The following is a 101,540-nucleotide window of genomic DNA, read 5'->3' on the forward strand; positions in this document are numbered from 1 at the left end:
CCCGCCCTCCGCAACCGCGTCCCACAGGTGCCAAGGCTTGGCAAGTCACAGACCCAGGCCCAGCTGTCCACACACACACACATACACACTCGTGCACACATACGCATGCGCACACACACACACACACACACACACACACACACACACACACACACACACGCGCGCGCACCAGTCGCTCACTCATACACACACACACACACACGCACCAGTCACACACTCATGCGCACACACACGTAACATATAAGGACACCTAGTGTGGGAGAGCGGGTACCAGCACAGAGCCAGCGACAACCCAGGGAAGCAGCCAACCCAGCCCCGAACAACAAGCCAGTCCCCACCCCAGGCAGGGTGCATGAAACTGGGGAGTGAGAAGACCCGCCCACCCTCTCCTCCCACTCAACGTGTTTGGGGTGATGTGAATGTATGTAATGAGAAGAATGCGTATGGCTGTGTGAAAGCTACAGTGCTATTAAAATTGGAGGGACAGATATAATATGAGCACTGAATAACAGCGCCCATCCACACTGCCCCCCCCCAAGGCCCTCAATGTCTAAAATGTAAATAAAATTGAGGAGCAGGCAGCAGTGAACAAACAAGCAGTGCCACCCACTAACCACCTTTAATATTGCCTCCATTTGGGTTTTCATAAAGAGCTGATAATCCATTAACAATTTAATGTAATTTTTTTTTACTGTGATTAATACATTTTACTCTCTCTCAGCATTTCATTTTAAAGTGGTTTCAAACTGCACCAGTATGTCCAGTGTTAAGTGCATCTGTGAGACTGATTGTAGATGCACCAGTTGGACCCAACATAGAAAAACCTGCATGTATTGTCAGAAGATCCTGGACAACCAAAACACAAACGCATCAGTGAAATGACTGAATAATGGCTTTGATGTTATATGAATAAAGGAAATATAGCTTGTGTTTAAAAACAGCTAAATGTAGACTGTCCTCTGTCACACACTGTGGAAAAAAAATAATAAAATATAGTTTGGCTCACCTCAACGCATTGCCTGGGCTCTGGAACCAGTCTCCTGGAGAGGGACTGGGCTCTGTTCCAGTCTGGAGTTGTCCTCCATGAGAGGTGGCAAGCTGGGGTGGGTATTCTTGTATCCCCTTGGCTTGCTGCCTGTACGTTGGAGTTTTCACCGGTGGACGAGAAGGTTTTTTCCTGTGCCTTCGGGCTGGAGACTGTTGTTTGTACTTATGCGCCAAATGACAGCTGAGAGAACCCACCCTTCTTGGAGCCCCTGGGCGGGGTGCTTGAGGGTGCTCCAACTGGTGATTTCATTGTCTTACTGGGAGACTTCACGGCTCACATGGGCATCTGCATACGGCACATGGTAAACACAGACAGCGATTACAAGCAAGATGACAAGTAAGCACTTTGCGTCCATTTATCTGTGATATGAACTGAAAGCAGCAAGTTGAGCCTTGGGGCCCAACCTAATTCACAGCTGTGAAAATCGCATCACTTTTCTTGTGTAATACACACCATGCACTGAAATAGCGGTAGAAAACTTTACATTGAGATGGCAGAGTCACACTCTTCTGCTGCTTGCGTCAAATGTTCTTGTTTCCAGACCAGCTAGCTTGCAGTGCTGGAGTTGAACCCATTTTTCGGCCGAGCACTGAATGTGTTTGGGGTGGAAAAAAAAACACTGAACGGTTCGAATACTGGCCCCAGTACCTGGTCGGTGGAAAAAGGGCCTGAGTTTGAATAGCCCATGTTCCACTTGTTGAGGCTGCTACTTAGAGCTGCGGCTGCACGGTGGATGGTGACTGTTGTGGTGGTAATCCTCAAACCAGATGGTGGTCACTGGAGGTGACAGGAGTCATCAAGCTGAAGAAGGAGTCAGATCGGGCTTGGTTGGCCTGTGGGACTCCGGAGGCAGCTGACGGATACTGTCAGGCCAAGTGGAACGTGGCTCATGCAGTGGCCAAAGCAAAAACTTGGGTGTGGTCGGAGTTCGATGAGGCCCTGGAAAAAGACTTTCGGATGACCTTGAAGTGATTCTGGCAAACCATCGGGCAACTCAGGAGAGGAAAGAGATGCTCTACTCACATGGTTTATAGTGCTGGTGGCACACTGCTGACTTCAACTGAGGCTATAGTCAGGCGGTGGAAGGAATACTTCAAAGATCTCCTTAATCCCACTGACACGCCTTCTGTAGTGGAAGCAGAGTCTGAGGATGAGGGGGACGATTCGCCCATCATTGCGGGTGAGGTCACTGAGGTGGTTAAACAACTTCTTTGGCTGGGCCCCTGGGGTGGATGAGATTCCTGAAGGCTCTGGATGTTGTAGGGCTGTCTTGGTTGACACGCCTCTGCAAAATCCCGTGGAGATCTGGGGCAGTGTTCATGGACCAGTGTGGTGGTCCCCATCTTTAAGAAGGGGGACCGGAGGGTGTGCTACAACTGGGGGATCACAATTCTCAGCCTCCCTTGTAAGGTCTATGACAGGGTGCTGGAAAAGAGTGTCTGGGCGAACATCAAATTCAAGAGGAACAACGCAGTTTTCGTCTTGATCCTCTCAAGGATATTCGATGTGCGTGGGAGTTTTCCCAACCAGTCTACGTGTGTTTTGGAGTAGGCATTTGGGTAGTGACCAAAAGAACAAGATCGCGAATACAACCAGCAGAAATGAGCTTCCACTGAAAGGTGGCTGGCCTCTCCCTTAGAGATAGGGTGAGGAGCGCAGCCATTTGGGAGGGGTTAGTATAGAGCCCTTGAAAGGAGCCAGTTGAGGTGGTTCAAGCATATGACTCCGATGCCTCCTGGGTGCCTCTCAGTTGAGGTGTTCCGGGGATGTCCTACTGGGAGGAGGCCCCAAGGCAGTCCCAGGACACGCAGAGAGATTAAATCTCTTGGCTGGCCTGAGAATGCCTTGGGGTCCCCTTGGATGAGCTGGAGGAGGCAGCTGGGGAGAGGCTTTTCTGCTTAGGCTGCTGCACCCGTGATCTGGCCCCGGATAAGCGGAAGAAAATGACTGGATGGATGGATGGATGGATTATGCCATATAATCTGATGATAATTGTGAGCATTGATCTACAACTCCAAATATGTATCTTTGCACCTTTAAACTTCAAGAAAAAGTAATTTTGGCTAAAAAATGTCTCTCCAGAGCTCCTCTATGTAATGTGTTGAGAGAGACTGAATGAATAAAAGTTGCAACTGAGCAAGGACATTGTGTAGTTATTCTTTGCAAAACACATTTCTTTCTTTTAAATTCAACTGAGTACATTGAATCAACTGAATACATTGAATCAACTGAATACATTGCAAACACCAAAAATAGTCATCTGAAGGCACTTTATATCAAGATAAAAACCCAACAATATTATAGATAGAAAGCCAAATACACAATGATCCCTTCTGATGATTTTAATGATACTGAGGAGAAAACCACCCTTTAAATAGGAAAAAATCTCCAGCAGAGCCAGGCTTCGAGAGGGCGAACATCTGCGGTGGCCGTTTGAGGTGAGGGACAGTGACAGAAAAAAGAAAGACAGCATAGAGCAGTCATACTCATCTCACGGCCCGCGGGCCAAATCCGGCCCGTGATTGGCTGGTGACCGGCCCGCGGCCATTTCTTGTAATTGCTCAAAATTAAAATAATTTTCCCTTTTATTGTGAAACAAATGCTGAATAATTCCCCCTTGTGTTCACAAAGTGAACTGTCTGTAAGACAGAATCATTAGTTTGTACACGGCCCTTTAGGTCCTAATGATTTGGGCCTTTAAGGTAGTGAACAGTTTGCGCAGGTCAAGAATCACTGCTGATCTGCGAGGAAAAGACGTGTCCTTAAATGAATATCTTGGCGAAAACAGACAGTTTAATAACAAATGGACAGATGATTTTGCATTCATTTTGCCACCTCATGCCAACGCAAAACCGTTGTGTTTAATTTGCCAAAAGACAGTTGCTGTATGCAAAGTTGCTAACATTAAGCGGCATTACGAGTCAAAACATGCTAGCTTCAGTGCAGCTTTCCCGGTTGGTAGCATTGCACGAAAAGACAAGACTGAGGCCTTAAAGTTGTCTTATGCTACCACATCAACAATCTTGACGACTTCCACTACTGCTGCTGAAAAAGCCACCGCTGCTTCACTGCGTGTAACCTGGGAGCTGGCTAAAAAGGGCAAGCCATTTGTGGACGCTGAGCTTGTGAAAGTGTGCACTTTGGGAATCGTGGAGGAGTTGTTTGCCGGTGACAAACACAAAGATGACATCGTTAACCGCGTGAAGCAGGTTCAGCTTTCGGATTCAACGGCGGCACGGAGACTAGAAACGTTGTATGAGGACAGTTTTTCTACTTTACTTGCTGAACTGAAGTGTGTGGATTACATGTCAATAGCTATGGACGAGTCTACAGATGCAACAGACACTGCACAGCTGTCCGTGTTTGTGAGATATTTTAACGGGGAGCTTTTCAAAGAGGAGCTGCTGTGCCTTTTGCCCATCAAGAGCAATGCAACAGGTGAGGCCATGTACAATTCTATGAAAAGTTTCTTTGATAAGAATTCTCTGGAGCTGGATAAAATCAACCTCCTTGTAACTGACGGTGGGCCATCTATGATAGGACGAGAGAGGGGCTTAGCATCACGTCTCATAGCGGACCACCCCACAGTTAGTTCACTACACTGCATCATTCACCAGACGGTGTTGTGTGCCAAACTGTCTGGTGAAATGAAAGGAGTGATGGACACAGTGATCAAAATTGTAAATCACATTCGCTCAACTTCAAGTTTACAGCACCGGCTTTTCAAAATGCTACTACAGGAGCAAGAAGCTCAATATTCAGACCTACTACAGCACAATGATGTCAGATGGCTGAGCAGGGGGCGAGTCCTACAGCGCTTCTTTGCACTGCGCAAAGAAATCACAGAATTTCTTTCCGGTCAAAAAACAAAGAAAGCAGATGAGTTCTCTCAGTTTATGCAAGATCAGGAATCTGTGGCTCTGGTTGCATTTCTGTGTGATATCACTAATCACTTGAACCATCTTAACCTGCAGCTCCAAGGTGGGGATTCGGATGTGGGAGAGCTCTTTGAAAAAGTGAGCGCTTTTCAGACAACCTTGGGCGTATTCGTGACGGACATAGAGGGGAAAAAACTTCACTTCCCTACACTGCGTGATGTTCCTACAAATGGGATTGTGCTGTCACGAATGGTAGCACTGTTAAAAAATCTGTCAGAGAACTTCAGATCGCGGTTTCACAACTTCAAAATCCCACAGCAACTGCTACTGTTTGTGCGCAACCCGTTCGCCGTTGCTGTCACCGGGAGCTGCCCAGCAGAGGCAAAAAACGCTGTGCCTGCTATCAGTGAGGGCGCTTTCCAGCTGGAACTGGTCCAGATGCAGGCTAATGATGTCCTAAAAGCCAAGTTCAGAGAGGAGAGACTGTGTGAATTTTGGGCACACTCTGTTCATCAGTATCCGAACTCTAAAAGACTCGCTTTGACAATGTTCGGATCCACTTACATATGCGAGTCGGGGTTTTCAGTGATGAATCTAATTAAGGACAAAAAGCGCAATAGTCTCACCGACTCACATCTCAACCAGTGCTTGCATATTGCCTTGACCTCTCAGAAACCAAACTTCAGTAAGCTCTCAAAGGAAATGAGATGTGTTACCTCACATTAAGCATGTAGTCAGTAACTAATAGTATGTGATGCATGAAGAGGTTAAAACATAAACATCTGATTACATACCTGTGCTGTCTGTTCCAAACTTTAAAATAACTGAAATATAGTAAAGCAGTTTTTTTTTTTTTAAATTGTATTTCTGAACTATTCCAACATTTGGTGGCTTGCACTGTGCAGTTATGTGTTTAATATATTTTTAAACAGCTTTCACACCAAAAGAGCTGAAATATGTTCATTCTATGCCTAAGAACTGTTAATAATCATTTTCATTTTTGAATTTGTCCAATATTTGCCTGCATAATAGGAAACGTTCCAGCTATGCTGTTCAAGATGGTTCAAAATATATCTTGCTGAATTGCAGTGGAGCTAATAAAATGCATCAAAATATGAGCACAAGCTATCAGTCTTTTTTAAAGTTTGCTCATTTTATATGAATGTAGTTTAATGGCTGGCCCTCGGTCACTTCTCATTTTCCAAATGTGGCCCTCTGCTAGATCAAGTTGAGTATCCCTGGCATAGAGAAATGACAACTTTTTCTATGCACCTTAACATTGAGCTCATAAACTAAAACAAAATAAGGAAATGCATAAAGAAGTGCTGACACTGTGTTGATACTTTTACTGATTATATTTATTACAAATTTCAGTCAACAGTGTAAAGATGCCAGTGACTGTGACAGACAGTTTTCTATCAGTGTGACTGATCACAACACAACAAATGATTTCTATTGATTAGTGTTTTATGTGTCTTAAGCTTCATGCAGATAAAATTTATTTAAATCAACTTAACATAAAAACTGAGGAAATTTGTGTTTGGTCGATTATTTCTTTGTTGTAACAATGGTTCTTGGCAATAAATCTTATACCTTTGGAAAGCCTGTTTATTCCCCCTTAAATGCCTCATTTGTAAGGAAAATGCATCCGTGAGTTTCGCCCATAAAAAACTCACCAGATCTTCTCTGCCAATGCCAGACAGCTTATTCTGCTATTGACTCATTTGGTGTCATTTACTGGATTGGATGACTGAAGTCTGAAGAAACAAGACATGTTGGCAATTTAACAATTTATCTATTTAACAGGAGCCTCAGTAGCATGTGGAAGAACCATACACTGATCACAGAAGCTCAAAAGAAGAGTCAGTAGCAGATTAAGCTGTTTGGCATTGGCAGTGAAGATTTGGTGAGTTATTTATGGGTACAACTCACATACTCAACTCTGCTGCTCAACCCACATAAAAAATAGTAAGAAATAATCTACCAAACACAAATTTCCTTCCTTTTTGTGCTTGGTTTAGTTAATGCAATAGTAAAGTATAGCAAGTGTTTTAGTGCAGGGGAACTGGCTGACAACCGGACAGCCTTCCTTTTGTCCACGCAGTTAAATAGATGTAGACTGAAGATTTTCTTGAGAATTGATAATAAATCCAAAATGTCTAGTGATTGATCTCAACACTGATGACTAATTGATTATAAAAGCACTCATGTTAAATATAACAGATAATGAGCTATCATCTAATAGGGATTTTTTTTGTAAAGATGTAATCTTCTGCATATTTATGCACGTCTATATTGTCAATAATGGCCTAAATTATTTTATAACAGACATTTTATTTTTCATCAAATCATCATATTTTCAGTATGTTCAGGGTTTTTTGTCTTATTGAAAAAAATTACTAAGGCTATTATTTTAAGAGGGTGAGGGTGTGTGTTTTGATATTGAAACTATGAATGAGGAAATTAAACCAAGCATCGGTCAGCTGGTTTGGGTACAGCAGGGGAGTTGAAGAAACCCTGTCAGTGAGGTTAGCGTCACACAGTCTGTTGCTGCAGTGACTGTGTCAAAGTTTAAGTTATCACTCTTTCTGATAGTTTCTGAAGTTTTCTGAGTTTCCCTCATCTCAAGATTAGAGTTTTCAAATATCCTGCTTTCTGGCAGTGAAACGTACAGTAGTGAAAAAAATAATTTCAGAGCAAACCAACAAAATCTCTGTTAGACTGCTGGTGATAGCATGGATTTGCTTTAGTTGAACATCTGGAACAAGTCTAACTCTGCATTTACTGACCCCAGTTGGAACTGGCCACAGCTAAGAGTAACATGAAGCAACACCTGCACAAGTACATGGAGATGTGCTCGATGATGAGGGGCCTGGATGTTCAGATGGAGACCTGCAGGAATCAGGTACACACACACACACACACACACACACACACACACACTGCTTTGAGGTTGTTTTTATTTATTTATCTATCCACTTTCCTTTGGTAACACTTTACTATCAAGTAGTTTAAGTATATATATATATATATATATATATATATATATATATACAGTCCAGATACATTTTATTTATTACACTCACCCATATAATGCATACCGTGTATGCTATGTACCTTACCGGCTACAAATGTATATAATATTTTGATATCTGTATATAGTGTTTTGATGTGTGCGTATATGTGTGTATATGTAAATGTGTGTATTGACATTGATATATATATTAGGGGTGGGACTTTAACGCGTTAATTTCGATTAATTAATTATGGGGAAATTAACGCGTTAAAAATTTTAACGCATTTTAATCGCACTTTGCACTGTGGAACGTTTCTCAGTGCGCGAGTTCCCGGCATACAGATTATATCGACGCACAATGTCCAAATTAGGGGCCGCATCCTGCGAAGGACCCGGCCCACGTCTTTCGCAGCCCACGAACACCACAAAGGCCGGAAGTGAGCAGCTAGCCTTCATATCAGCTGCCGTCACCTCTGCGTAGCTCATGTCGCCTAGCAACCGTGAGTGCGAAGCACAGCTGTGTAAAAACAGCTGGTTAAACGGAGAACGAACTTTTTCTCCTTTTTGTGGTTTAATTTTAAGTCTTTAATTCAAAATAAGCTGTTAAAACAAGCATAACACATTTCAACATCAAGGAATACAGCTGAGAGAATGATTAATTTCCAACTATAACAAGTGAGACATTAATGTTGAATAAAACTATCCAGTTATGATGCTTAACTTTAATTTCAGGTGTTTGCTTATCACAGGAGCACTTCCACCCTTCGTTGGTCTGTGTAGTAGACTGGTGGGAAAATAAACAAAATTTTGAAGTTTAAGCTTATGTATATTGATTCATTCATCAACTAAACTTAAATTAATATTTCTCATGTCAAATATTGAAATGCGATTAAAATGCGATTAATTTCGATTAATTAATTACAAAGCTTGTAATTAATTCGATTAATTTTTTTAATCGAGTCCCACCCCTAATATATATATATATTTATGTATGTAGTGCTTATGTATATGTGTATAGTTTTTTTGCTATTTTATTTTATCCATCCATCCATCCATCCATTCGCTTCCGCACATCCTGTTTAGGGGTGCGGGGGCGCTGGAGCCTATCCCAGCTGTCATAGGGCGAGAGGCAGGGTACACCCTGAACAGGTCGCCAGCCTGTTGCAGAGCCAACACAGAGTGACAGACAACCTTTCACTCTCACATTCATGCTGTCATTCACACCTATGGGCAATTTAGATTAGCCAATTAACCTAACCCCAGTAAGTGCATGTCTTTGGAATGTGGGAGGAAACCGGAGTACCCGGAGGAAACCCACGCAAGCACGGGGAGAACATGCAAGCTCCACACAGAGAGAGGGAGAGGCCTGGGCCAAGGTGGAATCGAACCCAGGCCTTCCAGATGGTATTCTAACTGTGAGGCAGCAGTGCTAACCACTGCACCACCGTGCTGCCCTTTATTTTATTTTATTCTATTCTATTCTATTTTAGTTTTAGTTTAGTTATTTGTTCTTACTCATCCTTTTCATTTTTTCCTCTGTACTGAGCTGCTGTAATGCGCAAATTTCCCCGGCGTGTGATCATTAAGGTTTTATCTTATCTTATCTTATCTTATCTTATCTTATCTTATCTTATCTTATCTTATCTTATCTTATCTTATCTTATCTTATCTCATATCCATCCATCCATCCATCCATCCATCCATCCATTTTCCGCTTATCCAGAGCAGGGTTGCGGGGGCAGCAGCCTAACCAGAGAAGCCCAGACCTCCGTCCCAGCCACCACCCAAGGTGTTCCCAGGCCAGCAGAGAGACGTGTCCTGGGTCTGCCACCCTTCGGCCAGCCACCCTTCGGAGGAAGCTCAGTTCTCCCCCTTGTATCCGCAAGCTCATTCTTTAGGTCACTACCCAAAGCTCTGTTCATAAGTATATGTATATCGTTTACATTTTATTTAAAATAAAACAAGCATTTCATGAACTGGGTTACAGAACATTACAATGTAAAATAGGTGCATGATGAGTATTTACTAAAGTTATTAATGTGACTGACTTCTGTAAATACTCCTCCATGAATCGCCACCTTATCGTGGTGGAGGGGTTTGCATGTCCCAGTGATCCCATGAGCAATATTATCTGGGGGCTTGTCCCCCTGGTAGGGTCTCCCATGGCAAATTGGTCCTGGGTGAGAGGCCAGACAAAGAGCAGTTTAGAAGACCCCCATGGAAATACCAACGAGGGGACTGTTTACCCTGCCCTGGATAGGGTTACCGGGGCCCCACCCTGGAGCCAGACCTGGGGAGGGAGCTCAAAGAAGAGCGTCTGGTTGCCGGGCATTAGCCTGTGGTGCCCAGCCAGGTGTGCAGTGTGTGTTGGGCGGTGGCCAAGGGTGGAGGCCCTGGCGGATTGATCCCTGGCTGTCGAGACTGGCTATTGAGACATGGAATGTCACCTCTCTGGTGGGGAAGGAGCCTGAGCTAGTGCGTGAGGTTAAGAGATACCAGCTAGATATAGTTTGGCTCACCTCAACGCATGGCCTGGGCTCCGGAACCAGTCTCCTGGAGAGGGGCTGGACTCTGTCCAATTCTGGAGTTGCCCTTGGTGAAAGGTGGCGAGCTGGAGTGGGTATTCTTGTATCACCTCAGCTTGCTGCCTGTACATTGGAGTTTTCAACGGTGGATGAGAGGTTTTGTTTCCCTGCACCTTTGGGCTGGGGAATGGGTCCTGACTGTTGTTTGCGCTTATGCGCAGAATGACTGTTCAGAGTACCCACCCTTTTTGGAGTCGCTGGGCGGGGTACTTGAGGGTGCTCCATCTGGTGACTCCATTGTCTTGCTGGGAGACTTCAACGCTCATGTGGGCAATGACAGTGAGACCTGGAGGGGTGTGACTGGGAGGAACGGCCAGCCTGATCTGAACCTGAATGTTGTCTTGTTATTGGACTTCTGCACAAACCACAGTTTGTCTGGAACAAACATCATGTTCGAACATAAGGATGTCCATAAGTGCACGTGGCACCAGAACACCCTAGGTTGCAGGTTGTTGATCAATTTTGTAATCGTATCAGCAGATCTGCATCTGTATTTTCTGGATACTCGGTTGAAGAGAGGAGCTGAGCTGAAGAAGGAGTCTTATTGGGCTTGGTTAGCCTGTGGGACTCTGGAGGCAGCTGACAGGTATCGGCAGGCCAAGCAGAACTCGACTTGGGCAGTGGCTGAAGGAAAAACTCGGGGGTGGGAGGAGTTCGGTGAGGCTATGGAAAAAGACTTTCGGACAGCATTGAAGCAATTCTGGCAAACAGTCAGGTGACTCAGGAGGGGAAAGCGGTGCTCCACTTACATGGTTTATAGTGCGGGTGGAGTGCTTCAGACCAAGGCTGTAGTTGGGGGGTAGAAGGAATACTTTGAAGACCTCCTGAATCCCACTGACACGCCTTCTGGAGTGGAAGCAGATTCTGGGGATGAGGGGGATGACTCGGCCATCACCGGGGGTGAGGTCACTGAGGTGGTTAAACAACTCCTTGGTGGCAGGGCCCCTGGGGTGAATGAGATTAGCCCTGAGTTCCTGAAGTCTCTGTCTTGGTTGACACGCATCTGCAACATCACGTGGAGATCTGGGGCAGTGCCATTGGATTGGCAGACTGGGGTGGTGGTCCCCATCTTTAAGAAGGGAGACAGGAGGGTGTGCTTCAACTATCGGGATCGCACTCCTCAGCCTCCCTTGTAAGGTCTATGCCAGGGTGCTAGAAAGGAGGGTCCGCCCGTTAGTCGAACCTCGGATCCAACAGGAACAATGCAGTTTTTGTCCTTGTCCTGGAACACTGGACCAGCTCTTTATTCACTTGAGGATATTCGAGTGCACATGGGAGTTTGCCCAACCAGTCTACATGTGCTTTGTGGACTTGGAGAAGGCATTCAACCACGTCCCTCAGGGTATCCTGTGGGAGGTCCTGCGGGAGTATGGGGTGTCTGGCCCATTGTTGTGGGCCATTCTGTCCCTGTACAACCGCAGTGAGAGCCTGGTCTGTATAGCCGGCAATAAGTCAGACTCGTTTCCTGTAGGTGTTGGACTCCGCCAGTGCTGCCCTTTGTCACAGATTCTGTTTATAATTTTTATGAAGAGAATTTCTAGGCGTAGTCAGGTGGCGGAAGGCTTCTTCCTTGGTGGCCTCAGAGTCTCATTTCATCTGCTCTTTGCAGATGACGTGGTCCTGTTGGCTTCATCAGGTGGTGGCCTCCAGCTCGCTGTGGAACGGTTCACAGCCGAGTGTGAAGTGGCTGGCATGAGAATCAGCACCTCTAAGTCTGAGGTCATGGTCCTCAGCCAGAAAAGGGTGGAGTGCCCTCTCTGGCTCAGGGAGGAGTTCCTGCCCCAAGTGGAGGAGTTCAAGTATCTCGGGGTCTTGTTCATGAGTGATGGGAGAAGGGAATGGGAGATCGACAGACTGATCGGGGCTACATCTGCAGTGATACGGACGCTGCACTGGTCTGCTGTGGTGAAGAGGGAGCTGAGTGTAAAAGCGAAGCTGTTGATTTACCAGTTGATCACGTTCCTACCCTCACCTATGGTCACAAGCTTTGAGTAGTGACCGAAAGAATAAGACTGCGAATACAAGCGGCAGAAATGAGTTTCCTCCGAAGGGTGGCTGGCCTGTCTCCTAGAGATAGGGTGAGGAATGTGGCCATTTGGGAGGGGCTCAGAGTAGAGCTGCTTCTCCACCACACTGAGAGGAGCCAGTTGAGGTGGCTCGTGCATCTGACTAGAATGCCTCCTGGGCGCCTCTTGGGTGAGGTGTTCTGGGCATGTCCCATCGGGGGGAGGTCCCAGGGTAGACCTAGGACACGCTGGCGAGATTATATCTCTCGATTGGCCTGGAAACACCTTGGGGTCCTTCCGGATGAGCTAGTGGAGGTGGCTGGGGAGAGGGAAGCCTGGGCTTCTCTGCTTAGGCTTCTGCCCCCACGACCCGGCCCCGGATAAGCAGAAGAGAATTGATGGATGGATGGATGGATGGATGGATGGACTTTTATATAATTTTGACTTTTTGCTATGTTTTCATTTATACACCTGATTCGGATGGTTAAATAAAGATTTTCCACGGACTCTAAATGATATTATAGCACAGCACAGCACGACTCATTCATTATACACAAGCCTACACACTAAAACAAAGATAACATAAAGTAATTTAAAATACTCAAACACTGAATTATTGAGTTTGAATAGGGCTAAGACAGAGAGAGACAATCTTTCACACTCACATTCACACCCATGGGCAATTTACAGCCAAATTAGCTTATATTTCCTGTGCGGGTGCAACAATTTCTAACAATATTACACCATTGCTGTGAGTTGTATGTTAATCACCATCATTTTGGTATTATTTTTTAAATGTCCAAAAATGTACTAAAGTACTGGATGATAAGGGCAACCAAGTGTCATCTAAGTGTTGTTAATAATTTTTATTTTCAACAGTAATGCTTATTTTAGATAAGAGTGAGGGCTGCGTGTTTGAGTAAAGCTGCATGGTTGAGCAGAATCACTTTAAGGAGAGTGGAAAAACAAAAAGGTAAGGTAGTCAATAATAAAGTAAGTTAGTCAACGAGTGCCAAAATAATGCTCAGATCGTGAATCATCAGGAAATTGCTTTTAAAAAAAGACTAAATATAGCTGTTGAGGCTATTTCACAGAAGTGCTTCATGTATATAACTGAATCTATTTTTTGCACATAGAAACGAAGAGCAAAGCGGAGCAAAGTGTACCATAAGAAACAATCAGTAGTAGAATCGGTAATACAAGAAAATGCTGACCTACTGGAAACGGACAATTATATTTGTTCTATTTATTTTTCCTTATCTTCAAATGCTGGTGGTGAACATATCACATACCTCAATTTTGCTTTATTTATATTTTTGGACACATTCAAACTTATGCACTTTGCTATACAGGAAAACACACAGCAAGCTGCTGTGACGTGGACACCCCCTCCATCACACCTCTATTATCAGACACCATTTTAAATAGTGTAGTTTCTTCTATGTAGATGAACCAGGTGCAATAAGTCACTTTGGTGCTTTGTTTCAGTAATAAGGCCAGGAGGAGGGTGCACGCGTGGCAGTTGGAATCAGCTGAGTGCTGATCTGAGTACGTCAGGTTTCAGGTGCATTGTGAAAGACATAAAACACCATTTCTCTTTGTGCTGTTTCACTTTAACACACTGAGTGAATTTCTATGTATGCATGTTTTTGGGTGTTCTTACTACACAGTGAGTATACCAGGGCAGATGCACAGAATTAAGAAAAAGATAACTGTTCGGTCTCATGTTGTCTCAAGCTGTTACATTTTACTGAAATGACACATAAGCTGTCTTTTGATGGAGACCACCTGAAAAATTGAGTCAGAAGATGATGTTTCTTTTCTTTTTTCCAATAGTGCTCTTTCTTTATGAGTGTATGCCAAGTAAAGTCAATTTTAAAATATCTCAGTTTAGGAAGATGAACAACTGAAATGCAAATGCTTTAGTGAAATGACTGTATGAATTCTTTGATATTATATGCGTGAAGGAAATATAGCTTTGATAATGTACTTGCGTTTAAAAACTAGAGATCAATGAAGCCCATCCACAGTCATATATCAGAAAAGAACTTGCAAAAGCTTTGAGACACAGTGAGACAGTTGCTGTATTTAACTTTCCAGTGGAAATGATGGTAGATAAGGAAAAGGGTGTTTTTGTATAGCTTCAGACATCAAGATTGAAAAACTGGGCTTAAAAGTGTCACTACTGTCTCCCAAGAGTCTGAATGAATAAGAGTTACAACTGAACAACAACCCCATGTGCAGTTATTATTTGCAAATCTCAACTCAGTTTTATTATATACACACCACATGGACGAAAGTGTTCACGACTCATAATAAACAGCCACCTCGTGGTGATTTATAATCTTTATATTGAAGTAAAGGCCTTACAACATTATAGATAGAAAGTAAATGATTCTACAATTCCCTATGTGCAAGCATTTAATGACACTGGAGGAAAAAAAACTCCCTTTAAATAGGAAAAAATTTCCTGTAGGGCCAGGCTTGGAGAAGGCTAACATCTGCTGTGTCCGTTTGAGATGACAGAAAATGAGAGAGAAACGAGAGATGGCAACAATTCAACTTTTTCTGCCCACTTCACTATTAAACTCACAACCCCTTTTTTCTCCTTCCTCTTCTTCTGGCTGGTCTCTTCAGGAGTTGCAACTGCAGATCGTCTGCCTCCATCTCAGCCTATACCTAATATCCTCGTCTGTCAGGCCTACCCTCTGCATGGCCTCCTCAGTCTTGATGATTTGAAATTTTGATTCAGAGTTTATGCCAGATACCCTTTCGGATGCAACCCTCCTCATTTGACAGGTGGGTTTTCGAATTCAAGACTCTTAAGCGTTTAAGTTGAAGGCAATTGTAATTAATAAGTCTGATTATATTCATCTTCAGAGCTTAAAGAGTATCATGACCTGGATGACTGAGAACCTACACAGTTGTGTTTCACTTGGAAAGTATTACCAAATTGGTAGCTAGTGAACTCACCCATTATATGGCATAAACCTAAGTAAAACATAATAAAATAAAATGTACTTAAATATGACAAAAAGAAGTAGGTCTTCAAATCAGAAATCAAAGCTGAAGCATCACTATCAAATAACATATCTGTTCTTCCATCTCCTCAATAAACAAGTTAGAGCGGTTTATTCTGGCTATTTATTCTTTTCAGTTCTAACGGTTTATATGGAAAATGATGAGTCTTTAGGGCTTTGACGCATAAATGTTCGTCAGATTTAGCAGGCTGGTAGAGATCAGAGTGTGGGGGAAACAGGAAGACAGGAAGATATACCCAGGTAAGGAAACAATGACACAGAGAATGAGCAAGAACACAGAGAGAGAGAGAGAGCAAGAGAGAGAGAGAGAGAGAGAGAGCAAGAGAGAGAGAGAGAGAGAGAGAGAGAGAGAGAGAGAGAGCAAGAGAGAGAGAGAGAGAGAGAGAGCAAGAGAGAGAGAGAGAGAGAGAGAGAGAGAGAGAGAGAGAAGAAAGAGTGAGGCACACCTTGAGGAAGTTAGCAAAACAACAGAAGGAGAACGAAAGACAAATCATACTGAAGGTAAAAAGTATTGTTTTCCTTTTTAAATGTTATCATTTTTATTTAATAACCCTTAATTATGACATTAACTTGGTTGATGTGTTGACTTATATAGAATTTGGTACTTGGTCTTTTTGCAGTGGTCTTTGTAGAAGGTTGGCAGCGCTATATCTGTCCACAGAATGGGAGTAATGCGATACTCTGTTGCTCTCCTGATACTATCTGCACAGTTGGTGCTCAGCGTTCCTATGGTAAAACTTTAGTCCTTAATTTATTCACTTAAATTATTTGTATAAATTTGGTGGTTGAAAAATAGGTGATATGAGCAAACACGACTTGTATGATGAGTAACTGGGGACATTTGTTTTGCTTTATTTTAGTGATTTATGTCTACTTTTGTTAACAGACAAGGACCACCTACACAGATGAGATGGGCAGAGTGTGTCTTTTTTGCCCTGCAGGTAGGAAAAACATGATAATCTGCTGTGAGCTTCTTTCTTATTCTTATATTTTGCTGTCTATGGATCAGTTTACATTTTACTCTGTATTACAAACAAACAAACAAACAAAAACATCCGTGTTAGGCACAGGGGCAAGAAGATTGTGTCTTTCTCTGCATGCGTTGTTTTTTTCTGTATTGATGAAAAATGACGCATGCTGAGTTTGTACTGTATGACCACATCCTTCATTGATATGCACTCTGGGTCTGCAGGCTGTCTGCTCTCACTGTCATCAAGTCATTTGTTTCTTTCTGTTCTCAAAGGTGAGTATCAGATGGATTGTATAAAGTGTGAACCCTGTCCTGCTGGAAGCTACACAACTGACTGGAACTATGACGAGAACTGCCAGGACTGCTTTGGAGACTGCAACCCCAGTAAAGAAACTATGATTCATTTCCACCTTTAATATTTCCTCCTTTTTTGCCAGAATTGTGATGATACCTGTGATTTTTGGGTTTCTATAAAGAGCTGATAATGACACTGAGATTAATCCTCTTTAAAATAACCTTTATTTCACTTTCTCTCAGAGTTTCATCTTAAAGTTGTTTCAAACTGCACCAGTACGTCCAATTTGAAGTGTGACTGCGAGGCTGGTTTTAGATGCACCAGTTGGACCCAAGACAATAAAAACTGCATGGACTGTGAGAAGATCCAGGACCCAGTCACACCCAGTAAGTACTGAACAGTCAACTCTCCCATTATATAATCCTAAACAAGTTGGGGACCTCATGGCAAGCAAAATCAACTTGTGAAGTTTTGTGAGAAAATGACCAGGGACAAAGCCAACAGCTTTACAGCCATTTATAGGTGTGACATTTAAAAAAAAAAAAAAACCTAACAAAGCAAAACAAAAAACTTTATGAGCTCTGTCATCTTAGCTCTGGCTCCTGTAATCACCTCATTTTGAGAACAGGTTCCTCTCAAATATCCATGAATATGCAAATTTTGTCTAATTAAACAGATTTGAAAACATTCTTGAAAATCTCTCCAAAAACCTGCAATAAAGCTGGAATGAAAGTGTCACAGAGGAAAAGCTCTTTTGCTGTAACAATATGTCCTGAAGGAAATGATCTTCATTGTGTTTGGCAGTCGATCCATTCTGTGCAGGAATAATAAACACGTCATTGCTGAGTAAGAAACATTTCAGGTGCACCCGCCACAGGAGAGCACAGTGTTGCACTGTACACTGGATACAGTTAGGCCCATAATCTGATGGACAAATATGCAATTTTTGTACATTTTACACCACCACAACAGATTTTTTAAATAAAAAGTGCAGACTTTCAGCTTTAATTCAGAGGGTTTACAAAATTTGGGAATTGTTTAGGAATTACAACCACCTTAATGCACAGTTCCCCATTTTCAAAAGTAATTGGACAATTGACTGATGAGTAATTTTATGGCCAGCTGAGGCCTGTGCCCTCATTGTTTCATAAAAAAATGAAGCAGAGGTAATCTGAACATTTGAAGTTTATTCAAAGAATTTATATTTTGTAGTTTTTCACTGTGATTTGAATGCATCACCAAAAGGCCTGAAAGACAGCTAAAATAATGATGTATTATTTCCATGATTAAGAGAATCCTTGCAAAACATCTAATCAAGTCAAGAACACTCTCAATGAGGAAGCCATATCATTGTCAAGGTCTAAAATCAAGAGACACCTTCATAAATGAAAATACAGATGGGTTTACAACAAGGTGGAAACCACTAGTTACACACAAGAACGTGACGGCCAGATTACACTTTGCACAGCTTTTCACTTATTAAATACTGAACTGAAATGAATGTAGACCATCCCACAAGCAAACAGTAACTGAAGGTGGCTGCAGTACTGGCCCAGCAGAGCATCTCAAGTGAGGAAACAGCTTTTGATGATGTGCTATGGATTCTAGACTTCAGGCAGTCATTGACTGCAAAGGATTTTCATCCAAGTATTAAAAACTGTTCTTATATTTAATATTAGTTTGTTAGTTTTTTTCAGTTAATACTGAACATCTGAAAATTGGGGGACTGAAAATGTCTGCATTCCTAAACAGTTATTGCAATACTTTCTGAAAACCCCATGAACAAGGCTACAGTTTAGTCACATCTTGCTTGTGTACAGATGTGGTGTAAAGAGGCAAATGTGAAAAAAACTGTGTCACTGTCCAACAAACCTAACTGTATAAAAGCTCTGAAAAATTAAGCCAGTGTGGAAGTAACTTAAATCTGCATTCTTTCTTATGACCAGCAGGGGGCCACTCCCCTACTAGAAAAAAAGGGGGTCAAATTGCAAAAGAAGTCTATGGGAAAATTACTCTTTTGCTCACTTTACTTATTACCTCAGTAAACAGCTGCTAGTTTGAAGAGTCAAAAAGGTAGCAAGGTATACGTTAGTGTGGGCATACCAGATGATTGACTGTATATAAGCAATTATTGTCCCTTATCATTATTATTATCCCTCATCACTTGAGGTCCTTGCTCATCATGTCTAGTCTGAAGCAGTGAGGTAGTAACTGCACACAGTGCCATCTTGTATTCTTGTATATACTGCCAATGTATTGCACATCATTTTAGGGGGATACGTAGTTCAACCAGGAGACTGTAGGACCATTTTTGGATTAAATGCACCCATGTTAGTGAGCTGGTGTATGCATTTAGCACAGAAATAAAACCACAAAATAAAAGAAAAAGATTATTGGATTTAATTTTATACCAGAAACGCGTTAAAGGAATGATAATGTTGTCTGTTGGAAAGATCACATATCAAAAGCATATCATTTCTCATTTCTCTTTATTTCCAGTGCCCCCAGGTGGCCCCTAAACCACTTAATTGAGTTGTGAGGAACAGTTTTGTTTGTCTCTGTGTGTGGTGGGATGTTGGTGTTGGCGGGGGGATTTTTTTTTTTTGCCCTTGATGAAAGGTTAAAACAATGACAGGAAATAGGGGGGAGAGAGAAATGGGAAAATATGCAAAAAGCCACTGGCTGGAAAGCAGATATGGGACAATACAGTTCATGACCAGTGCGTTGATTGCTAGGCCAGCAGCCTAAAGTCATAACTTTTACCCTTATTTCATTTGAAGTGGAAAAATGTACCTATCTGCTCTGTACAGTAGCTGAGGCATATCTGTGAGACTTTGAGGTTTGTTCTTCCTCTGAAATCTGAAAGCAAACAATTGATGTTTCTGTTCTCTAGAAGCAACCACCACTAAGCTGTCAGGTACAGAAAAACAAATGCCTTCCTCAGTTTCCTCCGGACATAGCAGCACTTCTCCCAAACTCTGCCAATCTCCAGGGTAAGCCTCAGACACAGTAAACACTGAATACTTCACTGTGTTACATAAAAGTATTTTATTCATACCTGCATTTCAGACATTACTTAACATGTGCAGGTCATATATTTGAAATACTAAACATTTTATCCTCTCACACAGATGTGGCCCTCACACAGTCCCAACGAAAGTCAGTGACCAGATTCCCAAACCAGGTGAGAATGAATGACTGTGTATATGGAAGGAAGGAAAGGAGTGTTTTGGGATTATTCCGTTTTTTATTTGACTGGAAATCAGAAAGTTATAGGAGGTTATGTCAGTTAGAGCTGGTCCACTGCCTTATTTCTAGACTGCAGCGACTGAATGAACTAATTCAGAATCCTGCACAGAATTCACAGGCCTCAGAAGACAAGAGGACTTTGATGAGTCACCGAAGTGCAACTACTGACCTCTGCAGCGAATGTTAGAGTCTATAAAATTCAGTACAGATGTCCATGGTGTCCTGGATATTAATCACCTTCTTTTAACACAGTCTTCAGCTTTTTCTGGTGTGCTTAGTTCAGATGCTGAACAAGGTTCATGCCCTAAAGCATGAACTTTAATCAATCCTTAACAATAAAAAGCTGAATTTTAGTCAAATAAAGATCAGCATAATGCCATCAGCAATCCCTTGTTCTCTTTCCCCATGAAACTCATGTCTATTGAACTTTTTTTTTTTAATGGTCTGGACTTCTTTTTAGGTTCATGAAGATGTTTCATGTCTCATTTGAGAAGCTTCTTCAGAACTGAAGAAGTGAAATGGCTTCATGAACCTAAAAAAGAAGTGCAGCTGCCTTTAACTCAAGCGCTTAAAACATGACCTGGATGGCTGAGAGCCCACACAGACACTTGTTGAAAAATATTTTCACCTGTTTGTCCATGTTTCACCTGCAGGGGCACTGTGCCCTCTCAGCGGGGACTACCCCACAGTTTGAGAACCACTGCTGTGGCGTGATCAACAGTTGAAACTGTTACTTAGTCAAATGCTTTCATGACCAAATACCTGCTAAACCGACACTATGATAAAAGTTACAGTGTCATGGGTATTTTGCCATTTAAATAAAGCCTGACTGTACCAAAGTGCAACCTCATCAAACCGCTAATGTGAATATAGATTGCAGAAGCCACATTTGCACAGCCGAAACTTTCCCCAGGGACTCGGGACCTTTGGAGAAAGTCAGCACATTACCATCGCAGGAACTGGCTCTGAAACAAACAGGCAACAGACAAGTTTGATTCTTTAATCATATTTTCATAAAATGTTTACTGTAGAATGTGGCAGCAATAGAATAATAACACTATTTGGTGGTTAGTTTGTTTGCCTGAAATGCCACATTAACCTTGTTGAACCTGATTCTCAAACGCTCAGAGGGAAAAGGTTCCTTTGTTTGATTAGTGGATAAATGGACCTCATTTTCTTCAGCAAAATATGGGGATCAGGTCTGATCCTCGACTGGCGCCCACAAGGGTCTCATCCTTATTGTTTCTCCTGTACACAAATAAGTGTCAGAGCAGGTATGAAAACTGGACCATTTCACTGCGTGCAGATGATTCTGCCATTGTGAGTCAGCTCCTGGATAATGAGACCATTCATAGCCCAGTCCTTGATGATTTTGTTAAATGGTGTGATGAGTCCTGTCTTCAATTATCCATATCTAAGATTAAAGATATAATCGTTGATTTTAGGAAAAGTACTCGTGCACAACAGGCCAGACATTCTGAATGTGTTCAGAATTCTAATTTTCACACTGAAAAAACAGAGATAACAGCAGCACCGTGATGAGGTGGTTAGCACTGCTGCCTCACAACATGAAGGTTCTGGGTTTGAATCCAGTCTGGGGCTGTTCTGTGTGGGGGTTCTGTCTCTGCAGGGGTTCTCTCTGGGTACTCTGGATTCCTTCCACGGTCCAAAGATATGCCTGTTTGATTAACTGGTGATTCTAATTTGGTTGTGAATGTGAGAGGATGCAAATACAGGGAAAAATGCTGACTAAGTGTTAAGAAGTGCAATAGTGTGTTTTTGAGAAATAGCTTTTTGACAAGGCACATAAGCACCATGTTCATACAGCTAACCATATTAATCCAATTAAACATCTATGGAAAGATGTTTAATTGGATTAGCTTTTCAGCTGGGAGAAGGCACTCCACATGAGATTGAAAACTTTTTTGTAGAAAGGTATCCACACTGTTATGTAATAAACTATAAGGGGGGTGGGTTGTTCAGACACAGCCCTAACCGTGTTTTTATTTCTCTCATAGGTCATAACAGCAGTCCTTTGGCAGCTATTGTCATCCCAATGGCTTTCCTGGCAACTTTGGCGCTTGTCATCTTGATCTGTTTCTGTCGTCCGAGAGATGAAGCATATATAAGGCAAAGTAAGATGTACACATCAAGGACATGTTCATTTTCTGATGCCTCTGTCAAACTTTGTGATTGAATTTCAATCAATTCTGAGAAATAATAAATGTTTAACACAAGCAGTGTGGAAATTACTGTGAATTCAGGGTTATCATGGCCTTGGCAGACATGTTCTTCACTGTTTTTGCTAAGAAAGTCATGCTGAGTCATCATTGATGAACTGTGTAAACACGCCAGTTTCCTATTATTCGTATTACTCATTACTTAATGTACTGTTTTTCAGCTATTGCAAAGCTCTGGAAAAAGGTACAAATCCAATGCGCTCTCGCATGTTTACATATATTACATCCTTTTTCCTTTATTTGTGCCAAGTTAATGGTCGTGTTTTCCTGCAGGATGGGCGACGTGCTTCTCACAAGTCAAAGGAGCCAACTCATCCGTTCCCCAGAGACTCATTCAGTGCAAAGCAGCAGCTCTCAGCCCCTTCAGCAGCCAATCTTGGTACAGCTGAGTAAAATGAAGACTTCTTCTGTGAAATACTTGACTCACTCACAAATAAAGATGACAGAAACAAAAAGATGCAGCTGTAATACTGTTCTGAGTCTGAGTTGTACTTGTCGTACTCTTCTCTGTAGGTTGCTCAAAACGTCCTTTAACCCATTCTCTTTGTGTGTTTTCTCTTTGTAGGTCCGGTCCATGTGCACAATCCAGGCACAGTCATCTTTAGCTTGCTCAGTCAATTCACAGGCCAAGTTGGGCCAACAACTGAATGTGGGAAGGCAGCTGAGAGAACGAGGAAAGAGGAAGAAGATAAGAGAGACTGCCCTGGGTTTCATCCTCCATCTTCTCCCAGTATTCCTCTCTCTGAGGAGGAGGGGAGCAGAGAGAACAACATTTTCTTTCCCTCCCAGGAGCAGGGAAAAGACTGCCACATGTCAAAAGAGGAGATGCTATGATGCATCGTAAAAATCCCAGAAGACATGTGTCCAGACTAACCATAAGGCTTGGATACTTCTTCATTAAACTGTGAAACCACTGAGTGTGGATCATATTCAGATTCCTTCAGCAAGCTTTGAGGATTCACTGCAGTGACATCAATTCTGCAGGTTCTGGAAAACACTGCACATCAGAAATGTATTAAAACTTGGAAGAACAGCTGCAAGTTGGTCTTTGTAAGTTATGATTTCAGAAATCTTGTATATACTTTTAATAAGCTCGTTTAGCTAAGTGTAAAGTATTATACCTGAATGTTCAAGGTTTTGTATTGATAGTAGACATTTTGAGTAAAATCACTTTTATTTTGAATGAAAAAAGAAATAGAAGAAAAAAACTGTATGCACATTGTTGCAGAACATTCATATATATATATATTTCACATTCATATATATATATATATATATATATATATATATATATCACATTTTATTATGTGTATATATATATATACACACACACACATATATATACACACACACACACATATATAATGTGAAATATTTTGATAATAATGTAACATAGTACATACTCCCCTTTCACTGCCACAGCTTCACCTCTGTGCTCTTTACCCTCTGCAATTTTATACATTTTAATGTCATGTCGAACGTCATCTGTCCTCTCAGGAACCACCATCAGTCTCAAACCATACATCTTCTGAAGTTCCATTCATCAGCATGGCCCAGAGTGCTGGCTAACTCCATTTTATCACTAATGTCCAAAACAGTGACAGATGTTTTGCATCTGGTATGTGCCACTAAGTGTCCTGCCAAGTTCTTGCTCAACCAAATTCAGATACATGTCTCACATTTCCCACACATTTCCTGGATGGGCTTTGATACTACTTCCACGCCAGCACATGGAGGTTGTGATTTTTCAGCCAAGAAGTAGCCTGAGCAGCAACAAATAAGGGGATGTTTTTATTAGAAATTAGCTTATTCAGGGCATTTATATCTTTACAGAAAACACAAAAGTTCTAAAATGATTTAGAAAAACAAATCTACTAACCATGTTTGGACTTAATCCAGAGTAGAAATGGCTTGATTTTTGTCATAAAAACCAGCACAATTCCTGTACACAGGAGGGCAATTATCACCAGGAACCACGCTGTATCTATAATAACACATGAGAGAGTTGTTTTCCAAAATTTACATCAACAATTATGGCACGGTGAGTTAAACTTGAGGGCAGGATGAGCACCAACTTGAGCCTACTTTACCTCCAATTTGTTTGGGGGGCAAATGGGTAGTGGCAACTCCAGGTCTTGCCACTAGAGGGAAACAAAAAAAAGAAAGAAAATGTGATGAGCTTACTACTGGCATTATTAGTTCAGTGACAAGACGACACTATTATGGTTCAGATTTGTCTGTGAGCTTACTCTTTTGGCCCTCATTTTCAGCACTCAGATCAGAAAGTGTGGATTTAGAATCATATCAAATGATAACTTATTTCACCCGGTGTGTGTGTGTGTGTGTGTGTGAGAGAGAGCGAGAGAGAGAGAGAGAAAACGTAGATGACCTTTCTCCACAGTTACTGCAGAAGAAGCAACAGTTACTAACTGATATCAGAATATGCAAATAGCTTACCAACATTATTACCAGCTCATTTGTTTTTTGTTTGGATTATTTTTTAGTCCTATCAGTGTGTAACCATTTCAGTGGTATCAGAGACATTTTAAGAACTCTGGGTATGACTTTCAAAGTATCACCTGTCCACATTACTGTGTGTCAGGACGGTTACAGTGTTTTCTGTTACAGTAAAACACACTGTGACATTCTATTTTCTCTCCAGTGATATTAAAAAAGAAAAGGCACAACAGGCTACTTTGCTCATGTGCACCAGCACAGAGCCCTGAGTAATAATGACACAGGGCATGACATTAACAGGACCCTTAAAAATAACACTGTTTTCATAGAGATGAAACAGTAAAATATGACACAATCCAAAAATTACCCTAAAAACTTTCAAGCCTAAGCCTCTACTGCAACCCTGTCTCCTAGAATTTGTGTTCATATATCCCTAAACTGTTTTAGTGAATTACACTGTAGAGGGGATTTAGGCATGAAAGGAAAATCCCATAAAGAACTGCACTGAGCCTGCTAGTAGACTGTTTAGGTTGACATGCAAAGTGTACAGTTTGCACATTCTCACCTGCATCTGTGCTCTCATCTGTGGTTAGGTTTAAGCAACTAAAGCACTTCAAGTCAAGTCAGTAAATTCCCAACGTCTGAGAAGTGCTGAAGGTGCCAAAACATAACCATAACAAAAATTTAAGCTGTAAATTCTAAATGACATTTCTTCATTATGTTTCATGAGAAATGTAATCCCATAACAAATATTTGCCCTTCAGGACGTATAGTATTTGTTGTCACAAGCTACTTGTAAACACTGAGATAGTCACCTCAGGGTGAGGTGACAGTGGATTTTAGGTGGATGGCAGCAGTGTGAAAATAAACTAAAAGCATGACTGGCATACTCTAAAGCCAGAAACAACCAGCTGAAAGATGCTAAAATCTGCTAAAAGAGCTGAGAGACCACTGTAAGGTTCTGTCATGACTATCTATGATCGCATTTCCTCAAGGAAGTCCTTGCAACATCGTCACTGTATCTGATGTTAGTGCTGGTTAGTGCTGCTTTAAAAATATCTTGCTGATATTTTTATGCCGATTGCATTTTCTTTGTGAAGCGTTTTTTAGGTTAAAATGTGTTTACTTGTTTGGAAGTGCCACACTGGATACAGACGAACGCACTTATTAAATGATTTTGTGTATACATGTAAATAAACAGTTTTTTCAACAGATAAAGACACATCTCATCTTGCTACTTTCAGTCTTGTTTTCATAAAATAAGTCATTTGAACTCATCGGGCCATCTGGGATATTTTTAAATAGAAAAATGTTATAGTTCCAGGTATAGTTAAATGAGTAACTTCTCGTTAAACATATGAATTTGCTGACCTTTTGTGGTTCAGCCTGTACAGTCAGACACCTTCTGGCCCGAAAAATGGTTTTGGTACACCAAATGGTGATTTTGAAATCTGAGTATAACTATGTTATGTTGTGTTACTGCTTTTCATACCAGTGTCAAGTTGGTCTCCAGTATTGTTTGTAGAATTTGTTTGGGCAACAAATGTATAATGTCATTTCTTTTTTTGTGCGCCACCTAGTTGTAAAGAATGTAAAACTAGCTTTCTAATAAGAATGTGATACTGCAGATAACCCTCAAATGTCTGATGTTTAAAACTATTCAAAACAAAACACTGTAATGAATAAATATTAACGACCACGTCAACCGTTGTTTCATATTTAGTTGAATGTGCAGAGAAGGGTTCATTTACCAGTAGTGGATGGAGGGACGGTGGGTTTGGTTGTGGTCGGTATCACTACACACTCTTGGCAGTCTTGGTTTTTGCATTGGTAGCCAGCTTTACATGTGCACACAGTGTCATGAGTCGTATTGCATTTCGTCTTGACCTCCATGTTTGCTGTGGAAAAAAAACGGTCATTGTTAAAAGTGATTTACAGGCAGAAAAAGTTGAAAGAGTGTGCAAAGGATGTCTTCATGATGAAACAGAAAATGTGAAATGACTCACAAACTGGGCACGGCAGGTAAAGATTCGGGTTTTAAGTCATAAGACGGTTATATTATCACGTCTGATGTGTCATCTTTAGAGAATTTCAGTTTGATGAAACAAGTTCTTTCTTAAATCATGTTTAGTGTGCACACCTCAATCAGATGTCACAAATTAGCAAGCAGAGAACTACTTATATGACTTCCACAGAGGCGCAGTCATCCCAGAACAAACGAAACAAAATGAAAATTGTAAACACAGATCATTTTATGGTGTTTAAACCAGAGAGGGATATGACACAACATGCAACGTCTTAATAGCGCCAACTTAATTCTAACATCAGCCAACAGCGGCCAACCAGCAGTACTGAAATGCACTTTTCCAGACAGATTACCATCAAATGTGAAGCTGAAGCGACTATAACCTTACATTTTGTAATACACAGTGATACCTATGTTGGCTGTCCTCCTAACTGGGAGGTCAGAGGCCACAATACAGGGAATATGGACATTTTAAAGCTAGCAGGGATGTGCGCTCTTAAGCAGGGTCTTTTAATCTGATGACCCATAATGATGCATTTAAATGCAATGACAAAAATAAGAAGCATAAACATACAGAATAGTAAACAGAAGAGAACAGGTAGTCAAACATTTTGTTCCACTGAACCTTTTGAGAGGCGACAAACTCCAACACATCCAAAATGTTATCACCATCACCATCAAATCAAAAAGACCAAAGAAACAGAAACATGTTTTATACTGCTACACTGCAGGATCGTTGTGTAAAATTTTTGAGTGGGTAGAATTATTTCCACATAAATTTGTTTCCACAGCCGTTAATAGACATAAAGCCCCTTCTTGTGCAGCTTTTGATGTTTTGAACACCCACCTTCCTTTGCCAAAGAAAATGTAAACAGGTTTTTATATACATGTATATAAGCTACAAATACATGTATTGTCAGATTTTAAATATCTACATATGGCTGGTTTGTAACTTGGACTGAAGTATGTAAGCCCTTTGGTTAAGATATGTAAAAAAGAGATGAACAAAAAAAGTCAGAATCAGCTAAAATATTCATGTAGCCAAACTTGAGACTGAGAAACACAAATATGTCTCAGTTCTGTGTTTTCTCTCTTCTGTGTTTTCCACAGTGACATTTAAAGAAGGCAAGAGAGGCTGTTTTGCTCACCTGTACCAGTACAGAGCCCTGAACAATAATAACATAGGACATGACATTTCTGCTCTTTCCGCTGTTTACTACTTTTTTTGAATTTTTAAAAATTTTTTCCGCTGACATGAAGATGGTCTACTTTTATGGCCTCCTCCTGTCTCAGTGGGCTCCGCTGCAGACGCTGTTTGTATCACTGTGTAAACACAAACTTCTGCTACAGAATCCCAACATATTAAACCCCACAGAGAGTTTCACAGACCCCCCTCTCGCTTCCCCTCCCTTCTATCTTTCATCTACTTCTGACTGTATACCCCCTTGATACATAAAATGGGAAATCCCCTTGCAAATGTGAGCTTAGGTTTTGTATATGCAAACTTTTCTGAAATCACAAGTTGAGAAACAACTAACAGTCTGACTTTGTCATTCTGTGGACTAACTGGTCAAATGCAGTGGTCAGGTCTACAGAGAGTTAATGACTCACTCACTCATGCATCAGTTCACACACACAAAATGTATAAGCAACCACATACTGGTGGTGGTGGGGGTCTTAAAATAGTATTTTTTACTGTAATGCTTTGTCATTCATATATCAGCTTAAAAGATAACAGCCACACTCTAGCAGGAACATTGCAGAGTACAACTCATAAAGCTCACTGTCATCATTCATGCCGCTAAAGCGCTTCATGTTGTCGGTCATAAATATTGTCTAAAGGTTTTCACACATTTCAAGGCCTCACACATGGTGTAGCACCTCCACACCCAAAGCTGAAGCTGTGAAGTTACTCACGATTGTCGCAGCTTTTACAAAAACTGCAGGACATTGCTGTGTTGTAGCTGTCAGTGAAACGGTCACCTTTACAGGGTTGACACTCACGATCGCAGGAGTTTTGTGTGCGTGAACCCAAATGATAACCTGGAATATATGAAACATCAGACTATAGTTATAGTGCTATTGTTGGCATCACAGCTATGATCTCTGTCGGGATGTGAGGAAGTCACTGTACCTGGTGGGCACTTTTCACAGCAAAGGCCAGGTGTCAAAATCGGCCAAGGATACTGTTTGTCACTGCACGTCACAGAAGAGAGCGCAGGAGGAATGTACAGTACAGAAATAATAAAATAACAGAGTAGCTGCATCTGGGAAGAAGCCCACAAGCAGAGGCAGAGGAAGAGGAGGAGGAGGGGGAGGTGGGGAGTAAGCAGAGAGAAGAGGAAAAATGTTGTTATCATTCGGTCAGATGCATACATGTAATGATGCCAACAGACACTCAGTGAAACGTGATAAAGGCTGAACATCATAAACCTGATAAAGACTTCTGTCACGAGATAAAGAATTTGGTAGTTGGGCTGCCTAATATGTTAGGACGCACATTTTAAATTTTGTAAAAGCACGCAACCCACTGATGACAAAATAAGCACAGCACTAATACAAACCAACTTTACATCCTCAAGAAAGCAGATTGCCAAAATCAACTAAAACATTCAACATGAGGGCACAGTTCTGTTAAAGATGCAACCAACGGCTACAGCTGAAAATATTTTTCTAAAGTCTTTACTTACTGTGGAGGAGAAGTTAAGAAAGATGTCACCTGGGACCCTCTGAGTCTGAGACTGAGCAGGGGACGAGAAGTGTGTCAAGGGACTATTCATGAAATGTCAGATGACTCATCATGAAAGTTCTTGCATTAAGCAAAACTTCAGCACCTTCTGCCCCACTCTTTCATCCTGCCTTTTCTGAGACCACCCTGGCAGCACACAACAACATGCCGTCCTTCAGCCTCCACGTTTTTCCATCATCTCTCTCTCACTTTCTCCAAAATCTTTCTGCTGCAAACTGTCTGATGCCTTCCCTTCTCTCATTTTCCTTTTCAGCTCTCTCACTCTCTTCTTCTTAGTACACGGTGATGAAGTCATTTAATGTAAAGCATGCACCTCATACGTGTCTTATTACTCTTACAGAAAGGTGTCAATATAAATGTCATTCCAAGAAATTACTTTATGACAGTGAGAAGCTTTGTAGTGCTATGAGGACTGAAAACACTGTGCTGCAAAATCCACACATAGGTGCCAAATCACTCATTTTAAAAAAAATGTATCATTAGAAATGTGAACTTTTCAGCTGACAGAACATAAATCGGTTATGCTTTATTAATTCATACTCTGCATTTGACCTATTCTAAGCATAAGGAAGCACACCTCATGCGCCTTTCTTTAGATGGAGTGAAATGCAACATACTATGGCATGCTTTTATTGACTGATATACTGATTATTGTCTTGGTTTGTGTGTTTTTTTTTTTTGTTTGTCGGCTGGATTACTCAGAAAAGTATGGCCTGAGATATATAAAACTGTTACCAAAGTGGGGCATGGCTAAACTTAGAAGTGTTTAAGTTATTTAGTCAGATTTGGAGCCAGGAACTTTTGGAAAAACTGGGCAGCAACTGAAAAACTGTGCAAAACTGGGCTTTTCAGATCACAGCTTCACACACACACACGTCAGCTGGAATAACAAAAAAATGTGAAACACTGTTTTGATGTCCTCAAGACAGACTCACAAGATAATCACACTAGTACAAACTGATCCAGATGCAGACATCCTTCTGCCTCCAGCGGCTCATTTTGTGGATTGTGTGAGGAGCACTGTTATCCTCGATGGAGGTATGAAGTCCCAGACTGCTCTTGTGTTACTTACACGCATACTTTGAATTTGTTGAGTCTAAGTTAATCTGAAATAAAACAAAAAGTAGATTCCAGAAAAGTTCTGCTGTAAAATGATGTGAATGATAAGTTTCCTGTTAATTTATTTATTATGAGTGCAATTTTTGTAGCGTCGGCGTGAGAACATTAATCAGCAAAAACCAATAAATTTGCATTTCCCAAGCACTAACTCTGCTGGCTATTTTACTGTTTTTAGTTAGTTGCCAGCCACTGAAAGAGTCACTATGTTTAACCTCAGTTTTCACACAACCAAGGCCACAACACGTGACCTCCTTTCAACCGTGAAAGTGGGCCGACGCTTGAGAAAGCAGGGTCTTAAAGGGACTGCCTTGAGTGACAAGTGTGACACTTAAGTGAGCAGAAACAGTCTGATGGAGTATAGAGATGACTGGATCAACTGGCTTACAGCAAACCTGGTCATGCTTATCTTAAGGTTTCAGTATCGGTATTGATGCTTGACCGTAAGAGTTGGTACGTCTGAACAAAACTTCAAAGGCACTTTTGCCAGGAACATGTTGACTGTTGTGTTATGAAGTAAACAGATAAACAAAGCCACTTTTTTTTTTTTTGGTTGACAAAATCTGCATGCTGAGTCAGAGATGGACTAGTCAGTCCTCACAGCTGGACTTGGAGACTATGTGGTAAAATCAGCAGTGTATTTGCATGTGCATGTCTGGAAAAACCTATGTATGCCAAACAAGCGTTTGACTCTCTGTGAGTGTAACACAGTGAAAGGCACAGAGAGGAGGAGGAGGAAGAAGGGTGAACACGTTTTTTTCGTCTGCTAGCTGAAAAGGAAGAATGTGGTTTTTCTGAGGAAGCACTTGTCTTGCTCTGCTGAGTGAGCTGTTTAGTGCACTGTAATAGCAAAGTCATGTGAGGTTATGCTTTGCTGGGCTCGTGAATAGAATACAGCCTAATCCAGCACGCTTTTTTAAAATGATGGTAAATATAGTTGCACTTAAGTTAGACTTACCTTAAAACATTTACTTGCTCTCTACAGTCTACAAAGAACCTTTTATTGACTAAGGTCTTTTCCAGAATAAGTTAACATCAACTAATGATTTAAAAGTAATGGCTTAACCACTCAGCATCCACTCAGTCCCTGATAAACTGTTCAGGGGTAGACTTCAAAGGTATAAAGGGTTGATCTCTTTATATGGAATTATCTCATCTTTGACACATACAAGAAGAAGAACTATAAGACCAAGATGAATGGAAGAAACTTACAATGTGTTTGCATAGAACGTGTCTAACATGCACTAAGTCTACACCAAAGCGGTTTCTCCAGTGACCTGGTGATGTTAATAGGTTAAAAATTAAATCATTTGAGGCATTAGTGTTATGTTATATAAAATAGCTACTGAATGGCATGATTCCCTATGGCTTAATTACCTTTGATTGTCAGTGTGTGAATGTCTCAATTTGACTATTAAACATATTAAATAATAAATGCTGAACTTTTAACCCAGTAGTTCTTTTTCCCCTCTCTTTTTCAGAACAGGTGCAAATACTGTCAAGGCTGTTTGTGGTTAATGAAAGAGTAGTTAATAAGCAACCCTGTTTACAAAAAGCAGCTGGCCCACTTTGTATGGTGTAAACAATTAAATGGCCTGCAGAGAGGTCAGACCAAGTTTTGGTGCTGACTTCTTGAGGTCTTCTTTCAAAATCTTCACATATCCTCTTTTCTTTCCTTCCACCTTCCACCATCCCCACAGCATCATACTCCCCTGTCATGTTTCACTTTCCCTTCTTTCTCCAAATATAAGCAACATCTTCATGGCCAAAGAGCTCTAGTTTCATCTCATCTGACTATTTCTGACATGCTTCCTTTTGCTGTATTATTGCAGGGCCTCTGCCTAACAATATAAAGCACCTGGAGGCGACTGTTGTTGTGAACTGGCGCTATATAAATAAAAATGAATTGAATTAAATTCCAGTATGCATAATCTTTCTCCAGGTTGTCCTTAGCATACTTCAGTCTGGCTTGAAGTTGCCTCTTCTGCAGAAGTGGACTTTTTCCTCTTAGTTTGTCCTCATCTGTAAAAAGCGTATGCATGCGTGTGCGTGTATGCGCGTGTGTTTCAGGGGTCTGAAATAACAACCCTTCAGCAGGCCAGCTCCAGAGCATCTTCTACTGCCTAATGGTGAGGTGCAGGGTGTTTCAAGCATATCAGGTATTGTGGCAGTGGAGGATGAGAGAGTCCCTTTCTACAGCTGCAGAGGAAACTAAAGTGCTTCCATCTCCTATGTGTGACTGTAGCTACCAACCAACCCACTTTGGCAGCCTTGTGGAGAATGCTCTTGTTCACATCTCAGGGTTTGTTGTTTTATTTATCTGAGTGTTTTATTTGCTGGTCAGTGTCACTGCAAGCTGTCAAAGTGTGCTTGATCGCGCTTTTGACTTGTGATTTTTACAATTTTATTGTATGCAATAAAACATGGATCATAACTTTAGTGTATAGTTTCATTGCTAAAAGAAATTGAAGTAGATCAGTGTCTATTGCAGTGTCTTATTTTGATTTGCAAACTTTGTTCATTTTTTTTTGTCTTAAACATTGCCATTAATAATACTTAAATTGATTTTTAAAAGATCACTGACTATAAAAATGCTTTTTTAAATTCAGAAACCTGCAAATGTTATTTTTTACAAGTCAGGATCTGGTTATTGTAGACATTTATTATCACAGTAATAGTGTTAAAAAACACTGGTCACTGTAAACACTCATAAAAGATTAGAAAATACATATGTTGTTTGATGCCTGCACCCTAATCATACCTGGAGTATTTAACATTTATAATTATCAGAGAAAGTTACATACTTTATTTTTGGTGCATTTTAGTTTCCCAGTCTATATTAGTGCAGATCGAGATTAAAGTTAAGCTTCGTAACTGGCTAGTTTTATCTATTTAATGTCTTAGCAGAGAGCTGTCAGTATATACGGAAATGAATCATTCGCTCGTCTTTATTCCTTGAAATGTGTGATACTTGTTTTAACAGCTTATTTTGAATTAAAGCTGAAATGAAATAAACCAAAAGACTTATCAGGCATTAGTTCAGATCAGACGGTTTTAAAGATTTATTCAGCAGTATAGTAATCCACTGACAGTTGTCAGTATTTCCGCTCCTGCACAGAAAACAATCATTCCCGATAATTAATTCGGTAAACGTTATTTTCCAAATTGTAAATAAATCCGGTTTAAAACAGCTCTTATGTTGCTTTCCTGCCGTCACTCGGTCCAGCAGTGACCTGAACTAGCCATCAAAGTGACCAATCACATTATGCTCCACAGGCTCCGCCCAAACTCTCAAGTCAGTCGCCTCGCGGTCGCAGAATTCCTCCGCGCGCGGGGGCCCCCCCCCCCTCCGGGAGCGTGAAACTGCAGACACTCACGTGCGCGATGCTTCTTTGTACGCGCGGCGGCTGAGTTCTGTGCGTGGGGGGGTTTGAAGTTACTCGCGGAGATTGCATACTTGCTGATTGTTTTTTCCTGCGTATGCGTACTCAGATAAGCGTGTGCACATTCACACCTATCCTGGTAAATAATTCTGCAAAGCGTGTGTGGATATTAATTAATGGTTGAAAAGTCTTAAAGTTTTACTTGAATCACCGAAACACACACACACACACACACAGGTTTTCAGTTACAAGTCACGCAGCTTTTCAGTTGGTAGATTTTTTTTTTTTTTACATGTGACTTTTGCCACACTTCTACCGCAGCGGACTGAGATACACACAAATAGATTTGTTACAATAATAGCCCCATATGCAAACAGCTCCTCTCCTGTAGCTACGCTTTTCTCTGCCCCCTCCTGATGTGTTTATTATTAGTTTCGGGACTCACCGGCGCTGAACAGTCATGTAGGCTGCAGTGAGTGAGAGAGTGGAGCATCATATTGTCATGAACTGCTGTGGCAGGCAGAGTTGGACCCCAAAATGCAGATTTCGGAAATAGACTTAAACACAAAAACGCTCAGCTTTATTACTGCCAAACACACGGAAAACAGAAACTCACTCACGGACGGAAATGCACACAGCAGGAAACTCACTCACGGACGGAAATGCACACAGCAGGAACACAATGATGCCGTCGCAACAGAGAACAGAGGGAAATGCAGACAATATATACACAGGGACTGACGAGGGACACCAGGAGACAGCTGGAGAGAACAGGTGGACAGAATCATAAACATATATACGTCTCTGGACAGAATCATACCAACGAGACTGGGGGAAGCAAAACTGAACACACTGCACAAGAAACAGGATACTACCAAAATAAAACAGGAAATAACACGAGCGGGATAACCACACAGACTTGACACACAAAGCACTGGTTTGTGTTCCCCATGGGGAACCAGAAATCAATATGTAAACAATAATAACCAACAGGACAGGAAACTATGATAACAGAACCTAAAAGGAACTAAAACACAAAATGCTGGGCCCATGGCCCAGGACCATGACACATATAGAGCTACTTTACAGCTGTAAATGAAAACATTGCGAATTGATGTCTGTTGGAAGGAAATTCTCTACTGTGGCAACACCACCAAGGTATATAAAGACATGTAAGACCACGAAAAAGAAAAAAAGAAAAATCTTCATCCTGGAACGAGCATCAAAAGAAACAAAGAGAGGAGAAAGGAAATCCCTCAGACAGACCCAGACACCCAGCAAACATCAAAGATCACTGTCACAGTCCTTCCAGAGAGACAAAGAACATGCAGGTAGCTCATATAGAGGTGAAAGTTTGAAAGTTTCAGACATGGATGGTTTTGGTTAATGTTTAAGTGTTACAGCTGTTACTCTAGCAGACTGTAGCTTGTAGACCTGTAGACTATATTCACATTCAAATAATATATTCAGCCCATTGAATTGTGTTAAATCATTTTGTTGGAACTGAAAAAAAAAAATTTCAAACATAAAATATGAATTCATCACGTCTGAATATAATAATCTTTCTGTGTTGACAACGTGCTTTAAAGACATTTCAGGTGTCCAAAAACCCCAGTTTCAAAATACACGAAAGTGTGCATTTTATTGTGTTAACTTTTTATTGTGGAAAGTAAAAATCACAGTGATTTTGTGGTCATTAAAATGTGTTAAGAATTTGCAAATTGATGATGATTCATCTCATAAATCATGACACACTGCTCTCCCCTACATAAACTGCTTTTATAAGTTAAAATTATTATCAACACTGGCCCTGTGTTTACTTGATATTGAATTGATACCACAATTTGTGGTATCGTACACCACTATTAGACACAACTGAAAAACTTTAGACCCGCCTACTTTCCCTGCAGTGCAAAAAAAACCCAGGGTTAACCCTTAAGTGACCTGGATAAGTCAAAATCCTGCTTCTGGGTGCATCCTTTGGGTGCTTTCTGGGCATGCCCAGCTGGGAGTAGACCCAGGGAAAGACCCAGAGCTCACTGGAGAGGTACATTATATGGGCAAAAGTCCTGTGCACATTATTACACCTACAGGAGCTGCTTGGCCATGGATACCCCTGCCATGAATTCTGCAGAGCACTGGTGACATTTAGGCACAATGTGATTCAGGACTCTGTAACTGTATGTGGTCTGCACTTCCTGCTGATTTGCTGTGGTTCCTAAATGCCATTGAAATTAAAAGATTAAGGGGTGTGGCTCAGTACTTCTGTTCTTAGTGCATCTCATCAGCAAACCCCCCCCCCCCCCCCCCCCCCCCAAGGAGGAGGTGGAAAGCATTGCTGGGGAGCAGAATGTCTAGAATAGTCTGCTTAGTCTGTTGTTGCTTCAGTGGATGGGTGTCACAGATTTCTTGCAGTTCTTGTTTCTTTGTGTACAGAGTTTTTCTGAATATGTCAATATGATGTACCAGACACATAAATCCACAACGCAATGTTGCTTTGAACTACTTGCCCACGCAGTCTTTTGCACAGGGATGAACCCCTCCCTGTACTTGTGAAAGACTAACTCAACCCCTGACACCCAGTCATTTTAGCCTATTGCCTTTTCACTTAAGTAGTTGCAGTTTGTTCATATATATATATATATATATATATATATATATATATATATATATATATATATATATATATATATATATATATATATATATATATATAAATGTGAAGTTTTCCAATTAAATTCTGGATTTAAATGAGCTGCAAATCATTGTATTCTGCTGGTATTTACATTTCTATCCACATCCCAAGTTTTGCAGATTCTTGTCATTGTCTTTCTGGGGCTAAGTCGTCTTTAGGGTAAACGGGTTTCCTCTAAGTCTGTTGTTTTGTCCTCAGGTGCCGTTTTGCCCGTTTGCCTGACGAATTCCTGTGAAACGTGCGCGTCACAGCATTTCCTGTCAAAGACCGCCTCTCTCTCCGATACTGGGCAGCGGCAGTAGTGTCGCGCTGCTTTCTGTTAAAAAAGAAAAAACAAGTATATCCATATAGTAGTAACTTAAATATCTGTTCCCACTTAAGGACCTGAAGTAAAGAGATATTACTCTGAGTGACAGCAGTTGTCCAGGTAAGTGACAGTTAAATACCTCAGCAGCCAGTCTGTGGGAATGAGCGATTCATATCAGTCTGGTGGGCGTTTGTGGTGTGTACTTAAACCGAAACCAGTGACAAGAAAAAAGTTAAATGACAAGTATAGATTAAGTTCTTAAACACATCAATGTTATCTGTACATACGTAAAACAAGACTACCTGACGTTTTTGTGCTCTTAAAGTCGCTCTACAAATCAAAGTTTGGACGGGGAAGCGAAGAGGGAAGCTGCCTAAGCGAGTGGCGCAGATACTTCTCCACGAATTGTTTCGACTCCTTTCGTTTTAATGTGTTTAATTTCCTTAAATTAAGAGCTTGTTGAAGGCAGAGGCTGCATAGGGTGCCGTTTTATGTGTAGTATTACCTTTCAGAATCACTCTGCTCGCAGTCAACTTTAATAAAAATCGAACCGAAAACATTTTGATCATTATCAGCCCCATTACATATAACGATATGTTTGTTGCATTAAAATTGCATTTATGGGATATTATTATTATTATTCCTAATGAATTAACCGGTTTCCTTGCTTGCCTGTGCAGTGACATGCAGTTTCGTTTTATCTACTTAGCGTACTGAGGAAACCACTTCTGATAATTCAACCCCCAAACCACATATTTACATTACTATGTCATCTGCTTTAGTCTGAACCATCTCTTCTTGTCTTTTAAAAATAGTATCCAGTACAAGTCTATGGAATATGTTATTATGATTATAAATTGGGACATTGTTTAAATTGTTCAAGTCAAACAGGCAGACTGGGCCTGGAAAACCTGAAAAGGTTCAGTGTGTCACTTGGTTTGTGGTAATTTGAATTAAAAAATAATCTTACTGTAATGCACCAAATCTCTGTCTCTTTGCACACAAACTCCATCAGGAGTTGAGCAACCAAACTTGGCAGGCAGGCACATCTTGGGTTCCTGGAGGTTCTTATCTATATCAGAGGCTATGATGTAATCATTTTCCCTGGCTATCCAGTAATGTCCTATTTGTAGCATTTATAACACTGTATGAAAGCATAGTACATGATAATTTCATGGCAATAACACTATCGCATTGCCTGCCAACCACCAATCACTGACCAAACAATACTATAGTATGAGCACGAAGGAGTATTTCTAATATGTATGACCAAACACCAGCTAATGCTATTAGGGCCTTAAAATGTGTTCTGCTCTCTGTCAAACTAATGCTTTTATGATTTTCGTCACTGTGCCTATTCCTAAAATCCTTCTTGTTAATCACCACTCAGCTGACCTGGGAACAGACAGCATTCCTGCACAGCAGCAGAGTGCCCAGTGATCGTGCTCGGGGCCAATGGAGTGCAGCAGCTATGCTATGCAACTACATTTCTGCAAATGAGTGGACTTTGGCTCATTTTCACTATGGCAGTATTTGGGCACAGAGGACGGAGGAATAAAAAAACCTCTGTAGGCACGCTACTCTGCCTCATGGTGAGAAAGCCTTGAAGGTCATTGCCTGAAGACATGAAAAATTGCCTTGTAATAGAACCTTTCTTTACATATTCATTGTAAATTCTTTGTTTTAGTGCCTGTTCATCTTCAGTTTTGCATCATTACCAGAGGCACAAGAAGTTAGCTTACAAGAGAACAAGACCTGTAAACTTGATGAGTTTCTCACTGAAGATGGAATATGTTGCAACAAATGCGGTCCAGGTACTGTGTAAGCCCCTGCATATCACATATGTCACAGTAACAAGCAATTTATCTGAGACATCATCAAGTTAACTTTTAGTTTTTTTTTAAATGTGATCTTCTTGTTTTCAGGGTTTAAGCTTCTAGAAAAATGTCATGGTCCTAAAGAGAGATCTAACTGCATACACTGTCCCGATGGACAGTACATCGACCAGATGAACTACTCAAACAACTGCAGACAGTGCAAAACCTGCAAAGGTAGATCAACTTTAACTTTTCCTGATTCAGCTTCATATGGTGGAGTTACAAGTGTATCATCAGCCTCAGGCTTACCTTACTCCATTTTTATTATTTGTGCTCTTTCCTGCAGCAGCAAAGCATGAAATTGAGGAATCACCATGTAACAGATCCCAGAACACTAAGTGTCGGTGTAAGGATGGTTATTACAGATATATAATTGACTCTTTAACATATGACTGTCTCAGATGTAAAAAGTGCAAAGCCGATGAAGTGGAAAGAGGGACATGTAAGTCTTAACTTATATCAATACCCAGTCATAGCCCATCATGCATTTCTTCACGTGAGTCTAAATAGAAACAATCTTGCTGTTCACAGGTAGCCCAGATAATAACACTGTGTGTGGATGTAAGGACAACTACTACAAAGTCAAGGGCAAGTGTGAACCGTGCAAGAGGTGAGTATACCACCACTGTACGTGAGCTTTGTGTGCACGCATTGTTCCTATTCCGCTGTTTGGGATGGTTTGTTTAAGTTGTTAACAGGGAAGTGCGTTTGTTAAATTAGAACTTGCAGCACACTGCTCAGTTTGTTCAGTCTTTCCATTTGTCGGCCACAGAGAAGTTATGACACATAAAACTGGGTTCCTGCAATGTGAACAGTCACTAAACAAGTTCTCATTTGTTGAATGCCCCGTCTGTCTGGTTCACTCGGGGAGGAAGTAAATGTCTGTAAGTCTTAGCAATACTCAAGAAAACGTGATGTAGACAGATGAATAAACTCTACAAGCCGAAATCCTGTGTCATACAAAATCACGTAGTACATTCAGACATCTTTTCCTTTTAAAAACAGAATTTCTATTGAAAAAATCATGGCAACAACCCAAGTTTCATGTTAGTTCATAACTGTAAAGTATGTGGTACAGTGATATTTATCATGGGAAAAAACCTGGGTGCTCAGGGGAACTTACTGCCCATACACCCAATAATCCCAAGCTACATCCTATCTGACACATAAATGAGGCTATTAGTAGTAATTGTGTCAGCTGAATAAGTGTGAATAAGCTCTAATTTAGTGATAACTTTGAATCAAATACTTGAAAGTGTGAAAATGAAATTGCTTGAATTCATATGATGGTGTAAAAAAGGCATCTTGGCTGTCATGTGAATCATTTCCTCTTAAGATGTGCCACTTCCTCCTCAGTGTTATGAAATGCACTCTCTGTTCTCCACAGTTGTTCCTCTGAGTGCAGCAGTTTGTGTAAATCTCCTACAACAGGTGAGCACTAACCAGTCTTTCACACTAAAGAGTCAGCAAACAGCTTTTCAGAATAGTCATAGATTTGCTTTAAGCATATTAAAATATTATTATAGTTGTTTATATTATACTATTATTATTGCTGACAAATTTCATCTTACTTAGATGTGATGTATATTTTTCAATTTTTTTGACTCTAGAAAAACATTATATTTTCGGTAGCTTCTCGAGGCCATGCACACATTTTCAATGAAGAGTATCATTCCACATTATTACAACATTGACAAAAAAATTGAATATTTGGGAAAAAATATGTAAATTTGACAATATTCTTTAAAAAAGTGAGTACAAAAAAGACATAGGCTATTCTTGTCTTTTTTTAAAATATGTATCTGTCTTCTTTTTCAATGCTTTTTTAGTTTTTCCTGAAGTCACGAAATCTGTAAATCCAGATGGATATGTTATAAATGTAATCTCTGGAACTGGAGCTGTGATAATCGTTTTGTTGGTGCTGGTGGTTTTCATCACCTACATGCTCACAAAGCGGTATACCAAAAAGAGGATACTACGGTCCTCCCAACGGTCTGATGCTTCCCAGGAATCTTGCGAGGTACTTCGATTTAACTGTCTGTGGTTGCTTTTCTCAGCTGGGTCTACAGTCTACAGCCATTAAATGTAATCTGCGCTTGTTTTATAGCAGGTTCTGGTGAACAGTGAGGAACATTTGGAGACCAGTGTGAAGGAGTTTCCTCAAAGCGCTGTGGCTGAAGTGGAGGGTTCCAAACTGCCTGACTGTGTCCCCCTGGAAATCAAGCGTGAGTGTATAGCAATGCGCGCTCCTCACCAGAGGTCCAGTGTGCAGACTTCAACAAAAAGCCAGCTATTGTATTCAGGTTTATCTCTTTCCCTCAATAGCACTATTCTTTCCCCTCTCTGCAGTGTCTGAGCTGATCTACACAGTGCTGGATCTGGTTCCCGTGGTGCAGGTGAAGCAGCTGGTGCGTCTTCTTGGTGTGACGGACACGGAGATCGAACAAGCTGAGTTGGATTACCGATCCTGCCGGGAGGCTCACTATCAGATGCTGCGGGCGTGGGGCTCACGTTCAGGTGGAGGAGGACGAGGAGGAATGCTGCACAGGCCACTGTTGAAAGAATTATTAGAAAAACTAAGAATGATGCACCTGGGAAAGGCAGCTGAGGAACTGGAGACAAAGTATGGCATTCAGTAACTCTGTAACATGTGCCAAGCGGAACAAAAAGCTTATGACCCCAAGTATTGTTGGCTTTAAAGACTCAATCATGGATGCCAAGGTGGCATGGTGCTACATCACAGCAGCAATTTTATTTCACAGCACACAAGTGAGACTGAAGACTTTTCGCCAGTCACTCAGCGAGATGACTGGAAGAAACAGCCAAGAGCAAAATGAACAAATGGTTCACAGAGAAAGTGGAATTTTGCATCCAGATCAGTCATTTGTAAATAACTTTTTGCAATGCGTATTTTTCAAATACTTGGAAAACCAGGGTTATTATTTTTAAGTGCTGAGAAGACCGATGCTACATTCTTCACAGTGTGTCTCAACCTACAGCTTGTCTTAGTTGATCAAATCTGAACAAAAACAAAACTGTAATCTATGGTGAGTCACGTGTGCCAAAGAGTTTTTTTTTTTTTTTTTAGCCACTGAACAAAGCCAAGCTATACATTTCCCAAAGATGCAGAGATTCTTCAAGATGACCAGTGTTGAAGGATAGTCTTTGGCTGCACAATGGCTGTCCTACGTGTCACCCTGAGGCAAGTTTGAAGTTGGCCATTTCAACAGGTTTTCAACCAAGAGTAGCCTGAGACTTAATTCTGAGGTAAAACATGCAAATAGAAATGGTTGGGATTCCAAAAAGAAGAAAGTCCAGTTGAGTCATGGTGGCTAAATGTTTGTGTGCATGATGTGCATGGAAGTGTGGCCGAGGAATTGCACTCATTCATTGTAGCGTAGGATTCAGGAGACGTTATCGCTGTCCAGTATGCATACCTCAAACTTCATTTCCAGCCCAAGTTCATTTCTGCTGAAATCTTACAGTCTGAATGCACCTTAACACACGTGTTATTTCTTTATTATCACTATGCAAGTCTCTAAAATATGAGAGGTTAACAGTGTCAGTTCCATTTTAGGGTGTGTATTTCAATGCATTTTGTACTGTGTGCATTTCTACAAAGTTTGATCGGCTTTTTACACAGAGCCTAATGTTTTTATCTACTTTATCAGTGTATCTGACCACTTAAGCTACATGTTTTTATTTTAAATTGTCACTTGTAATGCTACACTTGTTGCAAACATTGCAAACATTTATATCTTTTTGTAGAGGGGAATGCTATATTTAATCTTGCTACCACTGAGTTAACTGGTGATCTTTTAATAGTACAGTGGTTCACAAACTCTTTGTGGCATGCTTCCCTCTCTCTTGTTAATACACAAGCACATACACAGTTTCTATCAGTCGTTAACACTGATGGGGAAGGAACTTAAAAAAAAATGGATCCTAGTTTAATTTCAGTGAAATAAAGGTCAGCACAGTGACACTGGCAAGCTTATTTTTTCCTACACTGTGTGTTTAGCTACCTGAAGTGGCTCCGTACCCACACAGGGAGGCCTGCCCTGCAGTTTGAGAACCATTTTAATTATAGTTCCTGATGCAGTAGTAGCACGGTAGTTCCCAGTGGACTGTTACTAGTCCATTTTATGAAAAATTGTATTTGGACTGTAACAATAATAGGGAAGTTTGTGGTTCCTATTTACAGTAGGCCTGACCCCTGCCATATTCTGCAGCTTTTCACAGGCCCATAAGCATTCTTTGAAGCCCTATCATGCAAGCATTATTCATGCTGTTACAGAAAAGAGGACACACCTAGTCCCAGTGTGTCTCTGCCAGGCCGCTTTTAAAATACCAGTCTCGGGCTAAAGATTCACAAAGCAATCAGTAACACTTGGACTGAAAAAGTGTTTCCAGATCACCTTCACCCTGTTTCAAATGATTTTATACTTGGAATAAAAGTATTTTCTGACTAGATAATCAGTGCCAAACAATTTTGTACATTTGTCAAGTGTAAATATCTCAAGTTTAAATAAACATCTCGTGTCTTTCTCTTCGTGTCTGAGCTGTGTGGAAAATGCAGTTGTGCATATTTCAATGCCGTCACACTGTCAGTCTGAACTCCAACGTGAGGTTTTCAACATCAACTCGAGTAGAAGAAAAATCATTCTAACCAAACTATATATATAGTTTATATATATATGTGTATATATATATTATTTCCTTCCAGTAGAAACATGTTTTTGCCTAGTCCTCCCAACATCACCAAATTTCATGTCAGTACCTCCCTTTGGTCTGTCATATAATGAACACAAAATAGCTTAATAAACACACTTTTCAAATTATTTTTCCCTGTTTGTTGAGGGTGATCAATAAGTTCAATTGAGAAGAACAATAAACAAATCTCCTTCAAAAAAACGAGGCACCGCCTCTATTTTGCTAAGCACTTTAACTGCGACACATTAACCAGCCTTCAGCACTGAGTTGTTGGCTGCAGAATCCAGTCATTCTCGTCGGGCCAGTTGTAGAAGGCAAGGGCGCAGGTGAAAGGAAAAGAGAGGGAGGGACGACTGAGGCAGAAAGAAAGGAGAAATCTAACAGAAACCAAAGATGACTCTGTGAAACAAAATGGATCCAGACAAGTCCAGGTAAAGTCTCTGATTTTATTAATTAAAAGTACAGCTGCTGGTTAAAGAATAGACACTGCTTTAAAAGGAACAGTGTGCTTTATGTGTTCACTACGGCAAGGCCCCACACGTCAGAGCTCATGTTTAGATTCATGGACTCTTGTGTGGCATTGGATTTGTTGACTTACTGAAGTTATTAAATTACCAGCAGGCCTGTCTTTACTGACCAATTATCAAGTTTTAAAGAAGTAAAAATCTAATGTAATTAGAGTTCACTCATAATTACTGAGTTACCGTGGGATACAGGCAGTGATTATAAACAGGTATGACATTGTGATGAAAGCACCTGCGTCAGTCCTCTGATGTTTGACAGAACAGTGACAGCAGATTAGTTTGGTGTACTACTACTACTACTACTCTACTGGTTGCTTGTGTGAGTATCTTTGCTTTTGCCTTCTAAAACTGTATAAATAAGAGTATGAATGCTGGAGAAAGTGTTAATGTAAAATACACCTAATGCTTTAGACGTGCCAGTTTTACAATGACACTAAGCTACAGCAGTAAATGGTGCAGTGTGGAAAAAAAAAAATGAAACCTTAAGTTACTGCAGGAAATGCTGCAAGTTGAAGATATTGTCAGATACTACAGGTGCGACACTATGATCTGAACAGCTGTGTAACTGGAGCTAGAGTCACTATAATCTGCTGCTGATCACCTAGCTGACTCCTGGTATTCACTGTGTCAGTCTGATCCTTTAAAGACAGAATGTGGACCAGTTTGCCTCCTACTATTAGAGCATCTCTCAGTTCAAATACATGTTCATGTTCATGTGCATTACACCAGTTTTGTTTTTTTTTATCAGGCCCATCCCTTAGGTTGTTTTTGCACAGCTATGCTGCTTATCTGACTTGTTTTATTGTACATAAATAAGTACTTTTGTTATTTAAAATGCCATGTATATTAAAATAGCGGTGCCCAGCTTTGACCGTTAAAAGGCAGATGTAAGAAGAAAGACTATATTTATGCTCCAAACTTTGCTGTAAACTTTTTCATAAAAGTTACTGATGGTTGAAGATAAGATAAGATAAGATAAGATAAGATAAGATAAGATAAGATAAGATAAGATAAGATAAGATAAGATAAGATAAGATAAAACTTTAATGATCCCACGACAGGGAAATTTGTGCATTACAGCAGCTCAATACAGAGAAAAAATGAAAAGGATGAGTAAGAACAAATAACTAAACTAAAATAGAATAGAATAAAATAAAATAGCAAAAATCTATACACATATACATAAGCACTATATACATAAATATATATATCAGTGTCAATACCCACATTTACATATACACACATATGCACACACGTCAAAACACTATATACAGATATCAAAATATTATATACATTTGTAGCCGGTAAGGCTGCTTGTAGCAGCATCCAGTTACATTTTCTTTAAAGAACTCCCACAGCATTTTACTATTACCATTACCATCATATATATATGACATATATTGAGTTTTCATAATTTTACTAACTTTGCTTATTTTAATCTAGTTTAAATAAAACAAGGCTTGTTGGGTTTGCCATGTGGGACCTTTTGGTGTGCATATCTATGCTGAACTGTTAGGTGTTCATTTGGACTGATTGCCTACACTCAAACTGTGTCACTGCTGGGATCCCGAAAAGCATTTTTAAAGTGGGGATTAGCCTTGAGCAATCTGGGACTTGTCACTGAGTTTAATAGTATTTCAGTTTATCATTATATGTAGATTGTGCAGTGTGATGAGCATTTACTCATTGTCTTTTTATCGAGTCCCTTGATAGGAAGTGGAAACTTTAACTATAAATACTGCGGTATGCACCACTGCTTCATGTCACTTATGTCACTATAAAATTAAACAGTGAACTTAAACTAAAACAAGCAGATCGATACATGTGCAGTCAGACTCACAGGCTGAACATCTCGGGCATCACTGTCTAAACAATTCATCATTGTTTTCTTTGCATTTCCAAATCTTTCGACAAGTCTGAGTAGCCTTTTAAAAAGATAACGAACACACGGCATCCCTTCATTCTTCGTGCTTCAGTGTAAACGCCTTTCCTTGTAACAAACAGTTCTGTGACCTGACACACATTATAATGGCAGTGAGTAACCCTGTGTGCTTATCTTTAGCCTTACTTCAAAAACACAGCATGTAAGCAGCAGAGAGGGAAGTGAATCACCAATGGATGAAATGGGGCTGCAGAGCGTGGATGGAGAGAGGCAGAGGGAGATGGAAACCAAAGAGCCCGATGCTGTTGACAGTGTGGCTGCAGACATAAACGTTTTCCACAAGGGGGCAGCAGACAAACAGAAGTTCAGTACGATCGGCTTTCAGGCAAGTGGACTGGGACAGAAGCATGAGGATGGGGGAAACCTCCCATGCTGGGAACAGTGGGGGGAAAATGAATCAGATTTACTACAGTACTTTAATTAAAATCAGTCTGGATTCTGTATGATTATATACTAAAAAAAATAAATAAATAAATTGGCACTTTATTTTAACTTCTTCCTGAGAAAATAACACACCTAGAACTGAATCTAAACCTAATGTACAAGACTATTTGCATAATTTACATCAGCAAAAGCGCAATAGTTCAGTACAGAAAAATTATATTGCAAGTCAGTGTGTTACACTGTCTTTATGTATTTATTTTTGAATATTCTGGTGGTAACTGTTTTGCAATCCTTTCTTGTGCATACATGTTCAAATGTCCAGCAATATTTTTCATATTTCCAGAGGCGAACCAAGCAAAAGGTTGTGACTGACTTTGCAACACTGAGTAAAGGAACTTCTGCAGGAGCCAAAACCAGAACACCACTCAAACAAGTCTTTTTCAGCCAGGGAGTGTCTGACAAAGTGTCTGAGGTATTGTGCTGTGCTCATCAAACTACATTCTGCTTTTCTAAGGAACAGATACAGACTTGCTGTAAAGGCATCCGCCCACTCAAACGCCCAAATTGACTGCAGCGCACCTCATTCTGTTCCACTGTCATAATTTTAGACATAGCCTGTGTCCAAAATTAACAACTGTTTCTAATAAACAAAGACTGATTCGGTACATTTTCAGATTTTCCTCTCATTTCTGTACCTGACTTCTGTTTTTTTTTTTTTTTTTTGTTTTCCAACAACTTCCCAGGAGCGAGTTCAGCTGGATGTGTTGAAGCAGGCTCTGGAGGCCTCCACTCTGCCGGTGAACCGGTGGAGATGGAAGGAGGAAAGTCAGGGAACCACGCTGGAGAAGAGCTGGACAGATATAGTGCACTCTACCTCAGTATGGGCCCCATGAGGATCTTTTTCTTACTTCCAAGAAATCCAATTAAAACACCAAAATTGATCAACTGATTGATTCTTTTAACAGATATCACCAGTTGAGCCAAAGCCTGATATCCTGTAGTTTATTTCTGTGCAGCAGAAATTCATTACAGTCCAAAAACTGTTAACTTGAATAAGCCATGCCATTGTACTAGATGACATGCCTCTCACCTCTTGCAGTATTTAGGAAATCTAAGAAAACTTTTTTTTAATAAGCGCAGCTTTAGCAGGAACAATCGGGTTTGGTGGCCTGTGTGAACTGGGGAAGTGGGCAAGTAATAAAAGAGGAATCAATACTTTGTTCTTTGTTTGTTCTTTTTATGGGACTTGTTGGTGACAATAATAATTACACACTATGTAAATGCCACACATTCTTTCTGTGACAGCTCTCGCATCACTTAACTTTTTTTTCTCTTGTCTTTATTTCATGGGTAGACTATGTCTAAAATGCAGAGACACCAACAGGAGGCGCTGTGGGAGTTTGTACATACTGAACTCGCCTACATCAACAAGCTGCTCATTATAAGAGACGTAAGATGTCACTCTCTAGCTGCCGACAGACACATCAAAGAGTAAAGTTTCAGAACTGAGAAGGGATTTTCAACAGGATGTATAACAAAGCTGTGTCTGCCTCCTACAGTTGGTTATTGCGGCTCTTGTCAACTTGCATCAGCATGGATTTCTCCTGGAGGTCAGTGTGCAAAGCACGCATCCTCTTCTACACTAAAAACACAACAGTGTGCTGCACCGTCACTTCACCTGCAGGCCTTTTTTCCACTGTTCTACATACCACTGACATAGATTGATTAACAACGAGAACATCCGCTTAAGCTGAGGCAAAAATACAACTCGAGTGCGAGTGGAACATACAGCGGCATATTTCCACTGAGCAGTCGGAAAATATCGCTAAGCAGGGGAGTTAAACATATTTAAATTTTTGCTGCCGCTTCCTGTTTTAACAGGTGACCCCCGAGTTGCTTTTCTCCAACCTCCCCGCTATCCTCAGTGCGCACCAGCTGTTCTGGCAGGAGGTGATTTATCCAATGTTACAGGAAGTGCGAAAGACAGGCAAGCCCTTTGACCCCATGTGGTTAGAGGCTGGTTGCCTCCAGGTAAGCCCCCACTGTGTGACAGATACATTACATACAAACATTTTATAGTTATTGAGTCTTACCTCTCAGATCACGCTTTTAGCTCTTTATAAGGGGACTTATATGTACAGTTTTTGTTTCCATATGCGCTTGCATTTCTGCATGTTATGTTGTCCCTTATTTGTTGGACCAATATGCAATTTTTGTAGTTTTGACTCTGTACACCACCGCAGTCAAGATGCGATTGATGTGCAGACTCCGAGCTTTAAGTTTTGTTTTTTGCTTTTTAAGAAAAAATTTTTGCATTAACTTTTTGGAATTACAGTCATTCATATACACAGTCCAAAATCAACCTTTCAGAGTGAGAGCAAAAGCTTTAGGCCTGAAAGACCACAGAAAACAACTAAAGTTCACGATGACAGAATTATTTCCATGGTTATGACAAACAACTTCACAGCAGCTAACCAGGTCAAAAACACTGTAAGGGAGGTGGGTGTGTCATTATCAAGACTACAATCAACAGATGCCTTCATGAATGTAAATATAGAGGGTTTACAACAGCATGCAAACCACTGGCCCACTGATTATGCTCAAGAACAAGAAGGCCAGTTTATACTTTGCTAAAAAGCATCTAAATACCAAGAGATGTCAATGCAAGTGAGGGAGGCCGTCACTGTGCTGAAAAACAAAACAAACTAAACAACAAAAAATAAAAATATCAGACAGATAGCAAAAACTTTAGGAGTGGCCAAATCAATAATTTGGTACATCCTTAAAAATAACTAATGCATTTGCCAGCTCAGCAACACTGAAAGGCCCGAAAATCCACGGAATACGACAGAATTATTTCCATGGTTAAGAAAAACAACTTCACAACATCTAACCAAGTCAAAAACAGGAGGTAGGCGTATGATTTTCAAGGTCTGCAATCAACAGACGCCTTCATGAATGTAAATATAGAGGGTTTACAGCAAGGTGTGAACCACTGGGTGTGCTCAATTACAAGGAGGTCAGATTAGATATAGACTTCACTATATGCTTTCTGCTCAGATTCACCCAAATGCTGCAAAACTGATCAGTCAGCACTTCAAAGTGCAAATAGATAATGACCCTTAAGCATACTGCAAAAGCAACCCAAGAGCTCTAAAGGCAAAGAAATGGGATATTCTTCAGTGGCCACGTCAGCCACCTGAGCTCAACCAAACAGAGCATGCTTTTCAAAGCAAAGGCCTATCAGAGCATCTCAAGGGAGGAAACACAGCATTTGGTAATGTCCATGGCTTCTAGACTTTTGTTTTGTTAAACCCCTTGAATGGAACAGAGGGAAGGAGCAGAATTAAAGAAAGTCTGCACTTCAATCACATATTGATTGCGTGATTAAAAATCCACTGTGGTGTTGTACAGAGGCAAAACTGAGCTCTAAAACTCATGTAAAACTTGATTAATGGAACTATAACTGAAAAAAACAAAAACCCAGAACAGTAAAGTGAGATTTTTGTTGGCTTTTCAACCAAGTAACCAGGTCTGCACTTCAATCATATATTGATTATTTGATTGAAAATCTTCTAAGGTGGTGTACAATAATAATAGACCTAACTGTACCTACATTTCAGATGGGAAATGTCACATTTTTCTGCCAAATTTATATGACAGTTAGAGTTAAGGTTATTTGCACATTTGCAAAATATTCATATAATGTTTTGTCAGTGTTTTTTTTTGCATATAAACTATAATACAATGATGTGCAAAAAAAAAGCTACCCAGCACCATGATCTTCTCCAGGCAAGTTTGAAAACAAAGAGTAAAATTTTCACATGCACACAAAAGGTTAAAAATATGAAACTCATGATATGTGAATGTACAAGTATTTTCCACATTGCACTTGTGTAAGTTTCATGGCGTTATGTCTCAAAACCATCGACAAAATCGTCCTCATCTTAAACTCAGTGCACCTTTAGCACTAATCTCTGCATCAGTAATGATATCGATAAACATACTGACGTGGATTTACGGGGACATTTTAACGCTCTCACTCATAACAAGTGCGCTAAACCTCATATGCAACTGTTTTACTTTTTAATGCAGGATTTTTTTAAAAAATCCTTTCAATTCTTTTTGTTCCCAGTTTCAGGAGCGCTTCTCTTGCTATCATCATTACTGCTGGGAGGAGGAAAACAATCTTGAGTTCTCACGCAGGCAGATGGAGAGCAGCCCACATTTCTTCACTTATGTCCAGGTACAGCAAAGCAGCGATAACATCCATATGAAGCATGAGCATGCGAACTATAAATGTGAGGATCAAAGAGCATTCATATATTGAAATGCTCTCCCACACTAACCCAGTTATTATTTGAATGGAATTCATTTTAATGGCTGACTAAGAACTCTGTTGCTATTGGTTGTGTTTTGTGGTTTTCATAATCTTGTGGGCGACTTCTTAGAGCTGCTTCCTGAAGGGCACCAACGTCTTCTCCAAATGATTCAGCCTTAACAGCGTTGCGAAAGATTTCTAGTTCACAAAAATTAGTGCAGAACATTTATGGGAAAAGTGTCTGCAAGAAGATTGCGGCCTGCAGCGTGACTTGCATAAAGCATTAAAAACCTCTGACATAAAATAATGAACCCCGTAGTGTAGTGGTTGACGTATTTGCCTAACAAGCAAAAGATCCCCAGTTTGATCCTGGGAGGAGCTGCACATCCCGTTGGGTTTGCTTCAGGAAGGACATGCGATGTAAAAATCTGCCAAATCTAACATGCGGCACGACCTGCTGTTGCGACCCCTTGTGAATAAGTGAGCGGCTGAAAGTAGCTTTAAATGATTGTAATCTTTTTTCAGTGTTAACTTGTGTTTAAAAAAAACAAAACGTAACAGATACATTACTGTATTGTGTATATTTCCAGTAGCATCAGCTACTGTTACCTTTTGTTTAACAGTTAAAGCCTCCACTTACCAAGAAATAGCACTTACTAGGCAATGAGGGTGTGGCTGTTAAAACAAAAATATCCCTGTTAACAGGTTTTTTTTTTCCAGTTATGGTTTCATTCATGAAGTTTTAAATGAGTTTTAGAGATCAGAGTCTTTAATTTTATTTAATATAAGAAGAATAATCCTCAGAGATTTCTGTGAACTGATGCTTGCTGATGAGTTTAGATGCTTTGAAGTACGGTTTGGTGATTTATTGGATAAACACATTTTTTGCAGTTTTAATCCACTGTGGTGTCGTACAGAGTGGATTTTTAATCAAACAAACGGTATGTGATTGAAGCGCCAGCTTTCTTTAGTTCTGCTTCATCCATCGGTTCCTTGTGGTGGAAGGAGCATTTGCTTTAATTCAAGGGGTTCAACGAAAGTCTCGAAGCCATGGACATCACTAAATGCTGTTTCCTCCCTTGAGATGCTCTGCCAGGCCTTTACTGCAGCCACCTTCTGTTGCTGCTTGTTTGTGGATTTCTTTTTTTTTCCACCTTCAGTTTTGTCTTCAGTGAATGGAAAGCGTGCTCTGTTGGGCTGAGATCCGGTGACTGACTTGGCCATTGAAGAATATCCCATTTCTTTGCCTTGAGGAACTCTTGGGTTACTGTTGCATGCTTTGAGTCTTTCCACTGTGAAGTGCTGACTGATCAGTTTTGTAGCATTTGGCTCAATCTAATCAGAGAATATCTAGTTTTTATGCAAAATCTAATCAGTTCTTCCTGTTCTTGATCATACCCAGTGGTTTGTGCATTGTTGTAAACCCTCTATATTTACATTCATGAAGGCGTCTGTTGATTGTAAATCTTGATAATGGTACGCCTACCTCCTTGACAGTGTTCTTGACCTGGTTAGTTGCTGTGAAGTTGTTGCTCTTGTCTTAACTGGGGAAATAATTCGGTTGTTATGCAGTTTATTGGTTTTTGCTGTCTTTCTGTTTATTTTGGATTTTCAGCCTATTGATTGTCTCCTTCGCTTGCACTGACATCTCTTCTGGCCTCATATTTAAAATTACAGCGAACTGCTTTAAAATAAAAATTCAACCCTTTGAATCAGCTCCAGATTTTATGTCTGTTCCATTTGTCATGAAATAACAACGGTAGAGGCCTCACCTGGGCATGAAACTGTTTGTGAGCCAATTTGTCCAACTACCTTTGAGCCTCTGAAAATTGGGGACTGTGTAAATAAATCTATGTAATTCCTAAACAGTGAATGCATTTTTTTTTCTTGATTCCCTTCAATTAAAGCAAGTTGAAAGTCTGCACTTCAATCACATGTTGACTGTTTGATTTAAAATCCACTCTGGTGGTGTGCAGAGTCAAAACTGCAAAAACTGCATATTTGTCCAACAAATTAGGGACCTGACTATATGACTTAATTCACAGTTAAGAAACTTGGTTATGAGGAGATTTTATAATGACAGCACCAAGTTGGGATAATATTTATGTTGTTTTCGTCCTGTCCAGTGGGTGGAGAATCATCCTCAGGGTGAGCGGATGCGTCTTGGAGACATGCAGGCCAAACCCCATCAGAGGATCACAAAGTATCCCCTGCTGCTCAAAGCTGTGCTCAAACACACCCAGGACCCTCACGTGCAGCACGCACTCAGGGGCATGGTGAGGACTGTAAACTATTAAATAAAATCCTTTTAAGTTCAGCATAAAATATTTGTCCCTTTATAGATGCAATATCTGACTCACTGTGTCACACTGGCCCTGTTTGTCTGTTCTCCTGTCCAGCTGTCCAGTGTAAAAGATTTTTTGGAAAGTATAAATGAATACATGCGGGTGAGAGATGAGGAGCTCGCCCTCTCCATCTCTGCTCAGAGGGTGGAGGGGTACGAGGTGGAGGGCATAAATGAAGAAATTGACAAGGTAAAACACATCTGTCTCTCTTTGGAATTTTTTTTCCTTTCTTTCAACAGAAATTAGTCATTTTTAGGCCCAGAGAACATTCTGATCCTTGGTGATAACAGATGCCATTCTGTGCTGGCAGTTTTTTTACTGCAAGAAACAAAAAGAGCCTATTCAGTTTATTACACATAAAAAGTGCAGAGTTATGTGTTGTATGCCTTGAAATCTGGAGAAAGGAGTTTGCTTATGATGTTAGAGCTTAGATGCCACATCAGGGTTGATGTGCAGCAGGCACTTCTTTTTGTGGACGTGAAGCTCACAGGGCTGTGATGACTAAGTTCAGTGGGCGCTGGGTTTATTGTTGTGGTTTTCAAAAGGGTGGGATTTACACAAGAGTGGGTTATGAATTGGTGAGATGTAGCTAGCCATGCAGTTTATGTTCAGCAGAGCATCCATCAATAGTAAACAAGAAGCTCAGAAAGATATTTTTCTCTGTCTTTGTACTGATGAAATGCTACTGATGATTACATACAGTGCATTTCATTGACAGCACGTCCGAGAGATCTGCCAGTTTGACCTAACGTGTCCCATCAGAGGCGTGGGTCCTGGAGTCATGCGCAAGCTACTGCTGGAGGAGAACTTAAGGTTTCGGGGCAGGAAGGACAGTAAAGTGAGAAAAAATGGCACACTTAATTGCTGCACTTTTATTTTGCTTTCCTCAGAACTAACTTGTAAGATCGCTTCTTTTCTTCTTCTTTTTTTTTTTTTCTTTTCTTGATGTGATGCAGCTAGAGTTTGTGGCTCTGCTTTTCTCAGATGTGCTTCTATTCACCAAAGTCCAGAAGAAAGCAGAGCGGCTGAAGGTGGTCCGACCTCCCCTGGCCCTCGACAGAACCTACTGCATAGCACTGAAAGATGGCTGTAAGTAACATGTTCATTTAGAGTTGAGACACTTGGATGTAGTTTAATTATTTTAGAACAGATAATCTAACTGTCTCTCTGCTTCTCTCAGATTCATTTGTCCTTGTGGAGGTAGGTGAGCTTCAGAGTGCAATGAATGTCCTCATACTCGTCACCAGCACCACAGAGAGCTGCTCCTTATGGGTATCCGCCATCCACCAGGCGAAGGTGACAAAAAAACAAACAAAAATAAAACAACGCACATTTTTATTACAAGTTTTGAAGTCTTTGTAGTCTGGTTGCAGCTTTAGCTGCAACAGCACTGTGGCCTTTTGCAATGGCAGTGTCAGTTTTTGTTTTGGATTGAAACAGTTCAATAACAGTGCTGTAAACCCCAAATAGTTGTCAGAAATTAAAAAAAAACAAAAATTTATTTTGGTCATTCAGTGTTATAGCTTTACTATTGTAGCATGAAGATAAAGAAGCACAGTGACCCAACTTCAATTCAGTTCAGGTCAGTTCAGTTAAATTCAGTTTTATTTATACAGCGCCAATTCAAAACTGCAGTTGCCTCAAGGTGCTTTATATTGTAAGGTAAAGACTGCAATATTTAGAAAGCAGACGACCCCCTATGAGCAAGCACGTGGCGATGGTGGGAAGGAAAATCTCCATTTTAACAGGAAGTAACCTCTGGGCTCAGGGAGGGGCAGCCATCTGCCGCGACTGGTTAAGGGGGAGGAAAAAGAGAAGAAGGGAAAAGGGAAGAAGGTCAAAAACTATGTGAGAGAGAGCCAGAGTTTAATAAGGAGGAGAGAAGCTGCAGAGAGGTGTGCAATACTGCGGCTCTGTTATTTCATATTTTCCAGCTTCTCAGTGGAATTTTGTTGTGGTCCATGTTCCACTTGCACTTGAGTTGTATTTTGTCTCAGCTTGAGTGGATGTTCTCATTGTTAATAAGTCAGTGATACGCAGAACAGTGGAAAAAGGCCTGCAGATGAAGTGACTGTTCAGCAGTTTGTTGGGTTTTTTGTGCCTCTTAGTACATTTTAAACTGCATATTTTAAACTGAATTATCAGACTCCTCCGGGGCAGTATGCATGCCAACAAACTGGGCTGAAAAAATGTCAAATATGCACATAACAAAATTTAACAAAATTATTGTCTCAGTTATAATTAGAGTACCATCTGTAAACTCCAGAGTTTGGATTGGACTACCTACTGATATTTTTGTTTTTGTGGGACATTTGGTCATATTTGCTCAGCCAGCATGAAAGTTGAATGAAAATATAATTTTCTTCATTTTTGTGACTACAAATTTCATGTTAAAAGCATCCCCCTTGTTTTATTTTGCGTTATTGTGAAATGCAACACTTTTACAACGTGAGGGTTTTTTTTTTTTTATTAGTGTGTGCTCAAATATGGGAGTTTTCAGGACTGCTTGGAAACGTGTGAAGGTATAATTTCACAGCACTCACTATATAGTTCCAATTTTTCAGGCAAATCAGAGGTAGCTGAGGAGAAAATTTTTTTGGTATAAAAATTTGATGATTTGAGACAGACAACCTGCTCCAACAGTCTGATCTAACTCCAAGCATGCAAGTTACACCAGCAATCCTTCTACAAACTCTGTTCCAAAACACAATTTTCCTCACAACTGACCTATTTTTTTATACCAAGGTGAAGCCAGTGCCTTTTCAGCACCAGCCCACAGTTTGACAGGTTTCATAAACATTTATAACATAGTTTTACTAGTAGAACTTGTGGTACTTTCCATAGAAAGAAAAATCATAGCGGACAGAATCTGTGGGCCGCATTTGCAATACTAATACATTTCTTAGCTCCTGCAATAAAGAGTCGCAGCAGTGGTTACAGCTTTATGGTGGAAATGTGTGGAACTGGTAGGTTGTAAAGGGGTGTGTGTGTGTGTGTGTGTGTGTGTGTGTGTGTGTGTGTGTGTGTGTGTGTGAGAGACAAGTTGAGTGACTTTTTTTTTTTTTTTTTGATTGATTGTTAGGAAACACTTAGGAAGCTGAGAGAGACAGAGAACAGCAGGTTGGAGACTTTAAAAATAAACCAGCAAGATGAAGAAGCAGTGACAGATGACATGGAGACAGAAGACCAACCCGTTACACATCCAGGAATGGAGACTTCAATGGATGAATTCAGTATCATCGCTCACTCAGTAAATGGGTCAGAAGCGGCAGAGCAGTATCGACCTCTGGATGATGTGTCCTCCGAGAAAAGTGAGTTACTTTTTCAGTACTCCCAGTCTAAAGACAGTACACAGAAATTTGGGCACAAGAGGAGCCCGCTTCAGCCACCAGCATTCACAGAGCCTGAATGGATAGAAATGGGGGTGAGACAAGATCATGCTGGAAACCAGGGGGAGAAAGAACACGATATTGTTGAAACTCAGATAACAGATGAGCAGAGCGTGACTTGGAACCACAGTGTGCAATCTGCCCCTTTGCTCAATGATTTCACTCACAGACATGCTGCAAGCCCATTTGGATACAACACAATAGGACTACACAATTTTTTACCAGGTGGACTCCCAGATGTTGACTACCCAACAAATGAAGATACCACTTTACAACCTAATAATCAACCAGTAATAAGGAAGGGATTTGAGTTTTTAAGACAGCAGAGTCAACGAGAAACATTAAGAAAAGACTTCGACTCTGTTTCTGTGAACCAGGGCAAAAGGAGAAATTCCAGTGTCAGTTTGTTTGGAGACACTGAGACAGCTCAACAGGCTTGGGTCTCCAGAAATTTAAAGTCACCTTCAATACAGCGGAGGAGACCAGTCAGCACAAAGCCATCCCCTTCTCAGACATCCAAGGAGTTCTTTCAGGGTTGGGAACAAACTTCAGCTGCTTCAAACAACTACTCTTCCTCTAATTCGGGCTCTAACTGCAACCCAAAAATGAAAAGGAACTCTCTTCCCACCTACCCATCCAATTCACAGCGGGTGCTCAGACTGGGCTCCCTGAGGTCAAACCCAGGCATGTTTAGCAGTGAGAGTCCCTCTCCTGATCCCCAAGCCTTTTCCGAATCTGAGCTGCCTGGCATGAAGTTCCAAAATAAAAAGCCCAAAATGAAAACGCATAGAAGTTCCTCCACACCCACCATGAGCACTGAAAGGGGAGCAAGAATTAGCCTGCCCTCCCGTAGTTCGTACACACCATCCCAAGCAGAGGGCAGTCATCCCTCACCTCTGCAGGGCCTTTTAGATAGAGCAAAAGAAAGAGAGAAGGAGAGAGGAGGGTTAAAAAAAGACAGAAATTTAAAAATGTCAAATCCGAGGTCAGGATACCCTCCTCCTTCTCCCTCATTTTCTGCCACACCTTCACCACCATGCAGCGATGGAGACAGAGACACAGAGTGGGAGGAAGTTGAGGTAACAAGACACAGGGCCCTCACTGTAAGTCAGGGATGGAAGGAGCAGCTGGTGGACGGCGATGAAGATGAGCAGGGGAACAGGTTAGTATATGGCAGTGATTAGTCCCTTTGACTTTCATCATTTTTATTGTTAACATTTTGTTTAAAAGGGGCTTTTTAGTCTTCTCCTTATTTTCTGTTGTCCCCTGTGAACCAAAAGCCCAAGCTTTTGTTTCGCTCTAAATGTTCAGTTTCAGGGTATGAATGACGTCAAAGACGGGTCTTATCCCTAATATGGTCTTCTTAAGCACACAGGCCTGACTGTGAGCACATAAACCCCACCCACCTGTTGTTCGACTTTTCTGTTTTTGAGGGGTGCCGATCAGAAGAAAGCTGGCTTAAAGAAAGAGGCGCTGAAAAGCGCACCAAGGCCCAGTAGAAGATAAATGAGGCCTAATTTGAACTGCGAATCATGCAGAGCCACCCCAGTAGAGTCCAAAAATAAAGACAGAGTTGGAAATAAGCACTGTCATTTCAATATTTATTAAACGTTTGTCAGACAAGTGATATGCATTGTGTAAGAAATAAGCAATACCTGTGAAAGAAAAGTGTCAAACATATCACATGGCAAACATTTGAGGAAACATGCATCTATCGTGTCACTCATAATTTTGCTTTGCTTTTGCATTACTTATTTTATCTTTCAAACATTACATTAGATTTCCTCAGAATAGAGGGGTTATCAAGATGAAACGCAGCAAGTTGAGCCTTTAAAGCCACAGTTTTCCATGCTGTTCAATAAAGATATGCCGCAGTAAAATTTCCAGTGACATTTGAAGTCACTTGTGGTATTACAGTAATTGTGCCTTCATAATGCCTTGCATTGTTGTTGATTATATACTGCACAATGCACTTACCGCAGTGGCGACCACAGTGGGGTCGGGTGGGTGCTTTCTCTTGTTTGCACCACATACTGAAAGTTTGTGTTGTAGCAAACACTGTTGGGTAGATCAGGCATTTAACTGGGCTGTCTTAAAATAATAGACGGAGTTAGCATACGTGACTTCTGTTAGTCGGAAAATATATCTTTAAGTCTGTCAAGCTTCTAATCTTTAAATGAGTTTTCAGTGAGGTGTAGGCTGGTAATGAATAGATTTTTACATGACAGTGGAAACTTTGAATTACTGTTTCGAACCTCAGTATGCTGTGAGCATCGTTAAGTTCTGATTAAAATAATGAATATAACGAAGCCTTTTTTTTTTTTTCCTCACAAAACACCAACAAAAACATTTTCATGTTTTAAAATGAGATTTTTATACCAGAGAGTTAGCAGGACTCCTAAAATTGTTTTTATTCAGTATTTTCTGTATTTCAGTACAAGTCTTAATTGTTCCTTTGGATAGTGAACATTATGTATAATTCAGCAAGTTTTGTTGAACATTCATTTAAATTTAATGTTCTGATAATATGGAAAACTGTTGATTGTCTGAACACCTGACTGATTAAGTACAGTGTTATGCATGATACTAATCATCAGTGTTGGATGGTAACAAAAAAAATGTACTAAGTACTGTACCAAAGTATAAGCTTTTTTTTTAATATTTCCATTTTCTACTGTTTAAACTTCTCCTTCATGACCCCATTAATTCAAATATCCTCCACTGCATCAGTTTAATAACATTAGTCGCTCTGCAGAGTAAGGTTAATAATATAAATGTAAACTTAATTGACTAGAAGCCCTTTAAGGTGTAATCCTATAAACCTATGATTGTAAAAAGAAACCACTGAGCCAGTAAATGTTAAAAGAATGATCAGTTTTGACCTTCTGTTTCCTCCTTTCAGTGTTATGTTTACAGATGGTGAAAATGTGGACTGGGCAGGCTGGTGCTTTGATGATGAAGAAGTCATGGATCATTTGCATCCTGGAAGAAATAGCCTTATGGAGGAACTCAACCAATATATGGCCTCATGGGTTCTTAGTGAACTGTCAGAGCAAGAAGATGGGGAGTGCAGTCAGGTGTAGCGCTGAAGCTGCATCGCACCTGTAGCCACTGAGTGGTTTCAGCACTAAACTGCCAGCCAGCAAACTGAGGTCGGTCTCAGTGAGTTGGCTCAAAATTTAGTCTGTGAATCTTAATTTCAGAGTGACAATCTGACAAGGGTAGAAATTTTATTTTTTTTTTATAAAAGTGGGAAGGGAACGTTACAAAAGAGACTTCTTTGCACAAATATCTTAAGATGCTGCACCTTGTTCTTTAATGCTTGAATTCATCATTCTGTAATGAATATAAAATAGTGATAAATATAGCCAGTGTTTGGTATATAGAACTAGTGTCTGATGTAAATATACTTTTTTTTTCTAAATTACTGTGTATTTTATTTATATGAGCAATAATATTTCCCTGCCATTGACCATCAGGATTCATACTGTATATAAATGTAACAAATAAAACCAGATCTATTTCTCTTAAATGCACTTTATTTGTAAAGCAGTTTGCTCTCAGTTTGTCATATACAAGCAAATAAATCATCACACACAAACAGTTAAAAACATTTACAGTTGAAATAAAGGATATCATGCACTTCATTTTTTTTTTTTTTGAATGAAGCAGCATTGCTACAGTATCTGCTCTGAAAATATTTACAAAATCTGTGTAAACAAGAGTCTCTCAAAAATATTGCAGGCGGCAAAAGATTTCACTTCAGTTTAGTGCTCTGAAATTCTTCCAGCGAAGTCTTGAATTTTATATGTCTTTAATTTTTCTCTCGGTTCCTCTCTCTCTCCTCCCGCTCGTTGGAGATGGTGTGAACAATGGTCTCCAGGGCAGGGTACTGGAAGATCCTTTTCCTCTGTGGAGAAGAAATGTACAGAGTTAGTCAAAGAAAACTCTGAAGATCTAATCCATGAGTGCACATTTTAATATTTATTCAGTGTTTTATTTCAAATTTACAATTTTTGAATTAACTACTGCTTTTTTACCCTTTGGTGGTTTTTGTACATCTGAGCCAGTATGAGGAGCAGAACAGCAAGGAGAAAGCTGAGTCCGACCACGGTGGCGGTGTTATTTGAGAGACCCGAGGATTTCCGCCCACTCAGACCACCTGCAATGAGGAAAATATCAAATGATGTGTTTTATTTGGTAATAATTGTGTATATTTATTTTCAGCACAACATAAGCAGAATAAGAGAGAACTTACTCATCAGGTGAATGTTGTATGTTACATTTCCCAAAAGGCCTTCTTTCCCATAGAAGCTGCATGTCCATTCGCTCCAGCTCTCCTCTGACCCGTCACTAATAGTTACATCCTTCCCCTCCCAGATGGGTCCGGTTAACGCTGTGCCATTTTGGTCGTAAGTCACATGAACCCACTCGTATTTGATGACCTCGCTTGCGTCGGCCAGTTGGCAGGTCAGCGTCATAGAGTGTTTTTCCTTTAATGGGACAACTGAGAAGAGAAACGAGAAATTATAGCAAAAATAAAGATGCGGTGGATTTTCCCTCAAACTGAAAGAGTAGAAACTTACCTTTAGCAACAACAAGCTGCATAGTCCGAGTCAGCCTTTGCGATCCTACGGTCCCAGCACATGTGTAGTTTCCTTCATCCTCATACGTGACCTCACTAATATGGATGGACTTATCCCAGCGGAGTCGAGCAGGTGATGAGGACAGAGGCAAAGAAAGAAGTTGGAGGTCGCGAGCAGATGGACCCCCAGCATTCACTTTCTTCCAGCCTGAGCTTAAAGGTCTTAAATTGGGGGTGAACACACAGGGGAGAGTGACTGCAGACCCCACAGCAGCATAAACCTTGGCATTATCTTTGGGTGGTTGGATGATTCCTGTTGAGAAAAGAAAAAAAAACTGTTAAGGGCACAAAAAAAACCTTTATCTAACAGATTCATAAATTAGATGTCCAGGTTTATATTTCACCTTTCACAGACATAGTTGCTGAAGCTTGCCCCTTATTTCCATCGTAACTCACGACGCAGGTCCAGGTTCCACTCTCTTTCTCAGTTACTCTTAAATTCTTTAAAGCATTCTCTTTACTCCAGATGGTTCTAGTCTGAGGAAAATATGGAGTGTTGTTCAGCCTCCACTCCACAGAAACTCCATGACGCCAGGGTGTCAGCGAACAACTGAGTGAAGCGTAAGTCCCTGAAATAGGATCTGGTGGACTGATGGACACTGTAAAGGAAGAAAGTGAGAATGAGTTGGATTCCTGTTAATTTACAGTAAATGCTACATACTACAGTCTTTTAACAACATACTGTAATATTAATTTTAATGATCAGAGTCTAATATTACTCTATATGATGAAAAGCTCTATGGTCTTGTGTAATTAGTGAGTTTGGGCTGGGTCCATTAGTGCCATGTTAATCTTTAACAAGTTCATGTAGCGGCAGCAGTTTGAGTAGAATATAAAAACATGGGGATGTCTTCAGTTTCTTACCTTTAATAATTCTGAGCATGACCTGATTGTCATGCTTTCCATCATCCAGCTTACAAGAGTAAAGCCCTCCATCCTCCTCAGTCACGCTGTTAATCTGAAGGTTGAATTTACCCTTGTCATACTGGTTGTGGGGGCACTGCACACGCTGGGACCATTTGGAACCCCGGTACTCCAGACCGTTCCGTTCCTTTCTCCAAATAGTGCTGTGGGTGAAGGTAAGTTACAACAATCCAGAGTCATCAACATGTAGATACAAGTTTTTTAATTTGAAGATGAAAGGGGAATTTGTTGGTGTTTGTGGCTGGTTAAACTTGGTTATTCTAGATATGAAACATGAGAGAGAGAACAGCAAGAAATTAAAAAAAAAATTATTAAGTTTAATCTTACCCTTTTTTCCATGTGACTCCAGACAATGATAAGTGGATGGCTGATCAGTGGTGCAGGGTACTGACAGGGTAGCACAGCCTGCGAGCCTTCTGCAGCAATTACTTCAGTGTACGTCACCACACGTCTAACTCCTATGTGAAGAAACACATGAAATTCATGTCAAAATTAAAAAAAAGAAAAGAACTGCAAAAAAAAAAAAGTACATTTTAGCGCAGATTTGTTTTTAAATCAATCCTGCCGTTACCTGTTATAAGAATGGAAACCACCGCAAAGATAAAACATTCCAACAAGTTCATTTGTTCGTTTTGGTTTTGATATCCACAAACTCTTAAAATCTGCCTTTCTCTTTGGCTCTGCTTCTCTGATGTGTTTTTGTGAGGTGGGTTAAAGAGGTTTATATATAAGCTCCGTGGGTAGGTGTTGGAGGTGGGGTGTTTGGTAATTCCTCTGCTGATCATGTGACTTCAGCTACACGCCAAACTTTGTTGCGGTCTGTCTTTCTCAGCCTGGAAACTATAAGACAGAGATGTAAACAGGGAGCCCCACTTCCTCCCACGGATTCTCTCTAATGTATTTCCTGTTTCTTTTGCGTCAAACACTCTCTGTAACATCATGTTTAGACTATTTAATTTGCAAACCAATGAATACACAAGAAGAGTACAGTATGGGATCATAGACAATAAGATATTCTATAGTTATACCTCCAAAAATCTCTTAATTTAGATGAGCTTTGGGGCCAAATAAATAATAAGCTACATTATAATTAAACATTCACTCCCCAGCGAGTGTTTGTTGTTTAGAAATATCTTCATCATCGTTCACGGAAGCTCAAGTTGTTGCTTTGAAACTGAGATGGCAAAAGTGCAACACAAACCATCCCGTCATCACTCCGTCACTGCCAGTTAGTTGTGTTTACAACCACTAGTTAACGTTGCTAACTCATAATCATCATCATTATCTCCAGTGCGAGAATGAAGACATTTATGGTACCTTTGTGTGATGGATATTCATGAAAGTGAATCATCCCCTCCATTCTCATTTTGAAGTCACTATCAGTGTACTAGAAACAGGCCTACACAGCCAGACAAACACGTAATATTTTAGCATATTCCATTCAATATCAAAATGAAATATTCACAGTGAACACTGTCAGATTAGAGGAAATGCACAGATTACAGATCATCCCCTGAATCAGAATAGTTAGACACTTGTAGGAGAAAATTAAGGTGACAAAGGGTGTGATAGCAAAGGGAACAGGTACTGTATCTGCCTGCTTCAGAGAGTACTTCAGCCACCTGAGAGGTGATGCTGTTAAATGGAGCTCATTGACAAAGTGTTGTTTCACAGAAGCATTTGTTGTGTCTGATATTATGTGTAAGTACATTTATGTGGACTCCACAAAGAGTTGCTATAGTGTTTTTACCTTAAGTGCTAGTTCTGTATTTTTTTTCCACTTTACAATTGATTCATTATAGATTTTCTTTTTCATTTTTGTTGGTTATTCCTAACACTCTATTCATTAAGAACCATGTCAGTACAAGACAATACAGAATACAGGCTAGACCTATAACCAAAGATAATCAATCTGGCAGATAGATAGATAGATGATAGATAGATAGATAGATAGATAGATGATAATAGATAGATAGATAGATGATAGATAGATAGATAGATAGATAGATAGATAGCTAGATAGATATAGATAGATAGATAGATAGATATATAGATAGATGGATGGATGGATAGAAAGACAGAAAGAAGAAAGAAAGAAGAAAGAAAGAAAGAAAGAAAGAAAGAAAGAAAGAAAGAAAGAAAGAAAGAAAGAAAGAAAGAAAGAAGAAAGAAAGAAAGAAAGAAAGAGAAACTTAGACCATCACCCAGATATTCATGAGAATGTTGTGTGGGTGAAACCTCAGAGCTGTTTTTCTTCATCTTGGTGAGACTTTTCCTTGTAAGAGCCATTGACTTTTGTATGACTGGTATTGTAATCCTTTCATCTATCCACGCTGAACTTCAAATTGAAATCATGTTTTTTGTTTTTTTTATTTGACTTGAGGCTTTTGAGAAACACGCCGTATCAAAGCTGGGGGGCACCTCACAGTGCATTACTCACTACTGTGAGGTGGTCTTTCCCTCAGCTGCTGTTTGTTCACCTCCACTGTATCTGAATAGGAGGTGAAGGTACTCTGAAGGAAAGCACCCCTCATATGGAAACTACTGCACTGTGAGCTTGGAGGGATGCAGATGACTAATGCAGATGCTAATAAGGATGAATTCTGGAAAATAGTCCAAATCAGATTTCTTTTGTACAAGTTCAGCAGATGAGTCGTTTGTTCCCATGTCAAGAGCTCACTGCATTGTCCTCACACCTATTTGCCCATTTTCTGAACTCACATCAGCATTTAACAACCTTTAATAGAGAGCAAATGCCTTCTGAGGTATTGTCAACAGTTCTGCGGTTTAATTTCAGCAACTGACTGAATTATATCATGGTCACATATTCTACATTTGCTGGTGCTCATATATTTCCACTGAGTATTACTGGCAGAGGAGCAGAGTGCAGATAAAACATGCAGCTCTGCTGAGAAATTTTTACATTTTCTTATGTCAGCATTTTGTTAACGCTGACATTCAGAGATTCGGTGTATGGGAACTTGATGTGTACTGTGATGCAAAAACCAAGTGCGTGGCAAAATTTATTTCCTATGTATGATTTGGACTTCCTGAAAAATACTTAGCATTACATAAACATATATTAAAGGAAAAAATCTGAAAAACATTGTGCTTTTCACACTTTTCAAATTATGATTTTTTTTTTGTTGCATTTTTTTAATTTTGTTTTGCACATTTAGTCTACATTGGAGTCAAATTAAAGTTGCATGTTTACAATAAACAGCAAATCTTCTCTGCACAGAGTACAGCTCTGTGGTTATGCTAAATGTGAATGGAATCTAATGTTTGATGATGTTTTGATTGGGCTAAATTTCCACACACTAGCTGTCGCATTAGCAATAATGAAATACAGACTAAGATCAGCTCTGCTGCTCTTATTTCTTTGAAAAAGACAAAATATTCCATTTAGCTCTTTGCAACAGTAAGACTGAAAGTATCAGCATCTGTCACTGATGTCATTTGTGTGTGTGTGTGTGTGTGTGTGTGTGTGTGTGCGCGTGTGTGTTTGTGCGTGAATGAGAAAGAACGACAAAGAGAAGAGACAAACTAAAAAAACAGCCTGAAAGTTTGCAGCTGCAGGTTCAGCAGCAAATCTCATTAATTAATTTGTAGGTTTTGCCAGTTTATTAGGCACGCCAACCAAATACCACAAATGCAGTCCAAAGTTTAAACCCTGACAAAAATGATAATTTTTTTTTTGCTTGTTTATTAAAATCAGATTGTAGATTGTGTCACTGATGCAGTGTATTGTGTTATGTAGACAGGTGTTATTTTGTTCCCATTTATATCAATGTAGAAAGGCTAAATTATAGAAAAATATGCAACAGGCTACATAGCCTGGGTGGGTTTTCTTAATTCTCAATAACACTTATGAGATTTGCATTTAAAAAAAAAACAAACTGATTTTTGTTTTTGTACAAGAGGTCACCTGTCTTATTTTCTTCTTTACAATTATTTTTATAGCAAAGTCCAGTGATGCAAGAACTTATTACAGTGCAGCTGAGTGTGAACATCAGGACACACGTATGAGAACGTTACTCGTACAGTAGACTTTACATGCAGATGTTTTTGACAAAACAGCCGCAGTCTCTCAGCACATGACCCCCTCAGGGCGCATGCTTAACCAACTTCTGTACTCCCTGTACACCCACAACTTCACACCAACCCACTGCACCAAGTTTGCAAATGACACTTCTATGGTTACATATAATGGAGATGAGTCTGCCTACAGGGATGGTTTGCAAAGTGTTCCATCAATGACCTGGTGCTTAATGCCTCCGAAACAAACAAGCTGATCATCAGCTTCAGGAGAAAGAAAGTGGAACTGGCTTACACAAGGTGGGGGCAATGCCGAGAGTGTCCAACTTAAATTTCGCAGCACAAGCGTCTCCCAGGTCCTCACATGGACTATAAAAATGATCTCTCCGTGAAGAAGCACAGAAACTGTCTTAAAAAGCTGCTGGTGTCCTTTGACTACATGGAAAGTATACTCAGCTATGGCATTTGTTGTGGTATGCCTGCTGCACTGACGCTGACAAGAAGGCTCTTAAGAGAGTCATTGCATCAGCACAGAGAATCACCACCACTCAAGTATCTGCACTTGAGGAGATCTAGAGAGCCTGGTGCCCATGTCAGGCCACAAATATCACCAAGGACTCTGGAAAGTGCTACAAATTAATAAAGGCCCACAACTCTAGACTACAGAAAATCTTCTATCAGCACTGTCTTATAAAACGGGGCACTTCTGCATCTCAGAGTTTCCAGAGCGTAATATCACTCGGGAATGTGCAATGGATGTGTGTATTTCTTGTGATTCACATGTCTGTGTATTTTAACTTGAACTTGTTCTTTTTTATATTTTTAGTTTTATAACAGAAAGGCTTTTAACAAAGTCATTTAAAGTTTTTCTGCTTGATGTATTGTATCTGTATGCACTGCACAGAAATATGCTCATTGTACATCTGTAGAAAGACAACTAAAGGTATTTTGTGCTATTCTCTTCTGTTTAATACGCTGATACGACAGATGCTAAACACTGTAATAACATTCATATAACTAAATCCTAATGTGTTTCTGTCCACTGTTTAACTTGCATTTGTCCTCACCTGGCATGTTTCTTTCAACTTAAAATTTCCATTAATTCTTTTTTTCCATGTTTTTTTTTTTCTTCTAATTTATATGCCTAGATTCTTTTATATTTTCAGTTGCTCTGTGGACTATTTTAAAAAGCACTTGAACACTTTTCTATTTAATCAGACTTCCTATTGACATTCTTTTGGTATTACTATTTTTATTACCTTTGTTTTTCCTAACATGATTTGGTATAAACTATTTTAATTTTCTGTTACATTTTATTGTGATTATTCCTTGATGTCCGCGAAGAAAAAACTTTACTTACTTACTCACTCTTTTATTGGTAGGCCCATCTCCCTCTACCGGGTAAAAATCGTAGTGAAAATTTGCAGACAGAAAAACTCATTTCCTTTGCGCTTCTCTACAGGCAAATACGGCACCGGCGCGTTGCATTATGGGGCACAGAGTAAAGATGGAAGCATCCAGCGAGAGCATGTCGAAGTGTCAATAACAAACATTTTAAAGTGTTAAAACCCCGCAGTTGATGCTTGGTTATATATGAAAAAATACTCAAGTGGCATAAAATTGTGAACGCGTGTGGAAACAGGTAATGGTCGTCAGACTGACTTTGTGTGATAATGTGCTAGCTAGAGCTAAAGCTAAGGGTCAGTGTAAAGATATTAAGGAGCTGATGAAGTCATCTTAAACCTCACCTACCTGAGTCTGCAGTTAAAGTTTTATCTAAATAACCTGTTATTGTAGACAACTGTGGCCATGTCTCTACTGGGAGGTTTGCTGAGAGCTGGAGCGTCCTGGTGTCAGTCTGCTGGGACGCTGCTGCACACAGTCAGAACCATTTCTACAGGTGAGTGATCTTACTGGTTCCAGTACTGGTAACCTGAACTAGTTTGGTCTTATTATCTGTACTGCTGCAACAGTTCTACTAATATAGATTTTATGTTAGTTACTGTGAAGCGTACAGACCCACTGTATGATATTAAATCATTTGATTCCGTGTAAAGTAATGAAAATAACGTTGAAACATCAAACTCATTCCCGGACTGTGTAAAAGAGCTTCTATTGAATTGAAAGCTTTATTTCAGTAGCAAAAATGAGCTGAGACTCAGACTATATTAGGGGTGTCATCTCATATCAACTTTTGAAGGTTCTTCTGGGATTTTAAGGCATCTCGTTAATTGAGAAAACCTGGACTTTTTGTCAAGTGAATGTATTGAATGCTTTTTCTCTGAATTTGATTTGAGTGGTATTTGTACTTTCATCCCCAAATGTGGGGGTTAAAAGGGGCTGTGTCCTTTCTGCAGCTCCATCTTGCTGCTTCCTCTGCTTGCTTCTGCTTCTCCTTTATCAAGGTGCCCCAGCAGTTGTTGCCCATTCCCCTAATTGATGTGGCAGGAAGTAAAAACCCAACAATAAAGTACTCACAGCCAGCAGTTAGCATAAAATTAGAGAAGATCAGAAACAGTCTATACAAGGATTCAAAAATGCACCAAAAACTAAATCTAAATTGAAATCTACTGAAATTAGAAATCATATCATCATGTTAGATTGGTGTACTTAGATTTGTTTACATTAGTTGGCCAAAATAAATAGTTTATTGGTCCCAAAAGGAAATTTAGGCATCCTGTAGCTTGCAAAACACAAAACATCAAATGGAAAAAACTTCAAATACATATGCTAATAGTCACGACAGAGAATAATGGAAGGATTATGAGAAACTACAACAAACATCGTTCACTAATTAGACCTGTCCCTGTTGTTCCATAACAGTGCAAAGAATGCCACGTGAGGTTAGTACAGTAAAGTAGAGTTGTGTTTGTCTGTGTGGTAACCACCTTTGTGCTGCCTACAAACAAAGCCACATTTTATTTGTTCAGTGAATCCACAAGAAGAGTACAGTATGGGATCATGGACAATAAGATATTCTATAGTTAAACCTCCAAAAATCTCTTAATATAGACGAGCTTTGGGGCCAAACAGACAGTAAGCTACATTATAAATAAACATTCACTCCTCGGTGAGTGTTTGTTGTGTAGAAATATCTTCAGCATCGTTCACGGAAGCTCAAGTTGTTTCTTTGAAACTGAGACGGCAAAACTGCAACACCAAACCGTCCCGTCATCACTCCGTCACTGCCAGTTAGTTGTGTTTACAACCACTAGTTAATGCTGCTAACTCATAATCATCATCTCCAATGCGAGAATGAGGACATTTATGGTACCTTCTTGTGATGGATATTCATGAAAGTGAATCATCCCCTCCATTCTCATTTTGTAGAAACAGCCAGACAAACACGTAATATTTTAGCATATTCCATTCAATATCAAGATGAAATATTCACAGTGAACACTGTCAGATTAGAAGAAATGCACAGATTACAGATCTTTCCCTGAATCAGAATAGTTAGACACTTGTAGGAGAAAATTAAGATGACAAAGGGTGTGATAGCAAAGGGAACAGGTACTGTATCTGCCTGCTTCAGAGAGTACTTCAGCCACCTGAGAGGTGATGCTGTTAAATGGAGCTGTCCATTATTTTGACAAAGTTTTGAATTATTGTGTCGTTTTTCTATAAGTGTGTGTTATGTGTGATATTGCATGTAAGTATATTTATGTGGACTCCCCAAAGAATAGCTGTTTGCTCTTTGCACTGCCTACGAGCAAAATCACATTTTATTTGCTCAAAAAAAGTCACACAGGTTCAAATCATTTCATCATTACATCAAGTCCACAAGAAGTCAGACCAATATAATGTAAATGGGACTTTTTAAAGCGCTAAACAACTACACATTACAGAATAAACACATCCAATAATTAGGTTTACATAGAATTTGAACTCCTGAGCGACCTCTGCTGACAAAAAATAAAATAAAATAAAAAAATGGAGCAGCAATTATATTTGCTCAACACAAAATGGAAAATCAAACCACCCGAGACTTGAGGTTCATAAATCAAGCTTTTGCCACTAGTTGGTATCTTTTCAGTCAGTGCCATCTGTTCCAATTTGGCTGCATGGTACTTTTTTTTTCTACAATTATTAAAGAATAAAAATAAAATGAAAGTCTGGGTGTTTAATCTTTTCAAATTATTTAATCTGAATGTTGGTCCAGGCGTGAAAGCAAAATGTAAATGTTGTCTTTTATATGTAGAAGTATACGCTATGTATACATCCATGTTTGTTACAGTTATGCTGAAATCCTTCCAGAAACTAGTTTGTATTTCACCAACTAGTCTGCAGTTTACCACAGAGACACTTGACTCTGCAACACATCTGCTCAGCTGTGATGCCACCGTGCTGCGCACAGACCTCAGAGTATAATAAACAAAAATCAAAACCTGCTGGACAAACTCCTAAGTACCTCAAGTATCTTTTCTTCTGCATTATGTTCTGTTAATAAGCCTTCCATAGGTGCGCCTGGTGGCTTAGTGGTGAAACCGGCGACCACATACATATGCGTGTTGCGGTGCGGGCGGCACGGTTTCGCGTCCCGGCCTGTCGCCAATTTACCCGCGTGTCTTCCCCCGTATCTTTCCCTCCCATTTCCTGCTCTCTCCACTGCTAACAAAAGCCACTGTGGCCAAAAACACACACAAAAAAAAAGCCTTCCATATCAGCTCATACAAACAACATACGTTGACAATTTTGTCAGTGATTGGCCAGTATTTCCTAAAATGCAGCTGCATATAAAAGAACCTGCTCCATTTCCCAGTGTACATTAGCTGGATTTGAGTATTTTGATTTGATTTGATTCATTTTATGTGGATCTATAAATCAATTATTTGGAGAACAAAATCTATTTGTGCACATTATAACACTTTATACTACCATGTGCTGTTTCAGGTACGTGCTGTCAGATCAGGATGATGCGATTCCTCAGCCAAAAAAGGTGGACCAGATGGACTGAGAAGAGGAGCATGTATGGCGTATATGATAACATAGGAATCTTGGGTAAGTCCCCCTCAAGCTTTACATCAGCAGTCTCTACACGCAGTAAAACTACGAGGAAAGTACTGTACAACTGTGGATTCAAATTTGTTTTTGCTTCTGGTGGTTAGTTACTGTTCCTGTCATAATATGAGGAACTTAAGTTCACCTGAGAGAGCTGAGAATCTGTCTGTCTGTCTGTCTGTCCTGTCTGTCTGTGTGTGTGTGTGTATGTGTGTGTGTGTGTGTGGTTGTGTGTGTGTGTGCGCGCGCGCGCGCGCATAGAGATGGTGTGACTGATTATGAGTGTAGGCGACAAATGTAAGATGATTGAACATTTTCTCTGATATTTTGCTTTCATTGTCTTTATCTCAGTTCGTTTAGCTAATTTTGCCACATTACACTTTTCTTTTCATAAACTGCGCATCTCTCTTTATCCTGTTTCTGCAGGGGACTTTAAAGCACATCCTAAAGACCTGATTGTGGCCCCCTGCTGCTGAAGCTTTCAAGGTAATGACTGCAGCGGGCAATTAGAAAAAAGAAGATGGTGGGAGACAGAATGATGACTCAGGACAGGCACAACTTGGAGAAGATGATACGCTTCCTCTACAGACGCTTCAACCGCACCGGCAAACATCGCTAACACTGAACAAACTGCATCAGGCCAGCCAATAAGGACTGTTGGAGTCTGTTAGTGTAATTTCATGCTGATACTTGCTCTGTGTTTCCATTTTTCAAGGTTATCATGTTCATATTAAGAGAGAAGTTGTGTGTTTCAGACTTCATGTGCTTTATTAATTTCTTTTGGGGACTCATCAGTAAGAGATTTTCCAGACACTCAAAATAAATGATATTAAAACCTTAAAATAAATGATATATTGTCTGGAATGTGTGCCTTTTTATTTCTCCAGACCAAAATAAACTCCCAATAGCTAGCTGAACTAGTCAGCTTTGCTCTATAATCACAGCTTGTGGCCAAGGCCCTCCCAATAGAAGTGACACTGGGCCTGACTTCCTGAACTCCCTGGATACTAATCCAATACCGATTCCCCAGAATGTGCTGGGAAAGGGATGTTTCAAGGAGCCAAAACAATGGGAATGCCTAAACATAATACAAACGTATGCCATTTCAAAGTTAAGGATGCTAATAAACAACGTCCAATGACTGAGAAGACTTTCACCGAGATGGTGGACTCTGCCTGGAGAGATTTGCTCCCACTGGAGCACCGCTGAGCTTGGTCGCTGGTGTCCAGTGATAACAAGGCCTTTGTCACACTCCAGTTCATTTCACTGTTGATAGGTGGAAACCGATGCTCAGTGCAGGTGAGATTCTTCATGTGGCAGTGGTGCTGAACAGGGAAGGCACTTCCCAACCTCCAGAAAACACACCCATCTCCAGTGACAAAAAGTACATTAAAAAAAAAAAATAAAATTCATGTATTTGCAATATTTTTTTTTATTATTTGTTTTTTTACTTTGCAGCTCACACAAATGCAAAGTATGTCAAGGAGTCCTGAAAAGGGTCACATGACAGACTGTTGTGGGAAAAAAATCCCAAAATGGAGACTTAATGTGACATCCTAACAAAACCCTTCCAGAAATGGCATCCAAATACTTTTTGACAGACAGCCTTTATTGCTCCATGACACTTTACCTTATTTCCACGGTTCACGCCACTTAAATACACATAAGAGTTGGTTCAAAATAGAAACAGAGTAGCTAGATGTAAGCTCAAATGTAGGACTGGCGAGACATCAAACAAAAGCCACTGCAAGGGAAATGTAATACGGGAGCAGAAGGAGGAGGGAACTGGGAGAATCCCAGGCCAGGGAGGAAACAGTCGAGTCAACACTCTGTAGGCATTCACGGTACCGCAGTGTCGTCCCGCCGCCCTATCCGACACAGAGCTGCAGTACTGCAAAGTGTGAGGGGAGAGAGGGGGAGGGGAGGGGGTGCCGCACTGTCGTTACGAGTCCAAGTGGAGAAGGCAGGAGGAGAGACGCATTATTGCAGTTGCCTACAGAGCCACTTTACACAGACGGAACTACCGCACTTCGCACAAAGCGCGCAGTGAGAGAGAGAGAGCAATCAGGAACAACAGATTTCCCGTGACTGCACTTTTTTCCCCCCTCATTATTATTATTTTTAATCGCACGCATTTGCCAGTAGCTTTCAGAAGAGGCAACTCAACAACCAGCCAATCAGTGCTGCGTCTCAGCATCCGAGAGCGGAGCATCACTTGGAGGAGCCGGATGCATCCCTCCAAGAATCCAAACCCGGGAATTCTCCTGCATGGATTATAATTAGAAGTACTTTCCTCTTGAGCTTGCATCGCTCTTTTTTCACTTCCTGCTGCCTAGTCCAGTCACACAGTGAATTATCACCCGACCTGTATACGTGTCTCAGTATTGCGGTACTTTGGTGACGACTTGCAGTATAAATGCATCGCTAGAAGATCGGCTCTACTGCGCCAAGAGCCTCCTCCTCAGTCTACTGTTAGTGCGGCATCTGTTTACTAATTAACATCTGGACTTTCCTTTGCACAAGTGCCTACGGGTTTTCGTCTCTTCTGTGATCTTGCTGTTTTTTTCTTTCTTTCGCGTTGTACTTCAGACCCTCCCTCACCTGCCTCACATCCCGTCACCCCTCCTCCGCCGCCCGTGAGTCAGTTCAAGCAGCTGCATAGAAGATGTGAGTATTAATGCGGCTTTTCCACTGCGCTTTTTTTTTTTCTCAACAAGATAAAAATGTTTAATATATGGTGGAGAATAAACCATATTCAAGCTTATTAATTTCTTTCAGATATTTTTTTTCCAGGGTGGTCTGAAGTGAGGTGATTTAACTTTCAGCTTGAAGGGTTTTGCTGACGCAAGCGAAAAATATTCCGTCACAGCTTCACTAAATTATGTATTCAAAGCTTGACTTCTGTCTCTCCAAAGCCCGAGGCGAGGATGAATGAATTTTAGATGCTTTTATATCAGATGTATCAGATTTTAATTTTTAAGAAAATGCTATTTTGGGCAGCGTGTTATGTGTTAGAATGTTTTTGTGGGACTTTGGGGTCATCACCTGTTTAATGTTGTAAAATATTAATGTCTAATAGATATTAATTATCATATATTAAACTGTCTGGCACCTGCCTCTGCAGAGGTTGTTTGCAGTTTTAATTCTCCTGTATACCCCTACCTCTCCCCTGCTGGATTAACCCTTTCTTCAGTTCTGCCTCACCTTTTCTTTTTACTTCCACCCATCTCTCTGTAATTCATCACAAGCACTTCTGTCTCCTCTTTTTTTCCTCACCAAAAATATTTTCTCATTACTCATCCAGTAGCTTCCTGTGGCCTACATGATGTGTTTTATTTCCTCTCTCATTGCAACCCCTTTCTCTCACTGACACTGGCTCATTGGTTCCTCTTTTCCCACCCCCACTCTCCTCTCCTTGTATCTCTGCCTCTTTTTTTTTCCTGTGTGGTGGTTTCATTCCTGCACATTTACCTCTTGACCCTTACAAGCCTTTACACAAAGCATTTTTCCTTTTCAGCTCCTTTTTGGATACTTTCAAAAAATTATCTATTGTAGAATGAGAAATATCTTGCTTCTTCCAATTTTTCTCTCACAAACTCTCATAATCGTGCTTCTTCAGGTCCTGCCCAGATGCCTGCCCACCAGCTGGAGCTCCTGGAGCTCCAGGTGCCCCGGCGCAGATGGAGCCCCAGCCGCCCACCTGCTGCCCCTCCCAATACCACCAGTAACCGCAGGCTACAACAGACTCAGGCCCAAGTTGAGGAGGTGAGCTGCCCTGAGGTTCTGGGTCGAAATTTAAAATTGTAGTCTCTATGTGCACAATTGCTCTGGTGCAGGATTATCATGTTTAAGATATTTTGTTGTTCTTGGATTCTTTGTAGAGAAACAGTGACGTAAAATATGCATGAGCTGCAAACTGCAAAAGAATTGCCACTAAAATATTTTTTTTTTCTTTTTTTTAAAAAAAGCAAAATTCTCTTGTATTTGTCTCCTTTCCACCTTCATTGTTCCCCCTCCCAAAATGCTCTCTCATCCTCACTGGCCTTGTCTAGGTGGTGGATATCATGCGGGTGAATGTGGACAAGGTTTTGGAAAGGGACCAGAAGCTTTCAGAGCTGGATGACAGAGCGGATGCTCTCCAAGCTGGAGCCTCCCAGTTTGAAAGCTGCGCAGCCAAGCTAAAAAACAAGTACTGGTGGAAGAACTGCAAGGTGGGCACATTAGTGTGGCTTTGTTACACAGATTGTTAACAATAGAAAGAAACTCTGAATTAACAATATGCCGATTACTATGTGATGTAGTGCACAGACATATAGTATGAATAGAGGACTACATAGCAATTTGTTACGAGCTGCTGGAGTAACTGGAGCGATACCTTGGGGAAAATGGGAGAAAGGCAATCTGTTATCGTACAGTTTTCCCTCTGAATACTAAGGGATTATATAACTAAGCCACAGCAAACACAAAGAGCCTTTAAGTGTCGTAATTGTTTTGTTTTGTGGTTCAGATTTGTCTCCTTTCTGTTTGAAGATAGCAACACACTCAACACACATTTCCATGAATTCTTGTGTAAAAGGATGAACTGTGAATTTGAAAATCTTGATCTTTTTTTCAGATGATGATCATGATGGGTATCATTGGAGTTATTGTGGTTGGAATCATATTCTGTAAGTAGTTTCATTTTGACTTGAATGCAAAAAAAAAATTCCAAGTATAACCGATAGCTTTCAAAATGTAGATGATCATTATCTGAGCTTCCCACTCAGCCCGCCTATTTACACTTGCACACGTGAGCCATTTCGAAATCACTGATATACCTATTCATTGTGTGTTAGAACTGATATAGATGTAGTTTTAATTATTTTTTCAATTTGACACATATGAAACAACACCAGCATAATATTTTTTCTGCTTTAACAACCCAACATTCCTACATAAGGACAGCTCAGTGTGTTCCCTACTTGTTTTGTTTTAATGATGTGTTGCCAGAGCCATTTAAATTAATTACTTCTTCACCTCTCTCTTTTTTATTCACAGTGTACTTCTTTCACTGAGCCCAGCCCATCAGTACAGATGGATATGGACTTGAGGATGATATGAGAGGGGAGAGGGGAAAAAAAAAAAAAAAGAAACCCAAGCGCTGCTCCTCAGTTTTGTCAGTCCTCTCCTTCCTCTCGTCACACAGTCTTCCATCAAACCATCTTGCACTTAAACATTACATTAGTGTTTATAGGTGTCTCTGCTTTCTCCGTCCTCTTTCCCTCCCTTCCTTGCTGCTTTCTTCCACTGTTTTAGCGTGAACTCTTGCTCACTCTCTCCTGCCTCTGCACCTCATGTATTATTGAAGGACGCAGCAGGCAGTGAAAAGAGGAAGGAAGGAAGAAAGGAAAGAAGGTAGAGAGAAAATCCTCGTGGTGCAGGCGCACGTGGGGCTAAACCCGCCGAATAGCGATATGGTTGGGGGGGGGGGGGGGGGGCCTACAGAAGAGTTTGCAGTCTTTCTACACCAGATACGCCAAAGCTAATTCATATGACTTTTTTGAGAGTTCTACATTTGTAAATTGATACTGACATGCCGTACTAACACGCATCTTCTGTCACTGCTGCTTCCACTGTTGCTACTTACTAACACAAGTTCATGTTAGATTAAGATTATGATCATTTCTGTTGTTTGCGCTTGTGTGTAACTGTGATCCAAAGCATTGTAGCTAATAGCGTTTTCCACTTTTAACTGATAGGCTTTGATTAGTAATTTTTCCCCTTTCCTGTCTAACTTTCACACACTTAAGTCTCTTTTTTTTTTTCTGCAACCTCCAGTGGTGACAAGATAAGAGAAATGCAAAATAGGGAAAGAGACTGTGTGAGAGTTTAGGAAAGGAGGAAGTGATTCAGGGAAAGGTAGTAGGAGTATTGCAACACATTTCTCCTGCATAAATAGGTAAAAATTCAAATCTGGACTGAAAAACCAGAGTGTTTGTATCACTGATGGTGGCATTATAGTACTAATATGCACAGCAAGTAAAACACACGAGCAGGCACTTACAGACAATCTAATGAATACATGAACTAACTGCTTCAGTCCAGAGGAAGGCCTCTTAACTCTGGTTTGCACAGAGTCCCAGCCATAGACAGATGAATGTGTAGCATCACATTTCAAACAGGTAGAGACACAAAGTTATTTTGAGAGTTGAGTCAAAGTGTTGTTAATTGTTGTTTTAAGTTGACCAGAAAGCCGGAAAAGAGGAGAGAGGGGATGATTTTGGGAACCCTGAGCCACCTGGCCGTCCCGTTCGCTGCTGACTCACATAAAAACACCCATCTGCCACCTGCAGTATGATAACGGCCAGTATGAAGTGTTTGTTTCTAACCTGCATGGCAAACGGTGTCCGTAGTTTTGCCTATTTGTGTGACCTGTGTATCTGCCATTTCTGAACCTTACTGCCGATTGTACATCTTCTTTTCTTAGTGGTTTAAAGGACCTGTGTATAATGTCTTTCTGATCTGATAATTACTGCTTATGCAACGCAATGATGCTCAAGAGTTTGCCAAATTTTGTTAAAACCACTCGCTTTGGAGAATAAAATAAAATCCAGAGACTGATAACAAACTGCTACGATAGTGAAAAATGAAAACTTAGTATTAGTCGTGTTGTATGAGTAGAACCATAGTACACATTTGTCAGTTTATGCTCCTGAAAATATGTTTATAAATTCTTTCATGTTTTTGGAGGGTCTATAGGATATGAAGTTTATTTTCCTTTCTCTGGACTGATATTCAGGGTTGATAAAATGCAAAGGGCATTTATGCATAATTGTAGCGGTTAGCCAAAATTACCTAATGATATTATGCACTAATATTATTAGGTAATTAAAACAGGGGATAAGAAGGTATGTGTTGTGATTTACAAACTGGAAATACAGTAAGAGATGAAACTGGATTTAGGAGAACAAATGCATGTTTACCACTTTTGCTGATGCCAATAAAGAAATCATGAACTGACTACATACTGACTTTGTTATATCCTTTGATTTTAAAAAAGAAAGAGAATATCATGAAAATGTTCTTTAATTATAATTAAAATTTTCCTAATTGAATTTTTATATTCTTTGCATATAAAGAATAAATTCACTCACTCACTATTCAAAGGCTTTTTAAAAAAAAGATTATGGCTCAAAAATCAGAAATCCAGTTTCTCAAATTATTAATTATTAAAATATTTTGCGTTTGAGTAAATTATAATTCAAACTGTATACTGTAAATAGCGTGTATGTCTTGGTTTAGTTCAACACACAGCCAATCACGGGGAAGACTGCTGACTTGACAGTTGTCTAGGTGATGGTCATCAGGACCCTTCATGAGGAAGGTAACCCACAGAAGGTCAGTGGTGAAAAGGCAGGCTGTTCACCGAGTGCTGTGAAGAGGCATATTAATGGAGAGTTGACTGGAAGGGAAAAGTGTGGCAGGAAAATATGGACAAACAGCAGGGATGAGCGCAGCCTTGAGAGGCTCGTCAAGAAAAGTTGATTCAAGAACTTAGGAGAGCTTCTCAAAGACTGGAAGGAGGCTGGTGTGAGTGCACCAAGAGCCACCACGCACAGACGTCTTTGGGAAGGGAGCTACAACTGCCAGTGGCGAGGCTGACGTCCAGAGTGAGGTTCCCACAGTTGGTGATGATTTTGGAGGCCATGTCATCTGCTGGTGTTGGTGGTGGTTGGCCCACTGTGTTTTATTAAGTCCAAAATCAACACGGCATCTACCTGATTTTAGAGCACTTCATGCTTCCATCTGCTAGCAAGCTTTATGGAAATGCTGCTTTCCTTTTCCAGCAGGGCTTAGCACCAGTCCACAGAGCCAAATTTACTACAAAATGGTTTACTGACCAATGTGCCTGACCCAAACCCCACAGAGAATCTGGGGTATTGTTCAGAGGAAGATGAGAAACACCCGACCCAAATATCCAGATGAGCTGAAGGCCAATATCAAAACAGCCTGTGCTTCAGTGATGCCTCAGCCGTGCCAGAAGCTGAGCACCTCTGTACCACGCCGCATCGATACAGTCATTTGTGGCAAAGGATATGAAACTTTAGCTTTTATGAATCAAACTACGGTTTATAAAAAAAAACTTTTTCATGATGTATTTTTTTCAGATGCAGGATAACTTCAATCAACTCAAAGAAATGTACAAAGATAATCGAAAACGCCTTAACCAGTGTCACAGTGTCACATAACCTTTCAATATTACAGGGAAAAAAACAACATAAAATCAATATCGCACAGAAACAGACAGATAAAACATGATCATCATTTAGCAAAGTAACAAATAAAAACAGTACAAGAAGAACCTTCTCCAATTTCCGCTTTAAGCACAATATTCTACATTTACTGGCTCTATGTTACCACCTTTCACTGAAGTTACACACTGAGTCACACATTCAAACCAAGGCTTGTATGATGGCACCACTCCATCTGTAACTACAGTTGTCTGGTTCATGATACACTTCACCCCTAAATGTCACTGGGAGCATCGGGATCTCCACTAGAATATGAAACAAATTCTGTCAAGCTCGAAAATGTCTGGATGCACAGTAAGTTCAGGCAGGTCAGCGAGGTTTAAGAGGCTGAGAGAGCTTAAATAGTTATACCAATTTAAAGTATTTTAATAGAGACACACAACCCTTTTCCACTTTATACTCATCTTCGGAACAAAAAAAAAGGCAAAATAATTCAAGGAAAACTAACTCCTCTGCCTGCTATATGGCCACTCATTTAAGGTGCTTTCAATATTATTGCTCTTATTTAAGAATTTCTGGAATTTTGTGGGCTCCTGGGAAAAACATTAAATAAATAGTTTACAAAATTATGACAAGGACCATGTCTCAGGTAATAAATACTCATCGTGCAACTGAACTAGCAGCTGCTTGTGAATAAAAATTATGTGGACCTTTTGAGTCTGCAGAGGACGAAAATGCCAACCGCTCCCACACACTTTATTATTTTTTACCTGCAAACAGCAGACCCCCTGACAACAAACACACTGAATGCTGTGAAGGGAATAAATTATATGTGAAAGAGAATGTTGCTGTATATTTGCCATGTTATCTTCTATGAATAAAATTTGTATTGTTGCTGAATAATATGCTTTGTGATGTAATCTGTGGGTTTTATGCCTTGAATTTAGCATATTGCAAGCATCACACTTGCCTAGTGCAAAAATGCTTAAGGATTAAAAATATTCAACACAAAATCTAGCCATGTTACCATATCCATAACCTGCCCCTATATATATATTATATATATATTATATATATAATATATATAAATATATATAAATATATATATATATAAAAATAGATATATATATATATAAAAAAAAATAGATATATATATATAAAAAATATATATATATAAAAATAAATATATATATATATATATATATATATATATATATTATATATATATATATATATTATATATATATAAATATATATATAAATATATATATATATATATATATATATATATATAATATATATATATATATATATATATTATATATAATATATATATATAATCTATATATATATATATACACAACAAGCAATAAACTTAAATATGTACAATGATTTATGTGTAAATTCTGAGTACTCACAAATGTGTATGGCAATCCACTTACAAACACAGAGCATGTTAGCTCATAACCCCCAACTAGGAAACACATTTACCAGTTACACTTGCACTTGAACACAGCTTACTATTGTGTAAGTGTGAAGTTGGCAGCGTAAAGTCTCAAAACGCTACGTACATGTGTGATGCGATCTGAGCGTATTAGGCGATTCGTGCATGCGTATTTACAGATCTGTGAGCGAGCAAAAAGAATGTCACAAATACTTTTAGACAAATACTTCCATGCAGGAAACGTTCTGAAAGTGAAAATGATCAGATTTATAAAGTTGAACTTTAGAATTTGTGTAAAACTCATCACTATTTATTCAGATTTTGATATATACGCATTTGTAAAATAGTTCTGTGTGTGTTCAGACCCCTCTGTTTTTGTGTGTGGATTGGAGCATGCATTTGTGAGTACTCAAAATCCACAGACAAATCCTTGTACACATTTAAATTCTTAGTTTATGCCATTGATTGTACTGTACACATTTGCAAGCCTGAGATTTATCGCTCAGTTTCCAGAAGGCCGGAAGAGCTGACCAAACCAGTGGTATACCTGCAAATAACTTAAAATGACACAAATAAACCTTTGTAGACTCAGCTTGAAGTCACGATTACCAGACAAACTTATCCCATGACCTGGTAGAAGAAAAGCACAGTGATGATCAGGAAGCCCAGTATCCACCAATAGCAATCTGCAGAGTCAAAGACACAGAGCAAAGGTTTTGTAGACAAGGTTACATATAGACACAATTAAAAGGCACAGTAGCCACTATGTAATCCTCAAAACAGAGAAGACTGACTAATCAGAGACAAATAAGAAGTTCTTATTTGACCCTGGCTATATTTTCAAAGTCATCTTTGTGTTAGACTTCATTAACTATTATTATAAATATAAAGAAAACCTCAGCCTTGCACATCAAGGGTTCTAAAATTGATTTGTAAATAGTTAAACTTTTAATATTTCATTTTCTATATGATTGAACAAGTAAATTAGGAAACTTTAGGTGTCAGTTGGTGGATTTTTTTTTAGCTTAGGACAGAGCCAGAGTTACTTTCCCCCCGTTTCCAGTCTTCATGCTAAACTATATACCATAACACATGACAGTAATATCAATCTTGTCATCACGCCTTCTCCCACTCTCAGCAAGAAAATGAAAATACTTTGAAAAAAGTGTAAAAAAAATATAGATCCTAAAAAAAACCCAAACATACATACCAGGCTGAGGACTTTCCACCACCACACTAACAGAGAGAGGTTCATCTAGAGCGGGGTGGGACACTTTGCAGATGATTTTGGTTCCTGGGGCGGTGGTGGGGGGCACACCGATGTGAGAGGACAGAGAGAACGTCCCGTCACCGTGCTGCCGATGGCTGGACAGGGAGCCCTGATCTTCAAAGAGTTTTGGCTCTGTGTCTGTAGGAGAGAGGGAAAACCAGTCCATCTGAAAGACAGAAAAGATCAGAGAATTATGACCTGTGAATCAATCAATCAGCTGAATCAAATGTTATTTTTATAGCATTTTACTCGATATTACAAAGCAGTAATCTCAAAACACAGTTACTGACCTGAGCATCCAGTGGGTAGTATTTATTGCTGTGACAACTTAACTTCTGGGGCGAACTTGTCTTTAAAACCAGCTTCTCCACTGACAGGGAAATATCTGGAGGTTCTAGAAAATAAAAAAGTCAGAGAAGAATGAACAGAATATAAAGAAGACATGCTGTGGATGTGGATTCAGATCAGGGTGAAACTTACGAATAATGTGGAGTTGAATGACCTGCTGGGAGTGGAAAGGACCGAGACTGACTGTACAGATGTAGGTCCCCTCATCTCCAACCTTCAGCTTGGTCAGCGTCAAAGAGGCGTTACCCTCACCAACAACCTGGACAGCATTTATGCTCGAGCCGTCCCTCTCACCGTGCACTAAACAGAGGAAATAAGACAGGAACTGTTGGGCACGTCTTTAACTGGCACAATCAATGCCATCTCCATGTGTGTGCTTAATTGGCATCTGCCTCCCTCTCACTCAGCAAGACTGCATGACTGAGCTGAATTTCATGAAAATTGGGGTGAATCATCGACAAAAGACGAACATATTTAATTTCCAAATGGCTTCCTTTAAAACTGTAAGACAGGACAAGATAGTGAGACAGGACAAGCAAGATTTCTAGTTGGAAGTTTAGTTGCACCTCCGGTCTGTGTGTTGAAGTGTCATTAGGTAAGATACTGAAACCTGAATTGCCCCATTTGAGTCCATCAGTATGTGTGTGCAATAGTTTAAAAGGGCTTAAAGCCATAGTATAAAGCAATGTATGTTTGTTAAAGGGTGACTGTGGCTTGTAGTCTAAAAGCGCTTTGGGTACAAAAGTTATATATTTATTTACATGTACACTGGCACTGGTGCAGGGTTGAGCTCCTTCACTATCACTGTGACTGGATACATTTTAACAGTTCTTGTTAGAATAGGTTGAAGAGCTCCTGAGTTATTTCCATAACAATTATTACACAATTTTAAAAAAAATCTACCAGATCAGCAGGGGTCAGTCACCGTGGAAACTTGATCTGGTCACTTCAAAAGCATGAAGCTGAAATAAGTAATCTTCCCTTTGCAGGTGGCCATAACAACAAGACAACTATATTTTGGTTTTTCTATGTGTGTTTGTTGTGTTTTAAACCTTAAATCATAAACCAAGCTTGGTGTCAGTACAATAAACAATCATTTCTATAATAAATATTTCTATATAAATATTTCTAAAAATCCAAAATAAATCTGATCATTTTTGTGACAACTTTTTGCTCAGGCTGAAGATCAACTTTGGTGACAACAGGCCTAAGATAAAACTCAGAAGAGAGTGATGGTTTAGTGTCTTTTGAACATGGCTTGATCCAAGAAATCTAACATTAAACAAGTTTTGAAAGTCATGCATATGTTTCCAAAGTTACAGACATAAAGAAACTTCTGCCTTCAACCCACTTGCAAGGCATGAAACTCAGTGAAGAATCACAGGACTGTCACCAATCACTGCAACAACTTGGTCTAATGTTTACGGTATTTTTCAGCTGCTATTTACTCCAGTGGCAGCAGAAGATGTTTAAGAATGATAACTAAGACAAGACAGACTAACTATAGGTGCCTGCTTTGCTCTCAGTAAACCACTGACACAGATACCAATGTTCTGAAGATGTCAAATAGTCCAAACATCACTAATATTATCCTCCTAAGCTCACTAGAAATGCTAAATTTAGTAAACTGTGATGCCACTACTGAACCATCATCACCCTGAGTGCCATCTATCTGAAAAACCACTAGAAGGAACCCTGAAGATTTAAATCCTCATGCCCTGCATTATGCATGCAGATATACTTATTCACACTGACAGTGCTTACCTATTGCGCTGCCTTCTGTATCATCCAGCACTCTCTTCATTTCAAGTACCTTCCTGCCTTTGCCTCTGTGCTGCAGACGCCATTCAATACCCACGTCCTCCGCTAAAGGTGTCTCCTGCTGCTTGAAGCCACAGTTGAGGAGAACATCACCTCTCAGAGGGGCAGATACAGACTTTATGTGGGTAAACACCACAAATATCACTGAGGGGCAGAAAACAATTGAGAATGAGGCACTGTCTAATAAAACCATATAAAGCTTATTCCTATAAAATGTCATATTAAACTATGGCTCTCACAGTGGGTAAGCAGAGTTCCCGACTGGCTGAGAGGAAGACCCAGTTTGCTTTGTGTGAGGGTTGACTGGTCCTTCTCCACCTTCAAGGTCTCCAGAATCAGCGCAGTGCTAAAGTTAACTTCATCCACACTGAGGGAGACCATGAAAAAGGCCGGCTCTGAACTTTCCTGGAATCCCCGAGGAGAGTAACGACTTAATTCGCACAGCACCTCCTGCTCATTGCAATCTGCGTGGAGCAAGACTTTTGCACCGGGGATCTCGGGAGATGACACTGTCACAGAGAATAAGAGAAGGAGTTCATCACTGAGTTGTGTTTATACTAAACCAAATTTTGTACATAGAGATGGGAAGTGAAAACCTTTGGCTTCAAACAGGAGGAGGTCCGGATCAGGTACTGAGGGAGGAACAAACGGCGTGAGTGTTTCAAGTGATTCTTCAGGGCCCACGGCAACATCTCGTAAAATAAGAGTGGCTGGAGTCCGCGTGAAGTGACCACCTCCCATTCCACCAAGTCCAGCTCCCTCCTCCACCAGAGTGCAGGCGAGGACCACATCTGCAACTCCATCAGCTGAGGAAACAAGAAGATGTTTACAGCATCACTGTGACAGTTCAACAAAGGTCACAAACTAAAACATGATCAACAATTTGTTACATTTTCAGCTAAACTCACACAAGTGGATTACAAATGAAATTCTAAAACACTGTCAGGGCTAATAGAGAAAAGAGTTCATATGGTTTAGTTTACTGGGCCTTTCTAAAACTATTTTACCCTAAATATTATGAATAGGCTGATTCAGGAAATGTCCTTTTTTTTTTTACAGCGCCCTTCATTAATGTGCTATCAGTAAATACTTATACTTGTTATATTAAAAGCGTTAATCACGTTACCGTCTCCATATTTACGCACCTCATTCAGTGCTTTATCAATAAGATTCATGCTCTTACCATAAACGCACGTCATGAAGTATCCAGTTAAAATGACTTTAATCATCAGCACAACCATCATAGTGCAAAAGCTCCGAGTTTTTGTAAATTAAAAGTAGAACGATTTCAAATAAATGCTGAGTTCGTTGCAGCACTTTCACTTTTGATTTCAACAACTACCACCGCATTATTCAGGAGTTTACTGGCTACAGCTGTTGACATCCGTTCCTGCTTCCACCGATGATGTTTATTGTCAGCGCACGACTTTAAATCGAACGAGATCTATAAGTAAACGCTAAAGGGTAGCTGGAGGGGCTGTGCAGCGGTCTCGCCGTCGGGAGCATGCGCGTAGCGTAGCAGCGGAGGAGTGAAAGTGAAACGAAGCAGACCGTTCCCGTGCCATAAAGTGATTCCAGTATTTGCCAAAAAATGATTGTCGGTATTTAAGCTGTCGTAAACGAGTCGTTAGCCTAAAAACCGTGAAACATATTTGAAACATATCTCTCATGAATGATATCAAGTCATTTTGAGTGCCCACTGTTAGGTTAGGTACAATAACGCGGAGTCATAAAGACACTTGCAATACAGGTCATTTCTTTATTTTAAAACACCATCGTAATTCCTGTTGACTACAAGCTATTTACCAATATAAGCAAAGATATTAGCCATTAAAAACACACAGGAACCTCGGAAGTCGCTTTTTGGCAACACACCGGACTGTCCAATGACAGAGCAGCGGCAGGCGCGTCATCGGTAACTAGCACAAAGACTCGGCATTTCCAAATTTATATCAATAATGCCCTGCTAATAATTACTTATTGTGGTGTGCTTGATGTTTATTTGTGAATATGAGCAATGTTTTTGAGATCTTCAAGACAACATTAAGACTGTTGTGACAAATAGAATTACAGTATATGGTGAATGTAGTGTGGTATGTGTACATTTGAAAGGTTTGATGCTTATTTTTAGCTTTGAAAAACCTGAATTATTTATGCTTTTAATTATTTCTAGTTGTAACCACTAACGTGCCTGTAAATTGTACATTAGGCTGAAATTTTTTCTGAAGCTTTGGGGGCAGATGATGCATTCGGGTCTGCAGTGTAGCCATATTCCTTGTATAGAATAACAGAGTCAGTGCGTTGCTTGGAGTAAGGATTGATTATGTTTTCGGGTGATCGGTGGAGTTTTCCTGGCCACAACACTTCCCATCGTATCAAACCTGAAAAACATAGGCTAAAGGCATGCTAACATACTGCATGTGTAACACACGCACATACATACAAAATCTAATAACAACCGACACCACAACAAGGGCAAACATGATCTGTATTGGTGAAAAATGTCAAAAATGTTTAAATTATTGTTACACAGAGAAACCAACTAAGGAAAGTTTGTATGAAGTAAAAACCTGAAGAGAATGAGGAGAAGATGTAAGGGAACATAGGCACCCACATAAAAAGGCAAATGGAAACAGAGTTGACCATCTTTGCATATGTTTATTAATATGTTGTCTGCTACAGTGCAGGGTTTTAAGCACACAAATACCAAAAAATGGGAGAGTGAGATGAAATTAGTATTGACCTGTTATCATTTTTTTTTTTTAAAAGGAGACATTTAAATAATACGAGATACAAAAAAACCAACCAACAAACAAATTAAAAAAAACATATTTAGATCTGTGTTACCCCTCTTTATTAGAAGTTTGGGGGGTGGCTTTGCAGGCATTTAAAGACAATACGATGGCTTATACTCTGACATTCAATCATTTTTGTCTTTTCTGGTAATCAGAAAATTAAAATCTGAATTTATAGCTTTATTGGCACAATGTAGATAAAAATTACAAATGAAACATGGCAGCAGAATAAAATTAGCTTCTGTTTTAATGCAGAGGGATTTATTTCATTACATTTTAATATCTTACTGAATTACTGTAAATGTGTCATGATCCTGGGTCCATTGACCAAGCATTTTTGTTGGATTTTGATTTGAGTTGTAGCATGCCCCCCGAACAAGGATGAGACTTTACTGATGGTTTGTGGCGTTTTTATTGAGCTACGACCTTTCACCATAGCCATGTCAAACAACCAACCAACCAACCAACCAACCAACGTAAGAGCTGAAAACACAAAATGCAGTCTTACATTTATGCATACAAATATAGAACAAGCAAAAAATGTTCCCATATTTTAAGTTATAAATTAGTTCACCTTTTGCCTCTTCGGAGGGGCTGCAAGTGAGAAGATGACTGAGATAAACCGTGTCTCTGTGTCCGTTGCATTGAAGCGTAAACAAGCTACAGTCACATTCAGCTCACTGCGCTAAACAGGAAGTGCACTTCAAAATAAAAGCTTATACACGGAAGCCTGCAAATTTACAACATTTTCAAGTGGAAAAACTACAATCACTTTGCTGCAATAAAACATGCTTATTAGAACGTTGCCCTTTGTTATTCAGTCTCTTGTCTCCAAAGAAGATTTTTACTCTTCTCACGAGTCCATCCTTGCCACTAAAGGTCTCTAAGACTCTGGCAAGTCTCCATTCACCTCTGGGTGACAGTTCATCAATGTCCAACACAACATCACCTACTTTCAGGTTTCTTTTTGGTGAGTGCCAGCGCTGCCTGGCGATAATGTTGTGTAGATACTCGCGCCTCCACCTGCACCAGAACTGCTCTGCCAGAAACTGCACACGACGCCATCTCTTTGCTCCGTAGAGGTCCTCCTTTGGGAAAGCACCAGGTGGGGGCAGTGCTGCGCTGGATTTCATGTGGAGCAGATGGTTAGGGGTAAGGGGTTCTAAGCTGTCAGGATCGTTAAGGTTATCAACTGTCAGTGGGCAGCTATTGACTATGGCCATAGCTTCATAGAATAAAGTCCTTAATGAAGCATCATTAAGTCTACCATGGGCGAGTGACAGAGTTGTATTCAGTACACTTCTGACAGTCTTTATCTGGCGTTCCCACACTCCGCCTGCATGACTGGAGTGAGGTGCATTCATCACAAAGTCGCACTGTTTTTGGGACAAATAAGTGCTCAGTCTTTGGGTGTCTAGTCCATTTAGGGCTGCTTTAAGCTCATTTTGTGCGCCAACAAAGTTTGTTCCCTGATCACACTGGATTTGACGGACTGAACCCCTAATAGCAATGAAACACCTTAATGCGTTTATGAATGTGTCAGTGGATAGGTCGTCTAATAACTCAATGTGAATGGCACGGGAGCAAAAGCAAGTAAATATTAGTCCATACCGTTTATGTTGTTTTCTTCCTTCTATGGTAACAAACGGGCCAAAACAGTCCATACCGCAGTATGTGAAGGGAGGAGATGGCTCTAAGCGTTTAGCAGGTAAGTCACTCATTCTTTGGCCCTCTGGAGCCCTGCGGAGTCTGCGACAGATGACACACTGACGGATGAAAGATGCAACTGTTCTGCTCATACCTGGGATCCAGTAACCAGTAGATCTGATTTCGTTTATGGTGAAGCCTTTTCCTTGATGCTTTACTTTGTCATGACAGTGAGATATTATGAGTTTGGTCACATGATGCTCTTTTGGGATAACAATAGGATGTTTGAAAGAGTCTTTGGTGGATGAAAGTCTCCCTCCCACCTTGAGTAGACCATCCTTGTCCACAAAAACATCTAGGTGGAACAGTTTGTTGTGATGTGGGAGCTGACTGCCTTTGCTTAACAGCTTTATCTCCTTTCCATATGTTTGTTTTTGTACATCCTGGAGAATGACATGTGCCGCTCTTTCTTGTTCATTCACTGTTGTAGGTGCATTTGATTTGACCTTTCTGACCCTTCTTGAGAGACGTGCTACAGCTTTCACTGCTTTAGACCATGACGAGAACTTTGACAGACGTTCTGCAAGGCTGAATGTCTCTGTAACTTTAGTTAACATTGTCTGTGTTTTTCGGACCTCTGGATCTCCAATGGACAGATCTAGCTCTATACTTGGTATTGTGGGCAGGTCCCTCTCCCAGAGAAAGGAAGGACCAGTGAACCAGTCAGATGAGAGAAGTTCAGTGACAGTTTTACCCCTAGATGCACTATCGGCTGGGTTCTCTGCTGATGGCACATAAAACCATTGCTGAGGGCTTGTGCATTGCCGAATCTTTTGGACTCTATTTGCCACAAAGGTGTGGAAACGACGTGCATCATTGTTTATATAGCCCAAAACTACCTTTGAATCAGTCCAAAAATACTCTTTGACTTGAGCATAACAGAGTTCCTCTCTTAGCATGTTACTGACTGCCGTTGATACTACAGCTGCTGTGAGCTCAAGTCTGGGTGTTGTGGTCAGCTTGGTAGGAGAAACACGGGCTTTAGCTATCACGAGTGAGCAGTGGATCTCCTCTTTCTCATTTATGGCTCTTAAATAGGTGCATTGTCCATAACCACTTGTACTCACATCTGAAAAGTGGTGCAACTCTATTCCTTTAATGTCTCTAAAACTAGCTGGGAGGTAACAGCGAGTTATGTTTACTTTGTCTAGATTGGCAAAGTCACGTTGCCAGCTCTCCCACCTTGGCCTCAGTGCTTCTGGCAGGGGGTCGTCCCAGTTGATACCTTGGTGGCACATTTCCTGCAAGATCTGTTTTCCGATTAGCACGTATGGCGCCAGGAAGCCAAGGGGATCGTAGATGGATGCGACAGTTGATAGGATGCCTCGGTGTGTTGGTGGCTGATCCTTTAAAGTGTTGTCAAACTTGAAACAGTCCTTCACGATACTCCATTGAATGCCTAAGGCCCTTTCTTGTGGCATGTCTTTGAATGTTAAGTCTTTTGTTTTGGTCTCTATTGCACATTCTGATGATGGGATGCTTTGTAGGACAGCAGGGTTGTTTGAAATAAATTTGTGTAGACGGAGCCCTCCTTGTGCACATATTTCTGTAGCCTCTTGTGCAAGCTGTATTGCCCTTTCAACTGTGTTTGTGCTTGTCACTCCATCGTCTACATAAAAGTCTTTCTCCATAAACTCAGATCCCACGGGGTGTGTGTGACAATGTTCTTTTGCTAAGTACTTTAGTCCATAATTTGCACAGCCTGGGGATGATGCTGCACCAAAAAGATGTACCTTCATTCTGTAAACCTGTGGCTGTGTCTCTGTGTTGCCATTTTTCCACCACAGAAAACGCAGGTAGTCTCTGTCACACTGCTGGACATGAAACTGATGGAACATCTTTTCTATATCGCACATGAGAGCAATAGGATGTTGTCTAAACCGTAGGAGGATGCCTGTTAGATTATTGATTAGGTCTGGCCCTTGAAGAAGATGATCATTTAGACTTGTACCATTGTGTTTGGCTGAACAATCGAATACAACACGCAGTTTAGTGGGCTTTTTGGGATGATAAATCCCGTGATGGGGTATGTACCATTGTTCACCTTGTTTTCCTTCGTTGTGTACTTCTTCGACGTCACCCCTTTCAATAATGTCTTTCATGTAGGTTATGTAGTCTCTTTTGTATTTCTCGTCTTTATTGAACTTTCGCTTTAAGTGTTCAAGTCTGATTTCAGCAAGCCTTCTGTTGTCAGGTAAGTGTGGCCTTTGTTTGAATGGTAGAGGCATCTCACAGTGTCCTTGTTCGTTTTTCCTTATTCCTTCCTTGAGCTTGTCCAAAAAGATGAGATCCTCTTGCGAGACAGTTTTGTCGCTTGCTTTTGTGTCCTTAAAATCTGACTCTAGCACATTAATCACATCCATGGGAGTTACAGGGGGTAGTTCCTTCACTGTGACTCTATGACACAAACTTGACTTGGTTTCACTGAGCTCAAATGTGGAGCCTCCAACAATGCTCCACCCTAGGTCCGTGAGGATTGCATAGGGCTCATTGCCTTCTCCTAGTAGAACTTGTCTTGGGGCTAGAGATCTGGGACAGTTAAATCCGATAAGGAGTCCAACATCACAACTTAAAAGAGGTGGTATCTTATCAGAGATTTCTGTCAGGTGGGGCCATTGTTTTGCTGTGTCACTGGTGGGTATATTGTCATAGTTAATTGGTATAAAGTCCTTGGTGTATGAGGGGGGAAGATCGATGCGAACGTCTGAGTCATAACCTCTCACACACAATCCAGATACTCTGTGACTCTTAACAATAGAATGGACACCCAGCATAGTAGATAGCTTTAACTTTACAGGGTGAGTGTCTGCTTGTAGCTGGTTGCTTACTTCTTCACTGACAAATGTGCTGTCACTTTGTGTGTCTAAAAGTGCGTACACTAATTGCTCGTTAGTAGGGCTCTGAACCGTGGACACCCATACAGGAACGATCATGGATGTGCCATTTGACTGACCCACCTTAGTAACATTGAGAGCTGTGACTGCCGTAGTTTCTTGTGGAGTGCTAGGAGCTGCGTTGACAGGGCTTGGAAACCTTTCATTGGCATTGTGATTGTCATTGTGCAGACAAGTGGGATGCCTTCCCTTGCAAATGTCACATGTGTGTCTGTGGCGACAATCTTTGGCATTATGACCCACCTTTAAACATCCATAGCACAACTTGTTGTCCTTAACATATGTGCGCTTCTCCTCTAAGGGCCTTTCTGAGAAGTTTGGACACTTGAACAGCTGGTGGTTTTCATCTTTGCAAAACATGCAGGGCACCTTTAATTTAGTGTTGGGTATCCTTCCCTTACTGTTTTGTACCATAGTTTGCGTCGTGAAGACATGAGTGGATCTGTTTGGTTTAAAGTCCTTTGTGGTCCTTTTCTCGTAGGATGAACTGCATGAATGAAGAGCATATGAAGAAGTGACAGGGTTGCACGCGATTTCTGCCTCAACTGCCACAAATTGTGCAAAGTCCTTGAACAAAGGAAAATCTTTGCCGTCCATAAGTGCAACTGTGACCTGACGATTCCAACGGGCTGCCAGCCAATCTGGAACTTTCTGCAACAACTTTTGGTTCTCCTCACAGTCACTTAGAATCTCTAGACCTTTCACATGGGGCATGGCTTGGAGACATGCATTTAGAAAGTCTGAAAATGTCCTTAGTCCTTCCGCATCCTTTGAACTTATTTTAGGCCATTTTGACAATTTGTCTCTAAAAGCTCGTTGGACAACAAAGGGCTGACCATAACGTTGGTCAAGCTTTTGCCATGCATCCTTGTAAGCCTCTTCATCACTGCGATAAAATATGCCCTCTAGACATTTTTGTGCCAAGCCTGTGACATACCTTTTTAGCAAGTGGAGTTTATCAGCAGGTGAGATTCCTTTGCAGTCCACAAGTGAAGTGAACGATGCCTTCCATTCTATGTAGGTAATTGGATCTCCACTGAAAACTGTGGGCATTGGCATTGGGATTCTGTTTATGGTTTTCCTTGTTATTGTAGCTCACCTTCTCCTTTAGCCTTAGCTTGTTAGCCTTTAACCGTAGCTGCTCCAGCTCGCTGCCTGTGCCGTTGCCGTTGTCCTTAGCCTTCATGGGCAGCTCGATGTAGCACGCTGAGGTGAAGCTCTTACTGTAGCATGCCCCCCGAACAAGGATGAGACTTTACTGATGGTTTGTGGCGTTTTTATTGAGCTACGACCTTTCACCATAGCCGTGTCAAACAACAACCAACCAACCAACCAACCAACCAACGTAAGAGCTGAAAACACAAAATGCAGTCTTACATTTATGCATACAAATATAGAACAAGCAAAAAATGTTCCCATATTTTAAGTTATAAATTAGTTCACCTTTTGCCTCTTCGGAGGGGCTGCAAGTGAGAAGATGACTGAGATAAACCGTGTCTCTGTGTCCGTTGCATTGAAGCGTAAACAAGCTACAGTCACATTCAGCTCACTGCGCTAAACAGGAAGTGCACTTCAAAATAAAAGCTTATACACGGAAGCCTGCAAATTTACAACATTTTCAAGTGGAAAAACTACAATCACTTTGCTGCAATAAAACATGCTTGTGGTTACTTACATGAGTGTTGTGTTTATTGTTCAATCATTGCTCCTACCTTTGTGTCATGGTCATGTGTCCTAGTCCTGGTCTTTGTGTTTGGTTACTTCCTGTTTTATTTTGTATGTTTTGGTCCTTGTCCTCGGGTTTAGTTTTGCTTCCTGTGTTTCCCTCCCAGCTGTTTTCCATTTGCCCATTACCTGCTGTGTATATATATATGTATACAACGTCATCATTGATTTTCCCCTGCTGTGGGCCTCTCTCTTTGAGTTCTGTTATCAAGTGTGTTTTCTAATTTATGCTACTGGCCTCGTCTTATGTTCCAGCAATAAACCTGAGTTTTTTTTAGTGTACACACTGCCTCTTGAGTCCTGTATTGGGGTCCTCAATCCTGGCTGCCACAATGGACAAAATGTCTATTTTCCTCCTTGGTCTTCTTGATTCAATCCAGGTACAGTAGTTAATAACTCTGATATAATCACTGTATATGGGGACATAATCTGTGATAAGTGCAACCAAAGTCTGAATTGATAGCTTCTTTTTTTGACACAATATGTTAATGTTACAATCACAACTCCAAAGAAGAACAAAATTACTTTTAATTCTGATGTGGAAATTTTTTTCTCATCATATGTTTACATCTTGGACTGAATTATTGTAACTTTTAGTTCTCCTGCATGGTCTTCTTGATCCAGTCCACATAGTTAGCTACTCTGGTGTAGACTCCATATGTTCCCTGCCGTCCACACTCAACCCCCCAGCTGACAATCCCAGCAGCCCAGTGTCGCCCATTTTCAGTCAGAGTGAAGGGGCTTCCACTGTCACCTTGACAAGAGTTCTTTCCACCTTCAGGGATTCCAGCACAGAACATGTTATTTGTCAGGTCTGGGATGTTGCCGCTTGTTCTCTTCACTGAAGTGATTGAATTCCTGCATGTCTCCTGGTCCACCACTAGGAGAGGCACATATTTCAATTTATTTGTTAGGAACCGCTTACTGCCATCGTCTGCAATGCCAAAGCCGGATACCAGCCTAAAAAGGTACAAAACACATTCATTGTGAACCCAGTGAAATTTTACTAACCTGCAAGCTAGAAGAAAATGGCTTGTTGACTTAAAGTGATTACCAAACACAAAGAACACTTAAATGCAACATCAGATTTTCAACCATTTCAAAGACTAAAGTGGAAATGACATTAACTAGATTATGGAATCATTATGAAATTATGCCTGATAGTTGTTTGTTTACCCCATCACCCCAGTGTCATATGTAGCGCCCTCTGCTGGCAAACACAACGGCATTACAGATGAGTTGAATGTGATTGGTTCTTCCAGTTTGATCAAGGCAATGTCATTGTTGTAGTTCAAACTGTTGGGGTTGTTGTATTCAGGGTGAACATGGACTGATGTAGCATTCAAAGGAGAGTCTTTCAGGGTATCTATATCATTGTGTCCCATGAAAATCTGCAAGCCAACATTATAAAAGGAAATAATTATAAAGGGAATCACAATGAGACAGTGATCATGGAAAGTGATGCCTACAGTTGACTGCTTACCCGTAAAAGTACATGTGATACTGTTTGTCTCTGATTTACTACAATACTAGCTGCTGTCATAATCCAGCGTTCTCCAATCACCATGCCTCCTCCCCTAGCTCCATCTACACTCAGTAGCACATGCCAGGGGATTGTATTCTCTGGAGCGTCTCTGCCTCCAATGATCCTCTGATACACATTGATATGATTTGTTGGCTGGCCACAGACTGAATAAGACACACATAACTCAGATTCATTCAAGCAAAGAATTCATGATTTAATTTTGAAGTCCTAATTTTGTTATTACTGTATTTCATTTTTATAACAGATCATTACCTGGTATACAGGTTGGGAGAGGGAGTTGCCACTGCCCGTTGCTTTGACACATGGCTGAGAATATATTAATCTCTTGATGGCCCTGGAAATGAATGTGGGTTATTAGATTCTAAGATACTCTTTCCAATTTACAAAATCAACAAAGAAAAAAATAGAAAATAAAGTGCTATCTGCTTTTGCTGCTCAAAAACAGACACATGCACACAACAGAGAAACACTTGATCACCAAAATGTCCCATGAGAAAAGAGGGGCATTAATAAAGTATCCATTTACCAATGCTCACTGTAGTTAAAAAAAAAAAAGATGTCATCTTACCATCATCAGCTTGTATTCTTGGTCACAGGTGACATGGATGTAGTCTCCACTAAAATATTCATTTAAATCAGGAGTGATTCTACCTTTAGCCACACTCCCTGGGTGTGGACATTTTTTTTCCTCTGTAAAGGATACAGGGACAAAACATGAATCAGCGGCATGAGGAAAATATTTTTAAACTGGTAACACGGAAACAAGACTTCTCTTCCTCACCATGTGTGCTGTACTGCAGACTCCAGCCATTGCTCAGACCTTCCTCCTCAGTGTGATAGTCCAGCCTGACAGTACTGGAGTTTGTAACTATCAGACCCGGACTCTTTGCTCCACAAAATTTCATGCTTAAGCTGCCTGGAATGGTCACCTATGAGGGGAGAAATAGTAGAAGGCTACAGGCAGATCGGAGGAGAGCTGCTTGTAACTTTTCATTGCTGTGAGGAAATCTTCAAGTCATTACCTGTAGCCAGTGATCTTGGCAGCTTGAGCCTTGCTGATTATCTTTGCACCAAATGTGGAAGTTGTCACTGAAGTTGAGAGTCACAATGAATCTGGGCTCTAACAGAGATGATGTACTTGCAGGACAGAAAAGGAGGTGATGGTTTAGGGTACCCGGGACTGGACAAATATCCTCCATGCTTGTCAAAAATGCATCCACCACAGGACACTGGACAAAGTGTTATAACAGTAAGAGATCAGTAGTTGAGTATACCACCTCAACCATATTCTAACAGTTGAGCTTCACAATATGACAAGTATGAATATGCAAACAAATACGCCTGTATTTCAACGTATTTCACACTTACACAGACATGTGCGTTGGTCTAAATGAAGCTTGTAACCACTGTGGCAGGAGCAGTGGTAGGACCCAGGGGTGTTGATACAGATTTGAGAGCAAAGAAGACCTGAATCCTCTCTGGGGTCTGTTTTTGAACACTCATCTATGTCTAAGAAAAGAATATTTTTTGTGTAAAAGATGGAATTTCTCCTGAAGCTTTGGGGCAATATTATGTTCATGGGAGCAGGAAAATTATCAGGACAACTGTACCTATTGCCTTAAACGTGGCAGAAAAACCAGTATGTTGCTGAACCTCTGCTGTAGAGTCACTTGTTTGGAATATGAGAGTCAGTGTGTTACTTGGAGAAAGGATCGGATTTTGGCCTTGGTGGTCAGTGGAGTTTTCCTGCCCACAAAACTTCCCCAAGACCTTTAGATCACAGAGAACCTGAAAAGAAATTGGCCAAAAATTATGCCAACATACTGTACATGTAGCACACACACACACACACACACACACACACACACACACACACACACACACACACACACACACACACACACACACACACACACACACACACAAAGAAAATCTACTCATTCTAACAAAAAAAACATGGATTTATTACGGAGAATCCACATTGCACTGAACTGAATGATAGCATGTGTGACTCTTGGATCTGTGAGTTGAGATGGATACAGTGCCATCACTCATCTTAAAGACTGAAGTATAAAAAGAGCAATCTCTTGTTTGCAACATTGTATAAATTCAGATTTAAACAAAGCTCTGACTGTAAGAGAGTCTTGACTGCAGTCTGTGGAAGTGTGAATATCCAGATGTGTTAGAGATAGCTGGATCTGGTAGCCTTTGGGAACCCAGAGGTCCCATTTCTTGTGCAGGTTGGGAGGGTAAGGTTGGGGATACTGGGGAGACTGGATTTGTCCGTGCATGACAGGCTCAGTGTTGGGCAGCTGCCAGCACTCACTCACTGACAAACACAGAAACCTGGAAAAGTGAATAAACAGAGAGCTGGAGCTGAGTCAGTCGTCCAAAGTTGATGCAAACAGAACGACAGCAAACAGAGTTGCACAATCATTTATTTTATTTTAATCTTTAATTTCTTATGACACCAAGATTGGTTACTAATAAAGCTATATGTCTAGAACATTGGCTGTAGATGAAGCATGAAGAAGGAACAATGCCATAAAACAAAATGCACTCCTGGCAGACTTTGTGAGCTAAAATAGAAATTCACAGAAAGGAGAAAACATCCTTAAAACATGCAACAAGCAGATTAAAAATCGTTATCAAACTTACCAAATGATGCAGTGGGTCCAGCCCATGTTTGGAAGAATCTGTCTGTGATTTAACTTTTCAGAAACGGTGTCTCGGGCTGAAATGAAGCATTAATGCCTCACATGTGGTTAGTTTTATTTTGTAGTGGGTTTTGCACTGCAGTTTTTGTCTTGAAGTCTTTATCTTTGTTTGTCTTGGCACAAAAACAAGGGCGAACACGAGTTGTATAAGAGAAAAGTGTCAATACAGTTTTGATTATTGTTACACAGAGAAACCAAGTAAGGAAAGTTTGTATGAAGTAAAAATCTGAGGATAATGAGCTAAAAAGTATGGAAGAATGGAAACAGAGTCGGCCATCTTCACATATAACAGTAATGTTTAAAAATGTATTTTGTCACAAATACCAACAATGTGAGAGTGACATGAAATGATCACTGATGTTATCATTTTAAAAATAGAAAATATATGAATAATATAATATAAGAAAAAAACACATGCAGATCTGTCCTACTCCACTTTATTAAAATTTAGGGAAACGGGCTTTGCAGGGATTTAAAGACAGTGTGATGGCTCATACTCAATCTGGCATTCAGTATTTTTTTTCTGGTAATCAGAAAATTTAAATCTGAACTTATAGCTTTATTGGCACCATGTAGATAAAAATTACAATTGAATCTTGACAGCAGAATAAAATTAGCTTCTGATTTAATGCAGAAGCATTTGTTTCATCACATTTTAATATCTTACTGAAAGTGTAAATGTCTGTTTTTCTGCATGGTCTTCTTGAGCCTATCCAGGAAATTAGTGACTCTGATATAGGTATTTTATATGGGGACATAATCTGAGATACAGTATAAGAAACAAATAATTTATTCAAACTTGGGGGGAAAGTCTTTGCAGGGATTTGAACACTATGCAATTTTTGGTTCTGTCCAGTAAGCAGAAAATTAAAGTCTGAATTTTTATTTTTATTTATTTATTTATTTATTTTAGATAATATAGATAAAAATTGCTTTTAATTCTAATGTGAAAAATTTTGTCTCATGATATGTTTACATCTTTGACTGAATTATTGTAGCTTTTAGTTCTCCTGCATCGTCTTCTGGTATAGACTCCATATGCCTCCTGCTACCCACACTCAACCCCCCAGCTGACAATCCCAGCAGCCCAGGATCGCCCATTTTCAGTCTGAGTGAAGGGGCTTCCACTGTCACCTTGACAAGAGTCCTTTCCACCTTCAGGGATTCCAGCACAGAACATGTTATTTCTCAGGTCTGTGAAGTTGCTCCTTGTTCTCTTCACTGAAGTGATTGAATTCCTGTATGTTTCCTGATCCACCACCGGGAGAGGCATGTATTTCAATTCAGTTGTTAGGAACTGTCTACTCCCCATATTTGCAATGCCAAAGCTGGACACCAGGCTGAGAAAAAATGCAAAAGAGACATGTTGTAAATTCCAAACAGGTAAATCCATCTTGTCTAAAAGCAGTCTCATACATATTGGTACTGTATGTAAAGGACAAAATATCAGTGGGCAAATAGGTTCACAAAATAAACATGGAATACAACTTTAGGATGGCCTTGAAGTAATTCTGGCAAACCGTCGGGCAACTCAGGAGGGGAAAGCAGTGCTCTACTCAGACAGTCTATAGTGCAGGTGGGGTACTGCTGACTTCAACTGAGGGTATCATCAGGCGGTGGAAGGAATACTTCAAGGAGCTCCTTAATCCCACTGACACGCATTTAGTGGAAGCAGAGTCTGGAGATGAGGGGGATGACTCGCCCATCACTGGAGGTGAGGTCACTGAGGTGGCAGGGCCCCTGGGGTAGATGAGATTTGCCCTGAGTTCCTGAAGGCTCTGGATGTTGTAGGGCTGTCTTGGTTGACTCGCCTCTGCAACATCGCGTGGCGCTCTGGGGTGGTGCTATGGAGTGTCTGGCCCGTTGTTGCGGGCCATTCAGTGATGCAGACGCTTTACCAGTCTGTCGTGGTATAGAGGGAGCTGAGTGTGAAAGCGAAGCTATCAATTTACCGGTCAATCTACTTCCCTACCCTCACCTATATGGTCATGAGCTTTGGGCAGTGACTGAAAGAATAAGACTGTGAATACAAGAGGCAGAAATGAGCTACCTCCGATGGGTGGCTGGCTTCTCCCTTAGAAAGAGGTTGAGGAGTGCAGCCATTCAGGAGAGGCTCAGAGTAGAGCTGCTGCTCCTCCACATCAAAAGGAGCCAGTTGAGGTGGCTCGGGCATCTGACTAGGATGCCTCCTGGGTGCCTCTTATGTGATGTGTTCCTACCAGGAGGAGGCCCCAAGGCAGACCCATGACCTTTAAATTTTCAATAGTGGCTGTCCATCTCAGGGTTTTAGTCACACAAACATCAACGATGTGAGAGTGAGATGAAATGAGCACTGATCTTGTTATCATTTTAAAAACAGGAGATATTTGAATAATCTGAGATACAAGAAGTTCAGAGCGAGGATAGTTGGGACCAACTATCCTCGCTCTGATTAACAGTGCGCTTGCATCTGGTTGTGTTCCAGCTGCCTTTAAACATGCAGTTGTACAGCCTCTAATCAAGAAGAAGAACCTTGACCCTGATGTTCTTTCAAATTACAGACCAATTTCTAAATTACCATTTTTATCCAAGGTTCTTGAAAAAGTTGTTTTTAAGCAACTTCAAGCATTTTTAAGTGAACATGGAATGTGGGAAAAGTTTCAGTCAGGTTTTAGAATGCGTCACAGCACAGAGACAGCTCTTTTAAGAGTTTTTAACGATCTGCTTTTAACTGTGGACTCTGGTAGTCCTGCAGTTTTAGTACTTCTAGACCTGTCAGCTGCCTTTGACACTGTGGACCACGAGATCCTTCTATCCCGCCTAGAACATGAAATTGGCATTAAAGGCACGGTTCTGACTTGGTTCAGACCTTATCTTACTGATAGAAGTTTCTCTGTCCATCTAGGAGACTGTTTTTCTACCACAGCAAAGCTTTCTTGTGGAGTGCCTCAGGGGTCCATTCTGGGCCCAATTCTTTTCTCATTGTATATGTTGCCTCTAGGGTCGATTTTTAGGAAACATAATATTTGTTTCCACTGTTTTCCTGACGACATCCAGGTGTATATGCCCATCAAACTGAACAGCAGAGATCCATGGGAACCCCTGCTGAACTGTCTAAGTGACATCAAGTCCTGGATGAGAAACAATTTCCTAAAACTTAATGAAAGCAAAACCGAGGTCATATGCTTTGGTAAATTTGACCCCTCAAGCTACTCCTCTGGCACTCCGAGTCATTTGGCTCCTCACTGTCGTGATGCTGTGAAAAATCTGGGTGTCATTTTAGATAGTAGTTTTAAAATGGAGAAGCAAGTAAGTGCTGTTACCAAAATCAGTTTTTACCAACTCAGAGTTATTGCCAAGGTAAAACCTTATCTCCCACAGCAGGACCTGGAAAAAGTTATTCATGCTTTTATTACTTCCCGCCTGGACTACTGTAATTCTCTGTACTTTGGCATAGATCAATCATCTGTGCGCCGCCTGCAGGTAGTCCAGAATGCGGCAGCTCGTCTTTTAACCGGTTTAAAAAAGCATGAACACATTACCCCAGTCCTGTCATCCCTTCACTGGCTCCCTGTCCGTTTTAGAATCGATTTTAAGATTTTATTGCTTACTTTTAAAGCCTTAAACGGACTGGCACCTTTGTATCTGTCTGAGCTGCTTCACTGTCACACCCCTGTAAGAGCTCTGAGGTCATCGAACCAGCTGCTCTTACAGAGGCCTAAAACTAGACTAAAACAGAGAGGTGATCGAGCTTTTGCAGCAGCAGCACCAAAGCTATGGAACGATCTACCTCTCCATATTCGCACAGCTCAGACGATACACACATTTAAATCTCTATTAAAAACACATTTCTTTTCCTTGGCATTTGGCTGCAGTGCTACCTCCTTTTAGATGATTGT

At 40.4% G+C, this 101,540-nt stretch overlaps 9 protein-coding genes across 13 annotated transcripts; 5 read left to right on the forward strand and 4 right to left on the reverse strand.

Moving 5' to 3' along the window:
- Positions 1–4,458: 4,458 nt before the first annotated feature.
- On the forward strand, positions 4,459–23,476 carry LOC115794893 (tumor necrosis factor receptor superfamily member 14). Of its 3 annotated transcripts, XM_030750587.1 has the most exons (12): positions 4,459–4,486; positions 7,721–7,831; positions 16,195–16,305; positions 16,461–16,515; positions 16,818–16,928; positions 17,082–17,225; positions 19,733–19,832; positions 19,971–20,023; positions 22,107–22,223; positions 22,490–22,512; positions 22,602–22,707; positions 22,894–23,476. In XM_030750587.1, the coding sequence occupies exons 3-12, from the start codon at positions 16,237–16,239 to the stop codon at positions 23,160–23,162; spliced, it is 1,047 nt and encodes a 348-aa protein (XP_030606447.1). In that variant the 5' UTR covers positions 4,459–4,486; positions 7,721–7,831; positions 16,195–16,236; the 3' UTR covers positions 23,163–23,476. The 3 variants fall into 3 exon arrangements, with proteins under 3 accessions (XP_030606447.1, XP_030606448.1, XP_030606446.1); XM_030750588.1 differs by lacking the exons at positions 4,459–4,486; positions 7,721–7,831 and adding an exon at positions 15,483–15,814; XM_030750586.1 differs by lacking the exons at positions 4,459–4,486; positions 7,721–7,831 and adding an exon at positions 16,032–16,075.
- Positions 23,477–23,662: 186 nt separating this feature from the next.
- On the reverse strand, positions 23,663–34,762 carry LOC115794688 (tumor necrosis factor receptor superfamily member 5). Of its 2 annotated transcripts, XM_030750312.1 has the most exons (9): positions 34,710–34,762; positions 34,505–34,616; positions 29,502–29,552; positions 28,946–29,078; positions 28,729–28,854; positions 26,537–26,683; positions 24,419–24,469; positions 24,208–24,312; positions 23,663–24,091 (listed from the first exon to the last, which is right to left on the reverse strand). In XM_030750312.1, the coding sequence occupies exons 2-9, from the start codon at positions 34,553–34,555 to the stop codon at positions 23,991–23,993; spliced, it is 765 nt and encodes a 254-aa protein (XP_030606172.1). In that variant the 5' UTR covers positions 34,556–34,616; positions 34,710–34,762; the 3' UTR covers positions 23,663–23,990. The 2 variants fall into 2 exon arrangements, with proteins under 2 accessions (XP_030606172.1, XP_030606173.1); XM_030750313.1 differs by lacking the exons at positions 29,502–29,552; positions 34,710–34,762 and having other exon boundaries at positions 34,505–34,681.
- Positions 34,763–37,030: 2,268 nt separating this feature from the next.
- tnfrsf1a (tumor necrosis factor receptor superfamily, member 1a) lies at positions 37,031–42,029 on the forward strand. Of its 2 annotated transcripts, none has more exons than XM_030750858.1 (10): positions 37,031–37,181; positions 38,452–38,653; positions 38,749–38,875; positions 38,987–39,112; positions 39,225–39,380; positions 39,470–39,548; positions 40,326–40,369; positions 40,768–40,958; positions 41,046–41,163; positions 41,288–42,029. In XM_030750858.1, exons 2-10 carry the CDS (start codon positions 38,558–38,560, stop codon positions 41,575–41,577), a joined length of 1,227 nt encoding a protein of 408 aa, XP_030606718.1. In that variant the 5' UTR covers positions 37,031–37,181; positions 38,452–38,557; the 3' UTR covers positions 41,578–42,029. The 2 variants fall into 2 exon arrangements, with proteins under 2 accessions (XP_030606718.1, XP_030606719.1); XM_030750859.1 differs by having other exon boundaries at positions 39,228–39,380.
- A 1,921-nt stretch (positions 42,030–43,950) lies between these two features.
- plekhg6 (pleckstrin homology domain containing, family G (with RhoGef domain) member 6) lies at positions 43,951–60,159 on the forward strand. Its single transcript, XM_030750209.1, has 15 exons — positions 43,951–44,082; positions 46,238–46,442; positions 46,845–46,973; positions 47,245–47,379; positions 47,856–47,951; positions 48,061–48,111; positions 48,383–48,532; positions 50,637–50,747; positions 52,949–53,098; positions 53,222–53,356; positions 53,886–54,005; positions 54,124–54,256; positions 54,348–54,463; positions 56,250–57,718; positions 59,459–60,159. Exons 1-15 carry the CDS (start codon positions 44,063–44,065, stop codon positions 59,637–59,639), a joined length of 3,201 nt encoding a protein of 1,066 aa, XP_030606069.1. The 5' UTR covers positions 43,951–44,062; the 3' UTR covers positions 59,640–60,159.
- On the reverse strand, positions 60,121–62,812 carry lag3 (lymphocyte activating 3). Its single transcript, XM_030750210.1, has 8 exons — positions 62,697–62,812; positions 62,456–62,583; positions 62,066–62,270; positions 61,546–61,800; positions 61,143–61,454; positions 60,815–61,063; positions 60,597–60,718; positions 60,121–60,466 (listed from the first exon to the last, which is right to left on the reverse strand). Exons 1-8 carry the CDS (start codon positions 62,746–62,748, stop codon positions 60,371–60,373), a joined length of 1,419 nt encoding a protein of 472 aa, XP_030606070.1. The 5' UTR covers positions 62,749–62,812; the 3' UTR covers positions 60,121–60,370.
- Positions 62,813–67,643: 4,831 nt separating this feature from the next.
- mrpl51 (mitochondrial ribosomal protein L51) lies at positions 67,644–72,022 on the forward strand. Its single transcript, XM_030750391.1, is given in 5 exon segments — positions 67,644–67,805; positions 67,961–68,063; positions 71,057–71,164; positions 71,591–71,656; positions 71,659–72,022. Coding segments are annotated over 4 exon segments (390 nt in total). The 5' UTR covers positions 67,644–67,805; positions 67,961–67,972; the 3' UTR covers positions 71,784–72,022.
- Positions 72,023–74,791: 2,769 nt separating this feature from the next.
- On the forward strand, positions 74,792–76,286 carry LOC115794887 (synaptobrevin-like). The gene is made up of 4 exons (XM_030750579.1): positions 74,792–74,929; positions 75,217–75,375; positions 75,780–75,831; positions 76,202–76,286. Exons 1-4 carry the CDS (start codon positions 74,795–74,797, stop codon positions 76,216–76,218), a joined length of 363 nt encoding a protein of 120 aa, XP_030606439.1. The 5' UTR covers positions 74,792–74,794; the 3' UTR covers positions 76,219–76,286.
- Positions 76,287–80,766: 4,480 nt separating this feature from the next.
- Positions 80,767–85,780, reverse strand: tapbpl (TAP binding protein like). The gene is made up of 8 exons (XM_030750475.1): positions 85,462–85,780; positions 84,875–85,084; positions 84,518–84,787; positions 84,222–84,422; positions 82,590–82,757; positions 82,400–82,503; positions 82,050–82,275; positions 80,767–81,525 (listed from the first exon to the last, which is right to left on the reverse strand). The coding sequence occupies exons 1-8, from the start codon at positions 85,520–85,522 to the stop codon at positions 81,458–81,460; spliced, it is 1,308 nt and encodes a 435-aa protein (XP_030606335.1). The 5' UTR covers positions 85,523–85,780; the 3' UTR covers positions 80,767–81,457.
- Positions 85,781–93,943: 8,163 nt separating this feature from the next.
- Positions 93,944–97,726, reverse strand: LOC115793957 (complement C1r subcomponent-like). The gene is given in 12 exon segments (XM_030749177.1): positions 93,944–94,359; positions 94,576–94,790; positions 94,883–95,088; positions 95,198–95,279; positions 95,514–95,635; positions 95,727–95,874; positions 95,968–96,066; positions 96,068–96,174; positions 96,314–96,454; positions 96,556–96,733; positions 97,078–97,291; positions 97,604–97,726. Coding segments are annotated over 12 exon segments (1,905 nt in total). The 5' UTR covers positions 97,630–97,726; the 3' UTR covers positions 93,944–93,992.
- Between the last annotated feature and the right edge of the window lie 3,814 nt (positions 97,727–101,540).

This window comes from Archocentrus centrarchus, chromosome 16 (assembly GCF_007364275.1).
Source record: "Archocentrus centrarchus isolate MPI-CPG fArcCen1 chromosome 16, fArcCen1, whole genome shotgun sequence".
Lineage (NCBI taxonomy): Eukaryota > Metazoa > Chordata > Actinopteri > Cichliformes > Cichlidae > Archocentrus > Archocentrus centrarchus.

Excerpts from the sequence above, each read along its gene's own strand:
- LOC115794688 (XM_030750312.1), bottom strand. The coding sequence starts at position 34,555 with ATGATGCTCCACTCTCTCACTCACTGCAGCCTACATGACTGTTCAGCG. Across the intron at positions 28,855-28,945 it reads CTGTGAAAAGTGCCCACCAG|GTTATCATTTGGGTTCACGC; the intron begins GTACAGTGACTT and ends CATATATTCCAG. Across the intron at positions 26,684-28,728 it reads TTGTAAAAGCTGCGACAATC|CAAACATGGAGGTCAAGACG; the intron begins GTGAGTAACTTC and ends TTTTTTCCACAG.
- lag3 (XM_030750210.1), bottom strand. The coding sequence starts at position 62,748 with ATGAACTTGTTGGAATGTTTTATCTTTGCGGTGGTTTCCATTCTTATA. Across the intron at positions 62,584-62,696 it reads GGTTTCCATTCTTATAACAG|GAGTTAGACGTGTGGTGACG; the intron begins GTAACGGCAGGA and ends TTCTTCACATAG. Across the intron at positions 61,801-62,065 it reads CATGCTCAGAATTATTAAAG|TGTCCATCAGTCCACCAGAT; the intron begins GTAAGAAACTGA and ends CTTCCTTTACAG.
- tapbpl (XM_030750475.1), bottom strand. The coding sequence starts at position 85,522 with ATGATGGTTGTGCTGATGATTAAAGTCATTTTAACTGGATACTTCATG. Across the intron at positions 85,085-85,461 it reads CTTCATGACGTGCGTTTATG|CTGATGGAGTTGCAGATGTG; the intron begins GTAAGAGCATGA and ends TTGTTTCCTCAG. Across the intron at positions 82,276-82,399 it reads ACTACCCACTGGATGCTCAG|ATGGACTGGTTTTCCCTCTC; the intron begins GTCAGTAACTGT and ends TCTGTCTTTCAG.
- LOC115794887 (XM_030750579.1), top strand. The coding sequence starts at position 74,795 with ATGCCTGCCCACCAGCTGGAGCTCCTGGAGCTCCAGGTGCCCCGGCGC. Across the intron at positions 74,930-75,216 it reads CTCAGGCCCAAGTTGAGGAG|GTGGTGGATATCATGCGGGT; the intron begins GTGAGCTGCCCT and ends GGCCTTGTCTAG. Across the intron at positions 75,376-75,779 it reads ACTGGTGGAAGAACTGCAAG|ATGATGATCATGATGGGTAT; the intron begins GTGGGCACATTA and ends TCTTTTTTTCAG.
- tnfrsf1a (XM_030750858.1), top strand. The coding sequence starts at position 38,558 with ATGAGTGGACTTTGGCTCATTTTCACTATGGCAGTATTTGGGCACAGA. Across the intron at positions 38,876-38,986 it reads TTGCAACAAATGCGGTCCAG|GGTTTAAGCTTCTAGAAAAA; the intron begins GTACTGTGTAAG and ends TCTTGTTTTCAG. Across the intron at positions 39,113-39,224 it reads ACAGTGCAAAACCTGCAAAG|CAGCAAAGCATGAAATTGAG; the intron begins GTAGATCAACTT and ends TCTTTCCTGCAG.
- LOC115794893 (XM_030750587.1), top strand. The coding sequence starts at position 16,237 with ATGGGAGTAATGCGATACTCTGTTGCTCTCCTGATACTATCTGCACAG. Across the intron at positions 16,516-16,817 it reads GTGTCTTTTTTGCCCTGCAG|GTGAGTATCAGATGGATTGT; the intron begins GTAGGAAAAACA and ends CTGTTCTCAAAG. Across the intron at positions 22,224-22,489 it reads TGAAGCATATATAAGGCAAA|CTATTGCAAAGCTCTGGAAA; the intron begins GTAAGATGTACA and ends ACTGTTTTTCAG.
- plekhg6 (XM_030750209.1), top strand. The coding sequence starts at position 44,063 with ATGGATCCAGACAAGTCCAG. Across the intron at positions 48,112-48,382 it reads AGCATGGATTTCTCCTGGAG|GTGACCCCCGAGTTGCTTTT; the intron begins GTCAGTGTGCAA and ends CTGTTTTAACAG. Across the intron at positions 57,719-59,458 it reads GAAGATGAGCAGGGGAACAG|TGTTATGTTTACAGATGGTG; the intron begins GTTAGTATATGG and ends TCCTCCTTTCAG.